The sequence below is a fragment of the Muntiacus reevesi genome, chromosome 11 (assembly GCF_963930625.1).
Source record: "Muntiacus reevesi chromosome 11, mMunRee1.1, whole genome shotgun sequence".
Classification (NCBI taxonomy): Eukaryota; Metazoa; Chordata; class Mammalia; order Artiodactyla; family Cervidae; genus Muntiacus; species Muntiacus reevesi.
In genome coordinates this window covers 9,425,299-9,569,477 of record NC_089259.1, presented here as the reverse complement: position 1 = coordinate 9,569,477, position 144,179 = coordinate 9,425,299, and the positions used below count along the sequence as shown (strand labels likewise).

The 144,179-nt window shown below is 43.1% G+C and overlaps 1 protein-coding gene across 1 annotated transcript; it reads left to right on the top strand.

Annotated features, from left to right (window-relative positions):
- The first annotated feature begins 65,441 nt into the window (after positions 1–65,441).
- LOC136144501 (protocadherin-8-like) lies at positions 65,442–138,883 on the top strand. The gene is given in 9 exon segments (XM_065902396.1): positions 65,442–65,603; positions 99,656–100,989; positions 100,991–101,108; positions 101,111–101,551; positions 101,639–101,934; positions 102,708–102,841; positions 123,087–123,171; positions 138,030–138,099; positions 138,668–138,883. Coding segments are annotated over 9 exon segments (2,856 nt in total).
- The last annotated feature ends 5,296 nt before the right edge of the window (positions 138,884–144,179 follow it).

Here is a 144,179-nt window from a genome sequence, read left to right as displayed (position 1 = left end):
TAAGTGAAATATTTTAAATTATTTTCTTGTGGTTATAAAATGAATGGATGCCCACTTTGAAAATTTAAATGTTTCCAGAATGTATAGAGAAAAAAATCACCTGAGATCTTACCACTCAGGTTTAACTGTTGTATCATTTTGGCCAACTTCCACGTATTTACGTATACATGAGTACTTATAGCTATACCCATACAGAATTTTGTATACCTGTTATACTATACATATAGTTCTGTATCCTGCTTTTCTTTCATTCAGCAGAGGATGATAGCTATTATTTTTCATGTCAATAAATATAGACCCACATCATCATTTTTACTGACTGCAGAATAGTACTCTGTGAAACAAACCATACTTTATTCAACTAATTCTATTGAACAGCAATTATGTCTGTTGCAATTTTTGATATTATAATCAATGCTCTGAAGAACTCTTATATATCTATTTTTATGTACTTGTCCAAAGATTTCATTGACATATATTCCCAAAAGGAGAATTTATTGGGACTCTTTCTTTTGAAAAGGACAATAGAGACTTGCCTGGTGGCCCAATGGTTAAGAGTCCATGCTCCAATGCAGAGGGCATGACTTTGATCCCTGGTTGGGGAACTAAGATCCTGCATACTAAGTGGTATGGGCTTAAAAAAAGAAGAAGAAGAAGGAAAGAAATCCATATGAGCAGCTTTGTTTCAGAGAATTCATGCAACAAATATGTACAGAAACACTGTCCAGAGACTGAGCTAGATAGCTTGGGATGAAAAAGATTAAAAATCTAAAAAAAAAAAAGAAAAAAAAAAAAGAAAACTTTAAAAAGTTCTCCTAGCCTAGTGGGGTCGATCCATGTACAAATAGTTACTACAGTAAGGTCAAATTCCCAATAGAAGTATGAACAAAGTACCATAGGAAGGATTTTTTAAAACAGGAGCTTTTAAAACTGGGCGAGAGTGATGGGAGGAGAATTAACAGCGAATTAACAAGTGAGCCAATCATGTGGTTGAGGAGAGCTAAAAAGGTGAGTATTAGTGGATTGCCATAACAAAGCACCACAGACCTGGAACCTTAAACAGCAAAAACTTGCCATCTCAGAGTGTGGAGGCTGGAAGTCCAAGATCAATGTGTGGGCAAGGTTGTCTTCTGGCGGTCATGAAGACAGGATCTGCGTCAGACCTGTCTGCTTGGCTTGTTAATCACCATCCTCTCCCTGTATCTTCACACCACCTTCCCTCTGTCAGCGTCTACTTCTCAATTTCCTCTTCTTGTGAGGACACCAGCCAGATCAGTGTCCACCAACTGAGGGTCCACCACTCATTTCAACCTCATTCCCGCTTTAGAAACCCGACCTCCAAATACGGTCACATTTTGAGGTACTGGAGGTTAAGAATTGAACATGTGAGTTGGGGGAGTGCATGATTTGGCCCTTCATTGTGAAAGGATGGAGAAACGCTTGTACGAAGTCCCAGGGTCAGACAAGTGTGTGGAAGACCAAGGGAGCTCCCGGAGCCAGGAGAGAAGGCCGGGGGCCGGGGGTGAGGACAGGGGATTGTGCTGGATGATGTGTCTGTGCTGGGCTGTTGTTCGGTCACTCGGTCTGGTCTGATGCTTTCAGACCTCATGAACTGTGGCCTTCTAGGCTCCTCTGTCCATGGGACTCTTTTCAGGCAACAATACTGGAGTGGGTTGCCATCTCCTTCTCCAGAGGATCTTCCCAACGGATTGAACTGGTGTCTCTTGTGTCTCCTGCATTGGCAGGCAGATTCTTGACTACTGTGCTACCTGGGAAGCTCATCCATGCTAGGAAGAAGTCCTTAGAAGGGTGGGTTTTATTCTGCAGGGGGCAGAGAACCAGGGGTGATTTTAAGCAGAGGTGTGGCATAATCAGGGTTGTCCTTCATGCGGGATCTTTCTGTGGGTGGATGGACTCTCTAATTGAGGTCTCAGGCTCAGTGGCTCTGTGTGTGTGTGTGGTGTGTGTGTGGGGGTGTGTATGTGTGGGTGTGTGCGTGTGTGTGTGGGGGGGGTCTGTGTGGGGGGGTCTATGTGTGGGGGGTGTGTGTATGTGTGTCTGTGTGTGGGGTGTGTGTGTGTGTCTGTGGTGTGTGTGTGGGGGGGTGTGTGTGTGTGTGTGTCTGTAGTGTGTGTGTGGGGGTGTGTGTATGTGTGTCTGTGTGGGGGGTGTGTGTGGTGTGTGTTTGTGGGGGGGTATGTGTGGGTGTGTGTGGGGGTGTGTGTGTGTGTCTGTCTGTGTGGGGGTGTGTGTGGGGTGTGTGTGTGTGTGGGGGGTATATGTGTGTGTGTGGGTGTGTGTGTATCTGTGTGTGGGATGTGTGAGTGTGTGTCTGTGTGGTGTGTGTGGGAGGGGTGTGTGGGGGGGGTGTGTGGGGGGGTGTGTCTGGGGGTGTGTGTCTGGGGGGTGTGTGCGGTATGCAGGCTTAGTTGCTCCAATGCAGGTGGGATCTTAACTTTCATACCAGGGATCAAACCGGAATCTCCTGCATTGCAAGACAGATTCTTTACCACTAGACTGACAAGGAGGCCCCTGTCCTTTATTTAGATGTTGATGTCAGAATATCAAGTGTCAGTAAGGAGGTAGAGCACCTGGAACTCTCACGAACAGCTGGTGGGAAAATAAATAAATAAATACAATAAAATGGAGCCACTCTTTTGAAAAACAAGTTGCTAGTTCCTTTAAAAGTTATCTACCCATCTACCATATGACCCAGCATTCTCTCTTGGGTTTTAAACCAAGAATAATGAGAACATATCTAGACAACAATTTGTCCATGCATGCTAAGAGCAGCTTTATTCATAGTTACCAAAAACTTCAAACAATTCATGTGTCTATCAACAGATGAATGGCTAAACAAGTTGTTATATATCCATTCAATATAACACCACTTAGTAACAGAAAGGAAAGAACTGTGATACCCACAGCAAATAGGGATAAATCTCAAAATAATTATATTGAGTGAAAGAATCCAGTCCCTCCCAGCCCCGAAAATACATACTGTGTGGTTCTGCTTATATAAAATTCTACAGAAAATAGAAGTCAATCTGGGGATGATGGTTTGCGGTAGGTGGGGTAGGGGTGCAGGGAGAGACTGAAAAGGGGTGTGAAGAAACTTTTGGAGGTGATATAATTGCTCGTTGTCTTGACTGTGATGATGGTTTCTTGGGTGTATACAGATGTTTAAATCCATCAAGTTGTGTATTTTAAGTGTAGTCATTTTATTGTATACTACTTATACATCAATAAAAAGTCAAGCAATTATACCTAAATTAAAAAAAGAAAAACAAGATCAAAATAAATGAGAAAGCAAGTGTAATGAGGAAAAAAAATTGGAACATAAACTCAGGGAAGGGGGAGTAGTTAGGCTACCTACAAGAGATGATGAGAATCTGAATGAGGTTGGTTAGGTAGGACTCACTCGGATTTGCTCTCCTTCTGTTCTGAGACATGAATTTTTAGGAACTGAACTCCTGTGGGCTGCAGGAATGCACTTTGTCCCTATGTGATGGTAGAATACACCAACATTTTTTCCTCTTTCTTGCTACTATATGCTAGTGATAATTTTAGGCATTGGTAATAGTGGTGAATAAGTTGGACAAATATCTACTGTGCTCATGAAATTATTATGCTGCGGGAGACAAAAGATAATATGTCAGGTAGAGTTAACTGCTATAAAGAAAAAGTAGAGTAATGGACCAAGTAATGGACGGGCACTGAGAGTGTGGGAACTATTTTAGTGAGGTGTTTAGAAAAAGTCACTCTGGAGCGGTGACATTTGAGCTCAGATCTGCGTGAAGAGAGGTGAGTTGAGATGAGGAGGAGGTAATCCAGGTGGAGAGGCTGGCAAGAATAAGGGTCTTGAGGTGGTGACAGAAGTGGCTTGTCAAAGAGGTGACTGGGACGAACAGAAACAGCTGTAGTGGAGACTTAAGTTCGTTTTCTGACTTGCCACCAACATGCGCCCGAACCAGCTCCCTGGTCATTTACACTGGGTATTTCCTCTTACAACTGTGTTTATGCTAGGATGTTGAAAGAGTTAAATACTGTCTGAAATATTATTCGTTTGGCTGTAGCTTAGATTCTCTTTCCCAGCCCTCTCTCCTCTCTTTCTTTTTTTGCAAGGTCGGGGTTGGTCGTGGCATTTGTTGTAATGGAATTTAATCTACATCTCATTAATGTTCTAAGGTGTGAAAAATGTCTTCCAAAGGTGTCTTTATTTACCATCTATCTTAATGCCCAGTGCTAGGTTGAATCCCATAATAAAACAAATCTGAGTACTGTAACCGAGAAATGGGTCATCTCTAGTGGTTGAAAAGTTAAGATCATCACTACACCCTTATAAATTCTGCCCTTAAAAATATAGTCTTGAGAGGAAGAGACACACATTCTTGGCCACCTATTGTGAAGTGTCCACCTGCCTTAATTAATCCTTTCAACAACGCTCTTTTTAAAACCATTTTGCGGCTATAGACACCAAGGCTGGGAAACACAAACTCGTCCAAGGTCACACAGCTAGCAAACAGCAGTGTCCGGATTTCAAGTCACGTCCACGGCCTCCTGTCTGGGGCTCCCGTCTCAGCCGTGTCAGTCTTTAGCGCGACGCCTCCACACACATAAAGCCAAGCTGTCATGGACTGAATAGAGAGACAGTCCTTCTAAGAAAGCAAACACCTTCCCTGAGAAAGAAGCCCCAGGGCTTTATCTCTTGACTGTCAGACCTACCTATCCGTCTGAATGCTTCAGAGGAGGCCGTGGCTGGCTCAGTCACTCTGACAAGAATTCTCCGAAGGTACTGCGCGCAGAAGGCGGCTGGAGGAAGTGGCCGGGGCAGCCGGCTGTGATTGAACACTGCTCCACTATCGACGGCCTGATGAAATTCTGGGACCTCTGGGCACTTGATTTTGGAAGTATTCCTGTCAGTTCCCTAATAATAGTAATAAATTAACCAAACAGCAGATTCAGTGGTGTTTTACGTCCAGGGTGTATTGCTTTCACACTTCAGCTTGATAGCATGATTTATCAAGTGATAAATCACAGCTGGGAACGCATGGATTTACTGATGTCAGGGAGACAAGTGTATTCTGAAGATGTTACCAGTGATGGGTACGTACCTGACAAGCATACTTGAAAATCCCCAAACAAAAAAACTTATCTTCAAAGGCTGAATAACTCTGATCTCCGCTTTAGATACATGTCCTTGTCATGACAAGGACAGAAGGAGTTTGATGGTCTCATTACCCCATCCTCAAGTCATTATGACCTGGAAGTAGTCATCACTTTGTTCTTTGGAAATGGGATTGTGGAGCCACGTCAAACCTTTTCTGAAGCCCTTCTGGAGAATTAGTAACTCTTGAGTGTGGGGTTGCACTACTGTAAATACATGTTTAACTGCCACCTCCCTCCATCTTCTGTTCCCAATCGATCATTGCATGTCTGTCATTCTTGTGTGGGTACCCATGACTAAGAAAGAGTTTGGATGATGGACTTGCTCACTGAGAAGGCTTGGTGATGTAAGGGAAGGTGGGATTACTTCCGGGAGGTTGCTCAGCAGAGTAATCAGAAAGCAGAATTCAGAGAGAGCTCAGGCAGAGGGCAGAGAAGGCTCAGGCTCTCAGGTTTAGAGGAAGGCTCCCTGGAGATGTGTCAAAAAGCCCACCTCCTCTAGGAGACAGACCCGGGACTCCAGGGCTAAGAATGGGTTCTGCCCTGCAAACCACAAGATGCTTGTGGACCTGTAGTTTCGAGGAAAGGCACATTATTAATAGAAGAATGCTTGGTGAGGAATGGTTTAATGAAAGTATGCTTAAAGTAGGATTTGAGTCTTTTATAAGAAGATTAAGAATGGGCTTATTTTTGTGGGCAGGCGTGGTAAGGAGAGTTAGGGTTGGATGTGAGCTGTTAGCTGTTAACAGTGTCTTGCAGGAAGAATAAGTCCAAGATGGGGGCTTCAGCTTCATAAAAGAGGCAAGTTAAGGGTGTCTTGCTCCAAAGTCTGAACTGCGTGCAATTAAAAAACAGACACGTAACATTTTGCCCAACGAATCAAAGCCAAATATAAATCATTAGAAAAAGTAGATGTAGAAATAAGATTTAACTTCAGAAGCAAGCAAGCAGATAAGCTCATTAATGAATAGTCCACTCAAGGAACAAATAGGATTTAAAATGCTCCCAGCTTTTGGATGGTTTAAAGCTGGCCATAACTAGACAACTATGTACACAGATTAAAAGAAAATGGTGCGATGCAGTTTCCTATTAAATCACTTTAAAGTTTTCCAATAGCCCGAAGCAGCTGTCAAAATCCCAGGGAGGTGCTACAAAGAACTATTTTAAACCTCCAAATTCAGGGCACCTGAAGAAGCAAAGGTCCAGATCATTTTTCCCTTTTGGGGAAAAACAGCTTTGCCATATATAAATTGTGAAAACTGTTATAAACACATAACACCTCTACACAACATAGTCTATGCGGAGCTCTCTAGGCTTAGGTAAATTTTTTTATTCTAAAAATATTTAACTTGCTTTATGAGTCTTTTTTTTTTCTGAGCAAATCCTGAATAAATTTTTATAGCAAAAAAAAGATCAAGTGTGAGATAGAACTCCTAGACTTTAGAGAGATGTCTCGTTTTTCAGAATAAATGCCTAAGACAAAATCCCACTATCTTGGACCTTCAAATTCCAGAAAAATGCTTCAAAAAAGCCCTAAGGCAGAGCAGTCATCTTTCACATGCATTCTTCATATTGTCCTGACATAGAAGATGCCCACAGGCTAATGAGAGGCAGGGTAGAACCTAACAGAGACACCTTCTCCCTGAGAGTCAGTCTTGAGTGTGGAGGTAAATTTTGCTAGATGTCAAAGCAGATGTTGGTCTCCATGCACTTACAGTCACCCACACTTCTAATGAGCAACTGGAACCAAGTATATTCAAAGTAAAGAAGATAGAAAACCCAGATTTGGCTGACTGCCAGCCTTCTATGCTATCCCTTTCTCAACTCCATGTTGTATCCGAGATAGGAAGGTGGGCAAATGGATGAATTCTTCATCTCTTCTGTTATCACCCTTCCTTACCACGGTAGGTAAGAAAAGGGAAATTTCTGATGATATTTATTTCATCCTACCCAGAAACATAAATGTCCCAGCTTTTCATCTTTCTTTGGACCAATAGATCCAATATTTCTGTTTTGTTTTAGAACAATTTTTTTTCTGCCTTTAGTTTGTTGAAGCAAAGTTTGCAATGAGCTGTGACTGATTTATAGTAACATTTAAACATATTACATATTGAAAAATTAGATGGGAAGAAATGGCACCACTTTAAGGGAAGTGTAACATATCAGTTATAAAAAAACAAGCACCTTGATGAATTTTTACAACCTACAAAATAAACAGTCCTATGAAAATCTTTGGGCTTCTCAGGTGGCTCAGTGGTAAAAAAATATGCTTTCCAAGGCAGGAGACACAGGAGATACAGCTTCAATCCCTGGGTTGGGAAGATTCCCTGGAGTAAGAAATGGCAACCCACTCCAGTATTCTTGCCTGGAAAATTCCATGAACAGAGGAGGCTAGTACACTATATAATCCATGGGGTTGCAAAGAGTCAGATAGGACTCAGCTACCGGGCACACACACATGAAAGCCCCACCCAGGTGAAGAAACAAAATTACCAGCACCCCAGAAGCCCCCACCCCCTCCTAATGCTGCCTTCCAATTCCTGTCCTGATAAGGCTGACCATTATTTTGACTTCTGTCATCACTATTTTGATAGGTCAGTTTCTCCAATTTTTTTTTTAACTTGAAATAAATACAGTCAAACAGTAAATCTTCTTTTCTGTCCAGCTTCTTTCATTCAACATGATGGTTTTGAGAGTCTGTGTTGTTGGTACAGCAATTGTTCATTCATTTTCACTGCTCTCAAATTTCACTGGGCGAACATGCCACAGTTCATTTATCCTTTCTACTTCGGATGAACATTTGGGTTGTTTACAGTACTTGCCTATGATGAATAATTTTGTTCTGTGGATTCTTGCACATATCTTTTACTGAACATATGTGCCATCTCTGTTGGTTACATACTTAGGAGTGGAATTGATGGGCCAAAGGCTGTGCATATGTTTAGTGTTAGTAAATACTAACAGTTTTCCAAAGTAATAATGGCAATTAACACTGGTTTGAGAGTTTGGGTTGTATCATGTTCTTACCAGTACTTGGTATTGTGTCTTTTACATTTTAGGCATTCTGGTAGCTGTGTGAATGGCCCCATTTCTGAGAATATAACATTGTAAAACAAAACAGGCTAAAAATAAAAGAACATATTTTCATGTTTTGAAGATTAAATAATGTCCTGAGAGAGCCAAATCTCATTGGGGATGATCTCACTGGGGAATACTGTTGAAAGATCATTTATATATGAATTGTGTTTTGAAAGTAGCTGGTCTTAATTATTCCATAAAAGATGTGCAGAGTTGCTTTAAAATGCAGGAGCTTAGAATTTAAATAAAAATAAAGCATTTTTCACTCTATTTTGTGTTTCACAGGCATTTTGAAGAACTGTGATCAATACCTGATTACAGGCAATTTGACCACTGGTTAATCTACATCAGCATAAAAAAAGTGCTGCAAAAGGGAGTCTGTTCATATGCTAAATACTCGGAAGCATTTTCCCCTGAGGTAATCTAGATTCTGCTGTCACTTATTAATTCACTTTCCATTATTTCTACAAACTCAAAGTTTAGGAAAGAAGTCTGTGTTTCTTACTGCGCCAGAGCTGTTAAAATTCATCATTCATTACTCTAAAATCACATTGAACATAGTCACAAAATGCCCCATTCTGTGCTGACCGTACAGCAACATCTGATCCCAACTGTTAGAAATGCATATGGTGGCGAAAACAAATCAAGTGGCCAAGCGTAGCTCAAACAACGTGCTTCTTTTCCTCAGATGGGGAGAGTGATATGTTTGCTGGTTTTAATTTAAGCTTATTTACCAGCTAGTGTTGTTACTGTCCAGCTGCTGAGCAATCTTTCCATATCCAGCTCTCAGTGGTTCTGCTCCATCATCTTCAAGCACCAGCTTTCACACTCATGCTTGTTGCCTCGTGGTGGCCAGAAGGCTGCTATACTTCAGGCATCTCATGTATATTTAAGACGTAAAAGAGGAAAAGATAGAAAAGAATCACCAGCCACCACTTGCCCATTTGTCTGGAGAAGTAAATAGCCCCCAGAACACTTCTGCTAATACCTCTGTATTCGTTACTCATTGCTGTGGGACACATAGCTTCCTAATCAGAGGTAAAACAGCAACTACACTGCAGGAATAAGTCAGATTAAAATAAAAATTACATCTGTTATTTCACAGTTTTTGTGGATCAAGAATGACATAGACTCAGTTAAGAGGGTCTGGCTCAGTGTCTCTCGTATAGCTCCAGTTGGGATGTTGATGGGGATGCAGTCATACAAAGGCCTGACCAGGGCTGGAGGATCCATTTCTGAGATTGCCCACTGCCAAGAGGGCAGCCGGCAGGAAGTCTCACTTACCCATCACGTGGGCCTCTTCATTGTCTCCGTGTTGGATCCTTGCACCATGGCAGCTGGCTTCCCCAGGAACAAGTGATCTGAAAGAGAGCAAGGCATAAATCACATTATTTTATGAACACGCCTTCTAAGACTAAGGCTGTTACTTGAGCCTTTTGGAAACGAGGAGTACTAAGGAATTTGGTGAACATATTTTTAAACCACTGTTGCTTCACTGGGGGGGTACCCAAGTGACTCAGTGGTAAAAAGTCTGCCTGCCAAGGCAGGAGATGCAGGAGATGCGAGTTGGATCCCTGGATCAGGAAGATCTGCTGGAGGAGGAAATGACAACCTACTCCAGTATTCTTGCCTGGAAAATTTCATGGACAGTGGGGCCTGGCAGACTACAGTTCATGTGATCACAAAGAGTCGGACATGACTGAGCACGCATGGAACAATTTCACTGACCAAAACTGATTACCTAGCTGAGTCTAATTACAGTGGAATCCAGGAAATAAATTTGTCACTAAGAATGATTCCCATTTTCCCCTTGAACAAAACAGTGGCTCTACCATCAGGAAAAAATTGGAAAGGAACATTGGGAAGGCAACTGGCTCATGAATTTGCATATAATGGAGCTTTGGAGATTTGAACCAAATAATTCTAGAGTTTATCTGAAGAAATGAATAATTTAGAGTAGGTATAAAAGTTTTGAAAAATAAGGCTTTTTAAGGGTGAGTAGACACCTATTAGACTTTCTAGTATAAGATGAAACATCATATAGGCAAATAAATAGAAAACAAGATATAGTACATAAATAGATGTGACTGTATAAGAAATTAGTACTAAAAGGGATGAAATATTTCCTAAATGGCATTGGAGAATATGTGTTTAAGAAAGATTCATTTACATTCAGCAGAGTAGGTTCTAGATAATTTAGAAGAAGAAACATGAAAAATGAAACCACTTTAAGAAACTAGAAGAAATTCTGAGTAATATTTACCTTACTGTAGATGGGGAAGGACTATATAAATACACAAGCAAGAAACTAAACAGCAAAGGGAAAAAGATTTATTTTAATATTTAAATTACAAGCTATCTGTCAAAAATGTCATGAACATTTAAACACAAACAAGGATATTATACATTATTGATATTTTGATGGGATATATTTATTAATAAGAAAAATATCTGAGCTTTGTTTGAGGTCTATGGCCCTTTTCTACGGAGCGGATATTTCAGATTAAAAATAAAACAGTGGGAAAATATTAATATATTATGAGTTAATATAACTGATAATAAAACCTTTATACTTTCAATCGAATGAGAAAAACCATAAAATTGCAATTCACAGGACAGATGGAGCAAATGACTGGTAAACAGGAATAAATGCTCAACCTCATTAGTAATAATAATGATGCAAGTTAAAACAAAAATAAAATGTTTGCCTATCAGATCAACACAGATCATCTAGTATAAATACTCAGGGCTGGCCAGAGACAGTGAAAAGAGATTGCCTAATACTGCTGGCTTATGTAAAGCAATTTGATGATCTTCATCAACACTTTGAACATTTTTGTACCTTTTTATCTGATAATTTTTCTTCTGAGAATCTAGTCTAAGGAAATAAGTGAATTTAAAAGGGTATCTATGAAGTGAGTGAGTGAGTGAAAGTCATTCAGTCATATTCAACTCTTTGTGACACCATGGATTGTAACCCACCAGGTTCCTCTGTCCATGGAATTTTCCAGGCAAGAATACTGGAGAGGTTTCCTTCTCCAGGGAATTATTATTTTATTATTATTAAAACAAAACAAATAAATGAATGAAATAATAAAATTATTATTATTATTATTATTATTATTTCCTTCTCCAGGGAATCTTCCAGACCCAGGAATTGAACCCAGGTCTCCTTCATTGCAGGCAGATTCTTTACTGTCTGAACCTCCAGGGAAGCCCATGTATGAAGTAGTATGTCTCAACATCATTTATAATGGCAACAAAAAGTAAATTACCTAAATGTCCCACAATAGACACATGGCTAAACAAATCATGGAATGTCCATATGATGGAACAGTTTATTGTTGCTAAAACATTTTAAAGAATTTCAATGACTTTTAGAAAAATGTTTATGATACAATTTTAATTATAAAAGCAACATACACAGTACATGAAGTCTATATGATAGTATATGCATTATGGAATATGTATTATATAAGAATAAAAAGTTTGGGAGAAAATAGAGCAAAATACTTGCAGTGTTTCCTAAGAACTATCTTGTGTGGGTTTGTAAGATTATAAAAAAAACTTGTGTCTTATTTAGGTTTGTGAACTTCTCAAGTTTTCTAAAGTATATTGCTTTTTTTGATCAGAAAAAGCCCTCAGTAAACTCTAAATGGATTGTTTAAAGTTTATCATCTAATCTATCTTACTGCTCTTGGGGAGTTGCAGTATGTGTGTGTGTGTGTGTGTGATAGAGAGAGAAAGAAAGAAAGAGGGGGAGGGAAAATGGGAAGGAGAGAGAGAGAGGGAGTTGTGTATTATGGTTTTAGGGAACTTATGTATTAAAAAATACTAAAGCTTATTTTGTCAGAAAGTGGTAGATTAAACCCTACAATAGCGCATTAACTCTTTCAGGCCACTGAGGGACCAATTATTGCATTATGCTAAGGGGTACTAGATTGTATGCTATTTGCCTGGAGGAGACCAAGCTTGTCTCAAAGCTCTAACTCATATCACCACTGGGAAGTGATTCAAATCTGGGAAGAAGCTGGTTTATTGAATATTAATTGAATGGGTGAACAAAGGAAGGAAAGACAGAGAGCAGGGCTAACAAGCTAACATTTATTGATTATTTTCTGTGTGCCAGGGGCTTCCCTTTCATTATTTCATTTAATTCTCATGGCAACTGTATGAGGCCCATATTATTATTATTACCATTTTGCAGGAGAAGGAAGCGAATGTATGACATGGACACATGAGCGCGTTCCTGCTTTTTGTAGAGGAAGACGCTGCCACAGAGCTGAGATGGTCACGTATTTGCTTATGTGCTCTTGACTCTCACGCTTTTCTTTCAGGTCAGTTCATGGAATTCCACAGTTCAAGGTGTGCCTTTTTAGACTGTGGCTTTTCTGAGTATAGTGGTCCTCCTCTATCCACGCCTTCACGTTCTGTGGTTTCAGGGGCTCGCAGTCAACTGCAGTCCAAAATATTAAATGGAAAAATACAGAAATAAGTAATTCATATGTTTGAAATTGCATGCCTTTCTGAGAAGTGAACCTACACCAGTCTTGCTCCATCCCACTCTGGGTGCGAATCATCCCTTTGTCTAATGTCTCCCTGTTGTGCATGCTACCTGTCAGAGAGGAAAAACGTGGTTTATGTTTTTGGTATAACTTAAAGGGGGCTTCTGCAGAAGGGAATGGCAACTCACTCCAGTATTCTTGCCTGGAGAATTCCCATGGACAGAGGAGCCTGGCGGGCTACAGTCCATAGGGTCACAAAGAGTCGGATACGATTTAGTTACTAAACCACCACCACCACCAAAGGGGGCTTCCCCTGTGGCTCAGCTGGTAAAGAATCCACCTGCAATGCGGGAGACCTGGGTTCAATCCCTGGGTTGGGAAGATCCCCTGGAGAAGGGAAAGGCTACCCACTCCAGTATTCTAGCCTAGAGAATCAGACACGACTGAGCGACTTTCACTTTCTTTTTACTTTCATGACATAAAGGGGTCTTCCCTGGTGGCTCAGTGGTAAAGATCTGCCTGCAATGCAGGAGGCCTGGGTCCTATCCCTGGTTGGGAAGACTCCTTGGAGAAGGGCATGGCAACCCACTCTAGTGTTGTTGCCTGGAGAATCTCATGGACAGCGGAGTCTGGGAGGCTACAGACCATGGGGTCACAAAGAGCCAGACATGGCTGAGCGACTAACACTATCACTTTCATGTTTTTGGCACCATATAGAGTCTGGTACCATATGGGCATCCACTGGGGGTATGAACCCCCCGGGGATAAGGGGGCATTTCTGCATTTCATAGTTAACAGTATCCTGGGGGGCAAGAGTAAGGAGAGAGTTCTGGAGAAGGGACACTCCTCAAGATAGCAAACACCACACTGAAAAGAAAACCACGTTTCAAATTACTTTCTGAGAACAATTTTTTAAATGTTATTTTTATTGCAGTAAAAGTCTCATAATATAAAACACACATCTTACCACTTTTAGCTGTAAAGTTCAGTGGCACTGGTACATCCACGTTGTTGTATGATTCCCTCCACCATCCATTTCCTGAATTTTCACCTTACTGAACCAAAACTCTGTCCACATCAAACAGTAACTCCCCACCCCCTCTTCCCACCGTCTATCCCCAGTCCTTGGCATCTACATTTCTGAATCTATGAATCTGACTGTTCTAGGTACCTTGTGGAAGGGGAATCAGACAGTATTTGTCTGCACTTAATGTATATTGGAATGCACTTTTAAGGTTAACTTGATATATGTCCGACAAACAGACTGTCCTTTCTTTTTTTCCCCTATGGTATGGTATACAGCTCAACATTCAGAAAACTAAGATCATGGCATCTGGTCCCATCACTTCATGGGAAATAGATGGGGAAACAGTGGAAACAGTGTCAGACTTTATTTTTCTGGGCTCCAATTCACTGCAGATGGTGATTGCAGCCATGAAATTAAAAGACGCTTATTCCTTGGAAGGAAAGTTATGATCAACCTAGACAGCATATTAAAAAGCAGTGACATTATGTTGCCAAAAAAGGTCCGTCTAGTCAAGGCTATGGTTTTTGCAGTGGTCATGTATGGATGTGAGGGTTGGACTGTGAAGAAAGCTGAGTGCTGAAGAATTGATGCTTTTGAACTATGGTGCTGGAGAAGACTCTTGAGAGTCCCTTGGACTGCAAGGAGATCCAACCAGTCCATCCTAAGGGAGATCAGTCCTGGATGTTCATTGGATGGACTGATGCTGAAGCTGAAACTGCAATACTTTGGCCACCTCATGTGAAGAGTTGACTCATTGGAAAAGACCCTGATGCTGGGAGGGATTGGGTGCAGGAGGAGAAGGGGACGACAGAGAATGAGATGGTTGGATGGCATCACCGACTCGATGGGCACGAGTTTGAGTAAACTCCGGGAGTTGGTGATGGACAGGGAGGCCTAGCGTGCTGCGGTTCACGGGGTCGCAAAGAGTCAGACACGATTGAGTGACTGAGCTGAACTGACGGTATACAGCAGGCCCTCGCCAGCTCTCTACTACATTCACAGCATTAGACGCACACCAACCCCAGTCTCCCACCTCACCCAGCCCCTCTCCCCGCCTGGTGTTTGCGTGTCTCTTCTCTACATCTGTGTCTCTATTTCTGCTCTGAAAATAGGTTCATTTGTGCCATTTTTCTAGATTCCACATATCTGTGTTAATACATGATATTTATGTTTTCTCTTTCTGACTTACTCCACTCTATATAAACTACTTTTAATTTAAAAAAAAGTAAAATAAAGCAGAGGCTAGCAAAGATTATCGGGTGTCAAAGAAGGGCAAACAGGAGTGCCCCAAGACATAGAAGACAGTAGCTGGGGTGACTCCCAGTTAGTGACTCCAACTAACTGTTGGTGTCACAAGCGTGCTTAGAAGCCATTCTCCTTGAGCCTCTGAAAAGCAAAAGGCAGCCATTTGCAAGATACTTGTGTGGGCTGCCTGGTGCAGGCACAGGCTGTTTTTGTGCCTTGGAGCAAAGAAAATTGGTTCATAAAGAGAATACATTCCTGATTCATTTCATTAACAAGAAGCTGTAGCCCAGTAAGCTGGCTAGTGCAGACTTGTAAATGGTACGTGAAACCGACTTAAGAAAACGCAATGCTGGGGATGAGTCCATTTCTTATAGGGATCCTGGGCGAGGGGAAGAGATGGCTTCTTTGAATATTTCATATTTCTATTTAGAGGACTTTTCCATCGGAGAGGTAGCACTTTCCTTCATAGGTGATGAGACACAGCTGTACATTGTAAACTACTTAATGTTTGGAGTACAAGGTTCCATATCCTTATACTTTTATTTTTGAAATAAAGATTTCAAGAAATAAGTTGAAAGCTCTAAAATAAGCCCTTTTATTCTTTTTTGCTTCCTAGTTTGGGCACATGTGTATTAGGCTTTCAAACAATGAAGGGGGCAAGGGTTTCTTTCTAGAAAGAAAATCCAAACTAGTGACATCTTGAAACAGATTTACACCCAAATTATACATTGTAAGTCTACAAGCAACATGATTAAAAAAAAAAAAAATCACCCATGTGCCCTTTTGTATTGCGATTCTTTGTATGATACTAAATCTCTTGTTGGAAGGAAGAAATGATGATTAGGCTTAAGCAAAGTGAAAAGATAGTTTCTCAGCTGGAAGCTGTTAATACTTCAGCTGATAGAGAGTTGGAGAATAACTCCTCTGTTCTGTATTTAAAAGGTAAATATACAAGCACTGGAATAATTCACAGGATGAGAAATCACAGGAGGGAGATAACAACCGGGCAGATCTGAAACCGATCGTTTTTCTGCTTATGGGCATGTTGCTCTTTTGGCCTAAGTCTTGGGTTGACAGCTCTTCTGGATGTTCTTTCCAGTCCTCTGGGCCTTGCTGTCTTTGAGGAAATACTGTATTGCCAAGTTAACCAAGGGCTTTACATTTTCACTTCCTTTGTGGCTCAGTTGGTAAAGAATCCGCCTGCAATACGGAAGACCTGGGTTCGATCCTTGAGTTGGGAAGATCCCCTAGAGAAGGGAAAGGCTACCCACTCCAGTATTCTGGCCTGGAGGATTCCATGGACTGGAGAATTCCAAGTCCATGGGGTCTCAGAGAATCAGACATGACTGAGCGACTTTCACTTTCACTTATATTTTCACAGCATTTTCATAGGAGACAGATAATTATTGGAAACATAGGCAGAGAATTTAGGATTCTAAACCTCTTCCACACCGAAAAAAATTAAAAGTAACTTTTTTCTTATTGTAAAAGCAATGCACGCTTATGGTAGAAAACTTAAGAACTGCAGAAAAGTAAAAAGAAGAATCTATATAATAACCCTACTAAAGAGAGTGGATCATCAGCTAGCAGTGGATGTGTGTGCTCTATTCTTCTACCTCTTTTTCAATCCAATAGGAGTATATTTTACAAAAGTTTTCTCTCATCTGGTACACACAGTCTTTTTAATCTTCTTTAATCCGCTCCCCTATCCATTCTTATGAGTAATAGCCAAGAGGCTACACTTTGAGATCAGAACCAATAGTAGATAGAATCCTGAATCTGCTTCTTACCATCTGGGTAAGGCAAATCTCCATTTCCTCTTCTGTAAAGTAAAGATAATGGTATCCAGTTTTCAAGGTGATGGGAGGATAAAGATGATATGTGTAAAGGGCTTGGTACAGAGTAAATGTTTGGTAGCTATCAGGTGTGACCATGTTTCTTTCTTTCTTCTCTTTTGCCCCTCTGCTGTATTAGTGCCGTTCTCTGTCTTTTGCTGGTCTCAGCAGCCTCCAGTCTCCCTCCCATACTAGCTCTGTGTACAACAATTCCAGAAATTTCCCTTAGTCTTTGGTGCCCTGCTCGCCAGGCCACAGCCCTCCTGAGATGAGCAGGCAGTGCTCCTGACCCAGAGCTGTTTGAGTCACCAGTGTCATCCACTCAACCTCGAGACTAGACGTTGGCTTCATGACTATCCAGGAAAACTGACTCCGTCCCATTTCTCATGTTGCAGAGTAAGTGTGATGGGCTTTTCCTGATGATTCTACCTGCCAGGAGTGGATGGGCACCTATAACCTTTGGATATCCTCTGAGTAACCTTGGCCATACATTGTTAATCCCAATTTTCTACTTTCCTTGCCTACTGATAAATGTCTTGACTGTTTGACTGGAAATCATGGATGTAACCACATCCATTGCACATGCAACCAAATCCATTCCCTTACCTCATCTCATTCCGCTGGCCATTTGCAAATGTCCTTGATATGGTACCTTTCACCAGCCCTACTGGATGTTCATGTCACACAATCTTCTGATCTTTGTCCATAAGCTTCAATCTGTTCTGCCACCTTGATATATTATTATCAACAATATATACTATTAAAATTATTTATAAATCTGCTAAAAGCTTAATTGCACAAATCCTCACATTGCTCCCCATATATTACTAAAGTTGTATATGCCATTCAAAAATATATATATCTTAGAAATTTTGTTTGACAGATGAAGGAAAAAGTGATGATTTTCCATCAGGGTATGATTACCTGAATTTAAGCAAAGCAGTACTAAATATGTTTAGGAGTGCTGATTATACTTTATTTTAGATTATATAAAGATGAGATGTTCTGAACAGGTCAGAACAACTTGGCAGTAGAAGGTTTTGATTCCCATAATTATATCCTACCGTCTCTTTAAGTAAGACAAAGGGTTGAGTCAACTGACAGTGAAGGTCTCCCTTGTCTGAGGGAGGAATAAGGGAAGAAGCTCCCTAGCTTAGAAAAGCCTTTGGGGACGCAGAGTGTAGGGATGGGGTTCTCTTTTGATGGGCAGGAGCAGGGAAGCAGTATAAGGAGGTTGAGCCCCATCAAGGGCCAGGGCTGAAACACATTCCTCATTTCAGTCTGGGCTCTTGAGAGTTTCTCTGGGACCAGATGGAAGTGTCTGCCTAGACACTGTTAAGACATGGATTAAGAGCTCACATACACAATAGCAGATCTGAACATACTGACGTTGAGAGGGTGCCGAGTCGGGTTCAGCAGCGGGACGGTAGGTGAAGAAGGGGCGGTCAGTGGCACTGCCTTCTTTTCCCTCTTTGCTAGGTATACCCGGTACGTAGAGGGGTTTCCTTGACTGAGAGCCTGGTGTAATGGAATGTTCCAGGTAGCCGACCAGTGTGAATGGGCCTGGGGAGATTAAAAGAAACGTTTTATAAAGGAAAATTTCGAACATATGCAATATTCGAGAATAGTGTAATGAACCTATGAACCACCACACAACTTCAGCAGTTTTCAACATTTTGCCTATTTTGTTTCATCTTTTGACTTACAACTTACCTGCCATGCTTCCCTGGTAACTACAATATTCTAAACCAAATCTCACAGAAGAAATTTTCTAAATGCTTCAGTAGATGTCTCTAAAAGACAAGGACATCAAAATACCATAATCATAGTACCATTCATATCCAACAAAATTAGGAGTAATTCTTTAATACCATCTAATATCTATGCCATGCTTAAATTTTCTTGATTGTCTAAAAAAATCCATTGGTTTGTTCAAATCAGAATCTAATCAAGCCCAACACATTGCATTTGATTGTTAGTTTTCATAAAATTCTTTAATTATAATACTTCTGCCTTCTCTGTAACCTATTTTAATGCTATTTAGTTTTTTAAAAACTACATCATTTTTCCTTGGGAATCAGGGCAGAATTTGGACCAGCTCTTTCTCCAAGTATTAAGACTTTTTGGCTAACTGAGAGGTCATATGCAACAGTATAACTGTGCATCCACAAGCATGTTTATGTCATCCATCATGGCTGGACCCAGATGACTGAGTGATTGATGGGACAAGAAGACTAGTTTCAGCCACAAGATATGGAAGGGTGAGAACCACTGCTCAAAGGCAATTTCTTTTTTTTTTTTTTTTTATTCAAAGGCAATTTCTTATGCAGAGAAACTTAAATGACAGTCATGCAGAATGGCTGCCTTGCCAATGACCTCGTTGATCATATTTCTGTTTTTTTTAAGAAACTCACCCTGACTCAGGGGGCCATAGAGTGAGCTTGAACTTCACAACTCTTCCTCTGTGTAAAGCACTCTCCCTCAGCTACTGTGGCTTGCTGGTTTTTGTTGGAAATACTCTGCCTTTTCTACGTGTAGATTCTCTCAGTGATTCCAGTCAGCGCACTGGGAGTAGTTATCCACGTGCCTACATAGGTGGAGTATGACATTTGCAAGGTGTCATCTTTCAATCTCAAATTCAAATAGACTAATTTTCTTTGGCTTTTAAAAGCTACTTAGCTGATTCTCTGGGCTTTGAAACCACATGATACTGCTAGGAACAAATTCTTTCTTGATAAGAACTCTGAGTTAATCTCAGCCATTCTGCCATATTTGGGGTTCAAAATCAGAAGAAGTTTGGTGATAGAATAGCAGAACTTTGAATTCCTCCATGGTCCATGCCCATATGGGTTAATCAGTATTTCTTTTTTTCAGCATCACATACTACTCTTTTCTGCCTCCATTGAAACCTCTTTAAGGTTCAGTTAAGATAACATTTCCTGATAAACAACAAGGGTCAACTAAATAGCATAGGAAACTATATTCAATATCCTGTAATAACCTATAATGGAAAAGAATCTGAAAACTGAATCATATAACTGAATGATTACTGAATAACTGAATCAAAACATATAACTGAATCACTTTGCTGTATGCCTGAAACTAATATAACACTGTTAATCAGTTATACTTCAATAAAAACAGACAACTCCTTCATGAGGACTTTGCTGAGCTCCTCAACCAGGTGCATGTTCTTCTCTGAATTTTCAAGTTGCTAAGGTTCACAGGATTGAAAGCAGGAGGAGAAGGGGACGACAGAGGATGAGATGGCTGGATGGCATCACCAACTCGATGGACATGAGTTTGAGTAAACTCCAGGAGTTGGTGATGGACAGGGAAGGCTGGCGTGCTGCAGTCCATGGTGTTGCAACGAGTCAGACACGACTGAGCGACTGAACTGAACTAAAGGTTCACAGGAACCACTGGGACCAAAACCTGTACAGAGATCAGAGCTCTCATCTATCCTCTTTCTTCTAATCCATTCTAAGGATTGTGGCCAGTATCTGATCAAGGAAAAGAGGACACATCTCTAGTTAGCCAACAAAGAAAAGAAAAGAAACAAGAACAGCAGCATGTAATGATAAGCACTTAATGAGTTATCCTTACCTGTGCCTTGCTACTGAATGAAAGTTTAGTAATTTTTTTTAAAATTTCAAAATTTTCTATGCCAAGGATCATGCTAGACACTGAGGGTGCAAAGAATAATAACAGCTAATGTTTACATAATGCTTATTATGTATCAGGCCCTGTTCAAAGGACTTTGCAGTTGTTATTCACTTAATCCTCAGAACAATGCTTTGAGCTTCCATTTTGTTTTCAGAGGAACAGGCACTGTGAAGTTAAGCAACTCATGAGGCTCCATGACCTTCATAGGGTGGCGGAGCTAGGCTGTGAACCAGGCAGTGTGACTCAGAGGAAAAAGACACAGTCCTCAGCCTTCAAACATTTACAGTGGGAGGCTTCTAAAGAAAAGGAGCAGATGATTTCCTTCCCGTCCTAGAATCCCAGACACATGTCAGAGAACTGAATGCAGTCAACAGTGGGTGCAGGAGAAGTTCTGGGCCGGGACCCTGCTGGACTGGAACACAGACGAGGACAGACCCGAGCACAGCGGTCTGGGCATGCGCCAGAAGGAGGGCGCCCGGGGCGCTCTTCATGGAATCCTGAAGCCTCCTGCAGAGGGCGCTGTTGTGCACCCCGGCCCTTCCGAAGTGACCTCTAGGGTTAGGATTCCGCCTGTGGAGGCTGGTAATTCGCCTTTTGTTTTTGCTCATTACCGTTAGCGATTCTAATGCAAAATGCCATTTTGTGGCGCGGACTCACTGCCTATTAAGAACTGTTCTTTGGAGACCTCAGCATATAAATAACCCTTTGGATATTTCCTTAGAACTTCCTTCCAAAGCCACAGATCATAACGGCAGCGATGAAACTGCTGAACTGAAGCCCGGTGGAATCATAGCCAAATGTTAGGATGGCATAGCAATCTCCACAAACATTTCTCTGGAGGTTTGGGAATGTTCAGGGTAACCCTCCATCTTAAACATTGTGTTTTTAAGCCAAATGGGTTTTCTGAGAACGAAGAGGTTTTAAGGGCTTCTCTGGAGATAAATGAGCATATAATCATCTGCTCTAGGGGGAAATGGTTCCAAATCTCTGGCATAAATCTGGGAAGTGGTTGCCTTAGAAACAACTAATGTTGTGTAACTCTCTTCCCTGGACAACTGTTTAGGGTCTCTGTAATTTGCTCGCTTATACGCAAACTTTGAACTCTAGGTAAGAAATCTTAATCTCTCTCTAAATGAGAATGATACACAAACAACCTTTCTCATTTGCTCAGACATTAAACACGTGGTAGGGACCCATCCTCTCCTTGGGCAGGATTCTGCTAATGTGGTGGAGAGGATATCCGCCCTGGCAGGACCATCGGGGGTTTGATGATGTCGATTCTGAAGTGCTCAGAACTGGGAAGTTTCCTGGGATGCAGAAGTTTCAGTGCTAAAGTTGGAATGGTTATTCACCATAGTAGGGGCGTATGGAGCTCTCCAGGCAAGGGTACCCAGTTGCATGCATCTGGGCTCTGGACAGCTCCTCACGCTGCATTTTCAATGGAGGACCATAGTACCTTCTGAACTGCCCAAAGACAGCTCCTTCAAAGATCCTCCCATGGAGGAGTTACAGTAGAGAAACTGCTGGAGATATTACACTGGCAACTACAATTTGGTTCTTGCCAAGGGCTTTCACCATCTGCCTCTGCTGAGATTGAATCCCGTGCTGCTGCAGCTGCTGACCTTCGACACACCCTGAGGGAGTTCTGGAGGAGACTGAGGCACTCTGTGCTCCAGGCAAACTGGTGGGACAGGTCTTTAGATATGTTGTCCCCTTCTCGTCCTGCATTTAATCTTTCCCAGCATCAGGGTCTTTTCAAATGAGTCCATTCTTTGCATCAAGTGGCCAAAGTATTGGAGCTTCGACTTCAGCATCTGTCCTTCCAATGAATATTCATGACTGATTTCCTTTAGAATGGACTGATTTATCTTCTTGCTTTCCAAGGGACTCTCAAGAGTCTTCTCCAACACTGCAGTTCAAAAGTATCAGTTCTTCTGCCCTCAGCTTTCTTTATAGTCTAGCTCTCACATCCTTGCCTGGACTACTGGTAAAACCATAGCTTTGACTAGACAGACCTTTGTTGGCAAAGTAACGTCTCTGCTTTTTAATATGCTGTCTATGTTGGTCATAACTTTTCTTCGAAGGAGCCAGCGTCTTTTAATTTCACAGCTGCAGTCACCATCTGTAGTGATTTTGGAGCCCAAGAGAATAAAGTTTGTCACTGTTTCCATTGTTTCCCCTTCTGTTTGCCATGAAGCGATGCGCCTGGATACCATGATCTTAGTGTTCTGAATGTTGAATTTTAAGCCAGCTTTTTCACTCTTCTCTTTCACCTCTATCAAGAGGCTCTTTAGTTCTTCACTTTCAGCCATAAAGATGGTGTCATCTGCATATCTGACATTATTGATATTTCTCCTGGCAATCTTCATTCCAGCTTGTACTTCATCCAACCTGGCATTTTGCATGATGTACTCTTGCATTTACGTTAAATAAACAGGGTGACAAGATACTCTTTCCCAATTTGGAACCAGTTTGTTGTTCCATGTCCAGTTCTAACTGTTGCTTCTTGACCTGCATACAAATTTCTCAGGAGGTAGGTAAGGTGGTCTGGTATTCCCATCTCTTGAAGAATTTTTCATGGTTTGTTGTGATCCTCACAGTCAAAAGCTTTGGCATAGTCAATAAAGTAGAAGTAGATGTTTTTTGGGAACTTTCTTGCTTTTTCAATGATCCAGTGGATGTTGGCAATTTGATCTCTGGTTCCTCTGCCTTTTCTAAATCCAGCTTGAACATCTGGAAGTTCTCAGTTCATATACTGTTGAGGGCTCGCTTGGAGAATTTTGAGCATTACTTTGCTAGCATGTGAGATGAGTGCAATTTGTACCACATTGCCTTTCTTTGGGATTGCAATGAAAACTGACCTTTTCCAGTCCTGTGGCCACTGCTGAGTTTTCCAAATTTGCCGGCATGTTGAGGGCAGCACTCTCACAGCATCATCTTTTAGGATTTGAAATAGCTCAGCTGGAATTCCATCACCTCCACTAGCTTTGTTCTTAGTGATGCTTCCTATGGCCCACTTGACTTTGCATTCCAGGACACAGTTTTCATTTTGCCCCAAATAAAACTTACCTTGCAACTCTCACGTTGTGCATCTTTGTAGTCAACAACACACAGCCAGCCAGATCCCATTCAGCTCATTCAATTTCACTCAATTTATCAAGCCTACAGGAAATTTCTATAAATATGTGACACTGTACTAGAGGTGAGAGTACAAAGATGAATAAGGCATAGCCTTTCTTCCTAAGGGCTCTTAATCTAATGCAAGAGATATAAGCAAAGAGGTATCTTTTAGTGTGATGGATGCTGTAATAAAAGTGGCAGACGAGGTATGGGGGAGGCTATCAAAGTAGCCAACTGCTTAAGGTCAAGAAAACTTCATAGAGGAGATGATGCTCCATTGTAGAGCTGGAGGATGAGTAGGCATTTGCCAGTTAGACAGGAAGGAACACTTCAGCCAGAGGCAAGAACATAAAGCAAAAGCAGAGAGACAAGAAAGGATCTGCCAAGTAGGAACTTAATGGTATATTTAGCAGGTATGGTTGGAACACAGTATTTGAGATAGAAGGAATGGCAAGAGAGGAGGCTGGAGGCCAAAAGCAAGAGACAGACCATGAATGGCATTGTATGTAATTATAGTAATCACTGCTGGGTGCCTAACCCACCTCTTTCTTCCATTGGGCTGATTTTGTGCAGGTGATCTGTCCTCCCCCATGTCACCATGGGCTTCTTTGACCCAGTCACAGTGATCTAACTTCTCTTGTCTGTGGTTTAAAATTTGAACTGAGACAGTGTCTAGCTGTAGATGTGAGGACCCGTGCATCTGTTGAGATCTGTACATAGAGAAAAGCCCTCTGCTCCTGTTGGAAGTCGTCATGCTTACATTTGTGGCAGCCATCTTGTGACCATGAGGATAGCCGGCTTGAAGACAAGCTGACTGGCTGAGGATATTAGATCAGAAAATGAGGAGTGCCTGAGGCTTTGGAGTCACTTTCTCTTAGGACATTTTTTATATGAGGTAAGAATTTTTCCTATTGTTCTAGACATTTTGAATGCCTATTACTGGTGTCTGAGAGCATTTATTGATATGGTATAACTTTATATGCTAAAAAGTTGAAACTTTTGGTGACAGGAGAAATGGAATTATGTTGTTAAGGGTTTTATTTTAGAACATTGACTCCTATCTATTGGTAGCCATATTTCTTGCATCTTGAAATTCAGTTATTCATTCATTCAGCTACTATTTTTTTTTAACTTTATACAAGTACTGCTCTAGACCCTTAGAGACAATGTCAAATAAGATATGCTATGCACTCTTAGGAGATTTTCAATCTCTTGGTGGAGACTGGCAAGTAAATTAACCTCACATGTCCTAGCTATTGCAAGAAGTGCTGCCACAAACACTGGGTACATTTGTCTCATTCAGTTATGATTTTCCCAGGGCATATGCCTGGTAGTTGGAATGTTGGGTCATATGGTAGTCCTAACTTCCCGTGTAGCTCAGACAGTGAAGAATCGGCCCGCAATGCAGGAGACCTGGGTCAACCAACCCAACACTGGGTCAGTAAGATCCACTAGAGAAAGAAATGGCAACCCACTCTAGTACTCTTTCCTGGAGAATCCTGTGGACACAGGAGCCTGGTGGGCTACAGTCTAGGGGTCCCAAAGAGTCAAACACAACTGAGCAACTACACACACACATGCAGTAGTTTTCTTCCTAGTTTTTTAAGGAGTCTCCCTACTGTTTTCCATAGCGGCTATATCAATTTACATTACCATGAACAGTGAAAGACGGTTCCCTTTTCTCCATATCCTCTACAGCATTTATTGTTTGTAGATTATTTCATGATGGCCATTCTGACTGGTGTGTGGTAAGTCAGAAAGAGAAAGAGAAATACTGTGTATTAACACATGCACATGGAATCTAGAAAGTTGCTACTGATGAACCTATTTGCAGGGTAGCATTGGAGATGCAGAGAACAGACTTGTAGATACAGTAGGAAAAGGAGAGGTAGGACAAAGGGAGAGAGTAGCATGGAAATATATACACGACCACAGTAAAATAGACGGCAAATGGGAATTTGTGGCACAGGGAACTCAACCCAGTGCTCTGTAATAGCCTAGAAGGCTGTGATGGGTGGGAGATGGGAGGGGTTTCACAACGGAGGGGACGTATGTATATATAAAATATATATATATATAAATATATAATTATATATATAATATATATATATATATAAAATATATAAATATAAAAAATACATGTATATAAAAAAATCAATACAAAAAATACGCATGACCAAAAAAATAAGAAAAATGTACTTCGGGGTGTATTGTATTAACTGCTTTGGTAAAGCTACACCCAGGGCACTGCAGTAGTACAGAAGGGCTCCCAGATCAGCCTGGTCAAGTGCAGAACGCTTTCCACGCGGATGATACTTGGACTGAACTGACTGAAGACCCCGAAGTTGTACACTCAGGAGTCATCCAGAGCGCTCCCTCTGGGCCCAGGAACACTCACATCTTTGCCCCTCTTGTTTCTGCTGTGGGCCTTTGAACTTCAATCCATTTCTGGATGCCAGAGACCCGTTCCTGTGTGTGCCCGGCCTCAGCTCTCCTGGACATAGTTTCTAGCTCCTGTATCTCGAATTGGCCAGTTCATCTACTCCATCTTGCCTTTTTGTTTCTCCCGTGGTTACAGACTCTCTGCACATGGGCCCTTATTGCCTTGATTCCACAGATTTGGAGTTTTGCCTGCTGCTCCTAGACATATGCATGCTCAAGAGGTCCCTGGCTCATTATTTCCAGCCTGTCTGACTTCTCTCTACCCTTGCCCCTCAGATGGTCCCCACATGTGGGCCATGGCGTTTGCTGCCAGAGAACATGGGCTCAGTGTACTAATAATGACTGTGGGCTTCACCATGGAATCATTTTGAGGCTTCTGTTAAAGGTCAGCTTGGTTTAGAAAACTTTGGAGAAGGTAAAAATTAGGTAGGAGATAATTTCCATTTTTCTTTCTTGGCATCATTTCATAGGGGGTGGTCTCAAGACTTTCCAAACATATGGAAAAACCATATATGCACAGCAGTATAACTTCCCATTTATCACAATTATTTGCATTATGAATGATGCTGCTTAGTGTGGGAAGAATATTAACAACCCATTTAACATTATGTAAAAGGCCTTTCTCTAGAGGGTGAAAAGGAAAGAAGGTTCTCTGGCTCAAGCAATTTTCCTGAGAATTGATTAAGTGCATCAGCCCCAGTGGGGCAGGGAATTTGGAAAGGTAGAATAGTTTTTCTAATGGTACCCTGGAGGTTTAAACAGCTTAATGTTTACCCTCTAAGGTCACTGAGCTTGCAATTCAGTAGATAGAAGGGCTTTAAGTAAACAGCAGAGATAAGAAGTAGCACGTGCTACTTTTTAAAAATGAGAGATGACATATATTAAGCTTCTCTCAAATATTGCATAGATTTTCAAAAAGAAGAATAACTATTGAACTTATAAAAAAAATAGAGCTCATTATAAGGAAATCGAGCAAAAAAAAAAAAAAAGTGTGAAGAAGAAAGAAAAAAATGTCACTCCAAATCCCATTACACAGAAATTATAATTGTTAACGATTGTAAACATCATCCCAGGTCTCTCATTGGAATGACATTGCCTCTGTTCAGAATGCATGGCTTAAGGCCTTCTACAATTCCCATTTCCTGGTTTCATTAAAGACAAGAAAGGTGATTTTCACTAACAGTCTAATTAGTTTGGTTATGTATGGGCTTTGCATATACAGTGCTGTAAAATGGCCCTTTTTATATATCTTTGTCCAGACTATGCATCTCTTCCATTTTTAAATTGAAGTGTAGTTGATTCACAGGGGTTTCCCTGGTGGCTCAGATGGTAAAGAATTACCTGCAATATGGGAGACCTGGGTTTAATCCCTGGGTTGGGAAGATCCCCAGGAGAAGGGAAAGGCTACTCACTCCAGTATTCTGGCCTGGAGAGTCTCATGGACAGAGGAACCTGACTGGCTACAGTCCATGGGATTGCAAAGAGTCAGACACGACTAACACTTTCATTTTGATTCACTAGTTTCGGGTATACAGAAAGGGTTTTTTATATGTATATAGACATTCTTTTCCAAATTTTTTTCCATTATAGGTCATTACAAAATATTGAATATAGCTACCTGTGCTATACAGTAGTTCCTTGCTGTTTTTCTATTCTATATGTAGTAGTGTGTATCTGTTAACCCCAAACTCCTAATTTATTCCCCCCTCCATTTCTTCTGACTGGGAAAAATTCAAGAAACTTTAAAACATTTTAATTATGAGATGAAAACATATAGGTTCAGAGCTGTGCTGAGGTATTGATCTCCATAGTTGATACTAATCGGTTCATCCCCAGACTTCCATTTTAGGGAGCCACTCATTTTTATCAAATATTACTAAGCATTTCATAACTGCAAGGATCTATGCAAATCCTAGTAAAAGACATAAAGATGTCTTTCTTACATTCTAAGATTTATGATTTAGGGACAAAGAGAAGTCATTCATTCATTCATTCATTCATTCATTCATTCATTTTTCTAGTCATTTGAGAAGCACCTGGTTTCTGGCAGTGTGCCAGATGCTAGAGATAGAAAGAAAATAGATAAAGATGTAGTCTCTGCCCCTAAGGAACTCACAAGCCAGTGGGGAAGATAAACACATGGACAAATAGTAATTGCATCATATGTCATGTGCCTCTGATATGTATGTAAATAACAGCAACCACAAGAAATAGCATCTGTCAAGTAGTTTATGAGAAATGCAATTAGTCAGTGAACATGACTTGGGAAGGAAGGTGTGATCTCTTCCTAAGTGATCCCATTTTGAGGTCTTTGGAGGAGAAGTACTGGAGTTGGTTCTTTTTTTCTTTTGGGGCACTGTGTTGGGTCTTCATTGCCATACGCGGGCTTTCTCTAGTTGTCGCCAGTGGGGGCCGCTGTCTAGTTGCCCTGTGCACCTTCTCATTGCCATAGCATCTCTTGTTGCAGAGCGTGCACCCTAGGGCTCACGGGCTTCAGTAGCTGCAGCATGCAGGCTCAGGAATTGTGGCTCGTGAACTCTAGAGCATGGGCTCAGTAACTGTGGCCACAGGTTTAGTGGCCCCGTGGTATATGGGATCTTTCTGGATCAGGGATCGGGCCCAAGACTTCTGCATTGGCAGGCAGATTCTTAATCACTGGGCCACCGTTCTTAATGGAATTGCAGCCTTTTAATTGGCAGAGATGAATGGAGGCTATCCTCGGAGAAGGCAAGGCACTATAAACCGGAGCACGGAGATGGGCAGGAAGGGAGAAACTACGCCGGGCAAGTCATGCGGAGAGTGGGCGCTGAGGGTTCATCTTTGGTAGTTAAGATACGGCGGTTGAAATGTAAGTTAGGGCGAGACTGAGAACGCAAAGATTTGGTTTTTTCCCTTGTTCAGGGGGAAGTGACTGCAGGTTGCAATGAAGGCAGTGACATGACTGAACCAAGGAATTTGGTGGATTGAATGCTATCCATAATCAGGATGAATTGAAAGAAGAGAAATGCAGAGGAACTAAAATCTATGCAACACCTGGTATGTACCAGGCTCTGTGAAGTTCTCACACTTCAGTCCTCAGGGATATACCCCTGGGCAGGCACTTTTAGTTTCCATTTTTAAGGTTAAGGAAACTGAAGCTTGGCAGAATCTAGCTTTGCTATGATAGAACAACCTGTTGAGATTATTTCATCAAATGTAACTGAAAATTTTTAAATCTTGATGGTGATTAAGAGTCAATGTGGGTGACGGCTGGTGGCTCTTGGTTTCTACAGTATGAGACAGCAGTGTGACAAAAGCCTGGAACAGCCATATGGGTGATGGTTGATCTGGGGGTTGGCATCTTCAGACAGCACTTGGGATGCTGAATTCGGTTTTGAAGGACACACGGTGGAAGGGACAGGAATGAATTTGGGCACATTCAAAGGAGAGCAATGAAGCCCAGAAAGTGTCTGGAAATCTTGAGGTGCTGGAGATGCTGCATGCACTCGGAGGAAAGAGCCTGACACGGCACATGACTTCTGGAGTCACACCACGTGTTTGCTGCTCCAGGCAGATAAAGACCAGTGGGCGCTGCAACTGAGTTCTGCAGAAGGAATAACTTTTCTAACAATTATGAAATGGGCTGCTGTAAGAAGTAATGAGCTCCCTAAGATCAGAAACGTTCAAGTATATGCCTCTTGCGACCCTCTAAACAAAGATTCTGTGATTTTGTGATTTCCTAGTGTCTCGCAGGTGATCTCTTTATACAAGAACATGCACAGTCACATCAAAGAGCTGTGATGGATGCCTCTTTCCTTTCCTCAGAGTCTCTTTTCAACCCAATCTAAGTTGGCTTCCATCCCAACCACCTCATGGAGATGACCTTTGTCAAGTTGCTAGTACCTCTCCATCATCAGATGGAATCTTCTCTGCCCCTAAGCTCTTTAGGAGTATTTGGCAAACACAGTGAGGACTCCTACTTTCTGGAAGCAGCTCCTTCTCTAGACTTCAATGACCTCACTCTAGCCCAGGGGTTTTCTTTTTATGCAGAAAGGTTCTTCTGAGACCTTCATCTGAGTCTCTTTTGCTAGTTCTTCCTTCTCCCCTCAAGTTCTGAATGTTGGAGTGCCCCAGGGCTCTTCTTAGTATTCCCTTCTCTAACTGTATTAACTCTTTGTGGTGGTTAAAACTTGCCTGGGGTTTCCTTGACTCTCCTCCCTCTGGAGGTGGGAGTCTATGTCTCCTTCCCCTGAATCTGGGTTGAACTGGTGACTCATTTGTAATGCAGCAGTAAAGATTGTTACTGATGGAGCTCTTGGCCTCCCCAGTCAATAGAAATTGGCTAGAGGCCGGACAAGAATTTCAGGCAAGACCTTATTAGAGCCCCTGCTACAGCAGCGGGTGCTGAGAACAGACAGCAGAGGCCCTTGCTTACTCACGCCCTGAGCGGGGGCTGTTTGTTCTTTATAAGGAGTGAGGGAGGCTAGGGGTGTGTTCCGGGGTCAGAGTACCCCTGAGGTGGTGTTCTGTGTAGGGGGCACGCGCGGTACCCTGATTTTGCTCCAGGCTCTTCAAAAGTGGCAGTTGGGGTTTTTTTTTTTTTTTTGTCTTTTTGTATCTTTTGTCCAGAATTTTCCCTAACTGAACATGAAAGCAGTTATTGTTCATCCCCTACATCTACTTTGTGTTTTGAGACTGATGCTGAAGCTGAAGTTCCAATACTTTGGCTACCTGGTGTGAAGAACCTACTCATTGGAAAAGACCATGATGCTGGGAAAGATTGAAGGCAGGAGGAGAAGGGGATGACAGAGGATGAGATGATTGGATGGCATCACCGACTCAATGGACATGGGTTTGAGTAAGCTCTAGGAGATGGTGAAGGACAGGGAAACCTGGCGTGCTGCAGTCCACGGGATTGCAAAGAGTCGGAGAAGACTTAGGACAACAACAGCAACACTCGAGGAGAGGTGTGTTCAGGCCAAGCACTGCCGCACTGCAGTGAGCGATCCCGAGCCCCAGCCTGTCTCACGACGATTCCTAAGACCAGAGGCTAGGTCAAGAAGGTGTGAAGCTTCCACTTGGGTCTCCTGGGACACTGGTCTTTGGAGTCCTAAGCTGCCAGGACTGAGGAAGTCCCATGGGAAAAAACCCAGTTCTCTAGAGAGATAACAGGCCACCTGAGGATCCAGGCGTTGTGTAGTATGTAGCTGTATTACCTTTGTGGGATTCACATTTGAATAATTTCCATGTTTCAAGTCCAGGTACCCTGTGGAACTCGATTTAACAATTCAGCAAATTGATAGATTGGATTTAATGGGTTGACCTTTTCCAGCCTTGCCTCACTCACGTTACACCTTCAGCAATCTCAATCTCTATTGACAGAATTATCAGAGATTTTTGAATGCACAATTTCCATGATTAAATTTATGATAATAACTAACAGTTATATGATACTTATAGGGTTGCAGAGACTGTTTCAAACACTTGAAATGTTTAAACTCATTTAATAAGCATGATATTCCCATCCTACAGATGGGCAAAGTGAAGCACAGAGAGGCTGAGTCACCCAAGGTTGCCCAGACACTAAGTGACAAAGTTGGAATTTACCTCATAGTCTATTTTAAAGTCCTTGCTCTTAACTGGTATACACTCCTGCCACTCATAGTGTATAAACAATAGTGCAAAATCCTTCCCTCGCTACTCACTCAACATAGGAATAATCTGGTTGCTAGATTCAAGCAAACTTCACAGTATTTTTCCCAAGGTTTGTGGAACTTGCAGTCTCTTGATGTGTTTATTACCTTCATGAACTGCATTTCTACCACTTTAGGGACTGTGTTTCGATTATCTGAGGCTGAGAGAGGAGAAATGTGGGAATGTAAGAAGAAACATTCTCTGAAGTGCTCTTGGCAAGTCATTGTTTTGCCCAAGGAACAGATCTTGTCTCAAAGTATCTCTCAGGTCTGCCTTGGTCTGTAGTCATGGGAGGGCTTTGAGAAGTTGTTCTGGCTTTTTGGCAGGAAAAGAGCTACTATTAGTTTAGATATGAGCTAAAAATATTCCCTTGCCCCAAAGATGTTGTTGACTCAATGATGCTTCCTGTGTTATACATGGAGCACCCCCCTTGGCTGTCTCAGTGCAGGTTCTTACTGTCTAACAGCTTCATTCTCCATCTGTGAGGAGCTTTACCCATCTCTTTGATTCCCCTGGCCCATCTTGCCCCCACTGCAAACGTCTCTCCACACACATGTTGAGATTTAGCCTGTCGTTTTCCAGCAAGGAAATTCCTCCAGCCCTGAGGACGATGATCAAATGGCAGACAACAGGAAAAGCGCCTGTAGCCAAGACTTGAGGTGAGATAAATATCACCCAGCTTCCTGTTCCTTCCCTTCTGAGAAGGAAGAGCAAGATCTGGAAATCCAGGAGGAAAAAAAGGAGCCAAATAGAGATGATGTATTGAAAAGCATTCAGGGTGCCGCGGGGAGGACCGTCGCCAATGCTGTTTCTGCAGTGCGCCGGCCTGTCCCGCCAGCTGCTCAGAGGACTGAGCCCCGACCACCACTGCGTTTGGTCCACGCCGTTCCTACGTAGGACGTGTGCTGGATTTTTGTTGTTGCTGCTGTTGTTGTTGAAGCTGAACTCACCTGAACAAATAGCAGATGTTGATGAATATTAATTTGTGCTCAGATGAATGCTTCAAAGTGTCAATTTAATTTCTGTTTTACTATTCAGCTCCTGATTGTAATGAGCTACTTGAGGATGTGGAGTCGCGCACACACCTGGCTTGGGGATGGGGCTGCCGTCTCCAGGGAGTGGAGCCTGGGTCCTCGGGCTTTTATCTGTCACAGGACGTGCCGGTGAGCCCAGGTGGCCCCTGAAAGCCACCCAGCTGGGCGCTGGCCCAGTGGAGAGCTGGCTCCCCCCATGGAGGGGAAGGCACATATACGTCAAACAGCCTTCGGGGGTGACCAGGAGCTGAGCCAGAGCCCTGCTGGTGTTCCAGGCTCTGAGCGGGACGGCTGCAGAGAGAGGCCTTCACAGTCTCCTTTTACCCTGCCTCAGTCCATGTCTGTTGCTGAATGTTCAGATGCCTAAGAATCTTCATTCTGATTTGTGTCCTCACAGGTCCGCACAGGGCGGGGAGCTGAGCCTGCCTTTGGAGCCGGGCTTACATGGATGTGTGCGAAGTTGCTCCAGTCCTGTCTGACTCTGTTTGACCCCGTGGACTGCAGCTTGCCAGGCTCCTCTGTCCGTGGGGAGTCGGGTGTATCAGGGTATGAATCCCAGCCCTGGATCTCACCAGCTTCAGCGTATTTCTTGACCTTTCAGAGCCTCTGCTCCCCGCTTGTAAACAGCGCCATTGAGAAGATTAAACAAGGGCCCAGTTTCCATGCTCAGCAAGGGCCTGGCACGAAGCCCCACACGATAGATGAAGCCCCCCCTTCCCTTTCCTTCAGACGAATAAAGCCGTTCTTGAATAATGTAAAAATTAAGCTTGTGTTTAATTACTGAGCTTTCAAATACCTCTCTATCATAAATGCTTCTCTGTGTTTCCTGATTTCCCAGTTCTCTGTTGCCTTATTAGTAATCTGGTATGGAAACGTGACCCATGTTTCTATTTTGAGTTTTCTGCCAGAGTAACGTGAATGCGATGACTCTTTTTAAAAAGGACACAAATGACACCCTATTCTATATTTTGTCTTGTTCCTCAGTAGAATGGAATTGTCCCTCATAGAAAATCACTTCCACAAAATAAGAAAATAAAATAAGAAAAAAGAAAGAAAATAACCTTCTGCAGCCCTTCCTCTGCCCGCCTGGGGCCTGCTTTACCGTTTCCCCTTCTTGCTCCTCCCAGCTTGCCCGTGGTCACCCCTCAAATACTCGGGGTGTTGGCACTTCACTGAGCAGAGTCAGAAGACTCCGGAGCAGGGCCCGAATACAGGGCTGCAAAGCCCAGTTGTCCTCTGGCTGAAACCTGGCAGTGAGTGAGACTCCTGATCTCTTTCTAATCTTAGATATTATATTTCCTAGGACTGCATATATGCAAGTACACCATGCAAGATGCCAGGCTGAATGACCCACTAGCTGGAATCAAGATGGCTGGGAGAAATATCAACAACCTCATATATGCAGATGATACCACTAAGATGGCAGAAAGTGAAGAGGAACTAAAGAGCCTCTTGATGAGGGTGAAAGAGGAGAGTGAAGAAACTGGCTTAAAGTTCAACATTCAGAAAACGAAGATCATCGCATCCAGTCCCATCATTTCATGGCAAATAGAGGCGGGGAAGTGGAAACAGTGACAGGCTTTATTTTCTTGGGCTCCAAAAGCACTGCAAATGGTGACTGCAGCCATGAAATGAAAAGACATTTGCTCCTTGGCAGAAAAGCTTTGACAAACCTAGGCAGCATATTAAAAGGCAGAGACATGGCTTTGCTCACTAGGGTCCATATAGTCAAAGCTATGGTTTCTCCACAGTTATGTATGGATGTGAGAGTTGAACCATAAAAAAGGTTGAGCACTGAAGAATTGATGGTTTCAAACTGTGGTGCTGGAGAAGACTCTTGAGAGTCCCTTGGACAGCAAGGAGATCAAACCAATCAATCTTAAAGGAAATCAACTCTGAACATTCATTGGAAAGACTGATGCTGAAGCTGAAATACTTTGGCCACCTGATGCCAAGAGCTGACTCATTGGAAAAGACCCTGATGCTGGGAAAGATTGAAGGCAAGAGAAGAAGGGGATGACAGAGGATGAGATGGTTGGATGGCGTCATTGACTCAATGGACATGAGTTTGAACAGACTCTGTGAGATGGTGAAGGACAGGGAAGCCTGGCGTGTTGCAGTTCACAGGGTCGCAGAAAGTTGGATATGACTTAGCCACAGAACAACAACAGGACTGCTGAACAAGTACCTAAAACTGGTTGGCTTATAATATCAGAAATCTATTGTTTCACAGCTCTAGAAGCCAGATGTCCAAAACCCAGGTGTTGGGAGGGTCACGCTCCCCTCAAGTCTGTAGAAGAGACTGCACCCCTAGCTTGTGGTGGTGACCATCCGTTCTTGGGGTCTGTGGCTTCTGGCAGCAGAGCTCCAATCTCTACGTCTGTCTTCACATGGCCTGCTCCCTGTATCTTCACATCGTCTTCTTTCTGTGCATGTCTGTGTCCCGATTTCCCCTTTTTACAAGGATATCAGTCATACTGGAGTAGATCCCACCTTTGTGATCTCATCGTAAATTGTTAAATCTATAAAGACCTCATTTCCAAATAAGGTCACCGTCTGAGGTACTTATCTCTTTGGGGGAGGGGTACATAATTCAATCCATGACACAGGTAAATTTCCTCTCATTTTTTCCTTCTTGGGGCTCTAGTGAATCCTTTGGATTTTGTCGGGAGCCGGCAAGAGAAACTCCGCCCATGACAAGGTCTGGGTTCAAGGAGCTGGCATGCAAAGGCGTCCAGACTTCCGGGGATTTCTCGAGACCACCCCACCATCCACTCCCAGGCCTTCATCCTTTCATCTTCTGATGCTTGGTGTTCTTCTATGTTCCCTAAAAGCTAGTCTGACTCTTACCTAAGTTCCCTCCTTGAAACCTTTGCATGGCAGCAACACAGTCCCTGGGGGCACATGGGTCCCAATAAACAGGCCTATCTATCTTACGGGATAGATAGATAGATAGAAAGTAGATAGAATCCATTACGAGATTGAGAAGATTCCTTAGGGTGTGATCAGGAGGGAATTCATGAGACCTCTGACCCTTAGGATTACATAAGAGAGCTAAGTCTGCCGGGGGCTGAGCTCCCCAAGATAAGGTTTGTAGATGGCTTTTCACAGCTGACTAGCTGCTGCCATTGAATTGTTTAAAAGTTATGTGTAGGTATTGACTGTTCTGGAAAGTTATTTATGATGTAACCCATGATTATGCACCTGGTACAATTTTATCATTCCCCCCTCCTTAAACCTCTTTAAAGGATTATTGGTTTTAGGGTATATAAGCACTGATGTAAAAGAATAAAGTAGTCTTGATCCTGCACTCAACCAAGACTCATTTTCTTTTCTTCACTGACGCTGCTCATCTGAGGGGACACTCTGCCGGGGCTGGATCCCGGTAGGATTTTACCTCCATTTCAGCCAAAACCACAAAGCCCTTCACAACCTGGCCTTATATGCTCAGACTGGAACTTTTTTTTAAAACTGAAGTATAGTTGCTTTATAATGTTAGTTTCAGGCATATGGCAAAGTGATTTTATTATGTGTGTGTGTGTACATTCTTTTTCAGACTTTTTTCCATTATAGAATATTATAAGCTATTGAGTATAGTTACCTGTGTTAAACAGTAGTTTCTTATTGTTTATTTTATATATATAGTAGTGTGTATCTGTTAATCCCAAACTCCTAGTTTGTTCTTCTCTTGGAACTTTTATATCTATCATCTTATTGGATTTTCAAACATCCCAGAAAGGTTGGTACCTTTATTTTTGTTTTACACAAAAGAAAAAGAAAACCCAAGTGAGTTAAGACTCTCTCAGTGTGAAAGCTCAGCGTTCGAGCGGAGGCCTTCTGACTTCTAGTCTGTTGCATCAGGTCAAAAGTGTATTGACTCAGGGACAGCCTTTACTTTCTATTCGACTTTGTATCTCTACCCTTGACTCCAAGAAACACCATGCCCTTGATCTCTCCTCTCCCTCACACTCTCTGTCATCCTCTGTGCTTGTCTGTTTCAGCGACTTTGGCCCCTGTGCTCACAGTCAGACTCAGACCATCAATATGTGTTCTTTCTGGCTACTCTATTTCGTCCTATCCTATTTCCTTTTAAGGATTCCTCTCTTCCCTGCCCTTCTCCTTTCTCTCTCACTCTCTTTGTTGTCTTAATTCTTTAAGCCCTGCAGCATCCTGACACCTGGTGTCATTCATCCACACCTAAATTTAGCTGGCAGTCTCAACACTTTATGTTTATACATTTTGGACATCAACACAGTTCCTTACTGCTTCTTCTTGACATGTCTCTGTCTCTTTCAAAGCAACACTCATAGCTTCTGATGTGTTTTAAACAGCCTTGAGACATCACTTCATGCTGGAACACAGCCCAGCTCCCCACCTCTGCTGCTTCTTCCAAACACAACACTGGTCCCCTGAGGGACACTGCCTGTTCTTTCCCCAGATGGAGAGGTGGCCTCCTGCTAATGTTATTGTTTGGTGCTTTTTCAACAAAACTTAAGGAATGTAGATGTCTGATTGCTCTCCTAACGAGCTTGGTGCCCTCCCCTGGAGAGCTAGTTGAAGTCTATGAAAGAGTACCAGCCTCATAGTTCAGCCTATTAGGATGGCTGCTTGACCTACACTAAGAAGATATGATCTGGCCATTAAAAAAAAAAAAAAAAAACCTCCAGAAAAGGAGATGGAGTTATTCCTTTGATAAAATTAAAAACTATCCTCAGTTTCAGAACTCATTTTCCTCCATCTGTATTATACTGGCCCATGTCCCGAGTGGCTTAATTTTATTTATAACTTTTTAGGTACTATTTATATGCTGAAAAATGTCAGCCCTAGTTCCCTCATCCTGGTGCCGTCCCCAAGCTCCAGAGCTCTGTTTTTAGAGATCTGCCATCCGCCTGGATGTCCGGGTAGCACGTCACCCTGAAATGTCCGCTATCCTGGCTAGGTGTCCCCTTCCTCACGTGGTCTGTATTTCACGTCAACTGGTGCTATATCCTCTGCTTCCCAAGCCATGCCCCCTCATCCTAGTTCTGTACTCATCAGTATATCTCAGTATATCTTCTGTGGATCCTTGTCCTCAACATTTCTCACCAAACTGGAGCCTCTCAGCCTGTCTTTTCCTTCAATCTCTCTTCATCTCAATCCAAACAGACTCCTTTTGAAACAGTAAAGTTGACCATGGGGCTGTCTTATTTTGAAATTACTGCTGACTTCTCACTGCTTAGGATATATCTCTAAATCCTGTACGTTGATTCTCCAGACTTTCACAAATCTGGCTGTGACCTACTTTTCATCTGTCGAGCTCTGTCTGTCAACTGTCTCCTCACCGCAAGCACCCCAGACTTCTGCTTGATGGGGCTTCTCATTGTGTCTTGGGGACAACATAATCTTTCATGCCTCGGTACTTTCGCATGTGCTCTTTCCCCCGGCTTGGGATACTCTTTCACCCCTTGTTTACCTGAGAAAGTCCTTCTCACCTTAGTGAGTGAGCGAGTGAAAGTCTGTCAGTTGTGTTTGACTCTTTGCAACCTCATGGACTGTAGCCTGCCAGGCTCCTTTGTCCATGGGATTCTCCAAGCAAAAGAGTAATTTCCCAGGTGGAGTTGGTGGTAATCTCCCCCATGGTACCTTGTATGTGGTTGCATAACACCACTCTAAGCTTTTTAATGGGCTTCCTTGGTGGTTCAGTGTAAAGAACCTTCCTGTCAGTGCAGGAGACCTCAGTTCCATCCCTGGGTCAGGAAGATCTCCTGGAAAAAGAAATGGCAACCTACTCCAGTATTGTTGCCTGGGAAATATCATGGACAGAGGGGGCCTTGTGGGGTACAGTCCATGGGGTCACAAAAGAGTCAGCCGTGACTGAGAGACTAAACAACAACAACAAAGCTTTACAACAATCTGCATCTTCTCACTTGTCTTCTCCATCAGCTTGTGAACTCCCCAGCATGTGAGGGCAACGTTTGGCATTCTATGGGAAAGCCACAAGTGTTTTTGAATGATGGAAAGCTTTTAACATCTGACTCCACTCTATGTCTTTTGATCTCTTTCCTTTCTTCCTTACTTTCCCCTTTTCCATACAGAAGGAGCTGATGGATTATCAAAATCACATTTTAAGAGATTTCATAAATAAATATGGGGCTTTCCAGATGACGCAAGCGGTAAAGAATCCACCTGCCAGTGCAGGAGATGAAATTGACACAGGTTCAATCCCTGAGTCAGGAAGATCCCCTGGAGGAGGAAATGGCAACCCGCTCCAGTATTCTTGCCTGGGAAATCCCGAGGACAGAGAAGCCTGCTGAGCTACAGTCCACGGGGTCGCAAGAGAGTCAGACACAACTGAGCACTTGTCAGCAGCAGCAGCATAAATAAATATATAGATAAACAAATAAGCTTTGGTTTAAAAAAAAAGTGGCACTGGGATAAAGTTACAGATGTGGTTAGTACATCATCTGCCTCCCTGGGGCAGTACGGGCATCAGGGCATGGTTACAGGACTTGTTTTGAGCTTACCAGCAGCCTGAACGAAAACTACGAGATTAGCTTACCCACTTATAAGCATCCATATAGTAAAATCTTGCTTTGTAGAACAATAACTCTAAGTCTTGAGACCCAAGGTAAATTTCTCATAAAGGCACCATGTAACTAGGGAATCCCACTGTTCTCCCTTCTGATAAACTGTCAGCACTTGGCAGGATGATTCCTGGCTGAGCTGAAGGAGCGTAGGGCAACGCTTGCCCAGGGTCTACATTAGTGAGGTTTCATTAGGAAAATATGAGCCTGTTTCCTCTTGGTCTGTGTCTGAGCAACAGCGAAAGGCAAAGGAGAGGGAGGGGCGATATCCCCGTCCTGGGACTAAGAGCTCTGCCGCTTCCACTCACTCATTCATTCGTGCATTCATTCACGAGGCAGCAAGTCTTAATTGAATGCCTGCTTTCTATAAGGCTTTAAGGGAGATTTACCCTCCATCTCCTGCTGTGCAGCCTCTCCCATCTGAAGTCTGGCTGGATGGTATATTGTGTATCAGCTCTTTCAATCAGAGGCCAGAGGCTACATCTGCCTAAATTGCTTTATATGGGATTCGATGCTCGAGCTGGAGGTTTCTGGGTGGCAGCTAATGGTTGTCATAGGGAGGAATAAAAAGGGCTCTTGGATGTGCTTCTTTTTAAGCGTCCAGGGAACATTTTCTGGCTCTGGAAAGATGGGTTTCACAGAGTAATTTTAGCCATTATCGACTGAGAATAAAAGCTACTTTAGGAAATTAAATTAGCCAGTCTTCCCTACCAGATTCATTTTTCCTCCTTTCACATGGTGGAAGCCATCTCTATTTAGCGTGCCATGAAACCTCTCCTACCTCATCGTTCAAATCATTTAGTAAAATAAAAGGCTTTAAAAACGAAGGATGCAAATATAAACACGAGTGCAATTAAGATCTCAACTCCATTACATTAATATAACTACTTTGCATGGAGTTTATTACGATGCACATCAGGGTTTTAATGTTTTCTCCAGTTTAGTGCCATCCTTAGTTAGAAGGAAACATCATGCTATATAGGAAACAATTGCTTCTTGGGTTGGAAAAGAGTTTGAATAGGATTCCATTGTGATTAATTAAGCTCACACATGATAACGTAGAAAGAACCAAACAGTTGTTCTTCAAGTTGACAGCATAGTTGGTGAACAAAAAAGATTTATAACACTAAATTTAAATTTTCCTGATGTAATAATATATTATGGAAATTACTCATCTTTTTTTTCTTTTTGCTGGAAACGTGGTGAGCCTTTATATTTTGTTTTGTTTTTGTTTTCTCCATGCAGAAAAACAGAGGCACACACAAGAATGAAGGAAATGGGAGAAAAGAAGGCTTAATGAGCAAGACAAGCCTTTATTTTCTCTCCATTACCCTCAAATTGTTTCCCACAAACATTTTATCTGACAATTCTTCTTCAGAGTCAGCTCTAAATGTGTGCTACCTAGATGTCTTTATCCTTGGATAACCAACAGCCCCCTTCCTGGAAATCATTCTCCAAACTGAAAGGCATCTCCCCTCTCCTTTCAGCACACATGCTGACCGAACCCAGGTTCTCCTCCGTTCAGCACTTCTTTCAGGAAATAACCATTGTCAGCCCTTAGCATACGAGGCAAACTGCATCAGTGACAATAGAACCTGTAATTAACATGTCTGCGAAGAGAATACAGCAAGTTCCCTACATATGAACCTTCAAGTTGTGAACTTTAAAAGATGGGCATGTGCGTTCCATCAACGTGAGTCATGAGTGAAATTGCAGTTTGCCCTCTATCTCCTGTTGCTGATGATCCTTCAACTCCACCATCTCCCACTTCCTCTCCCTCCTCTGGTCAGATCAGTAGCTCTTCTTGCCTGTTCACCTGATGCCAACTCCTATGAGCCAGCTGTTGTACTGTACTACTGCACTTCTCAAGGGATTGTACTGTGAGGCTAGAATGTTTTAAAAAAAAATGTGCTTGTTTTCATGTATTATTTGTGTGAGAAGGATTAGAAACAGGACAGGACTTCCCTGATGGCTCAAATTGTAAAGACTCTGTCTGCAGTGCCAGATACCCAGGTTCGATCCCTGGGTCTGGAAGATCCCCTGCAGAAAGGAATGGCTACCCACTCCAGTATTCTTGCCTGGAGAATTCCCCGGACAGAGGAGCCTGGTGGGCTACAGTCCATGGGGTCACAAAGTGGACACAACTGAGGGACTATGTAGCCATATTTTTACTATGTAGCCAATTGTGTTAGTTGGTACGGAGGCTAACTTTGGTGGACCTGTGAACAAATTGCACTTACGAACACACTCTTAGTACGGAACTCATTTGTTTGTAAGGGGCTTACCGTAATCAGTTCTTCTTTGAAAAACGTTGTTCCCACCAGGCGACATCTGTATTTTGTCTTTGTCTTGTCTTTCCATCTCCTCATATCTTTCTTTGCATCTGTGTCTCTCTGTGTCTGTCCATCCCCACTCAGTCAGTCTGCCCAGTTTGTCTCCCTCATACCCATTCATTTTGGCCTCCTTCTCTCCTGGCTCTCTCTCCTCTCCCCCTTCTCTCCTCTAAAATTCTGAGTCTCCGGGTTGCAATCAAGATCCTTGAAACCAAATCAGGAGTGATGGCGCATGTCTTTGGAAAGTGTCTTCTGTTAACTGGCCAGACTCAGGAACAGCAATGAATGAGTAACGACAGCTCCCCAGGGTCAGCCAGGGCCACTCCGAGCAGCACATTCGAAGGCTTTCTGTGGTTGAGAAAGGCACTGATTTCTCGTCTGCTGGAAAGGTGCTTCCCAGGCTGCAGCCAGATCCACAGGACACTCACGGATTCCCCTCTGGGCACCACCCTGTGTCCACGCTGTGATAGGGAGCCCGCAGTGACCCCCACCAGCCGACCCTGCTGCAGAGGAGGAGTCTAAGCTAGATGTGGACACACCTCGAACCTTCCCGTGTCTTCAGCAGGCACCGAGGGAATGTTTCCCCTTTCACCCCTCCTCCACTTGGGAAAAAGGGCTTCCCTGATGGCTCAGATGGTAAAGAATCCACCTGCAATGCAGGAGACCTGGGCTCGATCCCTGGGTCAGGAAGATTCCCTGGAGGAGGGCATGGCAACCCACTCCAGTATTCTTGCCTGGAGAATCCCATGGACTGAGAAGCCTGGCGTTGCAAAGAGTTGGATACGACTGAACGACTAACACACACACACATATTTGGGAAAAAAGCTGACTTCTCACAGGAGACCAGAAGCTTTTATGAAGGAGTCTAATGGACTAAGACACAGTCATCACCCTCGTTTGCTCAAGATGTGTCGGCTCGAGAAGCAGAATTACTAAATCATTCCATAAATCCAAAGAGATGAAACATGATGGAAACCTTAGTGATCTGGCAACCTTGATGTTCTCTTTCTGCGCATGTGATAACGTCTAGAACAGACGAATAGCAGACACCCCCGGACCAACTACCTCCCCGGGATTTCTGATTCTTTCTCCCTCTGCAACCTCCCAGACCTTGTTTTCAAGACAGTTAAAATGATTGATTTTTAAAAAAAAAATAAAACCTAGACCCATGTTTCAGCTTTCTCCCTGGATGAAGAATAGAGAAAAGGAGTTAAAAATACTTTCAAACTATTTGTAGATTTATAATTTCTTTAAGAATTTATTACTTTTATTGCTTTTTATTGCTTCACAGCCCTTAGTGCCACATGTAAAATTAGAAAAAAAAATGGAATATCTCAGATTAGTTCAGTTAAAAATGTATTTATTAACTATTATGTATCTCATAATAGAATCCGAGGATGAGTGGGACATAATTCTTGCTCTCATAAAGCTTACTGTCTTCATGGACCTCTCAGGGATTCTGTAAGGAAAGTGATGAATAAATATCACTCTCTTCCCTTCTAATTACAGGTATTCCAGCTCTCACTTTCATCACGATGTAAGGACTTTCTAAGCAGGATTCTACATCCTAATGTAAGGTAAACTCACATTAGGATCCTTCCTTAGCTTAGATTATTCAAATTTTTCCTACTTCTTTTGGGATCTCCTAGGTAGAGGAAGCAAGGATAGCAAGGAGATCAAGCCATTCAATCGTAAAGGAAATCCACCCTGAATATTCATTGGAAGGACTGATGCCGAAGCTGAAGCTTCAATACTTTGGCCACCTCATGCGAAGAGTCAACTCATTGGAAAAGACCCTGATGCTGGGAAAGATTGAAGGCAGGAGGAGAAGGGGATGACAGAGGATGAGATGGTTGGATGACATCACCAACTCAGTGGACACAAGTTTAAGCAAGTTCTGGGAGATAGTGAAGGACAGGGGAGCCTGGCGTGCTGCCGTCCATGAGGTTGCAAAGAGTCAGACTCAGCTGAGCGACTGAATAATAACAAGGTAGAGCAATTGCATTTCTATGCTTTTGCATGGCTTTGTGTATGCTTTTACCTCCAAAATGAGCACGCAATGTTTGTTGAATAAATGAGTGGGGGCCTGGGTTGTTTTTCAATTATTGTTATCAATCTGTCTTTTACTTTGGGTTCCAGGAGCTCTCCCAGTGGGGAAAGGCCATGTCTCTTTCCTCCCTTTGTTCCCAAATAACACATGCTCTCAAAAACTCTTTGAGTTACATTCAATTTCATGCTCTCTTTCTCTCTATTTTTTTTTTTTTTTTCTGGTGAGAAGGGAAGTTTGTTCTCTTTGTGTTCATTTCAGACATACTAGATGGAGGGTTGTGATGAGGCCTTATAAACTGTGGATCCCAGTGGAACGGATGGCTTAGAAAGGAAGTGATTCGGAGGGTGGGAAGTGGCAGCTGTCACACATCCATGCACAAATGTGACAGCACGTGTCTGGCCTGGGCGTTCTGCTCTGAAGCATCTCTACAGAGGTCAACATTTAGCATCAATTGAATAAGCAATTTCTTTTCTTCTCTGGCCGGTGAATAGAAGGTGTTGGCTTTCCTTAAACCTTCAGAGCAGCCCCTCACCTGACTTCCAGGACCCACCCATCCACGGCAGCGGCTTGTTCCTTGGCTCCATGGGGCCCCTTCAGACCTCCCCTCCCTTCTGTCTGCCCTGAATCTCCCTACACGGTCCTCTTGGCCCACACCCCTTCAGCTTCTCACTTTGCTTCGATAGTCTCTTCTTACCTTAGATGTGGTAGCATGATTTTGGAATACCCTTTTTGCCTGACTTAAAAATTTTTAGGATACCACACCTTTGAACAGCCCCTACCTTTTGTTCCCTAACAGTGACCCAGAGGCATGTCACCTCCTCTCACCTCTGATCCCTTGACCCTTGTCTTTGTGCCATATCCACAGAGGAAGGTGCTATTTCCCTAGGACAGTTTGTGATTCAGACAGGTTCCAACTTTGGAGTGATGGTGGGTGGCTGGGCGTGGACCTATGATAAGCATCTCTCTTTCTCATCCAGGGGACACCCCCCTGGCCCTACCCTCACCCAGTTGCACTGGGGTAAGAAGTTTATGAGTGCCACTTGCGTCCCCCTGTTAAGGAGAGCCAGAAAGTTCATGCTGACTCCTCAAAGAAGCTGAGGAATGCCATAAAGAATGTTATTGGGATAAGAAAGAAACTAATGAGATCGCTAGCCTCATTAGAAAAAATTCAGCACAGGAGAAAACCAAAGAGATGCATCTGACACTGGACTTAAAGTTGTCTCCACCCCCAGACCATCAGTTCAAAGAAAGGATAGCCTTAAGGGAAGAGATAATGAAGACCAAGGTTCTCTGGGCCTGGCTCTGCAATGCCTTTTCATTTTTGCAGGGTTTAGGCTTTGAGAAGCCATCTGTGATTTCTGAAGGCAGGGTTATGTGTATGCACTAAATGCCCTTCTAATACAGTGCCCCATCCTTCCTGCCAGCCCACCGCGAGGTCCACGTCTGTAAGGTGTCGGAGTATGGAGTGCAGGGCTCACAGAGACTCTCCCGGAACTCAGAAAGGGCTTGCAAGGTGAGTAGAGCAGGCAGTCCTTTTTTAGCGTGGGTAGTCCACTCTGCCAAAAAAGGAAAAGAAAAAAAAAAAAAAAAAAAACCAACCTTGCTGAGCTTCCCTGGTGGCCCAAGGGGTAAAGAATCCTCCTGCCCATGCAGGGGACCCGGGTTCCATCCCTGGTCCGGGAAGATCCCACAGGCCAAGGAGCAGCTGAGCCCGTGTGCTCCCACCGCCGAGCCTCTGCTCTGGAGTCCGCCTGCTGCACCTGCCGAGCCCCGTGCCGCAAATACGGGAACCTGCACACCCTGGAGCCCGAGCTCTGCAACCAGGGAAGCCGCCACGCTGGGAGCCTGTGCGCCCCAGCTGGGGCGCAGCCTCCACTCGCCGCAAGCAAGCAGAGACAGCCCTTGCGCAGCAGTGAGGCCGCATCGCAGCCACGGCAACCCTCGCCTCTTTCAAGGGCTCCCACCTGACTCCCACCCAGAACGTGGCGGCAAGTGTGGACTCTAGGACTTCATTTTCTTCTCCCAAAGTCTTAGGTACACTCTGTGAATGAGCACGGTGCATTCTTCTTGCGGATTTATAAGGACTGCCTCTCTCAGCCCCTGGCAAGCTCTTCAGAAAGGGTCAGTTTCCTTCTTATTACTGGCAAACAACCCTAGAAGAAGTGGCATTTTACCTTTTTCAACTGGAATTAGATAACAGCCTGCAGAAATGTGTGATAAAGCTGGTGGAAGCAGGAGAGAATGCAGAGGGAATTAACAGAGTTAATATTTGAAAGGCACACTGCGCTGTATAAGTGTTCGTTCAATAAATAAAATATTACTGCTGTTCTTATTGTTGTCAGACACTAAGGCATCACACAGACCTGAATGTTACTTCCTAAACCACTGAATTTCTGATATCGAAAAGAAAAAAACACCCCTTTAGAATTTTGGAAGCCCCCAAAATAAAATATGGAAGCGCTCTTGGCTAGAGGCTTATTCTATTTAACACCTTTCAATAGGGCAACATCTGGATGTTATCATGGCTTGGCAAGAAGAGATGTCGAAATTACAAATTCTGGAAACGCTGTGCATTAGGCACTCTTGTCTTTGCCTGTAATTGCCTTAAAGATATAAAAGAGCCTGATTGTAATAACTCCCCTAGTATAACTATTCTTCATTTCTATTCTGCAAGAGAAGATAGCAGGAAGTGGTATCACTCTAAGGATATGAGTAAGGAGAGAGGGGAGCTAATCCTTCAATATGTGTGCCTCGCATCTCAAGTAAGTACCGAACGAAAGTGTGAAAGGATTACTGGTGATAATATATATATATGTATATATATATACATGATACATATATATATATCCCTTTACCTATTAACTGGAATAATCGTTGCACTAAGATAAGAAACCCTTAAGACTTCCAAGGTGGGTGGCCCCAGGTCAGGAAGCATTTATTATTTATTTCCTCAAGTCCTGCTCCCCAATGATAGGGATGGAAATGTGGCAGAGCAGGTCTGCCCTTGCCAAGCAAGTGAGATGCTTGTTTCATTTTTAATCTGGATCCTTTGCCCTGACAGATAAATCTGAAGAGTGCTGTTAAGGATGGGGTGAACTGGGCTCCCGGTGATGGCTGTGGGAAAGGGTGAAAGATACAGCAGCCTGGGACTACAGTCACCATCATGTGACTTTTAGAGTGAAGCAGGTAGAACCAGCCATCTCTCTGACCTCAGCTAGGAGAAAGCTAGACCCACGCATGTGCTGAATTCTTTCAGTGGACTTTGTCACTGCAGGGAATGTGTTGAAGGCCTTTGGGCTGAACTGGGATGATGGGGAAAACTGAATACCATTCTATCCAGCTGAGTTTGTTTTATCCGTGGGTACTGTGAAGCTTGGGCTTCCCTGGTGTCTGAGTGGTAAAGAATCCACCTGCCAATGCAGGAGACTCAGGTTCGATCCCTGGGTCAGGAAGATGCCCTGAAGAAGGAAATTCCAACCCATTCCAGGATTCTTGCCTGGGAAATCCCATGGACAGAGAAGCCTGGTGGGCTCTATAGTTCATATAGTTGCAAAGAGTCAGACACGACCTAGTGGGTAAACAACAACCATGAAGCTTGGGGGAGTGGGCAGTGAAGTGACTGCTTCTGTGCTGTGACCCAGCAGCTCTGGCTGGAAGTGGGATGCAATAAGCAAGGGCAGGCAGGGTGTCTCTGAGTAACTCCTGGGGTATGCGTGTTCAGTCGTTGCGGTGGTGTCTGACTCTGTGATCCCACCAACTGTAGCCCACCAGGCTCCTCTGTCCGTGGGATTTTCCAGGCAAGAATACTGGAGTGGGGTGCCATTTTCTCCTCCACGGGTTCTTCAGGAACCAGGCATCAAACCCACGTCTCCTATGTCTCCTGCATTGCAGGCGGATTTTTTACTGGGTGAATCATCAGGGAAGCCCTGGTAACTGGTCTTGGTGGTGAAAAAAGGGTGAATGGAAGAGGGGAGCATCTGGGAGCTGGAGTGGATGGGGTGGCGGGTGATACAAGAGGAGACTGGGAGAAGAACGCACAGACCTTTTCCTGAAATGTAGTTGAGATAGTGGGGACTCAGGAGGCGGGTATTAGAGTGGTACTGATGCAGCAGGGACTTCCCTGGTAGCTGACAGTAAAGCATCTGCCTACAATGCGGGAGACCTGGGTTCAATCCCTGAGTCGGGAAGCTCTCCTGGAGAAGGAAATGGCAACCCACTCCGGTACTCTTGCCTGGAAAATCCCATGAATGGAGAAGCCTGGTGGGCTACAGTCCATGGGATCGAAAAGAGTCAGACACAACTGAGCGACTTCACTGATGCAGCAGGGTGGGCAGGACTTCATTGTGGACAAGATGGAGACGCAGGAGAGGAAAGCATGAGGGATGGCCCTGGGTTTATGGGCTTCATAGTTGGGAGAAAGGACAGATTTGAGTTTGATGAGAAGATAATGAATTCTGTTTGGACATGTCAGCTATGGTACCTATAGAATATCCTGACAAGATTCAAAATTTCCTGCAAAAAGCACTATGGACTCAAATGTGTAGTTGGGCTATAATTATTTATTAGGGGCTTCCCTTGTGGTTCAGCTGGTAAAGAATTCGGCTGCAATGCAGGAGACCTTGGTTCAATCCCTGGGTTTGGAAGATCCCCTGGAGAAGGGAAAGGCTACCCACTCCAGTATTCTGGCCTGGAGAGTTCCATAGACTGTATCATCCACAGGGTCACAAAGAGCCAGGCACAACTGAGATTTCCACAACTGCTACAAAATTCACTTGAGGGGGAAAAAGGAATGATAAATATATTTCCACCTTAGGAAGAATTTAAGTGAAATGCTCTTTCAGGAAAAAAAAAAAGACCAAAACTTTCTTCAAATTCATAAAAATCATACAAATTTCAATTAAAGCTTGGAGCTATATTATTTTTTCTTCAATACACCCTAAAGCTTTAATTTAGACTATAGATCAGCATGACAGTCCAGTGTGTGTGTGTCTGTGTGTCTGTGTGTGTCTGTGTGTGTTTATTTCTGTATGTTTTTATTGTTTTGTACAGGAAGAAACTTTTTTTATATGTATGTCATTCCCAAATGGGATTCCCTGATGGTTCAGCAGGTGAAGATTTCCACTTGCAATACAGGAGACACAGGATATGCAAATTCGATCCCTGGGTCAGGAAGATTCCCTGGAGGAGGAAATGGCAACTCACTCCAGTATTTCCCTGGAAAATCCCACGGACAGAGGAAAGGGTCACAAAGAGTTGGACACAGCTGAGTGACTAAGCATGCACACACAACAGTGAGCAATTCCCAAATGAGTGAGATTTCTGTATTAAGCATCCTAAGAAACACACTATTGTACTATGGTAACCATTTATTGCAGGTCAAAAGCTGGTTAAAAAACGTATAAACTCAAAGAAAGGAGGTGGACTTAATGGAGTGAAAAGACAAAAAAAAAATTATAATCCTTTCCTAGCATTTATTTCTTGTGCCAAACACTTTGGCACTTAGTCATATTTTGTATTTTGTGTCTATTTTCTGTACATAAGTCTTGCTTCCTCTTGTGTGCTAAGTTCTGAGAGGGCAGGAAAGATTCCACGTGTTATTTATTCTTCACAGTTTAATAACAGGTTCTCAAGAAAGACTTCATTTGTTCTGCTGTTTATTAGTCATCACTCTGACCCTACACAAGTCAAATGATCCTTGGAAATGATATGAAAACCACACAGTTTTTTTACTTGAAGAGTTCGTAATATAAGGAGAGTCAAACACAGGAAAAGTCCATTTTGATAAAATACGGTTAGGTAGTCAAAGTGATAATCCTTTTTCTAGGCAGACCCTTCCACTTTTCAGATATAATTTTTATTTTATATTGGGATATAGTTCATTTATAATACTATGTTAGCTTCAGGTGTACGGCAAAGTGGTTCAGTTATACATATAAATATACCCACTCTTTTTTAGATCCTTTTTCTATATAGGTTATTACAGAGTACTGATACAGTCCCCTGTGCTATACACTAGGTCCTTGTTAATTATCTATTTTAAATATAGTAGTCTGTATATGTTAATTCCAACCTCCTAATTTATTGCTCCCCACCCTTGCCCGTTTGGTAAACATAAGTTTATTTTCAAAGTCTGTGAGTCTGTTTTGAAGTCTGTGAGTTTTGTAAATAAGTTCAGACTCTTCAGAGTCTTTGGATTAATGAGGCAGGAATTACCATCTATTCTTCACACTGAAGTTTGTGAGCTGACTGGGTATCAGACAGTGTGTGGGTTGCTCAGATCCCCAGTAGTGTTTGTATGCAAAAATCAAATGAATGTGCACTTATTATATGGAATTGTACTGGAGGGAACATCAGAACAGTCTAAGGCTTTCTAAATTTGACAAGAACATTGAGAAGATTAACAAGTTAATATTTCACAAAAATGCTTTGAAGATAGGAAGTGCCAAAGTAAGTGCTAATTATTATTATTAGCCCCCTGACCTTTTTCCTTTTCCCTTTACTGTTGGATCTATCATAGAATTTCTTAACTTCAAGGGAAATTATTTTTCCTCAGATGAGCATTTTTTTAAATGAAGTCAAATGTTAATATATGCATTTATGGAAATATCATTTCTTCCATTATTCTTTTTATCCCCCCTAGAGGGCAGAGATTGTGTCATTTATCTACTTTGTAAGGTGCCTGGCAATGTAACCCTCATTTTGCCACTCTGTAAGTGTACTGGCCATGGCTGGCTTACCTCTAAAGAGGCAAAATGCGTGTTTAGAATCCTAGCTGTGATTACAAACTAGTGAAATTTTAAAAAAGAATCAGAACTTAAGTAACTAACGAGATTTGCATTTTAGAGTGGACACTAGGGAAGACTGTAGAGTCTACTCTTTGGAATAATGCTGACATTATTCCAAATATTTTGGTTCTCCTCATTTGAAATTGTGTTCAGAAGCACTTTTACAAACCATATTAAGAGCTAGTGTCATTACTTCAGGTCACATCTTATGTATGAAAAGATCATGAGAGATCAAAGTGGAAAATGTCCCCAAAGGGACCTCTCTGGACTGGTGTGTGTAAGGCTCCGAGAGTTAATGAGTTAGAAACCCATTGTAATTATATGAAGCAAACCATCCTAATGCTTTACCCACCATGTAAGCTTGAGAAAATTTCAAACACAAACATCGAAAGGCTTTAGAGCATTTTAAAATTTAGATATTCTGCTAAACTTGGTTGCTTGGGATAAAAATCAAAACTGTGTATAAAAGGCATTCACTGGAGAAGGAAGAAAGGTAAACAGACTAGTAATACCACACACACACACACACACACACACACACACACACACACCCTCCCTCAACCCATTCTTTTTCCAGTAACTTGATTGCCAACTCAGGTCCTCCCAGGCTTCTTTCTTTATTCTGCCTCTGGCAATGATAGCCAGAAATTTTTGGTTACTTTCCATTTTTTTCCCCTCATCCACTTGATTTGTTGCCAGGAAAGAGAAATAGATAAAGGCAGCTGGGACATGGAGCTGGCTGAATCATCGCAGGCTTTCATTCCTTCCCCTATCTGCTGCATGTGCTCAAGGCTTACGTTGGTTTGCTAAGGCTTCTGTAATAAACTACCACCAACTTGGTGGCTTAAATACCAGAAATTTATAGTCTCATAGTTCTGGAGGCTTAGAAGTCCAAGATCAAAGTGTCAGCAGGGTTGATTCCTGCGGAGGGCTGTGTAGGAGGATCCATCCCATGCCTTCTCCTAGCTTCTGGGGCTTTGCTGGCAATCTTTGGCATTCCTTGGCTTGTCAACACATCATCCTGACCTCTACCATGATGTTCACCTGCCATTCTTCCTGTGTGCATGCCTGTCTTCACATTTCCCCTTTCATAAGTATACCAGTCAAGTCAGATTGGGGTACACTCTAATGACCTTGTTTTAGCTTAATTACCTCTGTGAAGAATCTATCTTTAAATAGGTACTGAAGTACTGGAGGGCTAGGACTTCAACATATAAATCTGAGTGGGGGACATAATTCAACCCATAACAAACCTAGAATAGGGGTGTACAGAGAAATGAGAACATAGGGAAATTGCAAGTTTCATAGCTGGATCTTTTGTACTTTGACACATATAAACAGGAAGTTATTCCTCTCACTTTTATAAATTGCCATGCTTATAAGGACCTGGGCTAAGAAATCTTTATCATGTCAATTTCAGGTAGATTTCCATAGCACTTTACCTGTACCTATCTTATGACCCTCACAATTTTCTGCCTTGTACTATGGTTCCTTATGCACCCAATTTATCTCACCTTTGAAACTATAAACTCCTTGGAAGCAATATCTAATTCATATTTATTTCTATCCCTTGAACTAGCAGAGTGCCTTGTCCATAAGAGATACTCAATAAATTGTCATTGAATCTATAAATCCATGCTAGCTTTACAGTTACAGAGTTCAAAGAGTATACAAATTCATTGTCAAGCACTGTATCCGTCAGGAAAAGTTAGGTCGTGCTGCAGTATCAAACAACTCCTAACTCTCAGTGACTCAACTCAACAAAATTTATCTCCTTCTCAGGCAAAATCTTCTGCAGGTGCAGATAATTATCCAAGGTGGTCATGTTCAACTGTGGGAGCAAAGCTTCCCAGGGAACTCGGCATGAAGCTTCAAGGTTTCCTGTGACAGGTGAAGAGATCATGGAGGAGTCAGCACTGGATCTTAAATGCTTCAACTGAAAAATGACGTGTTACTCTGCTCCCAGGCTTATGGCCAGGACTGGTGTCATGACACAACTTCAAGGGGGCTAAGAAATGTTATCCTCTACATGTTAAGAAGAGGAGGAGGACTAGAAATGCGGCTAAACACTACTAATTTCTAACTTTGGTACTTTTTATTTCCCCTAAAAGGTATATTTTATATTAGCACTGTGTTTCACACAACATTTTTAGAGCCCTTACTATGTGCCAGGCAATGTTCTAAATGCTGGTGGTCTGACAAACAAGAGAGGGACTAGAGGCTACACTCCAATATGGGTCAAGGATGACAAAGGGGTGACCAAATAAATAAATGAGACATCTGCGTAATGTAATCAATGCTATAAAGAAAATAGAACAGGATAATATGGTGAGGAATAACTTTCTTGTGATCTCAGCATCAGTATGTGTAAGGCTTAGTCTTCTATTGAAAGGTTAGTGCTTAATTTTGCTTTCTCATATAATTTAAAATATAATATAATCATTCCTATACTATATTATACTGACTGAAACCTAATTGAACAGAACCTTTAAACTGCTAGCATTTGAAACCTTCCAATACATGTTTAGGTATTAAAGTCAAGTCAGGAGAAAATTAAGTTACATAGAATATTTATACAAAGAAAAAATAACTTAAAAATAGAAACACATGCTATTTTAGTTATCTATTGCTATATAAGAAACCACTTCGAAACTTAGTGGTTTAAAACAACAGCAATCATATATCCACACGTGATTCTAGAATTTGGGCCAGACTTGGTAGGGAAAGCTCATCTGTGCTCCACATCTGTTGGGCTGGAATGTCCAAGATGCCTTCTTCATTCGTGACTTAGTTGGCAGACTGTAATTGCAGAGGCTATCCAGGTATCTCTATCTCTCTCTGGCTTCTCCCCCCTCTCTCTCTAGCTTGGGCTTCCTCAGAGTATGGCAGCTCGGTCTCAAGATGGAGCATTCCAAAAGGATAAGCCCAATGCATGGTTGCTTATTAAGCCTTTTCTTGCATTGCACTTGCTAATTTTCAAGGACAGGGAGGCTCAAGAGGAAAGGGATACACACACACACACACACATATAAAATTATGACTGATTTGATTGTTGTGCAGCAGAAACCAACACAACATTGTAGAGTAATTTCCCTCCAATTAAAAAACAAAAATAAAAACCCAAAGTTATCCCGTGGTCAAGTGCAGAGTTAACCAGGGAGGCAACTTTACATGGTTCACTGGGATAGATAAATTATTTGTCTATCACTGTCAACTCTCTGGAGTAACAATTCTTGATCCTTCTATATAGACAATACATTCTACCCTTTCTGAGTCTCACAAAATCTAATTCCCCTGGAGATCACCCAGTTCTAATTAGAGCATCAGACTCAGGCTTGGAGTCTAGAATATCATTATCTAAATCAGGTCCAGGGAGGATAAGGCTACTTTAGTCAGTTCAGTCGCTCAGTCATGTCCGAATCTTTGTGACTCCATGGACTGCAGCATGCCGGGCCTCCCTGTTCATCACCAAATCCCGAAGTTTACTCAAACTCATGTCCATTGAGTCGGTGATGCCATCCAACCATCTCATCCTCTGTGGTCCCCTCCTCCTCCTGCCTTCAATCTTTCCCAGCATCTTGGTCTTTTCAAATGAGTCAGCTCTTCGCATCAGGTGGCCAAAGTATTGGAGTTTCAGCTTCAACATCAGTCCTTCCAATGAATATTCAGGGCTGATCTCCTTTAGGATGGACTGGATCTCCAAGTTTGGATCTGGATCCAAGGTTGGATCTCCTTGCAGTTCAAGGGACTCTCAAGAGTCTTCTCCAATGCCACAGTTCAAAAAAAGCATCAATTCTTCAGCACTCAGCTTTCTTTACCCAACTCTCACACCCATACATGACCACTGGAAAAACCATAGCCTTGACTAGATGGACCTTTGTTGACAAAGTAATGTCTCTGTGTGTTTTAATATGCTGTCCAGGTTGGTCATAACTTTTCTTCCAAGGAGTAAGCATCTTTTTATTTCATGGCTGCAGTCACCATCTGCAGTGATTTTGGAGACCCCCAAAATAAAGTCTACCACTGTTTCCACTATTTGCCATGTTTCTCCAGCTATTTGCCATGAAGTGATGGGACTGGATGCCATGATCTTCGTTTTTTGAATGTTGAGCTTTAAGCCAACTTTTTCACTCTTCTCTTTCACTTTCATCAAGAGGCTCTTTAGTTCTTCTTTATTTTAAGAGTGGTGTCATTTGCATATCTGAGGTTATTGATATTTCTCCCAGCAATCTTGATTCTAGCTTGTGCTTCATCCAGCCCAGCATTTCTCATGATGTACTCTGCATAAATAAATAAGCAGGGTGACAATACACAGTCTTGACCTACTCCTTTTCCTATTTGGAACCAGACTGTTGTCCCATGTTCAGTTCTAACTGTTGCTTCCTGACCTGCACACAGATTTCTAAAGAGGTGGGTCAGGTGGTCTGGTATTCCTATCTCTTGCAGAATTTTCCACAGTTTATTGTGATCCACACAGTCAAAGGCTTTGGCATAGTCAATAAAGCAGAAATAGATGTTTTTTTTCTGGAACTCTCTAGCTTTTTCAATGATCCAGCAGATGTTGGCAATTTGATCTCTGGTTCCTCTGTCTGTTCTAAAACCAGCTTGAACATCTGGAAGTTCATGGTTCACACATTGTTGAAGCTTGACTTGGAGAATTTTGATCATTACTTTGTTGAGTGTGAGATGAGTGCAATTGTGTGGTAGTTTGAGCATTCTTTGGCATTGCCTTTCTTGGGATTGGAATGAAAACTGACCTTTTCCAGTCCTGTGGCCACTGCTGAGTTTTCCAAATTTGCTGGCATATTGAGTGTAGCACTTTCACAGCATCATCTTTTAGGATTTGAAATAGTTCAACTGGATTTCCATCACCTCCACTAGCTTTGTTCGTAGTGATGCTTCCTAAGGCCCACTTGACTTGGCATTCCAGGATGTCTGGCTCTAGGTGAGTGATCACACCATCATGATTATCTGGGTCATGAAGGTTTGTTTTTTTTTTTTTTTTTTTCACAGTTCTTCTGTGTATTCTTGCTACCTCTTCTTAATATCTTCTGCTTCTGTTAGGTCTATATCATTTCTGTCCTTTATTGAGCCCATCTTTGCATGAAATGTTCCCTTGATATCTCTAATTTTCTTGAAGAGATCTCTAGTCTTTCCCATTCTATTGTTTTCCTCTATTTCTTAGAGTAAGGTTACTATTCCTTAGTAGTAAGGCTATTTAGGTGTGGTTATTTTCAAACCGAACACCTCTAAGTTAAATAGATAAGTTGTCTTTCTCCCTTCTGACCACCACTACCAACCTATAATGGTAGAGTAAGGACAGGAAACAAAAACACATATTCAAAAAATGGAAATGGGAGATATATAAAAGTCACTATTCCTGCTGCTACTTAGTTACTAAGTTATGTCTGACTCTTTGCAACCCCATGGACTGTAGCGTGCCAGGCTCCTCTGTCCATGGGACTTCCCAGGCAAGAATATGGGAGTTTGTTCCCATTTCCTTCTCAGAGGATCTTCCCAACTCAGGGAGCAAACCTACATCTCATGCTTGGCACTAGTCACAGGTCCATAGCAAACCTGAAATCTAGCTGGGTATATAATGCCAGCTTCTTGGTTAGGACCTAGTTCTGATACCTGGTGGTGGTTCTCCATGGCTACAAGTGAAACAGAGCAGAACTCTATGCGGCTCCTGGGCATGAAAGCCTTCCCATGTCCTCTGTTTCTTGTTTGGAGGAAACAGGCTTCAGCCTCCATGACCTTCTCTGAATTCCAAGTGAAACTGAAGTGAAAGTGGCTCAGTCGTGTCCGACTGTTTGCTACCCCATGGACTATATAGTCCATGGACTCCTCCAGGCCAGAATAGTGGAGTGGGTAGCCTTTCTCTTCTTCAGGGCATCTTCCCAACCCAGGGATCGAACCCAGGTCTCCCACCTTGCAGGCGGATTCTTTACCAGCTGAGCCACAAGGGAAGCCCAAGAACACTGGAGTGGGTGGCCCACCCCTTCTCCAGCAGAGCTTCCCGACCCAGGAATTGAACTGGGGTCTCCTGCATTGCAAGCAGATTCTTTACCAACTGAGCCACCAGGGAAGCCCTTCTGAATTCCAAAGAGAGGTTCAAATACTTGCTGATCAGGGAAGGGAGAGGATCCAGAGACTAGGGAGGCGCAGTCAAGCAACAATAGTGCAGCCTTGAGGCAAGGCCCTGGTGTGACTTCAAGGGATATCTATAACAATGTCTTTGAAATCTTCTGCAGATGTTAACTACTGATGAAGCATTCCTCATTCTAGAGAGAAGACCACTGCTTGATAACCTCAAAAGCCACAGACACTCATCCAAGAGGCCACCTGGGTCCAGATTAGAGGAATGTAGGCCCTGCACACACTCTGATCCTTATTAGCAACTGCACCTTTGAACAACTGCTAAAAAACTCCAAATCCCCCCATGTTGGGACACAGTTTTGAGGGCATTAGCCTGCTGTGTTCCTCTTTGCCTGACAAAACAATGGAGATATTCTTCTTTTACTTCACCTAAAACTTTGTCTCTGAGATTTGATTTTTACTGGTGCTCAGAGGATGAATTTTGGCATCACAACTGAGTCATTTTTTCAGTCTTCTTCCTGCTTGTAGAAGGTTGAAAGGATAGAGTCTTCTTTTAATTTTGAAATTCAAATTTTGTTTTGAATTATTTCTGTCTCTTTTAGTCTAATTTGGCAATGTTGATATTGTATAATTCTCTTAAAAACTTTGTGGATTTCTCTATAAAACTTATTATGGGTTCACTTCATTAGACAGTAGCCTTGTCATAAAGGAATTCAAGACTGACCCCTCTCTAATTTTTGCCTGCAAATCAGGGTGCTGTAGGACTGTACCCTTAATATCCTTAGAAGGCTTGTTTTCTCTTCTGACTAGCTGAGAGATTCTACAAGTCCTAGAGATTATTTGAAGCCCTTTTGTCTAGCCAAGAGTTTATGAGGCAGTGCCCTAAATCATTCTGAGTTCTCATAAACAACACTTTGATTCAATCTTAACCCTGAGGCCCCATTTTGCCGATAGTGCCCTGGATTTGATATTTTCCCCGAAGCAATTTCTTACTTTGAAAATATTTCCCCAACATGCACTGGGGATGAAAATTAGTTTTATTTTCAGACCCCAAACCCTTTACATTTTCTCTAAATTCTGCTTGAAAACTAAACAGTTACTACTTTACCTCATCTTACTCCTTTCATAACTTATCTTCAGCAACTTAAAGATGTCAGGTGCTATTTTCAACAGTCTGCATGCATCCTTAGCTGGATCTCTGAGTTAATTAGGTATCCTTTTTTATTTTCCATATTATTGTAGATGACAGTTCTGCTAATTAATCTCTGCATATATAACTTGGGTTTTCTTTTCTCTGGTTTCCAAAAGCACCTCCTCACTGTCTTTTTATCACTAAGAGTCTTTTTGAGATTTGTCAGTCCTCTATCCACTACACAGTTCCAAATACTATATACTTTATGCTTTTGTTGTAGCATCACTTCACTCTTGGATTCCTATATAAAATTTTCAAGTTATCTTAAGGGGCTGTTTAACTAATTGTTTCACCAGTCCGTAACTCAGGACCTTTTTTATCCAGCTTACAATAGCTATTGCTTCACTGTCCCTCCATTCTCTACTAACACAGAAATACAAACAAAAATCTCTTCCAAGTTACTTCCTCAGGCCAACAAGTACACATTTAATTTGATCCTATATAGCTTCTGAATCAATAGTTACAGCACTGAATAGCCATAATTGCAGTTATTAAAATTAACTACATAATACTCAGTTTTCTTAGACTTAGAAAACTTTGCATCCAATAGTTCAGTTCTTTTTTCTTTCCTCCTTTTCTCTCTTTCCTTTTATCTTTCCTTGTTCACTCACTCATTCATAAAACATTTGCTGAATACTTCCTATGAGTCAGGCACATAGTATTTGTCATTAAGTATAGAAATAAGTAAAATAATTTGCTTATATGAAGCTTTTATTCCAGGGAGGACCTAATTCCTCAGTCACCTAAAAAATCAAGTGAAACAGAAAACCCATTTTGATTATTTGATAGCCTGAGTGAAAATTTCACAGTGAGAAAAGTTCATGTTTCATTCACTCCTCTTCACTTGCTGAACTCTTCCCCATGTTTGGAAATCCTCTCCTGGAGTCCACCATTCTCAAATGTTTCCTTGGAAAACTTTGTCCACTGTTTGGTTCCAGAAAAGGCTTGTTTGGATCCAGAAAAGGCTTCAGGATCTACCCATAGTTTTTCTGCCTTTCTTTTTGTTAACACATTTATCTCTACCTTCTCTGATTTCCCCATGGCCTTGCTTTTGATTCAGTTCCCCCAAACTCATTTTCAGTAATATGATACTGAATAATCATTGCTTTCATGGATAAAATGGTAACAGAAAAGAAAATTCTAAAAATGTAACCCCTCAACCTAAACCGTGTCTAAAACCATCCCTGTGCCTATAATGGAGATATGTAGGGGTAGGTTGGCCTTTCAGTCTTCCTTAGGTTGCTATGTCCACTCCATGTGGCTTCTGCACCTCCTGAGATTCTTCGCGTGAGACAGGCCATGCTGGAGCAGGCATGCTTTCAAGTGTGAATAGAACCAATGGCTGTGCAATTAATTTTATCTTTTTTCCCCCCAAACTATAGAGGTTTGCAATGTAGGTCTGGTTTCTACATTGGAAAATACCTTGGTGGTTTAGTCACTGAGTTGTGTCCGACTCTTTCAGAAAACACCTTAGGACCCCTCAAGTTGCTGATGAGACCTGATTAACCCAGAAGTAGCATTGAAACTGAGAGGACACCATGGGGTTCCTGGGCACAGAAGTCTTTCCATGTCCCCCATTTCTTGTAGGGAACAGACTCCAACCTCCACGACCTTCCCTGAGTTCCAAAGGGCAGGTTTGAAGAGTTGGTCCTCCAGGAGTGGAAGGGCTGCAGTCAATGAGGAACAGTCAAGAAAAAACAGTTGCAGCCTTGGGGCAGTGTCCTGGTTCCACCTGGAGGAATACATGTAACAGTGTCTTTAAGCCCTTGATAGAATTAACACTAGCAAATGGAATATTCTTCATACCAGAGAAGACCACCTGAGGCCAGATTAAAGGAGCTAGAGAAACTCATCAAGACTACCTGAGATGAGGTGAAAGGTCCTGCATCTCCACCCTTGGACCATGGCCATGAATCTCCTCACCAAAGCCTCCTGGGCTGGAACCCAGGGTTCGAGGGCAGGAGCCCACTGTGTCCTCCTCTGCCTGGCAAAGCAATAAAGCTATTCTTTTCTACTTCACCCGAAACTCTGTCTCTGAGATTTGATTTGGCATTGATGTAGAGAGAAGCTGAGTTTTCAGCATCAAAAGCTCCATCTCACGGCCAGCAGACCTCTGACTACAAGCGCAAGTAATGCCTGACCAGCGTTTGCTCTTCATGTTCACTTGAAGTGAAAATTATGTTAATTTATCTCTTTTGAATAGTTAACATCTGAGAAAGAAGGTTTCCCACTCTCCCCTCTCTTCTCCTTATGAGGCTTTCTTTTGTGATAGTTTAGGGGCAGAAATGTAAGACAGTGAATGGATCGCACTCTCAGTGTCTGTGACTCCTCCCCATATTGGGGTTTTATCTATGGAGATTAAACCCAGGCATCTGAACTCCACAGAGGAAGTTCAGTCCAGCACCTGGCTCCCCGTGAGCAGTTGGAGGACAGACACTGTGGAGTCTTTCTCTGCCCCTTGACACGGGTGAGACCTGTCAGATTGGGAAACTGCTACATTCCTGTAAATATGGGCTGTGTTCAAGGGAAGGGAATACTAGGAAAGATTCAACCTCTTCAAATGATAGTTTCTTCATGTTTAAAATGTGGATAAGAACATCTACCCAACCTTCCCAAACATGAATTGTATCTATAGCTCTGGCCATCCTGGGAATTGAAGTGTCCATCAGTTTCTGAGAGAGTTTCTACAAACCAAAACAGAAATATATTCTTGCTGAGAGGGACAGGTCTAGCTGATTTTCTGAATCAGCTTGAATTGCTGTTGGTGGTCACATAAAGTTGCTTTTCTGTGCTTCTTGGCTTTTTGAAGACCAAGCTGAGATCCAGAGACAGAGAGGGACTTTCCTTTGTACTTTTGTTACTATCTGGAAGAGTTTTATTTCTCTCTCTCTTTTTTTTTGGGGGGGGGGGGGTAGGGAGGTAGGAATAAAAATAGTATCTAAAAATGTTCCCTTTCTTTGAGGGTAGTTAGGTGTGAAACAGCTTAAAACCATCATCTAAACAGTTATGACAAAACTGCTTCTTTTTTCAGGGAGGGAAGGTATAATCCTATTATCTTTGTGTGGTTATCAGTGCCACTTGAAATTCCAATTAGTGCAGCTAATCACAATGGTCTCCTCTGGTACTTAGCTGGCAAACAGCTAAGTCTAATTAATACTTTGGAGTGGTGGGTAAATGGCATCCTCTAGACACATTTTCTGAGTAAAATTCTGATTTGGGGTTGTTTCATTGCCAACAGACAATTTATAAAAAGGAATGAAGAAATAATTCTGCATGAAACTATCAAAATAAGGTCCTTAAGTGATCTTGGCAAATCTGGGAAGAACTAGAGTTCCCAGAGATAAAACAAGGTAGCATACTTGATGGTCAGTCAAAGGTATACTTCTCATCTATTTATTATTTTTAAAAATGTATAAAACAAGAGAGACATTATTCATTTAAACTCAGACTTGTATAAAGAGTCATTACCCCTTGACTCATTAACAGTGATTCTTTGCTGAGAAGCAGGATAAAGTATTAATAACCCAGGACTCTGTGCTTTTTAATTCAAATGGCTTAGAGCCAGAGTCTCAGGCAAGTCCATTATAATCACCTGGGTGATCTCCAAGTGAAATAATACCTTCTCTCTCATCAGTAGGCAGTTTAGATGGGAACTAGAGCTTGGCAACCCCTGTCCCTTCATGAAGAAATTCTCTATTAGCACCTGCCCTCTGGGCCACCTCTCGCCACCCCCCGCCCACCCCAATTCTGAATTCCACCATCTCCTGTTCCAGAAAGGTCCTGGAGTTGACTTGGAAGTGGGTCGGCTTTTCATGGGGAAGCCAAGCCTAACCATGCACCCAATGTTGATCAACATGTTCTACATGTGCCTTAAAGGAAGAGGCATATACACTTGCAACTTACTCAAACTCACTGTGACTTCTGAAAAATCCATTCTGTTGGTATTGTCCCCTTGGTGTCTGAAGAAAAGCACTCACCATATTAATATTAACCCAAGGAGGAAGGGTCTGATTTTCTTTCAAGGCTGTCTCTCTCCATGGTCCTCGTTGATTCCTATACTTGTGTCTCAGAGTAACTCGTTTATAATTAAACAGTTGCTTTATTCTTTGTCTCTCTCATTCTTTTTTTTTTTTTTTTTTAAGTTCATATTTGCAGAGACTTCCGGACTTTCCAAAACCAGAAAAGGCTGTTGAGAAGAACAATGAGTCCCAAAGAGTTGCAAATTCCTTTGACTTTGAGCTCAAGCCTTTGATTGGGCGCTGGTCTGGGAAAAGGGGACACTTATTTTCAAGACAAGAATTCTGTGTTTAATTTTGGGGAATATGAAAGCACTGAATGTTTACTTGGGAAGGGATTTGAAACCTTTTGTAGGCTTTTTGAGTTTTTCAGATAAAGGAAGCCACACCACCCTTCTTAGGCAAAGTCGTTCTGCAAGTAGCTTTCCCAAGAACCAAGAGCCGTTCCCCAATGGGTAGGCATTATTCTGTATAATTATGGATATTTTCCCTTCCAAAAATATTTTTTTTCTAGAAGCTGCTGTTTCAAAAGCTTTCAGTTCTGTATGTCATTATCAAATAATCTTTTTTGTACTCGGGTGTTTATTATTGGATTGCAACAACGATAAAGCTCTAGGGGTTTTTGTCTCCTTTGGTATGCTAATTAGGCAGTTTCCTTTTGATCTTTTTCTTACTGAAAAGAGTGAAAAGCTATCTCGGTAGGGAATCTTAGTGCCGTACATTCATCCCCTCATCTCCATAATCTGAGGATCAGAGGAAGACAACAATTCCACTGCTGAATGAGAGCTTCTAGAAGCTTTAGTCAGAGCTCACTGCTGCCAAATAATCCCCCTGGCACTCAGAGGTGGGCACAGAGGAGGGAGACGCAGAGGGGAAAGAGGCACAGGTATTTCTTGGGGCTCAGTGAGCTCCATCACTTTTATTTCTTCCCCAAGCATTCAACTGATGTCATTTCACCTGGTTTTTAACTTTTAGATATTTTTCTCCTATTGATATGTTTTTAGTGACAACAGCTGAATACGTAGTTTGAGGAAGATGGTCTGAATAGTGGGAAAACAAGCAGCTGACAAAATCTGTTGGACTCCAAAGGCATCTTTCAAAAGATACAGTATGAATTCACATTTGCAAGAACAACGAGGAGAAATGCTGGGGCTCTTAGGAGCTGGGTGACCATATTTGTACATTATGCTTGGGAATGGAACAGAAGAAGAACTTACCAGATTTTTAGTTTGATTACTGTTTGGTCTACTCCAGTTGTGAATATTCACCTTTTTATTAGGATTTAAGGACGTAGGACAAAGTCTGGGAAGTCAAATGGGAAATTTCACCATTAATAACTAACATCTCTTGAGAATGCCCTGAGACGGCAGCACTACCTTATGAGCACCCAGCAAGGTGACATGTAAATATTCTAGTCTCAGGAATTATACTCGGCCCACATGCCCTCCCACACACACACATTATGTACACACACAGAGACACACACAAAAGCCTGCCCAGACACATGCACACACATTAGGTTGCTGCTGCTGCTGCTGCTGTGAAGTCGCATCAGTCGTGTCTGACCCTGTGCGACCCCATAGACGGCAGCACACCAGGCTCCCCACCCCTGGGATTCTCCAGGCAAGAACACTGGAGTGGGTTGCCATTTCCTTCTCCAGTGCATGGAAGTGAAAAGGGAAAGTGAAGTCGCTCAGTCCTGTCCGACTCTTAGCGACCCCATGGACAGGAGCCCACCAGGCTCCTCCACCCATGGGATTTTTCAGTCGAGAGTACTGGAGTGGGGAGCCATTGCCTTCTCCACATTAGGCTGCACTATATGAAATCATTGATTTTGCAGGTAAAAACGCAATTTCATACAGTTCAACCTAACAGAGTTTTCTGTTTGGAAGCTATAAGATAATCATGCTTTATTTAAAAAAAAAAAAAGTTCATACATTCAGAAGAGGATTGACTCCTTTGTAATCATCCCCATAGAGGTCTGTTTTCAAAAATACTGCGAATCTTAGGGCAATTGTTTGTGTGTGTACTAGTTGCTTAGTCGTGTCTGACTCTTTGTCACCCCATGGACTGTAGCCCCCCAGGCTCCCCTGTCCATGGGATGCTCCAAGCAAGAACACTAGAATAGGCTGCCATTTCCTCCTCCAGGAGATCTTCCCAATCCAGGAATTGAAGCTGTGTCTCTTATGTCTTCTTCATTGGCAGGCAGGTTCTTCATGGCTAGCACCACCTAGGAAGCACTAATCTCAAACTTCAGGGTTTCCATTTCCTCAAGACTTGGAAGACCATCTTTACCCTTTGAAGATTGGCCTGAATTTTGGGATTTTAAAAAGAAGTCATTCAAAATCACTCTTTGAGTAAAACAATTTACACAGAGTAAAACTAGTTTGAGATTTCTTTTAAATAAGCAAAGTTGAAGTATAAATAATGCAGCAACTCTCTGGGGTGTCAAGTCGACTGCCATAGCCACAGCATTTTTGATTTAGAGATCAACTGGTCCAGCCATCTTTAATTTTATTGAACCTAAAAATCCTCAGGGATTATTAATAATGCAGTTTGGTGCACTTTGCTAGAGAGAGTCTGATTTATTAGATTTAAGGAGTGACTTTGAAATCTATATATTAAATATGCTTGTCAGATGATTCTGAGGCAGGAGGCCCTCATACTTGGAATTGCCACTTTTGTCTGTAGGGATAGATACCAAAGTTCAGTGACTTGCTGACCGTTACCCTACTTCACAGAAGCTGGCCCGGAAGCAGAACTCCAGTCTGCTGGACTCCCGGGGAAGCCTTAGAAAGGAACTGTTTGGTCTGAATTGCAGTCTAGTACTTAATAGGCTGAGTGGTCCATGTTTTCTCTTTTGTAAAATGGGGGTAATACCACTCGTAATGTTGTCTATGTAAATTGCTTAATATGGCGCCTGCATGTGCGGACGAGCTAAGTCACTTCAGTCCTGTCTGACTCTTTGCGACCCCATGGACTGTAGCCCGCCAGTCTCCTCTGGCCATGGGGATTCTCCAGGCAAGAACACTGGAGTGGGTTGCCATTTCCTCCTCCAGAGGGTCTTCCCAACCCAGGAATCGAGCCCACGTTTCTTACGTCTCCTGTGTTGGCAGGCGGGGTCTTTACCACTAGCACCACCTGGGAAGCCCTTATTAAGGTGCCTGGCATATAGTAACTGCTCAATTAACACTAGTTATTCTTCATTTCCTTCCCTGTCCTCGTCAGTCCATTTTCATGACTCCTAACCGCACTGCCCTCCCCTGCCCTTTCACAGGCACTTCTATGCGGTGTTTCCTCCCCCGTGACCTTGGTCACATCTTAGTTTCCGGTGCTGCCATCGAGATTAGAGAATCGTTGCTGAAAGGTAGCAATCAGTTATAACAACTCTCTGGAATTCTCCCTGAGAGGAACGGCTGGGTCTTTTCACGTTTTGCCTTTATGCCCAATTAACCCCCAACTACAGCCCTTTTGGCTTGTTATTGTTAAAAAAAAAAAAAAAGTCTTCAGCTATGAAACTAAAGTGTGCAGAGATTGAAGATATGAACACAGAAACTCCCTGTCGGTGCCAGGTGAGTGGGAAGGAACAGCTGGCGGCATCTGCACTTGCCCATGGGCCCTTCAGACCTGGCTCAGAAGCTACAGGCCCCAACGCTGGTGCCGGAGGAAGGAAGACCGTGTGAGGCATCCTTGCAAAACGCCAGGAAGTGCCTGTGTCTCTTCCCCATCTGCTCCCTCGCCCCCACACCCTCCCGTTTGCTCACAAGTAAACGGGCAACGGCAACCAAATGCTGCCTGAGTTACCTGATGCTGCTAATTACCATGCCTGCTTAGAGGCAATTATCTCCACAAAAGCGAGCATCTTCATGTCACAGTCCAAACGGGTACTGTTTCCTCTGGGGCAGAGACAGATTGAACACTGGAGCTTAGCTCCAGCTAAAGGGTCCCTTCCTTGGCACGGTTTTCAAAGACACATTTGTTGTCTTTTTTCTTTCTTTTAATCTTTAGTGTAAGCTTCACAGATGCTGCAATTCCTAAAAACACAGGAGGCTCGATTGGGGTGGGATCACTGTGTAGATAGATCTTTATCTTTTCATCTGTGTATACAACTGTTACACAATAGATGCAGAATGTGTATAATCAGTTTTACAAACCAATCAGATCTTCTTCCTAGTTGGAACTCTCTTTCTCCACACTCTCTCAAACATAGCATGGCTAAAAGGCAAAATACAAACATAATACGTGGGGCCTCCATGTAACACAGTTATGTATATATCTATTCAAACTTTTGCTGGGAATCTACTCTAGGAATTCATTTATTTAGTACAACTGGTTGGACAAAAACCATTAGGCTAACTCTTCCCTTTAGTATTGTGAAATGATGCTTATATAGGACAAATGAGGTGTAAATCTGTAACAACGATCTGATTTTCTGGTCAAAACATTTCACCTAAGGGAAAGATGTGCTATGAATAATACATATTCACTGCTGCTCTGATTATTGTCTTTGGACAGTTACTCACTCTTATCCCTTCGTTGGTAGGTACAGGCTGAGTCATTCCTCTCCAGGGTCAGTGTGGAAAGCAGTGAAGGTAATTTATGTGACAAGTGTAGGCATGATTTCAGTTTCTTCTCTAAATGGAGGAAGTTGCCACAATGAAACCAAACACCTGGAGAGGAAGCATGCTGACAAATGCATCTCTGAGCTATGGAAACACCTGGAAGAGGCTGGGTTTTCCTGGAAAATGCTTCTATTTTTCTCCTTTCTTTCTCTAGAGGAGAGGACTCATATATGATGGTGAACGTCCACAAATTAGCCAACATTTATGTTAACTTGCCTGGTGGAGGGCATGCAACCCACTCCAGTATTCTTGCCTGGAGAATCCCATGGACAGAGGAGCCTGGTGGGCTGCAGTCCATGGGGTTGCAGAGAATCGGACACGACCGAGCAGCTAAACACATCACGTTACCTTGAGAGTTTTGTAGCATCTTTCCGTCACTCAGTCCTTCGCTGTAGCAATGCCTGTGGGCCCCAGTGGTGAGCAGGGGACACAGGGACCTGTTCCTGGGGGGTTTCTAGTTTAGCTAAAGGGAGCCCTGCAGGAAGAACAGAAGGGCTTTGCTCACTAACTGAAGTTCGAGAAACAACACCAAGATACTTCAAGGCCTAAGAAGCTGCTGTTCTTAGCCCTAATTTTGTGACTACAGATCACTTTCTTGAGATTTAAAAATGTCAAGTTTATTTCCGATAGTGTCAAGACCTGACAGCTATCCTTAATATTTAGCAGAAATGTGGATGGGTGTGGGAATATGCTCAATAATAAACAAGACTTCAGTTTTTGGGACTTAGTTGCTACTGATGGCTACTCTAAAGTACAAATGGTGACTGGGCTGAAACCTACTAGGTACCCCCTTTTCAGTACATGAACGTCAGGTAATAGCTGGCCTAGAAATGATCTGTTCACCGAGCAGCTTTCACTAGATAATTGGATGTGTGTGTGTGTCAGAGAGAGACAGAGAAAAAGGGAGGGAGAGAGAAAGAACATGTGTGTGGGTGCGTGAGTGAACATGCATGTGAAAGTGTTTGCACACTTGGGTGTGAATGCACATGTGTGGGTGCATGTGAACATGTATGTCTGCATGTGCCAATGTGTGTATTCATTATATATGTCTCTTCATGCCCTGCAGGGAACCAAGAGGCTCTTCTGGGAAAGTTATTCAAGTCATACAGAAGTTGAGTAATTTCTGGCAAGTCTCTGCATCCTTAAACACATTTTTGCAAAGGGGCTATGGAAAAGAGACTGCCCTTTTCAATAAGCCTTAGGCTCCTAGCATGCTACGAGGCAACATTTGGACAGTGTCCATGGTAATCTGCGCACTGGTCCATGCAGTGTTCATTTTAAATGTAATGGTACTTTAAGTGTAGTTTTCAGTGTCTGCTCATAAATGGGACTGAGCAGTGTCTAAATGGGAGGAGACTCTTAGGCTCTTTGCCCATGTGCTCTGTACATCCGATGTAGGTGTATAACCTTTCTGCCCAGGGTATAATTATATAGCACACAGGGATATTTCAGGGTAAATATTTTCATTTTTTTTCCTGATGAAAAAAAAATGTGCCTCTTGCTAAAATTCCTTTGGAAAATGAACCCCAAGTAAAAGATGACTATTTTTCATTTCTTCCTCCTGTAACAATTCTTCTGTGCCTTCTATGCTAACTTCTCTTAGGGATTGTCACATTCAGGGCTAATTTCCCGCCGCCTGTGCGCTAGTGGGTCTCACTCATTTCACACTGGGTCTTCATGATATACAGTGAGTGGCACTTTGTTAGTGGTCTGTCTAAGTATCTGGGAGTTTGATTTTTTTTTTAAATGGCAATCACTTAGATTTCTTCAGCATACACTTATTAAGCACATTTTTTTTGGCACCATCTGTAATGATAGGCCCTGGGGAGAAAATGATGAATAATAACCCAGGGCCCTTAAGGTGCTTCCAGAGTGGAGGGGGACAATTCCTCTAAAAAAAAGGGGACCGATTAAGTGAGATGGGAGGACAAAGGAGAGAGAAAGGAGTTCTTTTCGCAGTGTTGGGAAGCTTTGCAGAAGAGATGATGTATGAGATAAGGCTTGAATAATGGGTATGGATTTGCTATGTGACAGAGTATAGTTGTGGGGAGGAGGGAACCATGCCAGGCAAAGGTCTGAATTTATAAAAATAAACCCAATTGCTGAATTCCCATCCTCAGAATAAGCAGCCACAACTCGGGACCTATTTATCATTTTTCTCCTTCCTCACTCAGTATTCCAGTCTCGCCATTTTCCTTCTTGTTCTGTACCTGATTTCCTTTCAGAATCTTCTGAATCAAGCACTTCACTCAGTATAAAAAATATAAGACATCCAGTCTAACAAAGAACTCTATTCTGTACTGTGTTTATTACCGTGCCTTCCTTGTCTAGGACAAACTGATTTCTTGGTTTAGAGTTGTTGTTGTTAGAGACCAAAGTAATACTTTGTATTCTCCCGATCTACTACAGTCTCTAGGCAGTCACCCTGGAAAAGGAAAAAGCCCTGCCTTCCCATGGAAGAGACAAACAGTTTGGGCAAACCATAGTTCTGGCCAGAGCTTATTTGAGGCTGTGTATTACCTCGAGAGACTCACATGAAGTCAAGGCTAGTCTGAAATGGTTCTCCATCTGCTTTTTTATTTTATTTCATGCTTTTGAATTGTGAGACACTGGGGCTTTTAAGTGCCCTTTAGATAGTTGAAGATGGACAGACTGATAAAACCAAACCAACCAAGCAAACAAAAAACCACAAAAACAAACCGAAAGGCAAAAAAAAAGCACCTCGTCAGATACTGCAACAAACTCAGACCTTTCGTGTATAGAAATGGATGCCAGAAGGGCCCCATTTGCAAGCAGGAAGTGAAGATTTATTGTAGTGAGATGATGAAGGCATCAGCTAGAGGCTAGGGCAAATATTCTTCTGAAAACAGCAGACATTCTGCTCCGTTTCATACTAGAGGGGACTGCAAATCTACCCAGGTCAAAAAATGGCTTCCCTTTGGGCTCCCTGAAATATTTGAAGATGTTAGTTGCACTAATCTTAGTTACAATGTTTTGCAGCAAACAAGGCTAAATTGTGATTCAATTCCTGCACGTGTGTTCTTGATTTGTCTTGATCTATGTAGAGCAGCTTCAGCATCAGTCCTTCCAATGAACACCCAGGACTGATCTCCCTTAGGATGGACTGGTTGGATCTCCTTGCAGTCCAAGGGACTCTCAAGAGTCTTCTCCAACACCCCAATTCAAAAGCATCAATTCTTCAGCACGCAACTTTCTTCACAGTTCAACTCTCACATCCATACATGACCAAGGGATTGGGGGCAGGAGGAGAAGGGGACGACAGGATGAGATGGCAGGATGGCATCACTGACTCAATGGACATGAGTCTGGGTGGACTCCGGGAGTTGGTGATGGACAGGGAGGCCTGGCGTGCTGCGATTCATGGGGTCGCAAAGAGTCGGACACGACTGAGCAACTGAACTGAACTGATGCAGAGCAGAGCCTTTGCTTTATGACTCCTGAGATGATCTCTTTTTTGTACTAACACCTGTTTGGTCCTCTGTGCAAATGTTAGTCTCCTTCTGCCTAAGAGGTGATTTTTACACGGTGTGAAAAGAAATCTTGCCTGTGGGACCTTACATCATTCTCCGCCCTCTGTTTTCTCTTAATTTCACACTATGCAGGGCCACACAGACATGACAAGTATGATGTGGAGACCCAGGGCCGATTAATGTTATTTACTGTGATGTTTCTGCAGAAATGGGAGCCATCAGACTTGAGTGGGAGAGAAGCAATTGGAGCCTCTGGTTTCCATTATCTTCCAAACTTTCAATTTCTGCTTTAGTAATGTTAGAAGAATCTGTGATTGGGTTGACAGTTTTGGTTGGTTCCACAAACTTTCATCGTATGCATGTACTAGGCTTTGTTATCAGAGGTGTGTGTCAGGGGGTAGTTGGAGGGATTGAGGGAAGAGCATTGTGGGCAGAGATAAACAAGAATTAGTCCTTTTCTACAAAGACCCTAAAGTTTTGAAGGCAGGACGGTGACCTGTGAACAGGAAGGAATGAAATGAGTTTTATGGTAGAAGTATAAGCACAGTGTTCTGGCAACAGAGAGAAGGGAAAGCTTTAGAAAAGCCAATTTTTCTTGAGCTGTAAAAATCCTTACAAACTAGAACTCATTACTTCTAACTTGATAGATTCTCTGGAGCTGTGATATGAATGTACCCAACTCCATTTCAAATGTATATTTCAAAATTGCCTCTAGTTTTGTATTTTTGTGGTGATATATTTTATACACTGAACTGGTTCCAAAGGCAGGTAGTCCATAGTTAAATAGTTATAAAAATGGAAGTATTTAGATTTAAAAACTCAACCTTTTCAAATCTCCTTTGTCTGGATAGCTTTATCTTGCATGCGGTTCTTGAACACCAGTGCTTTTGACTGCAGTTCAGGAAGTTTCAATCATCAATTCACTTCCCTTGTTATTATTACACATTGTGTTTTCTTTCTCATGAATAGCTTCAGGGAATCTCTGCAGTCACTGTAAGCATATGCAGAAATTTTCTCTCTATACATTTTTCTTAGAAGAGAGTCCATAATTTTCATCATATTCTCAAAAAGATCTGTGAACCAGACAACGTAGAACTACAGTGATTGTATCCAGCCTCAATTGAAATACCAGTTAAATACTGATGATTCTCAAAGCTGTATCTATAGTCTAAATCTCCCCTGAGTTTTATTCTTATATATCCTAATGTATGCATGCATGCTGAGTTGCTTCAGTTGTGTCTGATTCTCTGCAACTCCATGCACTGTAGTCTGCCAGGCTCTTCTGCCCATGGGATTCTCCAGGCAAGAATACTGGAGTGGGTTTACATGCCCTCCTCCAGGAGATCTTCCCAACCCAGGGATCGAACCCATATTTCTTACATCTCCTGCATGGGTTCTTTACCACGAGCACCACCTGGGAAACCCATATATCCTTATATTTACCACCTATCTTTGCTTCTTTGGGTCAATAGCCCAAACCCACCAATTCCAAGATTAAATTCATGATCATTCATCCTAAGTCATGCTTATATATTTTCCATCTTCTTTGATGGAAACACTCAGTTGGTCACCAAGGATAGAAAACGGAGGACCGTACTTGTCCTTTAAGCCAGTTCAAGCAGCATTGGTCTCCAGAAGGTCGCATTGCTTACTGCTTGCTCCCTCCTGGGCTCTGGCAGAACCTGTGCCTCTCACCATCAGTGTTGTTCAGCCACTAAGTCACGTCCAACTCTGCGATCCGTGGACTGCAGCACGCCAGGCTTCCTTGTCACCATCAGTCCTCAGCCGTATATTCATGATCTGTTTATCTTTGTGGCTCCCTTATTAGTTGGTAAGCTCTTTGAGAGAACTGGCTATTTCTTACTTGGCTTTGTAATTCAGCACTGCCAGAATCATACACGCAGTTAATGCTTAGAAATCAATTAAGAGGAGAAATTAGGGGTCTTCAAAGAACTTATATTATACTTGGCTTCCCAAGATTCAGATATAATGACAGTGGCTTGAAGTAATCTGATTTCTGTCCAGTGTGGTCTGCTAACGTGAAACTATTTTTGAAGTCAGACCTTAATGCTGATTCTATGTCACTCAGTGGGAAGATGGCAACTGTGTAATAACCTATACTCTGTGTTATTTCTAAACTTAGAAATCTTACCCAGAGGGGAAAAATTCTATTAGGTTAAACATTTAGGTTTTAAAAGTAATGTTTTAGAATCAAGTAATTAATAATTCACAATATCTTGTGGCAGAGTGTGTTAGACACAAGTGCAAAATTCCTGAGGCTTCATGAGTTCTGGTGGAAGCATAAAGGACAAGTACACCAGTAATTTGACCATTGTGTTTAAGACAGAAGCACTCTTAAAATAAGGGCTAATGGAAAAGGAGTTTGAAAAATGTCCCTTAGTCCTTCACCTACCTGCCAGTCTCCTCCATTCATGGGATTCTCCAGGCAGGAATACTGGAGTGGGTAGCCACTGCCTTCTCCAGGGCATCTTCCTAATCCAGGGATTGAACCTGGGTCTCGTGCATTGCAGGTGGATTGGATTCTTTACCATCTGAGCTACCAGGGAAGCCCTGACTGTAGCACAGAACATCCTAAAGGCAAGAGGTTATATGGAGATGCTTCTGGAGATTAGACCAATGGGGGAGGCTACAGGAGGAGTGTCCTGTACATCTAGATTTGGGAAAGACAGGGGTAAGCTTTCTAGTGGGCTAATCAGACACTCTGAACCAAGTAGCAAGTTCAGAAGCGCGTTGAGAAGACTTTGTCTAAGAGATCTGCTTGTCAGGGCAGGGTGTCTCCAACAAAAAGGTTGAAAGGGATGCATCACTGGGGCAGCGTTGAGAGGCGAGTGGTGGTCTAGGAATGGTGTTAGAGATAGTGTGTGTGTTTTGGGGTGGGTATTTTCCCTTTAATTCCATTCTAAGTTCCCACACCCACCCCAGTGGTTGAGGAGCCAGAAAAATGTTTGTGATGGAGAAGGCAAAGAAATGAGGAAGATCTATATAAAAACTGAAAAACTTAAAAAAAAAAAAAAAATCTACCGAAATGATCAGACATCTGTTGTACTCAGTGCTATGGATGCTCTCCTGTATATCCTTTTCACCTAATGTATCAATCTGCCAGCTGCCGTGAAATGTGGCTGCTAATAGCTCACAGCTGCTCTGTGCTGTTGAGACTTGCCCTTGGTCAAACAGGAACTACCTTGCCCTGAAACTTGTGAATCTCCCGTTAGCTAAACTCAATACATCTAGTATTTTATAGAAATGATCAATTTTCTGCTGCTGGGATGGCATGTTAAATGTATTAGAAGTGTTTAGGAGGAATGTCTGTCTCTGGTAACACTGAAATAAAAAATCTAAACAAAATGTATTTTACAAAAAGTCCATTTGAAGCATTGGCAAGCTCCTAAAGCAACTACAGTTTGAGGAGCCAAGATCTTGGAAAGAAAAGTGCCAAGAGAGAAATTTGACTTTTAGGGATGCTATTCCCTTCAAGGTTTTTGCCAATTCCAAATATGCAGCAGAGAGGCTGAGAAATTGAGCAGAAATTGATGGCTGAAAAGTTGAGAAGTCAAATGGAGTTTCTGGTGGTCTCATGGGCCAGGGGACAAAAAGTGGAATTCAGAGCTAGTTCAAAGAAGAAAACCTTGACAAATATTCCAGGATTTTAATAGGCCCCTGGGTGGTTTGATACCGCAGGAGTGAGAATGGACCAGAAATAGATTAGCCCCACAAAGCAGAGCCCAGATTTGAGTCAGCTTATTCCCTGATGAGATTAAGGTGATCTTTCTCTATTCTGTCAGAAGGGAAACTAAATGCTGTCTTAAAAGAGTTGACGTTCTCTAGAATCTCAAACTATTTCATATATGTTATCTAGAATTCAATACAAAATCACCAGACAACGCTTGAAGGTAAAAACATTCTTGAAAGCAGAAAAAAAAAAAAAAAAAACCAGAGTAGAAACAGATCTGGAGGGGATCCAAACAATGAAGTTACCTGACAAATTTAATGAATGTGATTAAATAGAAAGTTAGCTGAAGCAAATAATAAATAAGCAAATGTAAAATTTGTAAAAGAATAACACCTGAAGTTATTAATTCAATAGATATGTTTAATACCAGATTAAAAAAGACTGTTTAAAAAAGAATTACTGAACTGGGAGATAAGCCATAAGAAAATCTCAATACTAGAGAAATATGGAACTTAGTAAATTAAATATATTTTTGAACACAATTTTTATTGAGGGATGCATTTAGAATCTCTCAATGAAAGAAGAGATTGGAACAAGCCATATTTGAAGGAATGATGGCCAAGAGTTCTCCAAAAACAATGAAAGAGTCAAGAAGCAGTAAAAATCCATAGCAGGATAAAAATTAAAACTATCATACTTAGGCATATCATAGTAAAACTGCTGTATACCAAAAAATCTTAAAAGCCAACAAAGCCCCAATAAAACTGTCATATGACTTCTTCCAAGCAACAATGGAAGCTGGCTGGCAATGAAATTATTTATTCAATATTTGGAAAAAATTGCTTTAAATAATTTAGTCGAAACTATCTTAGAATTCCATCCCCATAGAAATCTTCTTAAAAAATACATGAAATAATTCTAGAGCAAAAAAGAATTGAGATAATTTTATCATTAGCTGACTTGCATTTTAGCAAATACTAGAGTGATTTCTGCTCTGGCATTTACTGTATTTCAGAGGCATTGAGATACAAGAAAAAAATGAAAAGCAATGTAAAGCCTAATAACTGCGTAGATCTAGATGAATATTTAAAGTACTGAATAATAATAATATTGTTTTGTGGGGTTTAAATATCTATAGGATAGACACGGGACAAAAAATAAAACGAAAAGTTGGAAAATAGATAAATGAAATTATGCTGTTCTGAAGTCCTTGTATTATGCTGCAGCAAAAGTCAAGAATGCATATTTTATTCTATGATGACCCTTAAGAGAATAATAAAAGTATAATAAACAAGATAATAAAAGCAGAAATTGAATAATAAAAATATTTAATTAAAACAAAATAAGGCAAGAAATGAGAACAAAAGGAACACAGCACATGTGAAAAGAGAAAAATATAGTAATATGGTAGATTTAAACCTGTAAATAAAAGTCCAAATACTGCAGTTAAAAGATTAATATGGTCCAAATAGATTTTTACAAACCTTCGTGCTGCTTATAGTAAACAACCTAAAATAAAGTTTGGCAGTTAAAGGAAGATAGATATTCCTTATTCACATTAACCAAAGAAAGCTGTCCTTTTTTGCTAAATAGGCCAAGTAGACGTTAGGGTGTAAGTCACTCAGTCATGTCTGACTCTTTGCGACCCCATGGACTATACAGTCCTTGGAATTCTCCAGGCCAGAATACTGGAATGAGTAGCCTTTCCCTTCTCTGGAGAATCTTCCCAACCCAGGGATTGAACCCAGGTCTCCCGCATTGCAGGCAGATTCTTTACCAGCTGAGCTACCAGAGAAGACCAAAGTAGACATTAAGGCCAGAAGAATTACTAGAAGGATAGTTCACAATGATAAAATGATTCATCTCCCAGAAAGTGGGACTTCCCTGGTAGCTCAGCTGGTAAAGAATCTGCCTGCAATGCAGGAGTCCCCGGTTCAATTCCTGGGCTGGGACGATCCTTTGGAGAAGGGATAGGCTACCCACTCCAGGATTCTTTGGGCTTCCCCCGTGGCTCAGCCAGTAAAGAAGCCAGGAAGCAGCACTGACACATCTGCTTGGATATAATAATAAAGCCCCCAAATTTATAAAGTAAAAATTCAGGACCAAAACAAGGAAAGGCAAATTCACACTAGTGTTAGATAATTCTCATGTATCTCTTTCAGTGACTGAGAGCATAAGCAGAGGAAAATAATTAGTAAGGATGTGTGTGTGTGTGTGTGTGTGTGTGTGTGTGTGTGCACGCGCGTCTGACTCTTTGTGACCCTTTGGGCAATTGCCCACCAGGCTTCTCTGTCGATGGGATTTTTCAGGCAAGAATACTGGAGTGGGTTGCCATTTTCCTCCTCCAGGGAATCTTCCTGACTGGGGATCAAACCTGCCTCTCCTGTATCTCCTATGTTGTAGACTGATTCTTTACCTGCTGAGCCATACTTGACTCAATTGACATGCATTGAACACTGCATTCAACAACTGCAGTGGAACCTAAAACAAACCTCAACAATTTTCCAAATATTAAATTCATACAGAGTATGTCCTCAAAACACAGTGAAGTTAGGCTAGAAATCAGTCATGAAACGATACCTAGAAAAATCCTCAAATGTTTTGGAAACTAAGTGATATAATCACCCCTTGGTATTTGGGAGAGACTGGTTCCAGGACCCCTGAAGATACCAAAATCCCCAGACGTCAGTCAAGTCCTTTATATAAAGTGGCATATTTACACATAACCTATGCCCAGTCTCCTGCATACTACATCATTATTAGATCCCTTATAATACCTAATGCAATGTAAATTCTATGTAAATAGTTGTACATACAATATAATGTGAAAGTGAAAGTGTTAGTCGCTCAGTCGTTTCTGACTCTGCGACCCCATGGACTGCAGCCCACCAGGATCGTCTATCCAAGGAATTCTCCAGGCAAGACTCCGGGGTTGAGTAGTTATTTCCTCCTCCAGGGGATCTTCCCAACCCAGGGATCAAACCCGGGTCTCCTGCATTGCAGGTGGACTCATTACCATCTAAGCCACCAGTGTAAATGCCAAGTAAATAATATACAGCAAACTCAATGCTTGTTTTTTGAAATTTTTCTTATTGTTGATTATCTTTTTTGTCTTTATTGAATTTGTTGCAATGTTGCTTCTGCTTGTGTTTTGAGCAGTCAGTCACGAGGCATGTGGGATCCTAGCTCCACAATCAGAAACCGAACCCACACCCCCTGCAATGGCAGGTGAAGTCTGAACCACTGGACTGCCAGGGAAGTCCCTGTTAGTGAATGTTTTGTATCTGAAGTGGTTTGGATCTGCAGAGGTGGAACCTGTGGATATGGCAGGTCAGTTGTACACTTCTAAATAAATTGTGGATCAAAGACAAGATCACAAAGAAAATTAGAACTTGTTTGGGTTTTAGAACAACTAATATCATCATGCTAAACTCACTACAGAAGCAGTCAAGATGAGGCATGCGTGTGTGCTAAGTTGCTTCAGTCCTATACCACTCTTTGTAACTCTATGGACTGCAGCCCGCCAGGCTTTTTGTCCATGGGATTCTCCAGGCAAGAATACTGAGTTGGTTGCCATTTCATTCTCCAGGGGATCTTCCTGACCCAGGGCTCGAACCCAGGTCTCCTGCATTGCAGGTGGGCTCTTTACCGCTAAGCCACCGGGGAGGCTCAGTCAAGACGCTTCAGTTCAGTTCAGTCCCTCAGACGTGTCTGACTCTGCGACCCCATGAACTGCAGCACGCCAGGCCTCCCTGTCCATCACCAACTCCTGGAGTTTACTCAAACTCATGTCCATCGAGTCGGTGATGCCATCCAGCCATTTCATTCTCTGTCGTCCCCTTCTCCTGCCCCCAAACCCTCCCAGCATCAGGCTCTTTTCCAGTGAGTCAACTCTTTGCATGAGGTGGCCGAAGTATTGGAGTTTCAGCTTCAGCATCAGTCCTTCCAATGCACACCCAGGACTGATCTCCTTTAGGATGGACTTGTTGGATCTCCTTGCAGTCCAAGGGACTCTCAAGAATCTTCTCCAACACCACAGTTCAAAAGCATCAATTTTTTGGCGCTCAGCTTTCTTCACAGTCCAACCCTCACATCCATACATGACCACTAGAAAAACCAGAGCCTTGACTAGATGGAACTTTGTTGGCAACGTAATGTCTCTGCTTTTTAATATGCTGTCTAGGTTGGTCATAACTTTCCTTCCAAGGAGTAAGTGCCTTTTAATTTCATGGCTGCAGTCACCATCTGCAGTGATTTTGGAGCCCCCCAAAATAAAGTCTGACACTGTTTCCACTGTTTCCCCATCTATTTCCCATGACCTGATGGGACCAGATTCCATGATCTTAGTTTTCTGAATGTTTTAAGTCAACTTTTTCACTCTCCTCTTTCACTTTCATCAAGAGGCTTTTTAGTTCCTCTTCACTTTCTGCCATAAGGGTGGTGTCATCTGCATATCTGAGGTTAATTGATATTTCTCCCGGCAATCTTGATTCCAGCTTGTGCTTCTTCCAGCCCAGCGTTTCTCATGATGTACTCTGCATATAAGTTCAATAAGCAGGGTGATAATATACAGCCGTGACATTCTCCTTTTCCTATTTGGAGCCAGTCTGTTGTTCCATGTCCAGTTCTAACAGTTGCTTTCTGACCTGCATACAGGTTTCTCAAGAGGCAGGTCAGGTGGTCTGGTATTCCCATCTCTTTCAGAAATTTCCACAGTTTATTGTGATCCACATAGTCAAAGGCTTTGGCGTAGTCAATAAAGCAGAAATAGATGTTTTTCTGGAACTCACTTGCTTTTTTGATGATCCAGAGGATGTTGGCAATTTGATCTCAGGTTCCTCTGCCTTTTCTAAAACCAGCTTGAACATCTGGAAGTTCACAGTTCACGTATTGCTGAAGCCTGGCTTGGAGAATTTTGAGCATTACTTTACTAGCGTGTGAGATGAAAAGTCAAGATGCTAGCCCAAGGAAATGGAATAGATTCTTTCTCCTTGGTTCTCTTCCTGTTAAAATTTCAATTTTGTACCTGCAGCACAGAAATGATATGGCAGGGCTTTTTAAGAGTTTGTTTTATACATAATATGAATCTCCTAGGTCAAATGGTCAACGTCGGGCAGCTTTCTGGGACAATAGTGATAATAAGACTGGGGACCTGAACCCTGTGCCCAGGCATACTAAGAGCTTAGTACCCACTATTGCATAGATTGTGTGTGTTCAGTCGCTCAGTCGTGCCCAATTATTTGCAGCCCCATGGAGTGTCATCCTCCAGGGCTGTCCATGGGATTTTCCAGGCAAGAATAGGAGTGGGTTGCCATTTCCTCCTCCAGGGGATCTGTCCAACCCAAGGATGGAACTCAGGTTCTCTGTCTCCTGCGTTGGCAGGTGGATTCTTCACCAGTGTTCCACCTGGGTGGAGGGAAGTGATATTGCTATCATCCAAAAGATCCATCGAATAGCTTGAGTCCTTTCCTTTCCTCATTCAAGTGAAATGTTACTCTTCCCTGGAAAAACTGTGGCAGATGTTTAGGGGCAGAGAGAAACACTTCACAGCACTATTTAACCAATCACCCTGTGCTGAGCAATTAAGAATCCTGCTACCTGTTTGCTCAAATATGAATGAAAGGGCTATATACACAAAGTGAGACAAATTAGATGTTTCTGTGTCCAAACCAAGGGCCATGATGGCCCTTTGATGAAAGCATTTTCTTTTGTGCAAACTCAAGAAAATTGTTTCTTCTAAGGGAATATTACATGATGAAATAATAATACAGTTATGTCCAGAAGTTATGACATGGGAGATCATGCTCTGTGCTTCTTTCCAGATGCCTCTGATGAAGATCACAGCTTTCAATGTCAGAAGCTTTAAAGATTTTTCACATTAGAGACCTTTTGAAGCTCATGAGGCCAAAAGGTACGCTGTGGCTTGAGTTACTGTGCTGAGGGCCCTGGTTTTCTGTTGCAGATGCCCACAAATTAAGTGTCATAGGTTAATCACCCAGGGCATTAAGATGTTGATTCCTCCCATAGCTTTAACCTCCAAGGCAAACTACCAGCGCATCAACTGCAAAACATTGCTGGCTTATATTGGAAATGCAAAATTCTTCCTTGATGTCAGGATGAAGGGGCTTCATTTGTAATATTGTGCTCATAAAACAAACTTCATCCTTTCCCAAGTAATTGGCTTCCTGCTGTCGGGAGCTCTAAAGAGACGTTTGACAGGAGTTCAAATTGGTGCGTTAGTACCTTTCTTATCCATCTCTTTCCTTGCCCTGTTTATATTTCCTCCTGTTAGCATACCCTTCACTTGGTAAAGATGAATTTGGATTTTCAATGTCTTCTTGTACAGGTTTATTTAGTGATTTGTAGTTGCATGGAGTTTTCATGGCTTTGTAGCTGTAAAATTCACAAGTAAGCCAGACCATGTGAAATCCTAAGGTCTTGGAAGTCTGAGTGGCCCCAAACAGCCCCAGGTTTTTGACCTTTTCTTATTCTGTGCTCCTTTGTTAGTTCTGAAAGACTCAGTTGAATTTTGTAAGATGCAGAAGATAGTTCTATTTTCAGTGTCTTGCCCTTTAGCCTATTACAGAGCGCAATTCGATTCTTCTTTCAGAGGATGGTTCAGACCTACACTGAATGATTGCTTTCGGGAGAAAAACATTGCAGACCCTAATGTGCTGAGACTGAAGTGGTTCTGGGGCACACATTAATAGGTAACTAAATCAGAATGAAGACATTTCTGAGGATGAATGTCATATTAAAGCAATGAAAGAGTTGCAAAAATTCCTTGGAGTCAGGGCTGATTGGTGAAGTCAGGGCTTAGGGATGCTTTTACTGGAATAATGGGTGGGAGAGAATTCATAAGCAAGTTTTTGCAATAACATTCTTTTCTCATCCCCACCCACTCCTAAACCATGAGGTGAAATTGCAGTGCTGATAAAGTGTTCCTATTAAACTCTATAAGGAGTAAAAACTAAGAAATTCCAGATATCTTCTTGTTACCAATTAGGAAAGTTTGCATTTAAAATCTGTGGCTGGGGGACTTCCCTAGCAGTAGTGGCTAAGAGTCTTATACTCTGTGCTCCTGATGCAGGGGGCCCAGGTTCGATCCCTGGGCAGGGAACCAGATCCCACATGCCACAACTAAAGATCTCAAGTGCTGCAACTAAGGCCTGAGATGCCGAAAATAATATAAATAAATATTTAAAAAATAAAATCTGTGGCTGGAATGCAGATCTTAAATACACGAGCTAAGGGAGCAGTTTAGAAGGCAAGACTAAATCCCATGAAAATCAGCTGGGATACTGCTTAACAAAGAGCACACTGGTGTAACCATGGAAAGACCTGGGTTCCAATCTTAGTTCTTCCATTTGCTTGTCATATGACTTAATTAAAGCAAGTCACTTGATCTTTCTGGGCCTCAGTTTCTTCAAGTGTAGCCTGTAGATTTGGGACAATGTTAAGGAGTGTGAGTCTGTGAATTATGCCTAGGGTACTAATCAGGCTTGGAATAGCAAACTGAAAGTAACCAACATATGTGGTCAGGGTTGCTATTTTGAGTGTTTAGCAGCCCTGCAGCGCAAAATGAAGGCTTGAGATAAACAACTTCACCAGTATGTGCCAGATAATTATTAACTCCACTTCTGGGAATGGAGCCCCAGCTATTGGTGTCAAATTGTGAAAGCAGAAAAGACTTCAGAAATCACTGGTTCATATTCTTCATTTTACTGGTTATTGCATCCTCTGTTAGAAGAAGCACATCGTGATACTTAAGAACTGTTGCAGAAAGATGATTCCAACATAAAAGGCTTAAGAACATGATTGAATATCAGTGGATGCAGTAGACTGATACAGTAATGGCACTGATGAATCATACCTTCCTATATACACACTCTTTATTAGTTCTTTATCCACATTGACACTCACCTTGTCTACGTGGTTTGCTTTGGCAGTAACAAATATGATTCAAGCACAGTCTAAACAAATACTTTTTCATTAGGGTTTGCCCCATCTCTTGCTGCTTTTGAACACAGCCACTACATAAAGATGCCTCTTGGCCTGCTGGTGACACATGGCCCAGCTGACAGCCAGCACCATTCACCAGACATGTGAATGAGGCTTAGATTAACCAGCTTCATTTGAGCTGATGGATGACCATAAAAACATGAGTGACCTCAGATGAGACCAGACAAGGAAACAACCGGCTGACCTCAGCCCGAGTTGCTGACCCACAGAGTCACAGCAAGTAAAATGGTAACTATTTGAGACATTGTTTGATCCCTCGGTTGGGAAGATCCCTCGGAAAAGGAAATGGCAACCCGCTCCGGTATTCTTGCCTGGAGAATCCCATGGACAGAGCAGCCTTGGGGGCTACAGTCCATGGGGTGGCCAAGAGTTGGACACAACTGAGCACACACACGCACACACACAGACACACACACAGGACTGAAATATAACAGTACATACTTGACACAACAGAAAGGATCTCCAGTTTGAGAGCAGGGAAGGGAGTTTCCCAAGAACTGATGGAAGGAAAGATTTGAAGTGTCTTCAACCATTTTCTTCTTTGAAGTTGGAATTAAAGGTTTGTGTCTAGTTCTTACAGATTCTTGCTTCCTGAATGGACCAGAAAACTCCTCTGGCCCATCTTTCTTGTCAAACAGACAGTTTCCGGGAAAACACTGCTAGAGTTTCCTAATTCTTCTCAGTAAAGCACACTTTCCCTCTTATACTTCCTTAGTCACAATTTTTCCCCTTTGAAACACAACAAAGATCATTTGATCTGTCCTTTTCTCATCGATTCAGTGGGTGGCTGCTGGCGAAGAAATTTCATGAAATATTACCAGCACGAAGAGTTCTTAGGAAAGAGGTGAGGAGATAAGATTTTAAAATGCCTGAGAAAAATAAAACGACTGAGAAAAAAATAATATTTTTCAAGTGTCCATATAAAACCTGCAACCATCTTGCTTTCAGTTGTAGTTTGAGGCAATAATAAAAAAAAAATCCATTTTATCATTGTCCTAGAGTTTCTGATATGTTGCCTCTGGTGGTTGCAAGTCAAAACAAAGAGTTAATATAAAACAAAGCCCTGAAGACTGCTGTGTTTTGTCAAAAATGACTCTAAAACTGAACAAATACATGAGGCAACTATTTTTTGGTGTTGAATAACAAGGGTATAATCCTCAAGAGAAGGGAGCTCTCTCCACGTGTACATTCGAGTCCCTGCCCAGGTTGCCAGTTGTAGCCCAGGAAGTTGGGTCCATATTGAGGCTGGTGATCCAGTCAGCTTGAAGAGGCAGAGATAAGAGTTTGGGATCACTTGAGTGGATGCAAGCTGCAAATCTGATTCAGACTGAGAAGAGTTCTTGTTAACACCCCAGGCATTCATCTGAGACACTGGAATGGCCATACCTCAGAAGACAGGACCGTGCATTGTGGTCAGGGCTACCCGATGCATGCTAAGCCACTTCAGTCATGTCTAACTCTTTGCAACCCCATGGACTATAGCCCGCCAGGCTCCTCTGTCCTTGGGATTTCCCAGGCAAGAATACTGGGGTGAGTTGCCATGCCTTCTTAAAGGGGATCTTCCCCACCTAGGGGTCAAACCTGAATCTCTGTGTCTCCTGCATTGGCAGGCAGGTTCTTTTCACCACCAGTGCCACCTGGGAAGCCCAAGGCTACTCTAGACCCAACTTGTGCTATGCTTAGTCGCTCAGTCATGTTTGACTGCTTGCAATCCCACGGACTGTAACCCACCAGGCTCCTCTGTCCATGGGATTCTCCAGGCAAGCATCCTAGAGTGGTTTGCCATGCCCTATTCCAGGGGATCTTCCCAACCCAGGGGTCAAACCCAGGTCTCCCACCTTGCAGGCAGATTCTTTACCATCTGAGTGAGTAGGGAAGCCCAAGAATACCGGAGTGGGCAGCCTATTCCTTCTCCAGGGGATCATCCCAACCCAGGAATCAAACCAGGGTCGCCTACATTGTAGGTAGATTCTTTACCAGGGAAGCCCAGACCCAACTTACTAAAGCCTAAAAATCCAAGCTTTGACAAGTTCCACAGGTGAGACAGAGTTTGAAAGTTGAGTTCACTAAGTTATAGGTAATGAGAAACATTAGAGCTTTCCATGGCCGAAAAGCCAGGCTAACAAGTTTAAATTTGTTAACAGTCATTAATTTGCCTGTCAAAGACGTTGCAAGAAGACAAAAGTTATAAACTAAATACTGAAACCGATTGGGGTCATTTCAGCGGGGCCTCCGAAGAACTCTGGTACCAGAGTCTTTTATGTCTCAATGCAGAGGAGAATTCAGCAAGAGCAAAGTGGTAGATAAGAAGAGATTTATCAGAATAGGACACTTGTGAGATTTACAAGCCCGTGGGTGAGAAATGCCGTGCCCAAGAACTGAGGAGAAGGGGAAGAAGTTCTTTGTCTTTCTTGAGTAGATGTCATGCTTCCATCCTCAGCTCCTTCTCTAGGTTGAACAGGGGAGTTTTCTTGTCCCTACACTGTCAAGCAAGGTTCACAAATTGTTGTTTTTTATCTGTACAGAGAGCATGTCCTAGGTATCATTACCTTACTGACCTCACTGGGCAGAGTGTGGGTCTCAAGCCGCCATTGTTTCATTGCTCTGGGGCATGTCCTGTGTGACCGTTGCACGGTTTTGCTGCTAAGCAAGCCTGCTTGGTTTGTGGTTAAGCAAACCTGCTTTCTTGAGTAATTACTAACTTACAGGTGTCTCTCATATTTTTCTCCTTATAGTCCCATAGTGGGATTAACTAGTCACCTACTTTGTCCCTTCATTTTGTCCCTATTAATACCTCTCATTAGCACAGATGGAAAAATAAAAGTGTTAGCAAATCAAATCAATAATAGCTAGAAAACAGATAATACATCCTGACTGCAATGGGTTTACCCTAGGAAAACAAGGCTTGTTTTAACAGTTAAAAACTAATATATGTAATTCACCATGCTAACAAGATAAAGAAGAAAAATCACATGATAATCTCAATAGATACAGAAAATAACATTTGGCAAAATCCAACACCCACATATGATGAAATCTCTCAGCAAATTAATACTAGCAGTTTCCAAATTTGATAAAGACCATTTAAAATATATCTACTAAAAATATCATAGCTAATGATAAAACACAGAAAGCTGTTCTCTAGGAGTGAGAATATGGCAACGATGTTTGCTCTCTTCACTTTTCTTCAATATTGTACTGTGAGCTCTCAGAGAAACTAGAGGATGAAGCTAGAAAAGGGACTAAAAGGGATAAAGATTCAGAAGGAAGAGTAAGACTGTCTCTGTTCACGACAGACATGATAGAAAAACTAAGGAGTGTATAAAAAAACAAAGAATCAACTAAACTCAACAAATGAACCTATTTGTTAGGATGTCCTCAGGATACATGCGAGTATAGGGCAGGAACAGAGACACAGACATAGAGAAGGAACAGGTGGACCCAGAGGCGGAGGGTGATGGTGAGACGAACTGGGAGATTAGCACTGACATGTATACACCACCATGTGTGAAGCAGATGGGAGTGGGAAGCTGCCTATAGCGCAGGAGCTCCGCCCTGCTCTGTGACGGCCTCGCGGGGTGGGATGGGCGTGGGAGGGAGGTCCAGGGAGGAGGAGGTGTGTGTGTACACGGCGCTGGTTCACTTTGCTGCACAACAACCAACACAACATGGTGAAGCAAGTACACTCCACTAAAAAAATAGATGAAAAAATAAACAACCTCAAGAGACTCTTACCCAGTACACAAGAGTCAGCAAATATGTATTGAATATGTGATAGAAAATGACTGGTAATTTGAACAAAATCCAAAAGGAGTCTTGCTGATAACATAACAATCAAATCATCACATATAAACGTATAGTTTATTACTTAAAAAATCAACTGTGTGACTCTATGTTAGTAACAAATAGATAAAAATAAATATTAAGATATTTAGGACAGTATCAAAAAGCATAAAATACTTTTAAATGTATGTAACAAAAGACAGGAAGGACTTGTGTATTGAAAGCAGTACATATTTCCAAGAGAAATTTTTAAAATTTAAAATAAAAGAGATATACCATATTTATGGATTGGAAGACTAAATATTGTTCAGATGTTCATTTTCCCTAAATTGAAACAGTCAATGAAATTACAACCAGAATTGCAGAGGTCATTTTTGTAGAAATTAAGAAGCTGATTCTAACATCTACACAGAAATGCAAAGGACCTAGAATAGTCAAAACAATTCTAAAAAAAAGGAAAACAAGATCAAAGGACTTATACTATCTGGTTTCGTGACCTTTTATAAATGCTACAGTGCTCAAGACAATATGGAATTGTCATAAGGGTAGGCATACAATCAATGGAAGAAACGGAGAACTTGGAAATAGACCCGGATGTGTTCATTTTGACAAAAGCAAGGTCATTTAATAGGGAAGGGATAATCTTCAACAAATGTACTGGAACAACATATGAGAAAAAAATAAACCACAGCCCCTACTCCATACCACACAGAAAAATTCTTTTCAAAATAAATTACCACTTGATGACTTAATCAGTCTACCGAAGTTTAAAGATCAATATAAGGTGTAATTACTGGGTATTGTAACAAGTCGGATCTTGTGAAGATTTACACTGCTCTTAGGGTTGTCATGATAGGACAACTTACCTGATACACTTAACATCCCCCAACAGATCAGTGACAAGAAATTTAAAAAGCCCATCTGGAAAAGGGACAGTCACACACAGCGACCATTGTCCATAGCACATAAGCATATCCTGTTGGCCAAAAGAGGCAAGGACTCCCTAAGCTGCTGAGATGTGTGTTCCTGTGCTGGCCAGGATGGTCTTCCTGGATCCTGGTCACAAGTCTTTCTCCTCTGTGACCACATCTGACCTGGGCACTGGTGATATTACAGAAACTTAACCATTTTTTTTTTTTAATTAGGAATTCAGGAACCTCAGTCCTTTGTTTGCCAGGTAGTAGTTTAGTATTTATTTGCATTTGATCAACTCCATAATCAAAGCTGGAGACAGTGCTGAAATTTACTCCCAGCCCAGGGATTTCTGTCTCCTAGCAACAGCCCTGAATGTTCCGTTCATGCCCTTAACCCTCAGCTTAAATGACTTCTACCTGGGCCTCTCCAGGGTCGTTAGAACAACTTCTTAGGGTGGGAGTCACAGCTAATACATGCCCCTCTGCTCCCAAATTACATCTCCAGGGATGGCTTTTTGCCATGAGGTAATTTTAATTTTTCCTAACTTGGATCTTCTAGAATTAAGGGGAGTTTAAGAGGGACAGGGACTCATGAAGGCTCTGTGAGACCTCAATTAATCTTCCTGATTATATTTGCCAATGATTTTTTTTTTTTTGCACTAACTTTAGTTTGGTACAAATATTTTTGCTTTTTTTTTTTTTTAACCCTGAAGACTTGCTGAGATTGCCAACTTTCAGCCTTCTTGGATTGTTGGCCTCAGCCAGAAATGGAACTGCTTTAGTGATACTAGATTTTCTTCCCTTTCTGCCCTCAGAGGGACTGCGTTCAAGGGGAGCCAAGCCCTTGCAACCTCTGACCTATTGTGTGGCTTTGAGAGGCACATGATATGAATCCCAAAGTACAAGTCACTACCAGAAGCTGGACAATAAGAATGCAGGGTAATTGCTTGATTTAGCATATAAACAAGTCTCCACCGACCTCCTCCCAGGGTGCCCTCAGCAAATTATCCATTTTAGAGTCTGTTACTGACAATTCCTTTTCTAATATTGGAATTTGTTATGATTGTTTTGAAGACAACAGAAATTACAGCTGCTAATTTTTTTGTACATAAAAGGGGAAGTTGCTGTTACCCTTAAATGAAAAGTTCAGAGGGAGTTCAGGCATGATTGGATCTAAGTGCTCAGAGCCATCTCATTTTTTTTTTTTTTTTTATGTTGACCTCAAACTCAGGACAACACTCCCAATCTGGTGGCTCACATCCGGTTTACATTTTAGCAACTTCAGAGGAAAAAGAAGTCTCTTTCTTAGTAACTGTTTCTACAATCCTGGAGCTGATGCTCAGTGGCCTTCATTGACCTGAGTTGGGAAACACACATTTACTTGAGTCAATCTCTGTAGCTGGGAGGATGGGATATTTTAATTTGGCTCAATGTGGGTCATGTGGCCATCCTAGCACCAAGGGTAGGGGCATCTATCATGCCCTATTCACATGGACTGATTTAGCCAAGGGGTAGTTTCTCAAAGAAGATTGGATGCTGAGCAGGTAAAAACAATGAATGTCCAACATGCGCTGATAGGTCAGTATTGAAACTGACTCAAGAAACCAGTTTTGTTACATGTGGTTGCACTGAGTCTTGTATATTATTCAATGCGTGTGTGTATGCTAAGTCACTACAGTCGTGTCAGACTCTGTGATGGACTGTATGGACTGTAACCCACCAGGCTCCTCTGTTCATGGGATTATCTAGGCAAGAGTACTGGAGTGGGTTGCCATGCCCTCCTTCAGAGGATCTTCCAGACCGAGGGACTGAACCCACGTCTCTTATGTCTCCTGTATTTGGCAGGTAGGTTCTTTACCACTGGTGCCATCTGGTATTATTTAATAAGTATATATAGCTTTTTGCAGAAGTCTTACACAAACTACAAGTTCCGAGGATCTTACGATCCTTTAGCCAGTCTTCTGGTTTAGAATTCAGATGATATAATGTGATAAGAATTATGCATTCTTGGGTGATGGGACCTTTACAACTGTTTCAAAATATTCATGAGTCCATCTCATGTGGTCAGCAAGTGACTGGGTGCTGGAACACAACTTTGATGAAGACATAATTAATACCTGGAAGGAATCATAACTGGAGGTAAGAAATATACCTTTAAGTAAATAAATCATAGTGTGATATGCAAGTGTCTATAACAAAGGATTCAGTTGTCTTTTGAAACCCTACAAAATGGTAGGCACTGGGCTTTTTGCTCTTTCCACAGTTTCTTACTTAAGTCTCAGGGCAATCCCTCAAAGCCAACATTCCTCTCTAAGGACATAGAGGTTTGTAGAGATAAAGTCTTTTGCATGTGGTCATTCAGCTGGGCCTTTGGGAATTCTATTTGGGAATATTATATTCCTCAGTATTTGAGAGTTAATGCAGGAGTCTCAGGAGATGTGGGTTTGATCCCTGGATCAGGAAGATCCCCTGGAGTAGGGGATGGGAACCCACTCCAATACTCTTGCCTGGAGAATCCCATGGACAGAGGAGTCTGGCAGGCTACAGTCTGTGGGGTCACAAAGAGTCAGACACAACGGAAGCGACTCAGCACAATGCACTTAGTGACTAAGCCACCACCAGGAGATCGCAGAGGCAGCTAAAGCGGTCTTCTTCTCGCTTCCCGTCTAGCTCGTTCTCTCACCAGGTGTGTTCTGAGGTGGGCAGGAGTTGTGTACCATATCATATTGCCTCGATCATTTATTTGGCAAATATTGTGCCCGATCACGGTTTAAAGCTTCCAATAAAACAACTCTTTATTTTTTAACACTTTAAAAAACTATTTATTTTTAATTGGAGGGTAATTGCTTTACAATATTGTGTTGGTCTCTGCCATCCATCAACATGAACCAGCCATTGGTATACTTATATCCATACCTCCCTCCCACGTCCCTCCCCATCCCACCTGTGTGGGCTGTCACGGAGCACTGGATTTGGGCTCCCTGTGTCACAGAGCAAATTTCCACTGCTCATCTCTTTTACATATGCTAGTAGAGACATTTCAATGCTACGCTCTCAATTCGTCCCACCCTCCCCTTCCCCCACTGCGTCCACAAGCCTGTTCTTTGTGTCTGTCTCCACTGCTGCCCTGCAAATAGGTTCATCAGTGCCATCTTTCTAGATTCCATATATATGCATTAACATATGATATTTATTTTCCCCCTTCTGACTTACTTCACTCTGTATAATAGACTCTAGGTTCATCCACTTCACTAGAACCGACTCAACTGCATTCCTTTTTATAGATGAGCAACATTCCCCTGCGTGTATGTACCACAGATTCTTGACCCATTCATCTGTTGATGGATATCTGGGTTGCTTCCATGTCCTAGCCACTGTAAACAGTACTTCAGTCAACACTGAAGTGCATGTGTCTCTTTCAATTACGGTTTCTTTAGAGACTTCCCTGTAGCTCAAACAGTAAAGAATCTGCCTGTAATGCAGGAGACCAGGGTTCTACTCCTGGGTCGGGAAGATTCTCTGGAGAAGGGAATGACAGTCCACTCCAGTATTCTTGCCTGGAGAATCCCACAGAGAAGCCTGGTGGGCTACAGTCCATGGGGTTGCAAAAAGTTGGACATGACTGAGCAACTAACACACACAGGGTATATGCCCAGCAGCTAGGAATAAAACTACCATCATGTAACAAAACAATTGTTTTCAAGCATTTCACCAGTGTTCAAGGAAAGCAATCATTGAACATGATTTATTGTACAGTAGTCCCCCTGCCCACATCATCTGTAGTTTCACCTGGTTTCACTTACCTATGGTCAACTGAGGTCTGAAAATATTAAACAGAAAATTCCAGAAATAAACACTTCCTAGTTGTTTTTCATTTGTTTTTTAATTTCATGCTGTTCTGAGTAGGATAATAAAATCTTGTGCCATTCTGCTCCATCCCACCTGGGATGAGAATCATCCTCTGACTATTATATCTGGCCCCTGAGTCATCTAGAAGCCACCATGTTATCAGATAGACTGTGGTCGGTATCACAGTGCTGTGTTCAGGCAACTCTTATTTTACTTAATAGTGGTTCCAAACTGCCAGAGTAGTGATGCTGGCAATTTGAATATGTGAAAGAGTAGCCACAACGTGCTTCCTTAAAGTGGAAAGGTGAAATATGCCCCACTTAATAAGAAAAAAAAAATTGTATGCTGAGGTTGCTAACATCTATGGTATTAATAAATTTTCTATCCATAAAATCATAAAAAAGGAAAAAGAAATTTGCTAGTTTTGCTGTTGTGCCTCAAATTGCAAAAGCTATGGCCACAGTGCATGAGAAATGCTTAGTGAGCATGGAAAATGCATTAAATTTGTACAGTAAGATAGTTAGATGGGGGAGCAGAAGGAAAGGGAGGGAGAGAGAAATAGCATTCACATAACATTTATTATGGTGTTGTTAAAGTTGTTATATTTTATTAATTATTGTTGTTAATTTCTTGCTATGCCTGATTTATAAGTTAAACTTTATCATAGATATGTGATGGTGTGGTTTAGTTACTGAGTTGTGTCTGACTCTTTGTGACCCCATAGGCTGTCTGTATATTTTTCCTTTTCTCCTTTGCCTTTCACTTCTCTTCCTTTCACAGCTATTTGTAAGGCCTCCTCAGACAGCCATTTTGCCTTTTTGCATTTCTTTTTCTTGGGGATGGTCTTGATCACTGCCTCCTGTACAATGTCATGAACCTCTGTCCATAGTTCTTCAGGAACTCTGTCTATCTGACCTAATCCCTTGAATCTTTTTGTCACTTTCACTGTGTAATCATAAGGGATTTGATTTAGGTCATACCTGAATGGTCTAGTGGTTTTCCTTACTTTCTTCAATTTAAGTCTGAATTTGGCAATAAGGAGTTCATGATCTGAGCCACGGTCAGCTCCCAGTCTTGTTTTTGCTGACTGTATAGAGCTTCTCCATCTTTGGCTGCAAAGAATATAATCAATCTGATTTCAGTGCTGGTCATCTGGTGATGTCCATGTGTAGAGTCTTCTCTTGTGTTGTTGGAAGAGGGTGTTTGCTATGACCAGTGCGTTCTCTTGGCAAAACTCTATTAGCCTTTTCCCAGCTTTTTTCCGTACTCCAAGGCCAAATTTCCCTGCTAGTCTAGGAATTTCTTGACTCCCTAGTTTTGTATTCCAGTCCCCTATAGTGAAAAGGACATCTTTTTTGGGAGTTTATTTCAGAAGATCTTGTAGGTCTTCATAGAACCATTCAACTTCAGCTTCTTCAGAATTACTGGTCAGGGCATAGACTTGGATTACTTTGACTGTTGTTTTTGTGATTGCATCCAAGTATTGTATTTTGGACTCCTTTGTTGACTATGATGGCTACTCCATTTCTTCTAAGGGATTCTTGCCCACAGTACTAGATACAGTGGTCATCTGAGTTAAATTCGCCCATTCCAGTTCATTTTAGTTTGCTGATTCCTAAAATGTCGGTGTTTACTCTTGCCGTCTCATTTGATCACTTCCAACTTGCCTTGATTCATGGACCTAACGTTCCAGATTCCTATGCGATATTGTTCTTTACAGCACCGGGCTTTGCTTCTATCACCAGTCACATCCACAACTGGGTGTTGTTTTTGCTTTGGCTCCGTCTCTTCATTCTTTTTGGAGTTATTTCTCCACTGATCTCCAGTAGCATATTGGGCACCTACCGACCTGGGGAGTTCATCTTTCAGTGTCCTATCTTTTTGCCTTTTCATACTGTTCATGGGGTTCTCAAGGCAAGAATACTGAAGTGGCTTGCCATTCCCTTCTCCAGTGGACCACATTCTGTCAGACCTCTCCACCATGACCTGTCCATTTTGGGTGGCCCTACATGGCACGGCTCATAGTTTCATTGAGTTAGACAGGCTGTGGTCCATGTGATCATATTGGTTAGTTTTCTGTGATTGTGGTTTTCAAAAGAAAAAGGAGATAAGGAAATAAATACTCACTTGAATGCAGAGTTCCAAAGAATAGCAAGGAGAGATAAGAAAGCCTTCCTCAGTGATCAGTGCAAAGAAATAGAGGAAAACAATAAAATGGGAAAGATTAAAGATCTCTTCAAGAAAAGTAGAGATACCAAGGGAACTTTTCATGCAAAGATGGGCTCAATAAAGGACAGAAATGGTAGGGACCTAACAGAAGCAGAAGATGTTCAGAGGTGGCAAGAATACACAGAAGAACTGTACCAAAAAACAAACAAACAAACAAACAAACCCCTTCACGACCCAGATAATTATGGTGGTGTGATCACTCACCTAGAGCCAGACATCCTGGAATGCCAAGTCAAGTGGGCCTTAGGAAGCATTACTACGAACAAAGCTAGTGGAGGTGATGGAATTCTAGTTGAACTATTTCAGATCCTAAAAGATGATGCTGTGAAAGTGTTGTGCTCAGTATGTTAGCAACTTTGGAAAACTCAGCAGTGGCCACAGGACTGGAAAAGGTTCGTTTTCATTCCAACCCCAAGAAAGGCAATGCCAAAGAATGCTCAAACTACCGCACATTTGCACTCATCTCACACTCTAGCAAAGTTATGATCAAAATTCTCCAAACCAGGCTTCAACAATACGTGAACCGAGAACGTCCAGATGTTCAAGCAGGATTTAGAAAAGGCAGAGGAACCAGAGATCAAATTGCCAACATCCGCTGGATCATCGAAAAAGCGAGAGAATTCCAGAAAAACATCTACTTCTGCTTTATTGACTATGCCAAAGCGTTTGACTGTGTGTATCACAACAAACTGGAAAATTCTTAAAGAGACAGGGATACAAGACCATCTGACCTGCCTCCTGAGAAATATGTATGCAGGTCAAGAAGCAACAGTTAGAACTGGACCTGGAACTGGTTCCAAATCAGAAAAGGAGTATGTCAAGGCTGTTTATTGTCACCCTGCTTATATATGCAGAGTACATCATGAGAAATGCTGGACTAGATGAAGCACGAGCTGGAATCAAGGTTGCTGGGAGAAATATCAATAACTTCAGATATGCAGGTGATACCACACTTATGGCAGAAAGTGAGGAAGAACTAAAGAGTCTCTTGATGAAAGTGAAAGTTATGACCAACCTAGACAGCATATTAAACAACAGAGACATTACTTTGCCAACAAAGGTCTGTCTAGTCAAAGCTATGGTTTTTCCAGTGGTCATGTATGGGTGTGAGAGTTGGACTGTGAAGAAAGCTGAGCGCTGAAGAACTGATGCTTTTGAACTGTGGTGTTGGAGAAGAAGGTGACAATAGAGGATGAGATGGCTGGATGGCGTCACCGACTCAATGGACATGAGTTTGGGTAAACTTCGGGAGTTGGTGATGAACAGGGAGGCCTGGCATTCTGCAGTTCATGGGGTTGCAAAGAGTTGAACACGACTGATCAACTGAACTGAACTGTACTGAAGCTGTATGTATAGCAAAAAACAGTACTCTCTGTGATTTCAGGCATCCAGAGTGGGTAGTGGAACATATGCTCCTTAGTTAGGGGGAGCTACAGTAATAGAATGTGACTTCCCTGTAGCTCAAATGGTGAAGAATCTGTCTGCAATGCAGGAGACCAGGGTTCGATCCCTGTGTCAGAAAGATCCTCTGGAGGAGGGAATGGCAATCCTCTATTCTTTCCTGGAGAATCCCATAGACAGAGGAGCCTGATGGGCTACAGGGGGATTGCAAAAAGTTGGACACGACTGAACAACTAACACACACAGTAATAGATTACATATCACTGTTGATATGTATTCAAGGTTGTTCCTCTTTCCTCCAAAACTTCAATGTTTTCTCACTGCTCCTTTAAAAGTGTCTAAACTCTTCAGCTTAGCATCAAGGTTCTCCTCAGCTGTGCCACCCATTCAAGCTTGTCCTCCTAAAAACCATCCACTCCAGCCAACTGGTATACTCACCCACCGAAGGCTTTTGTGCCTGCCTCTCCCTACAGCGTGTAACAATACTCTGAGGTTCTTCACAACGCTGACTCAGTGTGATGTTACCTGTCAAGTCTGTGATCTCCTCCTGGTTGCATTTGATGCAACTTTCTCCATGTCATCTGGCACTCTGTCTTGTCTGAACTCTGATGGTTTATTTTTTCATGTTTAACTATTTTCTTTTCCAGGTGGCTCAGTGGTCAAGAATCTGCCTGCCGTGCAGGAGACACAGGTTTGATCCCTGGGTTGGGACGATCCCCTGGAGAAGGAAATGGCAACCCACTCTAGCATTCTTGCCTGAGAAGTCCCATGGGCAGAAGAGTCTGGTGGGCTATAGTCTATGGGGTCACAAAAGAGTTGTGACTCCTAGTGACTCAACAACAGCAACATTTTCTTCTACAATGTGCTTTATTGTGTCGCTGATACTTGATCAAATATCTGTTGATAAAGGACCTCAAAGTGTTCTGATTACTGGTGGTCATAGGTTTTATTACAGGGTAGGAATAGAAAGATTTCGGTAAGAGGAAGAGAGATGAAGTTAAAATAAGACAGATGAAAAGTTGCTTCTCAATCCATATTCTTTTATTCTTCTCTTGCTTTGCAACATTGCTGAGTAGGAGGCGGTTTTCCTTCCTGTAGGGTGGTAAGAATGCAAAGTATGGCCTTTGAGCCAGTGACCAAAGTCAAGTACCAAAGTCAATTTCTCTGGCTCATTCGGGGATTAAGGTATCCCTGAACCCAAAAGGTAAACACTTTTTCATTATTCATTGACTTAATTTCCTTCACGTTGTTGTTGTTCAGTCGCTAAGTCGTGGTGACTTGTGATCCCATGAACTGTGGCCTGCCAGGCTTCTCTGCCCATGGAAGTCTCCAGGCAAGAATACTGGAGTGGGTTGTCATTTCCTTCTCCAAGGGGTCCTCCTGACCCAGGGATACAACCCTTGTCTCCCACATTGGCAGGCGATTTCTTTATCTCCAAGCCACCAACAAAGCCCTAGTTTCCTCATAGAATCAGACTAATAAAATCAGCAATTTAAAAACTAGTTTTATCCACTCTTTTAAGATTATGTAATTTTGATAATATCATTATTAACATAACGATCCTACAGGAAACTTTTCTCTAAGTGAAGATTACGTCATTCAGTCTTTTATGTTGAGGGGAGTTTGTGATTAGTGTTGCCCTGTGATTTTTCTCTAGGTTAAAGTACTTAAAAAGTTGATAAATAGCGTTTGTTTTTAGGCTATGCTTGAGGACAGTATTTTGGCTGAATTCAGGGCTGAATTATTTTCCCGAAAATCATTTTCCAAAAAGGACCGTCAATTTGCTGATAACTTTTCTTATAAATGACTGTGCAGTTAAGACCTAATAACAAACTGATTATGCAGTGGGGTAACAGGAATGGGAGATAATGAATCCTCTTCTGAGAGCACTTAGAACAGTTACTCTCAATCTGGGGGGCTCACACTACTGAAGAATGACTAGTTTTTTCAAGGTATGATTTTAAAAACAGGAGGAAAAAAAAAAATCCCAGCTGTTAGGTTGATTTGTTTTCTCTCCAACAGTCTTCATAGCTTCAATTTCTAGAAGGTGCTCCTTGAAGATAGAAACATTGCACTTGATAATGTTTTGCTCATTCGTCTCCAGAATGTTTGTTCAGTTGAGAAATGAAAATGGGTCTCAGTGTAGTACACAGAGTGATTTGTTCTAAATGGTATGAAAACTGTTTCTGGGCCACAGAAGTGTTCGTGCAAGGTTCTATAAAAGTTGATGCTTTTTCTGACGTGTAGACACCTTGATCTAGCCAAATATTCATATTAGGAACTCTCCCTTTAAACATATGTCATTGGTTTTGTGTAATAGTAAAAGGGAAATGGGCAAAACTCTGCCAAAGCCCAGGCACTGATTTGAATTAGGGGCAGTCTTCCCCCCATGTTTATGGTGAAAGTGACCTGAGCTTACATACAGCATGTTTTAGGGTGCAAGGGATACCGGTGTTACCTGTTCAGCCAAAAAGAAAATCTTTTACTAAGATGATTGGAATTCAAATCCTGTTTTACTGATCTGGTTTTCTGGCATTTGGTGGTGGGGGCGGAACTCTAGTCTGTCTGGTGCTTTTGTTTTCAGGAACAAAAGTGAGCACAGTAGGGGGTCCACCCAAATCCTTCCCCTTCACCCCTTTTAAAACCAAACTGAGCAAGAGGACCAGGTTACCGCTCTATTCACATTTTGGTCTTCCGGTGGTCCCCTTGATCTCACTGCTTACTTTGATCCACGTTTGCCCCCAGTAGAGATCAAAACTACATTTCATGGACTTAGAGTCTGGCAATATGCTGGCAAATGGGAAAACAAGCAACATAAAGCAAATTTCTGCCATGATGTGTTTTAATATTGAGACAGATTTTCATCTAACAGAGTCAACAGAATGGAATGTGAGAGTGCCATGGAGCTCAGGGCTGTAAACGGCTTCCGGATGACACATCCCTAGGGGCACAGATCATACAGTTTCTGTTATTCAGCATGTCACTCTATGGGCACAGAACTGATTTTTGCCTCAGAAAATGTCTCTTTCTCGAAACTCCAGCTGTCCTTCATTCATGAAGCAGTGTTTTTATAAGGTGGTTGTTTACTAGGAAGTGAAGCTAACACTAATAATGAATCACTGACAATATAGCACATTTCTTATAGATTTTCTCCTTGCTGCCAAACAGCTGGAGGAAAAGTGGGGAGAATGCAATCAAGCATTTACGCATCATAGCTAGATGTTTTCAAATATTAAGTGGCCAGATGTTTAGTATTGTGGAGGTAATGTGTATGATTGCTTGCCTTCTAAAATATTTTATCTGTCTTTTGACGTTCGGTAGATAGAGTCATGGACTATTCTTCATTTTCAGGATGCTGAGCAGTTTTTCTGATCGTGAATGGCAACAATAATGCTGAAGACTGTCAAGAGCCAGGCCTGGCAGGGACTGTGTGAAAGACTTGGACTGTGGTTAAATGGGTCCCTCTCCTGGCGAAAGTGCATGGAAGCATGTGCCTTTTAAAAGGCATGGGTTGAATCGGTTTTCAGTCTTCCAGTAAGGTGCATCTAGGAATTAAGAAGCTGGGTAAAGAGATCAGGTCCTCTTGTTTTCCTCAAGACCCAAAGGCAGAATAACTAGATGCTTCACTGAAATACCCAGTTCTAAGATAGAAAGCACACTGTCCTAATACCATTGAAGATACTGGCTTACAAGAAATCTAGTCTCACTAAACTGAAAGGTGGTTGTATCCTTCTTCAGATGAATGCCTCATCTGAATTTTAAAAAGCAAACTTTAAAAATCCAAAGTACAGTACGATCTTGAGGGATGGGATGGGGAGGGAGGTGGGAGGGGGGATCGGGATAGTGAACACAAGTAAATCCATGGCTGATTCATGTCAATGTATGGCAAAAATCACTACAATATTGTAAAGTAATTAGCCTCCAACTAATAAAAATAAATGAAAAAAAATAAAGTTTAAAAAAAGCAAAGTACAGTACGATCTTGTTGTCTATCCATTATATGTACAATGGTTTACTTCTGCTAATCCCAAACTCCCAGTCCTTCTAGATTCAGTATCTCATGATAAACCATAATGGAAAAAATATATTTTCAAAATACCTATATGGGTATAACAGTCACTTTATAACAGTAGAGATTGGGACAACACTGTAAACCAACTATACTGCAATAAAAAAACAAAATTATAAAAAACTAAACAAAATGAAGCTCTTTCTCTTTTCAGAATCCCAGAGTACCCGACAAAAATCAACCCATGCTCCCTGCTGTACTTCTCCATCGGTTGCTGGTACTTGTAATTAGACTCATTGCCAAATGCTCCACTAAATTAAAACCCCTGGAAATTAATTATCTCATCAAAGGTGGCTCAGTTTCAGAACTGGGTTCAGGGATCCTGATGCTGAGATAAGTGCAACTCCTTCTTAAGAGTGATAGGAAAAAAAAAAGTCATTTACTGACATGCCTCTGCAGGAATCAATAACATTACAGAACATGTAGGAGCCAAGAATAGCCTGGGCATATTAATAACTCAGCCTGCTCACTGATTTTATTCGAGATGACTGGTTAAAGAACACTCTGCCTTGATGACAGCTCCATGGCACGAGGAACAATGTCATCATTACCATGTGGGGCTGTTTAGCATTTAGAACACTTCACACATAAAGGGAACCTCACACAGGCCTGTTGTGCTTTAGACAGATGGTTTAATGTTTCTTTAGCCTTCAGCCTATCAGGCCACCCGTGGTTTTCTTCAGCCAAGGGCTTTTTAAAAATAATTGGTCTATAGCAATTTTCTAACAAGACTGACTGCAATATATTTCCTTAAATCTTTTTCTTACCCTTAACCATCCCTTACAGTGCTTTGTCGTTGACAAACCTCCCTGACTGACACTGAGTCTTCATATATAAGCAATTACTGACATAAAAGCAGAGGAAGGGGTGGAAATTTCGCCATTAATGGTTCCTTGGCTAGGGAAAAGCTATTCAGAAATGATTACTCTGGAAAACCGTGCTTTTCTGATTAGACACTGCCGAGTTCTGAAGAAGCTGTTCCCCTACAATCTCTCAATACAGGAAATGATAACCCAGTATAGACGGATAACCGTGGGTGGCCAAGGATACATATATGCGTTTGTTTCAAAGTGGTGAAGCAGAATAGAAACTGTGCCTCTGTCCAACGACCAAGCGTGCTCAGGAAGGAATAAAGAGGCTGCAGCTCCCCTGCTCCGACTGTCAAAGTGAGACTCCGGCACACTGGCAGAGCAAGCGGGGTGCATTTTTATAGTGTAAACTTCTGGAGGAATCTCAACGACCTACTGCACTGCCCTGGCCACTGTTCAGCTCTCCAGGCCCTCCTGCGAGCTCTTTCAAGGGAACAAGACCCAGAGGCCAGGAGACTGTGGATTAGCTCCGGTGGAGGCTTATTTGCATATTTTTCTCTCGGCAGCCTCCCTGGTAGGGTTCAGAAGAAGCATGCTTGGGCCCAGGGCAGAGAAAGGTGATTACACAGCAGAGAGGGTTTTGTGATCAGAAGTATTTGAGAGGGCAAGTGTCTCCTGACTGTGCGCTCAGGAGGGCGGGTGAGGCCCAGAATGTCTCACTGCAGGCTCAGATTCCCCGCTGACACTTTACTCAGGGGTGGACTGGAGTCCCTGCTGCTTCTGTGGCTGTTGGTGGTGTCAGGGTATTGAACTGAAACTGTCAATTTCTACACCTGTGAGGAAGAAGCCCCCAGCACCTTCATCAGTGTTCTGTGTGACCACGTCCTGTACAATTCCCAGCGCTAGGTACCCGGCCGGTTCCGCCTGATTAAGCTCTCTATGCTAGGGCGACGGGCAGCTGACTGTCGGGGACGCGGGCCTGGACCGAGAGCGGCTGTGCGGCCAGGCCCCTCAGTGCGTGCTGGCCTTCGACGTGGTCAGCTTCTCCCAGGAGCAGTTCCGGCTGGTGCACGTGGAGGTGGAGGTGAAGGACATCAGCGACCATGCGCCGCGCTTCCCCCGGGCTCAGATTCCAGTGGAGGTGTCCGAGGGCGCTGCGGTGGGCACGCGCATCCCCCTGGAGGTGCCCGTGGACGAGGACGTGGGTGCCAACGGGCTGCAAAGCGTGCGCCTGGCCGAGCCCCACAGCCCCTTCCGCGTGGAGCTGCAGACGCGCGCGGACGGTGCCCAGTGCGCCGACTTGGTGCTGCTGCAGGAGCTGGACCGCGAGAGCCAGACCACCTACAGCCTGGGGCTGGTGGCCCAAGACGGCGGCCGCCCGCCGCGCTCCGCCACGGCCGCCCTCAGCGTGCACGTGCTGGACGCCAATGACCATAGCCTAGCCTTCCCTCAGGGCGCCGTGGCCGAAGTGGAGCTGGCGGAGGACGCGCCCGTGGGCTCTCTCCTGCTAGACCTGGACGCGGCGGACCCCGACGAGGGCCCCAACGGCGACGTGGTGTTCGCCTTCGGGGCCCGCACCCCGCCCGAGGCGCGCCGCCTCTTCCGCCTGGACCCGCGCTCCGGCCGCCGCACCCTGGCGGGGCCCGTGGACTACGAGCGCCAGGACACTTACGAACTGGACGTGCGGGCGCAGGACCGCGGCCCCGGGCCCCGCGCCGCCACCTGCAAGGTCATCGTGCGCCTCCGCGACGTCAATGACAACGCTCCGGACATCTCCATCACCCCGCTGGCCGCCCCGGGCGCGCCTGCTGCCTCGCCCTTCGCCGCCGCCGCCGCCGCCGCCGCTCTTGGCGGGGCGGAGGCGACCTCGTCGACCGGGCCTGGGACGCCGGAGGCGAGCGCCGTCTCGCTGGTGCCGGAGGGGGCGGCGCGCGAGAGCCTGGTGGCGCTGGTCAGCATCTCGGACAGGGACTCGGGCGCCAACGGGCAGGTGCGCTGCGCCCTCTACGGGCACGAGCACTTCCGGCTGCAGCCGGCCTACGCGGGCAGCTACCTGGTGGTGACCGCGGCGTCCCTGGACCGCGAGCGCATCTCCGAGTACAACCTGACGCTGGTGGCCGAGGACCGCGGCGCGCCCCCGCTGCGCACCGTGCGGCCCTACACGGTGCGCGTGGGCGACGAGAACGACAACGCGCCGCTCTTCACGCGGCCGGTCTATGAGGTGTCAGTGCGCGAGAACAACCCGCCCGGGGCCTACTTGGCCACGGTGGCCGCCAGGGACCCGCAACGGCCAGGTCACCCACCGGTTGCTGGAGGCCGAGGTGGGCCGTGCTGGGGGCGCCGTGGCCACCTACGTCTAGGGGGACCCCGTCACGGGGCGGCTGCGCGCATGACGGAGTTTTTTAACCTCGAGGAACTGGCCAGCCTGCAGCTAGGGCTGGAGGCGCTGGACGGCGGCTCGCCGCCGCTGCGAGGCCGGGCAACGGCTGGGCTGCAGATGCAGGGCCAGGACGAGCGCGCGCCAGCGCTGGTGACCCCGCGCCTCGTCGATGGCTCAGCCCTGCTGCCTCTGCCCTGGAACGCGTCCCTGGGCTCCCTGCCGACCCGACAGCAGGCTAGGGACATGGACAAAGGCCTTGACGCGCGGCTGACTTACCTCCGGCTCCGCAGCGACGGCGGCCCCGGGGAGCTATCGCTGCAGCGCCGGCGGTCCCCTCAGCCCGCCGGTCCGCTGACGGCGGTCGTCGCGGCGCTGGACGAAGGCCGGCTGGCCCCGCGGCGCTCGCGCGCGGTGCTCCCGGTACCCGCGCTTCCTGCACCACCTGGCGGACAAATGGTGCTGGTGCCACGCCGGCCGCCGCCGAACCGGGAAGGGGCGCGCAGAGCGGCTCCCTGAGCCCTCAGTGGCCGTGGTCGGGCTTTCGGCCAGTCCCTGCGTCCTTCTTCTGGTGGCCGTGGTCACCGTGACTTGGTCCCGCCCGGGCCGCGGAGGAGGAAGTTTTGGGAGCGCGGCCGGAGCTGGTGCAACGCAAGCAGTGAATGGCCAGGCCGCTCCAAGTCGCAGAGGGTCATGGGCTGTGACTCTGGGGGCTTCGGTCTGAGTTGCTTCGTGGAGACACCGCCGCTTTCCGTTTCCTCAGAGGCCCGGGAGGGCGAGTTTGCAGAGATTTCCCAGCCCGGGGACAGCGGGGTGTCCTTAAGCTCCTCAGCTCAGGAGGGGCCCGAGTAGCTCACCCCCAGGTCTCTTACTGCCATTGTTAACCTTTAGTGGATTTTCACCCTGGAAGCGTTGTGAAGGTTCAGTGCCCGATCAGGTTCGGGACTGCAAATGGCTGACTTTTCGGGGTTTGTTAATTATTTTCTTTGAGAGGAAAAGTTCATCACAGATGAGGGCAGGAGAAGCCCTGATAGTCGCGTGTTCCTGGAAGCCCATATCTGTTCCTACTGGTTTGGCCCCTGGTAATTTTCTTGTGAGTCCAGCTTGAGTCCTTTCCTTCAGGGTTTAAGTGGTGTCTTCCTGTTAGCAATTCAGGGCTTCCGTGGTGGCTCAGCTGGTAAAGAATCTGCCTGCAGTGCAGGAGACCTGGGTTCCATCCCTGGGTTAGGAAGATCCCCTGGAGAAGGGAATGACTACCCACTCCAGTGAATTCTCTGGACTGAGGAGCCTGGCGGGCAACAGTCCATGGGGTCACAAAGACTCACGCAGGGCTGAGCCACTAACACGTTCCCTTTCCTGCAGCACTTTAGATGACGGATGCTGCGCCTGCCGTCAGCCCTGATATCTATGGGTGAAGTATTATCAGCTGCTGCTCTCACCCTTCTTTTTAATCAGGGTTCTGTCTCAGGTCCCTTTCACCACCCCATCCTTATGGGGAGAGGATAATTCTGCTGCAAGTTTAAGGTAATTGCAGAATATTTATCATTGTCTCTAAGCCATGGGTTTGACGTTTTGTACATTTTTATGGATAACAGAGTCGTTCTTTCCTTTTCACTTCCAGGACACATTCAAATCCAGATGAATTTAGTGTCAGAGATAGTGGAAAAGGAGACAGTGAAACAAATGGCAGCAGTTCTGATATCAGTAGAGAGCACTTCAAGAAAGTGCCTTTTGGAATGATTGCAAAGCAAGAGGGTAAGTTCATACCTGTGACTTTGAAGCTCTTCTTTTCAAAGTCATAATGCTGTATGCTTCAATGAATTATATAATAAAAGAACCAAACAAAGGGATCTCTCATTCATAGATGGGATGATGCTGATGGCTCAAGGGGTAAAGAATCTGCCTGCAATGCAGGAGACTCAGGTCCGGTCCCTAGGTTGGAAAGATCCCCAGGAGGAGGAAATGGCAACTCACTCCAGTATTCTTTCCTGGAAAATTTCATGGACAGAGGAGCCTGGTGGGCTACAGTCCGTGGGGTCCCGAAGAGTCAGACACGACTGAGTATGTGCTGGATGGCTGGACGCTGAATAGAGCTAGTATTTTAAATCACTGATTATATAGCTGTTTCTATGTAATAAATGCTTTGCAATTATTGGCTTATTTCAGTTCAGTTCAGTTGCTCAGTCATGTCTGCCTCTTTGTGACCCCATGGACTGCAGCATGCCAGGCCTCCCTGTCCGTCACCACCTCCCAGAGTTTACTCAAACTCATCTCCATTGAGTCGGTGATGCCATCCAACCATCTCATCCTCTGTTGTCCCCTTCTCCTCCTGCCCTCAATCTTTCCCAGCATCAGGATATTTTCCAATGAGTCAGTTCTTCGAATCAGGTGGCCAAAGTATTGGAGTTTCAGCTTCAGCATCAGTCCTTCCAATGAACACCCAGGACTGATCTCCTGTAGGATGGACTGGTTGGATCTCCTTGCAGTCCGAGGGATTCTCAAGAGTCTTCCCCAACACCACAGTTCAAAAGCATAAATTCTTCAATGCTCAGGTGTCTTTATGGTCCAGCTCTCACATCCGTACATGACCACGGGAAAAACCATACTCTTGACTAGACAGACCTTTGTTGGCAAAGTAATGTCTTTGCTTTTTAATATGCTGTCTAGGTTGGTCATAGCTCTTCTTCCAAGGAGCAAGCGTCTTTTAATTTCATGGTTGCAATCACCATCTGCAGTGATTTTGGAGCCCCCCAAAATAAAGTCTGCCACTGTTTCCACTGTTTCCCCATCTATTTGCCATGAAGTGATGGGGCCGAATGCCATGATCTTAGTTTTCTGGATGTTGAGCTTTAAGCCAGCTTTTTCACTCTCTTTCACTTTCATCAAGAGGCTCTTTAGTTCTTCACGTTCTGCCATAAGGGTGGTGTCATCTGCATATCTGAAGTTATTGATATTTCTTCTGGCAGTCTTGATTCCAGCTTTTGCTTCATCCAGCCCAGCATTTCTCATGATGTACTCTGCATATAAGTTAAATAAGCAGGGTGACAATATACAGCCTTGATGTATTCCTTTCCCTATTTGAAACCAATCTGTTGTTCCATATCCGGTTCTAACTGTTGCTTCCTGACCTGCATACAGATTGACTTATTTATTCCCCATAATAAATCCAATGAGGTAGGAAATGGAGGCATAGAAAGTTTAAGTAGCTCACCTAAGTGTTGGAGTTAAGATCTTAGGCCAGGAATTCTGGCTCTAGGCTTCCTGCTCTTATTCACCCTACTAAACTCCCTCTATCAATGCAAAGGATCAAAATGCTGGAAAAGCAGAATATTGTGATTATTAATGCTAAAATAACTTAGTGCCACAGCACTAAGGGCAACTTCCTCCATGTGGGTATTCCTGATAAGAACAGGATATGAATAGATAAGTTTTGTATAGGTCAGTTTGTCCTTTACTAGGAACATATGGAAATGGAGTGTGTGTGTGTCTATATATATATATCTCCTTTTTAATTTTGTTTATTCATTTTTTGGGGGGATTGGTTTTGTTTAGCTTTGCTCTGGTTAGAGAATTCTTCACAACACAACCGGATGCTATTCAGTCCATCTCCTGTGTTTAAGTCAAAATCTCTGTACTGCTATCTGATTCTGGAATGGTAGCTTCTGTAGGGAGAGGCATAGTCAATTTTGACGTGTTTCATATTAGTCTCCACAAAAGTGGGCACTAGCTGTTTAGTCCCTTGAAGCACATACTGCACCCTTGAAGATGAGTCCTGATGCTGTGTCCGATTTATTCAAGTGCCTCTTCACCATCGTGGATATTTTTACCTACCCTGTGGTTAGTTCCTTCAATTTTTTTTTTAACATGATATGGCATTTAAAAATATCAGCATCCTGGTCCCCTTCTGAATATTGTCTAGTTTGTATGTATCTTTCCTAAAATGAGGCACTTAGAGTTGAACACAGAACCAGCTATGCTCCTGACCTCCAAATTCATATACCTACTTGCTTCCTCCTCCTTACTTTCCATCTGCCACATGGTTAAAACTGAACCCTTGATTTCAAACCCATTCTTCCTCTAATGTTTGTATCTCAGGAAATGACACCTCTATTCACTTAGTTGCTAGCTCTGGTCAAAATCCTTGGTGTCATTCTTGATTTGTATCTTCCCACACAAAAGTTCCAATCTAGCAGCAAATCCTATTGGAATCACTTTGAAACTATATTGTCAGTCAAAGGCCTTCTTACTGTCTTCACTGTTGCTGCCCTACCTAAGGCACTAACATTTCTTGCTTGGATGACTGCAGTAGTCTCCAGACTGACCTCTCTGCCTCCACGCTTGCCCTCTTACAGACTGCTTTCCCTACAGAAACTAGAGTGATTCTCTTACTCCATGAATCAGATTGTGCTAATCGACTCTCCAAAGATTTCTCACTTGTCTAAAATTCCTATCATGGTTTCTCATTATGACTGTTGGGTCACAAACTAGTCCCAAACGTGGCAATTTACAACAGTCGTTTTATTAGGCTTATGGATTCTCTGGACTGTTTTGGACAAGACATAGTTTGTGTCTGCTCCAGTGTCTGAGGGCTTAGCTGAGAAGGTGTGATGGCTGGGAGCTGGAATCATCTGAAGGCATATTTAGTCATGTGTCTGGTGTGTGAACTAGAATGACTACAAGTTTAGGACTGCAGACTTGGAGGTGGGAAGAGGGTTTCCACGTGCCCTTTACATGTGGCTTGATTTGTCTCACAGCACGGTAGCTTTGGAAAGTCACATGCAAAGTTATGGTTGCAAACATGAATGTTCCACCAAACAAGACAAAGACACGTCTTCTTTTTCTGAACCAGCCTCAGAAAACATAGTCATTTCCCTTACATTCTACGGGTCTAAGCAATCTTAAGCCCATTCAGATTTAAAGGAAGGAGACAGAGGCCCCACCTCTACATTGAAAAGTTATGAAAGAAATTTGGGGTCATATTTGTAAACAAGCCACGCTTGGCCCCAAAAGTTCTGTATTACCTGGCTCCCAGTTGCTTCTCCCATCTGATTTCTCATCCCTCTTCCCCTTGATAATTTAAGTCTTTTTATTGACTTTCTTGTTTTTTGGAACTGACCACCTATGTCTCTATTTCAGAGTTTTGCTGCTCCCTCTGCCTGGTAAGCTCTTTCTCTAGATATCCATCTTGTTTGCTTTCTTCCTTCATTTAGTTCTTTACTCAAATATCCATCTTCTCAAACAAGTCTTCCTAATTGCAGGTTGCCTCTAGCCACCATCACTGTCGCTTTCTTCCCTGCTTCATTTTGCTTCATAGCATTTATCACTGCATGATAATATTTTACATTGTTTGTTTATTATTTGTTCCCTTCCATGTTGAGTCACTGACATCAAATATATACTAATTTTTATTTTTTTTTTTTACTGAATGAATGGTTGACTGAAGATGTGACTTAACCAGAACGCACATTGCAACTGTATGACTATTTCATATGATACTATCACATTTTATATGAGGGTAAAATAATGTTGGTGTTTTTACAGGTTTCATTGTACTGCTTTATTTCATGGGACATTTTTGTGTCATCTTAAAACTTGAAGATTTTACAGTAAATTTACCTTTCTGGATCATTTAATGGGAAATTAACCTTTTCCAAAAAAAAAAAAAAAATCAAATTCCTAGAATTCCTACTGTTTATTCACTATTTAGGAAATTACCAGCTTATTCTTGCCTTACCTCAGTTTCCTCTATGTGGTAGTAGACAGGCTCTCTGAATCCGTGATAGCTCAAGCATGTAGCTTTAGCAAACAATAATGTGATCAGGGCAATGCATTCAATCTGAGAAGATACCATTTCTCGGTAATAGCAATCACATTTTCTCTTACCAATATGCACCAGCTGCATTTTAGTTGTTTACTGAGTGTTTAAATGAGACTTACTATGTGCCAGAAACTGTTTTCGGTCCTTGCAAGCATTAAGTCACTTAATGCTCATAATAATGCTATGAAGTAGATACTGTCATTTAACCCCATTTCACACATGGGGAAACTGAGGAAAAGTCTTACTGGAGTAGTTTGATCATGGCCACCTAACTATAAGGGGTAGAGCTAGATTTCCAACTCTGGTAATCTGGCTCTGGCTTTTATTGTTCTGCTGTATTTTCAGAAAGGGCTTTAAACACTTCTTTTATGGGTCTGCTGAAGATTTAGGACTGATTTACATTCCTGAGGATGTTTCTCTCTTTGACTTTAAATGAGATGTTCTGATTTATGATTTGGTTCATACTCCATCTCTCTGCTGCATTTTCTTGTAAAACTTTTAGTGGGAGTGTTGATAGAATGACTTGCGGGTGATGGAAAGATAATTAAATTAGATGTTGACAGTTGGAGATCAGAAGTTTGGTGAAGGTATTTTTTTGTTTGTTTTTGCATCTCACTTTTAATCATTAACATAGAGGATGAATGGATTAACCTGATCATCTTCAGAAATTTCATTTTAGACTAATTTTAACCATTCCTTCCTCCAAACCTATATCAGAGATTCCCACAGAGTATTAATAATTTACTTGCTAGGATTTTATTTCCGTTTCATTTCCTCAGTACACCAGCAGGTGGAGGCACAAGTCATTGGTAGAAAATCCAGAGGAGGAAAAAGAAAGAAGCAACCAGAGAACCAGTCTCTGGATGTCTGAATGCCGTTTGTGTTTTTAAGTATATTGCTATGTATGTGCGTGTGCTAAGTCACTTCAGTCGTGTTGGACTCTTTTGTGACCCCTGGACTGTGGCCTGCCAAGCCCCTCTGTCAGTAGGATTTCCCAGGCACGAAAACTGGAGCGGGTTGCCATTTCCTCCTCCAGGGGATCTTCCCAATCCAAGGATTGAGCCTGTGTCTTCTATTTGGCATGTAATTCTTTACTACTAGTGCCAGTAGCAGCGTTCTGATTATTTAAAACATTTAAAGCTATTTCATTTTATATTTCCAAGTTTTCCCAGATTGTTCAGTACCAAAAACATACGAGCATCCTGAAAGATTAATCTAGGTATCTCAAGGCATCAAGACCCTTTCATCACATCATGAAAACAGCTACAGGCTGTACTTGCTTCAAGTACCCTTTGCCCTCACTTTTCCCTGCTGAGAAATATGAGTTTCCAACCAGAACACTCAGAACTCAAAGGATGTTATTTTCAAGACTGTGCCTCTGCAAGTGAAGGGCCGCCAAGTGTGTATGACAGAGTTCAGAACCGCAGGCCAGCGTGCCACCTCCCCACCTTCTCGGGCAGAATGATGGATTAAATCATCCTGTAGAGGATGAATCACCTTCACACACCTCGGAAACAGCCACTTCTTTCTGAAATGCTGCAACTCATATAGACAGTTGCGTTTGGGGAATATACACATTTATGTTTCTGTCAAGTACTTATAAGTGAAGTTGCCCGCATGAGCCTCCTGGTTTTGATAGATGTTTCCCTAAATTATATGAACAGTCAATGTCAGAGTACATGAGGATTTTATATAATCCAGGCTGTTTTACTAAAGAGTTCTAGATGTAGTCTTTTTATGGCCACAAATATAATAAGTGAATCTATATTTTACTTTCTAGGGGCATTTATGAATGTAAACAAAATATTTACCTAGCTGTTCATGGACATTTGAGTGTTTGCAGTTCTACTGGGAACATAATTTAACTTTGAATAACTTTAGGCTGAATGAAGAATCTGGACCCCAACTGTAACCAGAGGCCGAGTAGGAAGAAAAAAGAAGCTGGGTATAGCACCACTGGGGTTGTTGTTCAGTCACTAAATTATGTCCGACTCTTTGCAACCCCATGGACTGCAGCACTCCAGGCTTCCCTGTCCCTCACCATCTCCCGGAGTTTGCTCAAACTCACGTCCTTTGAGTCGGTGATGCCATCCAACCATCTCATCCTCTGCTGCCCCTTCTCCTCCTGCCCTCGATCTTTCCCAACATCAGGGTCTTTTCCAGTGAGTCAGCTCTTCGCATGAGGTGGCCACAGTGGTGGGGAAACCCAGGTTATTTCTCCAGCCTGACATCGGAGAGAGTTGCCTGGTGCTTAGTGGGTAGAGCGGTGGCTGATTTTGGCCATGGGTGGAAACCATGGCAGACAGTGAGACAGAAGACCAGGGGAAAAAGAGAGTTCAGACCCCCAGTGCAGTGACTGACAGGCTCCATGAACAGCTGATGAGATCCAGGGGTGGCAAGGCTGGGTGATGGGATGGAAGGATCTGGGCTGTAACTTGTTTGCCCCGGGATTGTCTCAGACTGTGCGGATAGCAGAGTCTTTGCAAGGGCAGGCCACTAGTGTCTCCCCAGACAGTCTGGACTCATCAAGATCTGACCAGCATGGGCCGTCCACCCAGTTCAATAATCACTTGCCACAAGTGGCCACTGAAATTTAAACAAGTTAAAATTCAATACGATGAAGAACTGAGTTCCTTGGTCACATTAGCCATGTGTGGCCAATGGCTATTGTACTGGGCAGAGAAGCTAGACAGCAGTTATCCCAGCCTCATGGTTCCGGTGGGTCTAGAAGGAGAGCTGGGCTGGCCGTGTTGAGGGCGGTTAGCGACTCAATGTCCCTGCTCGTCACATTTACGGGGAGACTGGGTTCTCAGCAGTTCTCCTCGCTTGCCCGGTTCATGACAGTCAGTCTGTTATTGACTCATAGAAGTATCTCAAAGTGGACCAACACACTCTGTTATTTATTATAAGATATTTGAAAAATGTCTAGTAGCAAGAACTCCTGGGAATTCCCTGGAGGTCCAGTGGTCAGGACTCCAGGTCTTCCAGTGCCAGGGTGGGGATTGATCCCTGGTTGGGAAACTAAGATCCCAGAAGGCTTTGTGGGTGGATCTTTATTTATTTATACTTTTTGTTAAAGTTTTTATTTTTTTTACGTGGACCATTTTTAAAGCCTTTATTGAATTTGTTATAATGTTGTTTCTGTTTTATGTTTAGGTTTATTTATTTATTTATTTTTGGCCACAAGGCTTATGGGATCTTAGCTTCCCAACCAGGGATTGAACTTCCCCTCCACACTGGAAGGGGAAGTCTTAAATGGACCACCAGGGAAATCCCTTGATCTTAAAAAAAAAAAAGAAGAGTTCCCAAGGCTACAAGGTTTTCTGTAGGTCTGGGGAATTTCTAAAGGTTCCTCTGCTGTTCTAGCCAGCATCTTAAATTTATAGTCTTTGTATTCAGTCCTATAACCTTAGAGGTTTTGCAGCAATGGTCATGATAAAATCAGCCTGCTCTTACTCCTAAACTTTCCTGAGAAATGATTCAGCTATTTTCATGATCGGTAATTTGTTCTTTAGCTACACTCAGGCAAGAAGCCAGTAATTCCTTTAAACTCCTTTGACTGCTGGCCTCCCCTGGAAAATCACTGCTGTAGAAATTGGTTTCCAGGTCCTGTGATGTCTTCAGAGTCAGCTGATGCTCTTGTTCAGTGGCTCAGTCCTGTCTGACTCTTTGCATCCCCGTGGACTGCAGCATGACAGGCTTCCCTGTCCTTCCCTATCTCCTGGAGTTTGCTCAAATCCATGTCCATCGAGTCAGTGATGCCATCCAACCATCTCATCCTCTGTAGTCCCCTTCTCCTCCTGCCCTCAGTCTTTCCCAGCATTAGGGTCTTCTCCAGGGAGTCAACTCTTCGTATCAGGTGGCCAAAGTATTGGAGCTTCACCTTCAGCATCAGTCCTTCCAATGAATGTTCAGCATTGATTTCCTTTAGGATCGAGAGTCAGTCTGTGGTCCCAAGCATCAGCTTTCCAGAACAGGTGCTCCAGGTCCCAGGGAGAGTGGAGCAAATATGAATGAATGTCCCTAGAATTATGTAAGACCTGCCCTCAAAGTGAAATGCACTTGCATGTTTTGGTCTACATTAAATAATATTTCAACTTCATTAGAGTAATTTGTTATGCAGATGAATTCTGTGGGAAACATTATTTTGAAGCTGAGAATCTAAGATTTCCCCTCAAATTTATAAACATAAGATTAGATGTTCTTGCTTTTCTCAAAACCAGTTAATATGCATTTGTGATGTTAACTTCTACCTTAATTATGATTCCTTAGACAATTTATGATTCCTGAATCCTGCCTGTTTATGACTACATCCTCAGTGAGACACTACAGTGGGCAACATTTGTCAAACCCTCTTGTACAAGACTCTGTTCTGTTTTACATGAATTATTGTATTTATACTTCATAATTATCCTAGGAGGTAGTTATATTAGCATTCCCAACCTACAGATGAGGAAATGAAAGTGTAGAGAGAATGATTTGTCTGAGGTCCTGTAGTCTGTGAAGGAAGTATGATATAACATTAAAATACATGAATTTTAGGTTTACAGCTGAATGGATTTTTTTATGTACACACTCATGTTACTACCAACCAGATCAAGGAATAGAACGTTTCTAGCTCCTCTGATGGAGCTTTTCATGCACATTCCCAAGGCAATAACTCTTCCCAAAGTAACTGCTATTCATACCTCTTTCACCTCTGAGTATTTCCCGTATCTGAACTTCATATAAACGGAACAGTACGGTATATCCTCTTTGGTGCCTGGCTCACTGTTTTGCCTGGGACTTTCATCCATGCTGTTCATTCTTTCTCACTTCTGTGTAGTTATTTCATTTATGAATTTGCCAAAATTTATTTATCTACCCTACAGTTGATGGACATTAGGATGAGTTCAAGTTTTGGCTTTTGTGAATTCATTCCCACAGTTTTTGGTGGATGTAACACTCTCTTCTGTGTGCCATATACCCAGGAGTAGAACTGTTAGGTCAAGGGTGATAATATGGTAAGTCTACCATGCTATCCTGCAGTACCACTCCTGGGCATGTATCCAGAGAAACCCATAATTCTAAAAGGCACATGAACCCCAGTGCTCAGACCAGTGCTATTCACAATAGCTAAGGCATAGAAACAACCTAAATGTCCATTGACAGAGGGAGGGATAAAGAAGATGTGGTGTATGACAGAATACTACTCAGCCATAAACAAGAATGAAATGTCGTTTGCAGCAACCTGGAGGGACATAGAGATTGCTATACTCAGAGAAGTAAGCCAGAAGAGACAAAAATCATATGATACCACTTACATGTGAAATCTAAAAAGAGATACAAATGAATTTATTTTCAAAGCAGAAACAGACTCACAGACATAGAAAACAAGCTTATGGTTACCAAAGGGGATGGTAGGAGTGGGGGAGATAAATTAAGAGTTTGGGATTAATGGATACACAGTACTATATGCAAATAGATGAACCGCAGGGGCTGGATAGCAGAGGCAATTACACTCATGTCTTATAGTAACCTATAATGGAAAAGAATCTGAAAAAGAATATACATATGTATATAATTGCTCAGTTGCGTCTGACTCTTTGTGATCCCATAGACTGTAGCCCACCAGTCCCCTCTGTCCATGGGATTCTCTAGACAAGAACACCGAAGTGGGTTGCCGTTTCCTTCTCCAGGGGATCTTCTCCACCCAGGTATCAAACTCGAGTCCCACATTTCAGTCAGCTCTTTTTATTGTCTGAGCCAACAGGGAAGCCTGAATAAGTATAAACACATACACATACACACGTATAACTAAATCACTTAGCTGTATACTTGAAACTAACACAACATTGTAAATTAACTCTACTTCCATTAAAATGTAGTTTTTAAAAACTAAAAAACAGGTGATGGATCTAGAATATGATTGTCAAATTTTCCGACTTCACTGCTACTCATTGTACACCAGCCACTGCATCAAAACAGGTGACATTGGCTGAGTGGTCTCTGTGATGTGCCAGGCACTCTACAAAGCTCTGTTTTTCTAAGCAGGCTCTTGATAAAATTGAGAACTTTCTGTATGCTTAACTAATAACCACAGGGGAAGTTTTGTATTTGTTCAACAAATAAGCCAGTCTTTTAAATGATCATCAACTAGCTGTTGTATCACAATGTATGTGGAACATTTAGTAACTTCCATCCGTCTGTAAAGACCATCATAATATCCACCTTTGACAGACTTCTTTTGCTCGTGGAAATGTATACAGTAAAAGTAGAGGTAGCAATTGATTATGAATTTACTTGTGTCCTGTAATTAGCTAAGGAAGAAACAAATCCATTGGAGACTACCAATTTCCATAGTCTACACAGGCACAGGAATTGATTGCAGACCTGAATTTGCTGAATAAAAAGTGAAGCCAGCTAATCTCAATTTGTATCTCATCGAGTAAATGTCAGCTATTGATTTCTGTGGCTGACTGCTGATGAGGCCACGTGTCTGTCATGCTGTGAAGGCAGCCCAGCACAATCACTGTGCAGTTTAATTAGGTGTGGGCTAGTCATTTCACCTGCTTGAGGAAGATGAAATATTTAGCTATAGTGGCAGGAAAAACTTCAGCCAGCTGCCTGTCCAATAAGCCTCTTTCAGACGCTTATTCATCTCAATTCATGTCCATTGATTCTTACTGTTGGCTGTGGTACAGAGGAGCCCTTTTCTGATGTGATGTTGGAAGACAGGGCTAAAACCGACTTTACATGCTACCTGCATCCTCCCAAGCTTTCTTGAACTCTTGACAATGCCGTGTTTCATGGTAGGGTAATGACTTGACCTGTGCATTACAGAACAGTTTGCCACAATGTGTCTGCTCTTCTTAAAGAGTAATCCACGCTGCCTTGCTCAGATGGTATTTCTATAGGATTTGACAAGTTGTGATGCCTTCTGACCTGCTGTAACACAGAATACGTAATCTTGCCCTGTACTCCAACGATGTAAAAAGTAACCAAAAGGAACAGTGAACATCGTGCCTTCTTTCTCAAAGAAAATACCAGAACCTCTTTGGTTTTGGTCTTCTCCCCTAAAATGAGGATAACAGTACCTACTTTATAGGAATTTTGTGATAGCTAAATGAGATAGTACATATAAAATGCTTAAAGCAGCGTTTTGCCCATAGTTAGCACTTAACAAATATTTATTATAACCATCAGAAACATTTTTCATTTCCCTCTTGCCTTGTTTAAATTGATGTGTCAATAGTTTCTTATTCCAAATGTTCTTTTTTTCCTTTCTGTTGGTGCAATTCACTTTTTACATCTCTCTTGGTTGGCTATTATTTTTTAAAACTAACTTTTCAAGTACACAAACAATATTAAAGTCCCCCAGGGGTTGCAATTTCTTTGACAGTTGTATAAGCCTCTGATTTACCAAAAAAAAAAAAAAAAAAAAAAAAAAAACCTGCCAAAAAACAATGGTTTAGCAGAAGCATTTTTTCTAGTAGTTCTTCTAACATTAGTTTTCCTGATGATTCAGATGGTGAAGAATCCACTTGCCAATGCAGGAGATGCGAGTTTGATCCCTGGGTTGGGAAGATCCCCTGGAAAAGGGAATGGCTACCCGCTCCAGTATTCTTGCCTGGGAAATTCCATGGACGGAGGAGCCTGGCAGGCTACAGTTTGTAGGATCACAAAGAGTCAAACACAACTGAGCAACTAACCCTTCCACTTTTCTAAAGGTAGATTAGTCAATCATTTTGTCTTATGGCTATATTTCAAGGCAGCAGTGAACTTGACAGTCACGTGAGGGCATTTATATACAAAGGTTAGACTCTAGTAATAATAAATTCACTCCTCTTTAGTTCAAGAATTCTCTGGAAAACACACAGAGATTTGGCGGCCCACTGTCTCCTGCTTTGGTGAATGGTAATGTGCCACTTAGGCCTGTAGGCCACCCGCTCTGCGCCCGGTGCCCTCCCATCAGCCCCAGGTACTGTCATGACACCCTGCCAGAAGTCTGAAGTGATAACGAGGCGGGTGACCAGCTTCTCTCTCAGGCCAGTGTAGCTGGGGAGGGGACTGACAGACATCTGTAAGCCATGAGAGAGAGACTTCCAGAAAGGATGTGGCCTGAAGGTATTTTCTCCAACCTGGAGCCAGGAAAACCTCTGGAACTTCTTCCTGTCAGGACCGGAAGGCAGTTACAGACATTGACAGATCTTCTGGTAGACATATTGGGTTGGCCAAAAAGTCCTTTCAGATTGGTACATAACATCTTACCGAAAAACCTGAATGAACTTGGCCAACTCAATATTTTATAGAAGGTGTCTGCTCTAGTCCAGTTTCCCCAGTGGATCAGCAGGTAGAGTACTCACCTTGCAATGCAGAAGACGCAAATAGACTCAGGTTCGATTCCTGGGTCGGGAAGATCCCCTGGAGAAGGAAATGGCAGCCCACTCCAGTATTCTTGCCTGGGAAATCCCATGGACAAAGGAGCCTGGTGGGCTGCAGTCCATGAGGTGGCAAAAGAGTCAAATATGACTTTGACTAGCGGTCTAGCCCACGCTTAGTTTTTAGTTCTATTTCCTGCCACCTTCCTGCTTGTATTCCCTGTCCCAGTCTCTAGGTCTGCCTCTCTTTAAATGGAGATGAGACAGCCATATAGACAATACCCAAGCCCTGATCCCAGGCCAGAAGCCTGGCCTACCTCTCAGCTGGCCCTGAGGCTAGATTACACTTGTGTGTGTGCTTACTCACTTCAGTTGGGTCCGACTCTTTGTGACCCCATGGACTGTAGCCCGCCAGGCTCCTCTGTCCATGGGATTCTCCAGGCAAGAATACTGGAGTGGGTTGCCATGCCCTCCTCCAGGGGATCTTCCCAACCCAGTGACTGAATCTGTGACTCTTATGTCTCCTGCATTGGCAAGTGAGTTCTTTACTGCTAGCGCTCCTTGGGAAGCCTTGTATAACATCTGGCAAGGGAATGGACACCTGGAATGTGCTTGTTACCTACTCACCCGAGTCCTTGTCCCCGAGCACCCTGCCTGCTCCTTCCGGTAGCTTGGTTTTCCATGTAGGCTTGTTGTCAGGGAGAGAATGGGCTGGACTTATGGAAACATGTATTCTGTTCCTGTGCAAATTAGGCTTTACACTGCGGAATCTTGGCTTGCTGTTTTGGTTTTATACCTCAGAACCATGATGTGGCTTGAAGTGATTCTGCTATTCAGAAAAGGGTCTGTTTTCATAGTGCTGAAGAATCAGGGATCTGAATCTGTCTCTCTGAGGACTGGACCCTGTATGATGATAAGTTGACAAAGGTAATGAATGCAAGTCCCGGGGTCTCCTAGGGGACAGCCTCTGGTCTTTCCCCAGGCAGTATGCCACCACAATCTCTGTCTTGCCCATGTCAGAGCTCTTCCTAATTAAATATCTGCATCGGCTGATGATGTAGTAATAACTGACAGCCGTCGGGCTCTTCATGTATATGATGATGCTGCGATCCTGAGAAGCAGGCAGCATTAATGTCTTCTGCACGTAAGAAAACTGAAGTTACTTAAGGAAGTTACAGTACTAGGGAGCGGTGGAGCCTCAGGGCCAGACCGCATCTTCTGGGTTCAGGGCATGTTCCATTTTGCCTTACCGCCTTTCCTTTAGCTTGTTAGTTCTTCATTTTATTAGGTCGATAGGTCTAGAAAGCCAAGTACTTAAAAACCCATTTTGGTAGTTTCTCTGCTCGAATCACCAGGAGCGGATGAACAATCTAAATGCATGTTCAGCCACTCAAAGATGTGATCTGTCCCCTGGCTGCGTGTCCCTCATCCATCATGCATGCTCCTAATAGAGGTGGCAGCCTTGCACAAAGGGGCGCTTTGCTTCCACTCTCAGCGCTGCTTCCTTTGAAGCATGCTACTGTTCAGGGCCCTGTTGAGATTTTGATTAAAAAAGACAGATATTGTGCCACTTCCATTAATGTTCTATTTCTACTGTAGCAAAATGTAGGCCCTTGCAACTTCCTCAGGGTAATTTAATTTTCCATGTCTGTTGGCAAGTTCAATTTTGAGTTTTACATAAAACACTAGAAAACAGTCAGCTGGCGTGGTCAGAGGTTATGCTTGTGATTCAGTGATTCTTTGAGGTCACTTTAACCCTTTTGCAACCCCGTCCCCTCTTCTGAATTTCAAAAACTGCTAGCTTTCTCATGTAAAAGAAAACCACTTTTATAAATATAAAGGGCCTAAGGTATTTAACTTTCTTTTGCCCTCCTCTCTCTGGTTATGGTAATGCCATTTGATTTTTTTTTTTTTATAATGTTCCCTAAAGGTAACAGAACCTCTGCAGGCTGAGAAATTATGAACATCTATTTTGAAAATGCCCAACGTATGATGACTAAAGTCAAGATAGCTCATTATATACCTGAGCAGCTTTAAAATGCTTCCACTGATGGTATGCCTTGTTTATATCTATCTATCTGTCTACATCTTGGTGGCCTAAACTTCACCTCACTCGATGTATATATAATTTGAAATAATTAATTCTGAGACTTACTGAAGATTTATGGATTATCTGAATCTGCCTTCTTGTTTTCTTTTTTACCATTAAAAAATTATTTATTTATCTTTTGACCACACCTAGAGGCATGTGGGATATTAGTTCCCCAACCAGGGATCAAGCTCAAGTCCTCTAAGTTGGAAGCATGGAGTCTTAACCACTGGATTGCCAGGGAAGTCTCCTTTCTTCTCTCTTTTGCTACTCAATATTGTTCTTTTTTTTTTTTTTTCAAAACTCATTAGCACTTTTCTGGTGTTGAAACCAGAATAGGAGGGTGGGGAAAGTCAAACAGATACATTTGACTTCTTTTGCAATTTGACCAAACCAGTGTTTTAGAAAAGTGTCAAATGAATCAAGCAACTGGCACACAATTTGGAGTTGCAGCTTCTATTAATTTTCTTCTGGGAGATGGGGTAGGGAGTAGATATGAATATTACCTTTCATCTCCTATTATGAACTTACTCCCTAAGGCGACTATTTTTTTTCTTAGGGTCCTAACTATCATACTTACAATACCATGTATTCAACTGACCACGTTCTCTTAAAAAAGATAAACTTGGGAAATAAGTGAGCTAGATATTAAAGTTTGTGTTTTTAAAACAGCTTCAAGATTATTGACTTCAAGAGTCACATTTATAGACTCCATTTAACCATAAATATAGATAAAACTGGAAGAATCCGGTTTTATGTCTTGAGTTTTTGTTGTGTTGTTTTTTAAACAGCTATCTTAACGGGAATCCATGCTTTCAAGGCACACCAAAGAATGACTTAGTGGAAACAAAAATGTTTCATACTTTTCAGTTTTAGTTACTAAAATTACTGTATGAGAAAAAGCTCGTAAAACACATGTTCCCTCAGCCCTAAAGCTTATCCACATTAGATTGGACTTGAAAACCCCTTTACAGAGCTTCCCTTCTTGCTAAGCATCTGCTCTGCCCTGAGGGGAAGGGCACAGCTGAGCTTGGAGACAGTTGGGGACCCAGGTGTCTGTCAGAAACCATCTCTTCAGTTCAGTTCAGTCCCTCAGTGGTGTCTGACTCTGTGACCCTGTGGACGGCAGCAAGCCAGGCTCCCCTGTCCTTCACCATCTCACGGAGCCTGCTCAAACTCATGTCCATCGAGTCGGTGATGCCATCCAACCATCTCATCCTCTGTCATCCCCTCCTCTTCCTGCCTTCAGTCTTTCCCAGCATCAGGGTCTTTTCAAATGAGTCAGCTCTTCGCATCAGGTGACCAAAGTATTGGAGCTTCAGCTTCAATATCGGTCCTTCCAATGAATGTTCAGGGTTGATTTCCTTTAGGATGGACTGGTTGGATCTCCTTGCTCTCCAAGGGACCCTCAGGAGTCTTCTCCACAGTTGGAAAGGATTAATTATTTGGCGCTCAACTTTCTTTATGGTCCAATTCTCACGTTCATCCATGACTACTGAACTCCCTCCTCAAACACTCGAGTGTACAGTGGCCTGAGAATATGATGGATTTCCCACTGCTTCTGAGAGTGGAGATGGTTGATTGATGGTTGAGATAACCTCTCATGTGTAGTTTTGTGTGAACCTAGGCTGGGTTGGTTTGGAAACGGACAGTATACACTGTGATCTTCTTCCGCTCGTATTTCCCTCTCCTGTTTCTTTTTGTTCTTCAGATCTGGTCAGATTAGGGAATATCAAAAGTCTGGTCCTTATGCAGCCCATCTGGAGAGAAAGCAGAGCAATTTTTTTTTCTGTCTAGGGCTTTAATGAGCATCTTGTTTCAGTAGACTTTCAGGAAATTCTTGTTAAATAATGAGAGTTTATCAGAGAAGAGTGTTATGTGAATGAAAATTTTATTTAAATAGATTTAGTGCTCTTTTACATCCATAATTTCTTTTAAAAATAATATGAGCATGATGAAGGCAAAGATCACACTTCTTTCTTGACCACTTCTGGGTGAAAGGGAAAGTCACTGCTTTACCACTTCTTCACCAAAGGACGAGGGAAAATTTAAATGATATTCTATATAGCTCGGTTACCCTTTGAATGTCAGTATGTTTTAAGTTCATTGTTTGTGTTACAAAGCTTTGGCATAAATTGATTACTGTCGAGGAGCCCGCGCTCTGGAGGCCTGTGGAGCTTGTATTAGCTGCTGGGCTTGAACTGGGATGGGGTGAGCTTGGCCTGGAAACCCTGTGACCCTCCACAAGGGGCAGTGACTTTGGGCTTGGATGGCCAGTCTGTGTGACAGGCCTGGGCCCGATGTTCGTGTCACTTCTAATCCTTGCAGACACCTGAAAGGAGACATCATTGTTCCGTTTGTCTTCAGGAAAACATGCTCAGTGAACTTAAGTGACTTGCCTAAGGGGACTGTTGTTGTTCAGTTGCTAAGCCATGTCCGACTTTTTGCAACCCCATGAACTGCAGCATGCCAGGCTTCCCTGTCCTTCACCATCTCCCGAAGTCTGCTCAAACTCGTGTCCATTGAGTTCGTGATGCCATTCAGCCATCTCATTCCCTGCTACCCCCTTCTTCTCCTCCTGCCCGCAGTCTTTCCCAGCATCAGGGTCTTTCCTAGTGACTTGGCTCTTTGCATCAGGTGGCCAAGCTATTGGACCTTCAGCATCCAGTCCTCCCAATGAATATTCAGCATTGATTTCCTTTAGGATTGACTGGTTTGATCTCCTTGCTCTCGGGACTCTCAAGAGTCTCAAAATCCTCACACTGGGATTTTAATCGTTGTATGTTTGATTTGAAAGCCCAAGTGTTTTTGCTTTTTTTCTCCATCCCTTTCTGTTTTTTGGTAAAGCCAGCAGTCAAACTATTTATACTGTTTGGATCTGGAGTTTCAGACTTACATCAATAAGCACAGCAGTAAGTGTATCACGCACCATTAAACAAAGTGTTTCCCACACATATCACTGAACACAGCTACACAACAACTGTGAGCCACTCAGCACAATTTTTCACACATATGTCAGTAACTGCAGTGTGTCCCCAGTGACTGAGGCCTCTTCTTGGATCACGGCCAGCTGTGTTTCAAAAGGTCAGGTGTCAAAAAAAAAAAAAAAAGAACTTCAGTAGTCTCCCCAGCAAGCTGGATGTGATTTGTTTTAACGTTTATTTTCTCCTTTTAAGGGATCTTGATTATCAGATGGTTATGCAGGCTTCTAGATACCCTGAAAAGTATCTGTAGGCCAAGTCAAACCATTATTGATCTGCATACCTGAAATTAATTACTCTGCCTTCCCAAGAGCTCTCTCTTAGCAAACTAGCCTTTAGGTTTACTCCCAAGGCCAACATGGGGAGAATTTGGAATAAGAAAAGTTATGAAATCAATTACATTTATCATAAGGATGTTTTCACTTATTGTTTTTCTTAGTTGTTTCAACTTTTGTTTTATATATTTTGAAGCCTGTATGCCAAGTCATTTCATTTGTATCTGACTCTTTGCAAGACTATAGACTATAACCCTCCAGGCTCCTCTGTCCATGGGATTCTCCAGGCAAGAATACTGGATTGGGTTGCCATGGCCTCCCCTCCTCCAGGGGATCTTCCTGACCCAGGGATTGAACCTGTGACTCTTATGTCCCCTGCATTAGCAGACAGGTTCTTTACTGCTAGTGCTCCTGGCAAGCCCATTTTGATGAAATGCTATATAAATACAAACCAAGAATTGTTTTATCTTCCTTATGGATTTACCCTTTTATCATTACAAAGCCCCAGTTTAATCTTTAGCAACATTCTTCCTTTTTTTTAAATTTTGGAATTTTAATTGTGGAAAAAACACATAGCGTGACATTTACCATCTTACCGTTTTTAAGGCTCTAGTTCAATCATGTTAAGCATATTCACATTGTTATGCTGTGGTTGTGCTGTTTCTTAAAATCTGCTTTGCCTGATGTTCATGTAACATGTGGTTTTCTTTTGTTTAGTGCTTGTATAGTATATCTGTTTTAATTTTTTTACTTTCGTTGTTTCTGTTCCCATATTAGTGTGCCCACTATAAGCAGCATAGTTTTAAAAAAAATCTAGCCTGGCAATTTTAGTCTTAGACTATGTAGTTCATTTTTCTTGGTATAATTAACTAGTTCATGTACTTAAGACTACTGTTTTACTGTTTGTTTTCTCTGTTTTTCTTCCTTCACGCCATCTTTGGAACTAGTCAACACTCCAAAAAATTGGTATTCCATTTTCTTCTTTTATTCCTTTATTTACTTGCCTTTATTTATTTTATTAAAAAGTAAAATAAAGTAAATTATAACCAACGGCAAGTAAATAAAGGAGGAACATGGAATAGCAAGTTTTTGAAATTATTGATTAGTTCCAAAGATGGTGTAAAAGAGGAAAAACAAAGAAAACAAATAGTAAAATAGTAGTCTCTATTTTATTTTAGTATTTAGGGATTACAACATGCATACTAGACTTAATAAGAATCTACTATGAATTAGTACTTTTTAAACATTTCCTGGAAAATGTAAGCATATAGAACACTTTGCATTGATCCCATTTGTTTGTGCTATTGTCATATATTTTAATTTTGCATATACTTTATAATTCTTAAGACGCTATTCTTATGGTTTTATACAGTCAATATTTGTTTGGTTTGACATACCTACTTATATAGTCTATTACTCTTCATGCTTTCTTTCATTTCCATTCTTCCACCTGGAATAATTTTCTTCTGCCTAAAAAATTCACAATAGTAGTTATTTTACTCTAGACCTGCTGGCTCTGAACTCTCTGTATTTAATTTATCTAAAAGCATCTTTATTTTTTCTTCATTAAAACAAAAACTCTATGCGAGTATAATATACATACAGGAAAGGGCTCACATAATAAGCATCCAGCTCAGGGGATTTCTACAAACCGAATTCAGTTCAAGATACTGACCGTGACCGTGACCAGCATTCCAGGAGCCGTCACGCTCCTTTCCAGTCACTGCTCCCCCTAAAGCAAGCTCACCCTCCCGACTCTGAGATTGTGGATTACACCAGGCTGCTTTTGTGTTTTGTGTGTATGGAATCATATGTAAGATGCTCTTTTGAGGTTAAGTTCTTTTCTCAGTTATATTTGTGAGACTCACTCCTATTGTTGCATTTAGTCATAAAGAGTGGTTGTCAACCTCTGTAGCGTTCTGTTGTGTGGATATACCAATATCCGTTTATACATTTTACTATTTATAGACCTTTGGATAGTTGACAGTTTTGGTTGATTGATACAGTGCCATTATGAATATTTTTAGCACAGACTTCCTGTCCTTATCAGATGCAAAATCCATTCACTGTATCCCAGGAGATCCAAAAGTCCTCACCAATTCTGGCGTCAACTCCATGTCTGGAGGCTCTCAGAATCATCTAAACATGGAGGAGACTTGAGCTGTGATGCCTCTTGAAGCAAAATTCCTTAACAGCTGTGAACTTGTGAAACTAGACACATTACTTCCAAAACACAATGCTTAGAATACAAAATACAATACAATACGTGTTTCCAAAATACAATGGTATGGCAAGCATAGGAGAGACATTTCTATTCTGAAAGGGAGAAACTGGAAAGAAGAAAGAGATGATGAATCCAAAGCAAGTTTGAAACCTAGCAAGGCTGGTTCCATTAGATCTTCAGGTTCAAGGACAATCCTTTGTGACTTGACTCTCCTCCCTCTGACCTCATGCGGGCAGCGGTGTTGCTCCCACAGTCCTGGATGGCAGCTCCGCCCCTGAGCCTCTGGCCGGGGGCCCTGCCTCCAAGGCTCTGGGTGGCAGCTGGTCTCGAAGGTTCCGGTGACAGCAGCCTGGCCCTCTGAAGTCAAGGACAAGACAGCTCTGTCCCCCCGGGCCTGTGCCCTCTGAAGCTGCAGTGACAGTGGCGACCGCCCATCTCTGAATCACCTTCGGGCATATTCATCCCTTTTCTTGAAGGATAAGGCATGTGTGTGTGCTCGGTCATGTCCAACTCTTTGTGACCCTATGGACTGCAGCCCGCCAGGCCCCTCTGTCCATGGGATTTGTCATGCAAGACTACTAGAGTGGATTGCCATGCCCTCCTCCATGGGATCTTCCCTTCCCAGGGATTGAACCCAAGTCTTGAGGATTGAACCCGCATCTCTATGTCTCCTGCCTTGGCAGCTGGGTTCTTCACCCACTAGTGCCCCCCCGGGAAGCCCAGGATAAGGCACATTCACAGTGAAATGGCTCTATCATTCAGTCTTGTAGAAGCCCAGAAGCCCAGAAGCCTTCCTTCATTTTCCCCATTGTATCCTCCACCCCAACCTGGCAGTGTTCCTCCTGGTGTAATCTCATCTCTGTTCCTGGCCTCTACTGAGCTGGCTGCTGGACAGTCTCTTTATGTGTGACTGTCCAGCCACACCGTGGCTGGTGTGGACACACCAGCATTTTTGGCAATGTGGATCGACTGAGGATCTACCATATCTTTAGTTTCTGGTTCCGTTTTGCATAACAATTTTTTTTTCTTTACTGTATCTCTCTCCTTCTGACATTTCACTATAAGCAGTAGGAGAAACCAGGTCATATTTTTTTCCTTCCACATGGATATCCAGTGGCCCAGACTGTTTATTGAAAAGATAAATCTTTTTGTAGTGAGTTACCTCTTTGCACTGAGTTGCTTCTTTGCTATTGCTATTAATCAGGGGACCATGTGTATGTGGGTCTCTTTCTGACACCTCTGTTATATTCCATAGGTCAGTCTGTCTATTCTTATATCATTACCATCTTGACTCTCTAACAGGGGTTAATATAAGTAGAATAAGATCCCAGTTTTGTTCTTCTAAATTACTTCATTTACTTTTAACTCTTTTCATTTCTACAAGAGGAACTGGTGAATTATGTAAAAACAGTGGCTTGAATTTAATTTTGATTGTACTGAATCTGCAAGTCTTTTAAAAATATCTCTTATTCAGTGTTGAAGTCTTGCACATATTTCAGATTTAGTTCTAGGAATTTGATGCTCTTTGATGCTACGGTAAAATATATCTTTTCACATTTTTCATTTTTGTAGGTTGTTTCTGTTAGATATATAATTCCAAGTTGGCAGTTATTTTCTTTGAGCAAGTAACTGGATTTAAATTAAACATGTTATTCCATTATCTCCTAGATGCTATCATTTTATTTTTGAAAAGCCAGCATCAGTCCTCTTGTTGCTACTTGAAGGTGATGTGTCATATTTTATTTGACTGTTTTTTAAAGTTTTCTCTTTGTTTTTCATGGTTTTACTGTATCAGTCTCCAAAGATGTCCCTGTAATGAATCATCCTCCTAGTATTTTTATTCTCCCCTTTGGAAAACAGAAAACAAACTGGTTCTTGTAACTCACTCTCCTCCAATAGGGCACATCTGCTTTGACACTGTGATTTCCGGAGCTCAGGCGTAAGTCTTGCTGCTTATCTGGCCTCCTGGGACGCTCACTCTTTGGATACACACTCTGAGAACCTGACTGTTAAGATGTGAAATTACTCTGGGACCATAATGCTTTTAGAGAATCAAGCCACATGGAGAGGCACTGGAAGATCAGTTCTGGGAGAGAGAAAAGGGGTGCAGGAGGTGGAGAGGGAGAGGAAGAGAAAGAAAGAGAAGTGAGAAGCCTGATGGAAGAGTGACTGGGCTTTTAAGCGATCTGGCCTGGGCGAGATCTCAGACGACTGCAGCCCTGCCGCTGTTTATGGCTGTTGTGCAAGAGACCCTAAGCAAGAACTGTGTAGCTGACGTTGGTCAATCTACATACAGAGCTATGAGATCTGAGAATAAATTAAGACATCAAGTTATGGGGTGGCAGTTACATAGTAAGAGACAAATGGAACTGAAAATGATATCTAGACGTAGGTATGATTGAAATAAAACCTTAACGTGTGTGGCATCACCTTTGGGACTAGGAGGAAGTAGGATCCTGGAAGATCCTCAAAGGAACTGTTAAAGCAACTGGAAGGACAGGGAAGGGGCTATTACCAGAGGCTGGAGGAAGGGCAAAGTGTGTTACGTACTGGCAGAAAATATAGAGTGACTGATGCCTGGTGTAACACGAACAATAGGAAATGTACCTAATGAAATAGTGTACCTGCATAAGGAGAGTTCCAGAAAGAATGTCAGTAGTGCTAGTTGGTTATTTTTAGCCATGTATGATAAAATATTATATAAGAGCAGGAAAGAAGCTATAGAGGAACTTTTTCAGTTTCTAGCAGAAATCAGAGAAAATATAAAGGATCCCGGGCTTACTAAGTGTAAAAATAAAACTGTATCTTCTTTCCAGCCTCTACATATGGCAAAGGCTCTCAATATCAGTCCTGGTCTCAGGATAGAGATTATCTCAAGGGTACAGCTATAAAGCACATTGTTAAGTTTTCAGAATGATGTAAGGGTGCACTCCATTAGAATTAGACAAAATTTTTCTTGGAATCTTAAAGGTGTTATTCTTCAGCTTCCTGACTTTCAACACAGGCAGACTGGGGCCTGGAACAAAAAAGATTTCTGAGTGGAGTCTTGTCTAGTGGAGTGAATCCCACTACTGTCACAGGAAGCCCAAATCTTTAAGAGAATTGTACTGACAGAAACGTCGTAAGCTCCGACCACAGTGGGTGGAAGTAGTTCAAAATGAAAAAATCCTCTGGGTCCCTAATCTTATATAAGCAGGAAGCAGGCTGAGACTGCTACTTACCTGCAAAGATGGATCACTTCTTGTGGAAAAAGAAAGTTTGCAATAATAATCAAGAGGGAGGAGACCCAATCCCGGAGGGTGGAACCAAGAACCTTAGTAAACAACTCCCCAAACAGCTCTAATCAGGGAACTGGCAACATATGCCCGAGTGAATTTCAGAATTGCATAGGATTAGTGGCTGCTACCTGACGTGACTCTTGTTCTCTCTGTCCCCAACCTGACCTCTGACCCCCACTTTTGAGCAGCAGTGTCTGTCAGTTACAGCACTCTAGTGTTACCACAGTTATCACGCTCTGCTGTGTTGAGCATGTGAGTGAATGATTTGTATTTGTAGGTCTTCAGATTGAGAGGAGCTATACTCAGGGGTTGCACCCGAGGGCCCCAGGTGGCCCCAGTGGAAAAGAGCCCGCCTGCCAATGCAGTAGATGTAAGAGACGCGGGTTCACTCCCCGGGTCGGGAAGATCCCCTGGAGCAGGACGAGACAACCCTCCCCCTAGTATTCTTGCCTGGGGAAGCCCAAGGACAGAGAAGGCTGGCGGGCTACAGTCCATGAGTTTGAAACGACTTAGCACACACAAGCCTTATTGACATTTGGGCCTTATTTAAATAGTTTATGCTTGGCTTCTTGTCATTGGAAGTGTCGGAACTAGCAGATATTTTGGGAGGAGTGTGGTTTACTTTCTTATACTTTTCTTTTGTCCAAGATCTTGTTTTGGCTGTTCCCAGATGCTTTTGATGCCTATAAAGAGATGTTTTTGCGTTTTACTCATTTTATATTTGTTCTTAGAAGGAAGGTCAGTCTGATACAAGCTACTCTGTCATAGTCCAAGAAGTCTGAGTCTCTCGTGAGGATGCCTTTTGAGAACATGGTATATTACATTATATGTTATATATATTATATTATATGTTACATATATTATATTTTATATATTATATATAATATAATATATAGCATAAGTTGTGTATATATTATTTATGTATAAATGAGTTTTATAATTTGTGAGAAATATTTTAAACAAAATGAGGGTAACATTGGTCAAATCCTTTGATGAACAACCTACACTATTTTCTAAATGTGAAGTATTCATTCATGAAAAGTGGATAAATCTGGATTTCCAGGTAATAAATTGCTTCTTTCCAGACTCCACAGAGTTCACTCAAGCCCTCGGAAAAAAAAAAAGGTATTTAAATATCAGGAACAAACACTTAATTCAGTGACAGAAGGGAGGTTTATGCTATCCCTAACACTCTACAGTTTAGGGGTTTTTTTTTGACAACTATCTTTGCCCGTTCAAACATGATCAACTTTAGTATTAACAGAATGAGAACAAGGTATTGTTTAATGCAGTTTATTTGTCTAAGGAAGAGAGTCATATGCCTCCTAGCTTACAAAGCATGTTAATATCAAAATCTAATTCTTCGAATTTGGATGTGACAAGCATAAAATAGCAAAGTATGCCAGTACTAACCCCCTCCTGCCTCCCTCTTTCTAGAAGAAGAAGACTTCATTTGCTTTACTTATCATGTGTCATTCCGTTACTTGTTCCAGACAAACTAGTCAGCAACCATAGTACTTCCATGGCTTCCCAGGTGGCGACAATGGTAAAGAACCTGCCTGCCGATACGGAAGACATAAGAGACGCAGGCCCGATCCCTGGGTCGGGAAGATCCCTTGGAGAAGGACATGGCAACCCACTCCAGTATTCTTGCTTGGAGAATCCTATGGACAGAGGAGCCCGGCAGGGCTGCAACACAAAGAGTCAAACACGACTGAGGTGACTGAGCATGTATTCCATAGCATGGAATCCATAGTTGAATTACAGGCAGGGGAATAATGAAATATTTAATGACATGCGTACCAATCAGTCAGAACATGACTGATCAATGAGCTGCCTGATCAATCAGGAAAGGGATCAGACATGAGCAAGACACGGCTGTTCCTGACAGAGCAGCCCAACAGCGAGTTGGGTTACGGCCGCCATGTTTTTTTGACAGAGAAAAAGTAAGAAAATGAGAAGCTAAAACAATTCTCCTACCAGGTCATATTGCAGTATTATAGGATGGACTACATTTTTCTTTGTCTTAAAAAGTTTAATTCTGTTGCCAGATATTTCAAACAGAAACTGCCACAAGTGAAAAGCTTTCTTAGTACAATTTATTTCCTTTCAAGTTACAAAAGAATTTCGAAAGAAAAACTTTTCATCTTATCACACTCCTGCTTTTTTCTTGAAGGAAGTCTCCAGGGTAATGAAGTAGTGGGTGACTTCTGAGGAAGAGGAATGTGAACAAGGAGATAATTCGGTGTTTTCCTTTATCACTGAAATTGAAACAAAGTATGTGGTTGTATTAATGAAAAGAAAGCATCCAAGGCCAAAAAGAAAAAAAAAAAAAGGAACTATACTTCTCAAGATGTAGAAAAATATTTTCCATTTAATGAGATAATTTGCTTGAGGAAAATTTGAAATATTGAAAGGAAGAAAGATAAGTTAAATTATATTTTGTGTGGTGGGAGGGAGCAGAAATGGGGTAATTTGTCATAGAATCAGGATTTCGTGGCTCGGAGGAAAATTAAATGCCATCACGTCCTCTCCTGTCCTATTTTACATAAAGAAATGGAGATCCAGAGAGCTTGAGTGCCTTGCTCAGGGTCGTACATCTAGTTATTTACCAAGAAAAAGAGAAAAGTAGGAAAAAAAAAACCTAGTTCCTGAAACAAATAGCTTTTTCCCCTATTTTTAGGATTGCAAGTACCAGGGTAATGGATTAGCTCTAAATTAAAAACAAACAAACAAACAAAAAACTTGGGAAAATCACCTTCCTCTTCCCTGAGGCCTTCTGTTGTTGCTGCAGCTGCCCAGATCCATTCTTGGAAAATCCTATCCCCCGTCTAAACGCCCCCTGCCCTCACCAGAGCCCTCAGAACTCTGTCAGGTGAGAGCTGTCATCCGCTAAGTAGATTGTTGTTTAGTCACTAAGTCGTGTCCGACTCCTTATGACCCCATGGGCTGTAGCCCACCAGGCTCCTCTGTCCATGGGATTTTCCAGGTGAGAACACTGGGTGGGTTGCCATTTCTTCCTCCAGGGGATCTTCCTGACCCAGGGACTGAACCGTCAGCTCCTGCATTGGTAGGCGGGTTCTTTACCACAGAGACAGCAGGGAAGCCAGTTAAATATATAGAGGGTGATAACCGGAATTTTGGAGGTGACTTTTATCCCTCTCCATTTTGAGGAATTGGTTTGCTTGTTTGCTTTTCTTTCAGCATTTTTAATTGTGGTAAAATACACGTTTAACCCCTTTAACCATTTTTAAGTGTATGACTCAGTAGTATTCAGTACGTTGACATTGCTGTGCGGCCATCACCACCATCCACCTCCAGAACTCTCCATGTCGTGCGTGACTGAAGCTTGGTCTCCATTCAACAGCAGCCCCCGGGAACCCCCGCTCCTCTCTCTGCCCCTGTGGCTGTAACCACTCTAGCTGCCTCATACAAGCGGCGTGCCTTTCTGTGACTGGCTTGTTTCATGTAGCCTCACGTTCTCAAGTTTCATCCACACTCGAGCGTGTGCCAGAATGTCCTTCCTTTGTAAAGTGAGTTAGTCACTCAGTTGTATCCGACTCTTTGCTACCCCATGGACGGAAGCCCACCGGGCTCCTCTGTCTGTGGCATTCTCCAGGCAAGAGTACTGGAGTTGCTTTTTAAAGCTGAGTAATAGTCCATCTTGTGTGTACACCACATTTTCTTTGTTTATCTATTTGATGGATACATGGATTTTTTTTTCCACCACTTCCCTTATTACTGACCCATTTTGGAAATGCATGTGCAGTTCCAAAGTGCACGTTCAAGAGAAGGTTGGAGACATTAGTATTTCATGTTCCTCATGTTACAGAGGCATAAACCTCATATTAATTTACAGACATAATGCACTAGGATACTTTTTTCTATAAGCTTATTTAGTTGTGGGAAGAGAAAAGTGGCTCACAGCTGGTCTGGCCCTTGATGTTTGAGGCCATAGATACTTCTTTCTTTTTGTTTTTTTGTTTTTTGTTTTTTTTGGTTGTGCCATGTGGCTTGAGGGAGTTTAGTTCCCTGACCAAGGATTGAACCTGAGCCATGGCAATAAAAGTGCCGGGCCCTAACTCCAGGACCACCAAAGAAATCCCATAGGTATTTCTTAACGTGATAGAATTCATGACAGATGGACATGGAAGGCATCTTAAAGAAAGCAGCTGGATGGAGTTTGAGCATTTGGGCTTCACCATCAGGAACACCTAGGCTCAGGTTTCTAGGGCTTTCTTAACCCTGCAGACAGGACTGTAGTTCTCAAGTCAGAATCTTGTAGACGTCCCTGAACACGTATCAGCTTATATCCTGAACTCTTCCTTCACTAGGCTTCAAGTCATCCCCAGGCATAAAGGGAAGGCATTTGCCATCTCATTCTCTCCTCTGACTTTATCTCTTACACTATTACACAGGTGTCATTATTTTTTTTAACATTTTATATTCTTTTGGGGGGTATAGCCCATTAACAAACAATGTGTGGTAGTTTCAGGTGAATAGCAAAGGGACTCAGCCATGCATATGTATCCATTTCCCCCCAAACTCCTCCCCCATCCAGAATGCCACATAACATGCAGAGAATTTCATGTGCTAAATAGCAGTGTCCTTGTTGGTTATCCATTTTAGTTCCCCGACCGGGGATGGAACCTGTGGCCCTTGCAGTGGAAGCTCCAAGTCTTCACCTCTAGACCTCCAGGGCAGGCCGGTTATCCATTTTAAATGTAGCAGAGTGTACATGTCCATCCCAAACTCCCTATCTATTCCTTCCCCTCACCGGCAACCTTAAATTCATTATCTGAGTCTGTGAGTCTGTTTTGTAAGTAAGTTCATTTGTATCATTTCTGTTTAGATTCCACATATAAAGCATGTCATATGTTTCTCCTTCTCGTCTGACTGACTTCACTCAGTATGACACTCATGTCGCTGCACATGGCATTATCTCTTTTTAATGATGGAGAAATATTCCATTGTATATATGTACCACATCTTCTCTATTCATTCCTCTATCGATGGACATTTAGGTTACTTCCAGGTCTTGGCTATTGTAAACAGTGGTGCAGTGAACATTGGTTTGTACACCTCATTTTGCATCATGCCCATGAGTGGGATTGGAGGGTCATATGGTAGCTCTGTTTTTAGATTTTTAAGGAACCTTCATACTATTCTCCATAGTGACTCCACTAATTTGCATTCCCACCAGCAGTGTAGGAGGTTTCCCTTCTCTCCACACCCTTTCCAGCATTTGTTGTTTGTGGATTTTTTGGTGATAACCATTCTGGCTGGTGGGAGGTGGTATCTCATTGTAGTTTTGATTTGCATTTCTCTAATAATTAGCAATGTGGGACATCTTTTCATGCACCATTTTATTCCCTTTTTGTCAATTAAAAAAGATCCCTGAATGCATATCAATTAGTGAAGATGGATACTTGGTCAGTGGTGTCTACTTCATGCCTGTGTATCTGGTTCTCATCTTTAGTCCAGCAAGTAGGTTTGGAAGGTCTTTCGCGGCGTTGATGAGGACTGCCTGGCATTTGGGAAGTATTCAAGAAACCACGATTGAACTGAACTGACTCTCATGTAGGGGAAGGAAATCACTAATGGTGGGTTTGTTGGTTTGTTGGCAGGTGGTAAGTGATCAGGTCTGGGTGAAGAGAATTGTTTTAGGAGAAGAGAACTGTGGCAGGAACACCAAACGGGAAGCTGAGGCAGCCATCAGGGTGATCTGGGCTTGAGCAGGAAAGGGACCATCAGGGTGAAGCAATGGGGCCAAAGCTGGAAGACAGTGGGGACGGGAGAACTGGGAGAGGACTTAAAGACTGTGTTTGCTGTGACTCAAGAGAGTAGCTTCCGGAAACACCCCCTCCTCCTGGGTAGAAGTTGTAGAGGATTGATATTCCCGTGTCCCATCCTTTATGGCCCCTGCCCACCCCACGTCCTCCCAGCACCTTTATCCCTTGGCTCCATTCATTGACGTGGAAGAGGACAGACTAGACGACGACTCTGATGAGGTTTGCCTTGGGAGAGTTGGGCGGATGGTGATGAGATGACCATCATTCGATCCATATGACGTAGAGGTCAAGTGATCTGCGCAAGATCAGTGAACAGATTGATGACCACATTATGTGCCCTTATTGTGCTGAAAGCTCCCAGCCAGAATAGCTTCTACCTCATTACCCCCACGGCCTCTTCCCATTTCATAAAAATGTCTACACTCAGAACATGCTCAAACAACTTTCAGAAATGTCATTAAAATTAAGAAGATACTTAAAAGGACACATGAGAAGCCACATTCAACAAGTACAGAAATAAATTAGAGATGAGAAAAATATTAAAATACCTGACCTGCGTGGGTATCTGCATAATATTTAAAATTATCTCATCCATTTAGTTCTAGTGTTTGGTGTCCTAATCTGAAACATGAAAAATGTTCTCATGGAGAGGCAGGCAAACTGAAGGAGGATATTTTAATATACAGTGAAATATAAATTAAAAAGCTCTTTAAAGCTATTAGTAAAAGTACTGAAATACATTAGCAGGTGCATAGGTTCAACTTTGGATGAATGTTCTTTGAAATCGGATTCATCACCAAAATTAATCTGAGAGGTGTCAAATCTGTGCTGGGTTAAAGAGGTGACAAATGGGAAGATTTCACTGACGTTCCAAATTGTAAAAGGATCAGAATTAATAATCCTCTGTCATGAGAAACCTGATCACTTAGGAGTTTAAGAAGCTTATGCTTTGTTAAGAGAGTGGAAAAGAAATCTGAAATATTGCTGGTGAAGGTAGTAGTCTGGTCGCCAGTTGGATTGATGTGGTTTGATAAATAACTTCAAATTAACCACAGGCAACCACAAAGATGTGTGTCTGAAACTATCACATGAGTCAGCGTTCATGTCTTTCAACAGGCTGGTCAATTCAGTCTCTTAGGATGGAGTAAGTACAGTACTTTCCTCCTTCATATTTTTTTTTTAATTGAAGTATAGTTGATTTACAATACTGTGTTATTTTCAGGTGTATAGCACAGTGATCCAATTATGTATGTTCATTTTCAAATTCTTTTCCTTTATAGTTTTAATACAAAGTATTCAGCATAGTTCCCTGGGCTGTACAGGAGGTCCTTGGTGGGCGTGTACTTTATATATAGTAGTATAAATATGTAAATCCCAAGCTCCTAATTCATCCCTCCCTTCCCTTCCCCCTTTGGTAACAATACGTTCGTTTTCTATGTCTGTGGGTCAGATTCTGTTGTGTAACTCGGTTCATTTGTATCCTTTTTCGTTTTTTAGATTCCATGTATAAGCAGTACCATATGATATTTGTCTTCCTCTGGCTTATTCACTTAGTGTAGTAATCTCTAGGTCAATCTGTGTTGCTGCAGATGGCATCGCTTCATTCCTTGTTATGACTGAGCAATATTCTGTTGTATAACATGCATGTACCGCGTCTCCTTCATCCACTCATCTGTTGATGAACATATAGGTTGCTTCCGTGTCTTGGCTTTTTGCGAACAGTGCTGTTACAAAGATAGGGGTATGTGTGTCTTTTTGAATTACAGTGTTCTCTGGATTGGTAGAGCCATTATGGAGAACAGTGTGGAGATTCCTTAAGAAACTAACAGTAAAGTTACCATGTGGTCCCGCAGTTCCATTCCTGGGCAATATGTCTGGAGGTAACTATACTCAAAAAGATGCGTGCACACCAGTGTTTGTCTCCTTCCTTGTATTTCATTCAGAGCTTCTGGAGGTCATTCTCTTTAGAAACATCACTCTTCCTTCACCATCAGCTTCTATCAGTATTATGGCTCCTCACTCATATGGACTCACATCATGGAAATGAGCATAAAGAGAATGGGGAGCAGGGAAATGGGAATGCTGCAACACTCCACATATTTACCTGACTTCAAATACCTCAAGTAACACTTTTTCTTAGTCAGAATAACATACCCCTTGACTATTTCACAGGCAGTTTTCCATGTTCCAAATGGTGAGTTCGAGTTTACGTATTAACTCACGTGTGTGCATCTCTGCAACATGATCTCAAGGTTAGGCAGATGGTCCCCTGGCGGCTCAGCTATAAAGAATCTGCCTACCATCACAGGAGACACAGGTTCAATTCCTGGGTTGGGAAGATCCCCTGGGGAAGGAAATGGCAACCCACTCCAATATTTTTGCCTGGGGAATCCCATGGACAGAGGAGCCTGGTGGACTACAGCCCATGGGGTCACAAAGAGTACGACATGACTTAGCAACTAAACAACAAATGCCTGGCACCCTGCTTGATTAGGCATGGGAAGCAATGGGAAGGGATATGGCTGATGAGTCTTATGAGCTGGGCTTATGATGCTTTTCTCTAAGAACAAAGCTAGGGCTGGTATTTGAGCCTGCTACCAGCTTTGCCTCTTGGTTGAAGCAGGGGGCTGCCTGAGGTTTAGCAGCCCTGGGATCGGCATGGTCCCTGAAACTGAACCTCTGAAAAATCGAACAGCTATAGGAGGACTCAGCCCTCAAGTCCTCAACTAAGCCTCCAGTGCATCCCCTGTTTGTGCCTGTGACTCTAGGGATAGTTCAGCTGGGGGACCAGAGTATATTTTAGAGTCACTTGGTGGTGTATGGATCCTTAGTTTTATCTCTCATCCAAAAAAATGATGGCTTTCGGAGACCATCCTTTGGAAAATGGCCTCTAAATAGGTTGGAAGAGAAAAAAAGAATCTTACACACTTTATGCTTCTGAGTACCTAATAGGTATCTGATCTATCATGTTTCCGAAATAGAATTCTTAATGCCTCTTCTACTGAACCTATTAACTGTTCCCATCTGAATAATGGAACCATCATCTCCTTAGTTACTGAGGCCCCAAATCTAGATGTTACCCTTAGTTTTAATGAGCTCAGTCTCCCTTGCATGCTGGAGTCTGTGGAGCCTCTGTCTGTGCTTATCCTCACCTTAGGGCTTTGTACCTTCATGCGTCTTGCTCAATCAGTGCCCAGGGCAAGGGATCTTCCCCTAACAGGAAGCTGGGTGCCAAGCTGTCACTTGGCTCCAGATTATTCTTTCTCTTCTGGGTCTTCCCCCTCGTTCTGGGTCTGGGATGAAATTTCTTTTATCACTTAAGCCTGTGCTTCGGAAGGCCCCTGGCCAGTTCCATCAGTATACCTGGCCCCTCCCTCTATGGAAAGTGGACAGAGTCTTTGCCTGGGACCCACTGGCCAAGACTGGCACCCACTTCAGATGCATTTTTAAAAAATTAAATAAAATTATTTTGGGGGGCCATACCCTGTGGCATGTAGATTCTTAATTCCACAACCAGGGATAGAACCTGCACCCCCTGCATTGGGGGCAGAGTCTTAACTACTGGACTTCCCAGGGAGTCCCTAGTTGCAGTTTTACTGCATCACTTCTCTTTTCTGCGAGTGCTGTTCCAACCAGTGTCTTGCGTGTTGAGTTCTTCTTGGAGCCTTGGAACCTGTAGGAGAGGTGGTGGGCTGCAACCTGTGGGTGCCTACCGCTGATGGTTGGCATCTCTGATCTCTGCTGTTCTCCACGTGGTGTGAATTCTCACTGGGGCTTGATAAACAACTCTTCCTGTGCCACACACCACTGTTGACTCTGTCAGCATACGCTTCCCTCAGAGCTTGGTGTGGTTGGCATTCCTTTATTCAAATACCACCTCCTCCAGGAAGCCTTCCACCACCACCCTATTTAAAGTTATCTAATTGAATAACTGTGTATTCACACAGTCACTGTTGGTACCTAATATTGTTTGCGTGTCTGCCTCTTCCTCGAAGCTTTTTGAGAGCTGGAGTTTTATTCTTAATCACTGTCACAATCTCAGTATCTAGACTAGAGCCTGGCTCAGAGTCAATATCCATTACAGTGTTTATTGAAGGAGGCAATGGACAACTTCTAATTATAAATAGGTGAACCTGCAGTTCTCTACTCCTCTGCCCCACCCCAGACTCCCAGGATCTTTCTCCCTTGACTCTATGATATCACTGTGTTTACAATTTAATCATTCTACACTCACTTTATTTGGGCTACCAGGTATATATTCTCATAAAGTGCAGGGTATATTAGTCTGCACTTCACCTGTAACATACATGCAAGATAACCTGCATACACAGGAAAACTTTGTAAACTGCAAGATACTGTGCAAATGCTGGCTTTTCTTATTGGCTTAATTCCTGAGTCCTAAGACTTCACAGGGACTCCTTGGCACTTCCATGGAGGGATCAGAGCTTCCCACCTTTCTTCACCCTGAGAAACCTAACTTTTATTTCTTCTATGCTTTGCTGCTAAAAACATATGAAAAATCACTGATTTCACCACACCCTTGGCCTATGCATTAATCTCCTTTGCAACATCTCTTACGGTTGGTTGTCCAGCCTTTGCTTGAATACAACCAGTGACAGGAAGATCATTACTTGAGGATGTAGCTCTTTTAGGACAATTCTATTTTAGTTCTATTCTATGTTAGGACCATTTGTTTTGTTCTTGTTTCATAATTCTTTCGGTCAAGAGAGAAGAAAGACTAGCTAACTGATTCCACGGTTGGGTCCTGGTTACAGCTTTCCTCTGTAAACATTTTGCATGCACAGATAGTCATTCTAGGCATTTTGGTGATTCATGCCTGGTGTAGAGATGAGTAGACTCATTCTGAGTAGAGAAGGGGGTAGGCATTCTACTCCCCACCCCACTTTCAGTTTTACATCTTAGCAGTGAGATAAATCCATGAAGGGAATCTGGATCACAGCAAGCAATTCAGCAGACAGTCCAATCATTCCTCCTCATCCAGGGTTCTCACTTTCTGTGCTTTTATGTACCTGGCAGCAACTGCAGGCCTCAAGCACTGAGTGGGGAATTCCAGAAATGAATGATTTATAAGTTTTAATGCTGTCGTAAGTAGCGTGATGACATCTCCTGCCATCCTACTTCATCCCACCTCGCCCGTGAACCACCTCTTGGTCCTGCCTGTTAGTCACGTAGTAACCATCTGGTTTGTCAGACTGATGGTCTGTGGTACTCTGGGGCTTGTGTTCGAGATACCCTCATTTTATTTAATAATGGCCCCAAGGTATTAATACAAGAGTAGTGATGCTGGCAACTCAGATATTCTTTTAATTTATGTGCCTAATTTACACGTTAAACTTTATCACAGGTGTGTATGTGTAGGAAAAGACATTGTATAGTTAGAGTTCAGTGCTATCCGTGGCTTCAGGCATCCACTGGGGGTCTTGGAACACATGCCCTGTGGGTAAGGGAGGGCTGGCTCATAAGATGTGGGACTGAGAGATAGAGAAAGAAAGGAATAGACGTGGATTTCTGAGGGCCTATTGTCTGCTAAATCGCCATTATTTTTTTATATGCAATACTTCCAAAATCCAATCTTAGATGCAATTATCTTGAAGCCCAGATACATTTAAAGAAATGGTAAAATGGTATAAAATTCACAGCTAGTAAGTGGTGGAGTTGAGATTTCTAAGTTTGTCTGATTCTGAAATTTGAGTTCTTTTCTCTACTCCACAATTTGAGTTCTGGGCCTGCAGGGACTCTGGCCACTACCAGCATTGTCATCAATATTGTTATAAAAACACACCTTGTTTTACAGTCACTAATGTCTACTTAATAATTTTTTCTGGCCTCAGTTTGCTTACCTGCAAAATGGGGATAATAACCATAGCTTTATCACAGGGTTGTTATGATGAAAAATGTCAGTGACAGGTTATGCGCTTGGTGTTTGCCTGGTCCATAGTTAATTAGCACGGGCTATATGGCCACTTTTGAATCTTATTATTATTCCATGCCAGGTCCTTCCCTGAGTCAATTAGGGAGCACAAGGGCATTCACACATGCTTAGCTGAATGAGGAACACAGGAAAAAAATGTGTCTGTTAGAACATTTAGCCCCTTGTTTGCCTAGGAGCCTGACTGATGAACTGGATCCTGAAGCCAGGGCCTCCGTGCGGGCGAGGAGCGAGGGGGCCGTGAAGGTAGTAGAGGGGAAACACTCCAGTTGCTTCCAGGCTGAGAAGGACACGGATGGTGCATACAGCTTGCATTCGGCTGGATGTAAGTGGGGGGCAGCTCACTTGATAGGCACCCAGACCCGCTCAAAAGCATCACCACAACACGGGTTCTATCCGTGTTCTATTCGTGACCTCCTGATACAGGAAACAAACCCGTTAAACCAAATAGGATTAAGCTGCAAAGCCTGGCTGGTCTCCCTGCTTGTCTCATGGGCTGTGGAGCCCAATCTCTGAGCCCAGACTGTCCCACGGCCCCGGTGAGCTCCAGGCCCGGGCACACTCCTCTAATGTGTCACAATTACTGAGACAGCTGTGCTAAGTAACTTTCCACGGATCCGCTCGGCAAACTCGCAGCGTGTTCAATAGCCCTCAAAATTTGTCATTTGGAACCTGCGGTGAGCTGGTAGGGCGGTGCTTATACTGAGCTGCGGCGGAATAAATGCAGTCACCTCAAGAGATTGCATGTTTCCTTTGAAGTGGAGCGCAGGTCGAAGAGGCGGGTTCTTTCAGCTTCCTTCCTATCTCAGTTTAGCACGTGGAAGGGGAAGGAAGGGAAGCAGCAAAGACAGCCCAGGTGCGATGGGTGCGGAGCGGGAACCCGGACGTCGCCCGGGAGCAGGCGTGGGCTTTGTTGGGATGCTATTTTTGCATTAGCAGAGCAAGAACGGCCTGCGAGTACAGGGTGAATTTTCCAGTAGCACTGCCAGGGGTGCTGGGCGGGGTGCCCGCTGTCAAACACGGCTGGTGACCGGGCTGGGAATGTCTCTGGGGACACCCTTACTAGACTCAAACACTCCCCGCGTGTTGTCTCTGGGGAGTGGCCCTTTGGCGCCCAGATGGCTGCGAAGAAGCACTGGTTCTTTACCCAGAACACAAGCCAGAAGCTAACCCAGGCCTGCAAAACGCCTCCTGTCGTGATCCAGAGAGCTGGGGCCCAAGCCCCTGCCCTGCACCCCGGGGAAGAGGCAAAAGTGGGCCAGGAGGGAGCCGGCGGCTCGGGGGGCTCCCAGCCCGCTCCCCGGGGCGCCGGGCAGCCCTCGCCTCAGCACTGCACGGTCAGGCGACAAGGACTGGGTGCTCATGCAGCCCCCTTCTCTTGAGAGACCCTCGCTGCAGTTAACGGAGAAGGCTGTGAACGACGGTGCGCGTCTGAGCGGCTCGTGGGCGGCGGCTCCTCCACGGAGAGCGGAGTCCTCTCCCGGTCACCCCGGGGCGGCCTGGGCTCCTCGGTCTCGGAGGCCGCTGTGTCCTTCGGGGGCGCCCTGCTTGGCTTATCACCCGGGGCAGTGGCCCCTCGACCCCGTGGGTTGCGCTGTCCCCTCTTGGGGCAAGGGCAGAGAAGTCTTGCTGACATACGAGGACTTAGTCCGCCTTCTCTGGGACGGGCATCATTATTAACAGAGCAGCGGCGATCAGAGAACCGCTCCAGTCCTCCGTCTTCTGACCGCCAACTTCCTCCCTCCGCCTCCCCAGTGCCCGGACGGTGCCTCCACTCCGGACGGCGGGGACTGGGCCCTTTCCTCCCTAAAGATGCTCTGCTTGTGACGCGCTCCACGCTGCGTGGAGGTCGTGGAGGTCCACGTGCAGGAGGTCAGGGCTCCTGCTCTTGCTCCTGAGGTTTCGTCTGTCGGCGGGCGGAGGCCCTCCTGCCTCCCTGACCGTCCTTGCAGGGCCTGGCTCCGCGGTCATCTCCGAGAACGCCTCCCCAACCCCATAGGCACTGCTAGGTCTTGGAACCGTTTCCACGTGCTTTGAGCTTACCTGGGTTGTGTTGCCTTTCACATGTACTCGTATTATTTATTCACTTGTCTGCCTTCTCTATTACCTTGTTAGCTCCTCTGGAGAAGGACCGATATCGATCTTATTTATTTTTGCATCCTCGGGGCCTCCAGACAGTAGATACCCTTTGAAAGTTTGGGGAAAGAAGATATACACAGTCGCTTGTGCACTGGGTGTGGGTTCTGGCTGTGATTCCATTGGGCTGTGCATGCTTAATTAAGACATAACTTGTCTCCCTTCTGGCTTCTCATCTGTTAAGAATAAACAGGCATGAGAACCCTACAGACCTACCTGAGGGGGCCTTGTGTGAATTAACAAACTCGGGACTTACATGCAAATGTCCCTTGTAATGGCTGTTGGACTTTGAGACGAGGCTGAGCTTGCGATCAGGAGGCAAGCAGGCGGCTTTGGTCCATTTAGGAAGAGATAATCAAACACACAGCCTCTCTGACAGCTGCTGATCACAGACACCATTAAAAAAAGAAATGGTCACAGTGGTGGGTGACAGGGAGGCAAGGCTTCTGAGTGGCAAGTTAGCGCCATCAGGAAAATTACAAAGCCGCAGGGGCCTCGCCCTGAAGGCAGGGCCCACAGCTACCCCTGGCTGTGGGTGAGGGCTGCGGAGGGGTGGAGGGGGCTTCTGCAGACAGGCTTTTACATTTTATTAAAAATAATTGGAGAAGTTTACATACATTTCTTGCCAACATGCAACTGTCAGGCATGGGTGGAAAAGATGCCTTCTCTCAAATTGTGAGAAAGTCTAATGTCGTGGAAAAAAAAAATCGGGAGTCTGATGATTAAATGTGGAGAGCTGTCATCTTGGCATTATATTAAAATAACTCGCCTCCAGCAAGTGCACGGTATTTCTTCCTTTAAATCTGTCATTTCTCGGGAGGCCGTTGCTCCAGTTGGCTGCACCGGTGGCTTTGTAGCCATGGCAGTGTAACAGCAACTGGGACACTTGGAGGCTTTCTGGGGGGCCAGGGAAGGGGGGCCGATGTGTGGGAGTGTGGACTCGTTCACCGCTGCGTGGCTGCAGCAAGCCATCTGCAGACTCCTTTCTCTGTGACTTAGTGGGGCTCCTCGGCACCCGAAAGCTTAAGTAGAACATAGGCAGACACATTATTTTCAGCAGTGCTCCTCAGACAGCGATGTCAGGCTGCAGGCAGAATGAATCGCATTTGTTTATGAAATCCGTTGCTTAATTGGATGATCAGTGTCTCATTTCAGCCTCCAGTCACAATACTTTTAATGATGTCCACACCGTGCTGGATTCCCATGCAAACAGTGTGGAGGGGATAGAACAATGGAAAAAGCTTCCACTGGGCTGAAGGGGAGGGTGATGCTGGGGTCCGGGCGCATCCTTTTCTGCTCCATCTGTCGAATGCAACAGATGGATCTCTGCACATGTCCCTTCCCTCTTGCTTTTGCTCAAGAGGCCATTTAACCTCCTTACCTAGTCAGATGATTCCTGGGGATCCCAGAGAAGGCCCTCCTGCTTCCCTGATGCCTTCATACAATAGAGCGTCAGGCTCGCGGAATCTTGAAATGTGCATGATAGTAACACCTGTGTTTGTAACATCTTTTGGCTTTTGGAAGCACCTGTGCATGCCAAGTTGCTTCAGTTTTGTCTGACTCTCTGCAACACTATGGACTGTAGACCGCCAGGCTCCTCTATCCATGGGATTCTAGAGGCAAAAATACTGGAGTGAGTTGCTGTTTGGAAGCACGTTCTCATCTAAATCCTGTGTGTCCCTAACAAGAGAGCAGTGGCTTGGAGGGCGGTGGTGTTGTGTATTCACCGGCCTCCATGCTTTGCAGGGTCTGTTGACTCACACTGTGGCTGTGTGTGGTTTTGATCCTTGTGATGGTCATCCCCATAATACAGGTGAGAAGAGTGAAGCAAGGAGACAGCATGGCTGGTGCTGAGAGGGTGGGGCTTGGGCGCAAGTGCCTTCTGTAGTTGGCTTCCCTGTGACCTTGGATCAGCGACACAACCTGTCAGAGCTCTGATTTCTCCCATAAAATGGAAGCATCATCACTTCCTCAGAGGTTACTTGGAGGATTAAATGCAATTGGACATAAGTAAAGCATTTAGTTGGAGAAGGAAATGGAAGCCCACTTCAGTGTTCTTGCCTGGAGAATCCCAGGACAGAGGAGCCTGGTGGGCTGCTGTCTATGGGGTCGCACAGAGTCGGACACAACTGAAGCGACTTAGCAGCAGCAAAGCATTTAGTGGGGCTTCCCTGGTGGCTCAGACGGTGAAGAATCTGCCTGCAATGTAGGACAGCTGGGTTTGATCCCTGGTTCGGGAAGATCCCCTGGAGGAGGGCATGGCAACCCACCCCAGTATTCTTGCCTGGAGAATCCCATGGACAGAGGAGCCTGGTGGGCTACAGTCCATGGGGTCGCAAAGAGTTGGACACGACTAAGTGACTAACACTTTCACTTTTCTTTCAAAACACTTAGTCTAGAAGCTAAATAACAGTTGGAATCTATTATTATTATTAGCAGTGTTGTTCCAGAAATCAAGATTTTGAGACTTGGCCAATGGTACCACGGTTGGGGTTAGAATGATATATACCTGTTTCCTGAAGAGCCTGGTTCTCACCACTCTCTTCCCCGCCTGGCTGCCAAACGCCTAAGGAATGTGCAGATTTTTCCACCTTTCAGCAATTCCAGAGACAGCCTGCAAGGATATAAAAAGCAAGTGAAGAGCCTGCAGAAACGCAGGTGCAATTTAGGGTCCCTCTGCCGGAAGTGCTGCGTTTCCTCAAAGCCCTTAAATGTCACCTCGCCTCACTCAGCCTGGCTGGAAACGCCCCCACCATTGCCTCTTCTGCCCAGGGGTGACGTCGCCTGAGTCATCTGAGTCTGAAAGAGGGATTCACCTTGACCTCCCTCTCTCCCAGAAGAAGACACGCCACAAATGAGGCCATCAAAAAGCAGCCCAGTTCCTCCCCCTCAGCATGTGTCAAAGCCCTCACTCTGACCCACATCGATCAGCCATAAAACACAAAAATCAACAGAGTTCTGCTTTTCTATTTCATGCAGGAAAAAAAAAAGTCAACATTGACCGGCACGGTCAGCCAAGCTCACGGAAATGGCCAGTGAGAATGGGAGCGTCTGCAGACTCCTGTCTCAGATCCTCTTAAGCTTCCTCTTTGTCCTGGTCCCGGATGACAGCTGTGGAGCAGGGCAAATCCTGCTGCTAAGAACTGAGCAGGAGAAGTGTTCACTGTCATTCCCACGTGGAGGGTGCTTCGAGCGACTCGGTGACTGACAGCTTGAATAAGCGGTTATTTCTCCGGCTCAGGCGCGTAGGGGCACAGGCCACCCACCGCCTGACCTTATGCAGCTGAGCTTGGTTCTCTGGGGTCAGCTCGCTGCCACTGCTACCTGTTAAGGTGAAAATACGGTTGAGTTGACTGATGATGAAGCTACGATCGCGTTACTCTCCCGCTGAAATAATTTTTGACTGTGCTCCAGGCTCTCCAGGGCCAGGTCAGAAGCCTTTCCTTACTGTTCGTGGCTCGTCACGGTCTGACCCCCATCCACCTGCCCAGTTGAGTTTCTGATTACCAGGTTTCGCCAGTCCTGGGAGGCAGGCAAGCTGAATCGCTCCCTCTGAATCTGCCCCAGCGCTTTCCCACTTCTGTACGACTGCTTCCATTTGTCCCTCCCCTGGGATGCTAATTTTCCTGGCTGTCCACATCTGTCTTTGTTTGCTTGGGCTGCTGGAACAAAATGCCATTGACTGGGTGCCTTCAACAATAGATACTGGCTCCTTGCAGTTCTGGAGGCTGAGAAGTCCAAGATCAGGGTATGGCAGATTTGGTTCCTGCCTTGCAGACAGCTGCCGTCTTGCTATGTGTCCGCATAAGGAGCCGAGAGACCGCTCTGGGCTTTTCCTGTTCTTGTAAGGATGCCGATCCCCTCATGGCAGCCTCACACTCATGACTTCAACACTTAATTGCCCACCAAAGGCCCCACCAGCAAATACTATCATGGGGGGGGGGGTGGGAGCGCAGGCTTCAACATAGGAATTTAGGGGGGACACACAATTTAGGACTTGTGCTCATGACAAATGTATTGGTAAGGCCAGAGTCCATTCTGAATGCTTCGTGCCTCAGTGGCTGTTAAATATATATGCCCGCCCCCCTCCCCCTCGCCTGGGTTGAAGGACTGACTCAGTATGTTTTCCTTTAAGGGGATGAATTGTATATTGCTCTCCCATATCAGTGAGGAGCCTTGGGGTTGCGTGC